Source organism: Delphinus delphis, chromosome 3, assembly GCF_949987515.2.
Source record: "Delphinus delphis chromosome 3, mDelDel1.2, whole genome shotgun sequence".
Lineage (NCBI taxonomy): Eukaryota > Metazoa > Chordata > Mammalia > Artiodactyla > Delphinidae > Delphinus > Delphinus delphis.
The window spans coordinates 54,712,817-54,856,995 of NC_082685.1; the positions used below are offsets into that span (position 1 = coordinate 54,712,817).

Here is a 144,179-nt window from a genome sequence, read left to right on the forward strand (position 1 = left end):
GCCATATGCCAAGCACAGTGCTCAGAGCTGGGACATGGTGGATAAGACCAACGTGGTCCCAGACCCTCTTGGAGCTCAAGATCTCATGGGCTCCTCAGGCTTTTCCAAGAGCCAGTTGTTCCCCAGGGCAGATGTCCATGGCCAAGAATTCCAGCTCTTCTCCTCCCTTCACCCTGCATGGGGCAGCTTTCAAGTTCCCCGAGGAAGGGATCAATGCAGCAAACCCCACCTCTACTGACTTCAGGCCAAGAGGACACTAGGAATGAAGCCTTCAAGCTTTCATATCCCAGCCCTGCAGCTCATTAACTACATGGCCTTGAGCACATGACCTCTGTAAACCTCATTTCTTCCCCTGCAAAATGAGATCAAGAGTCCCCACCCCAAAGGGTGGTTATGAGGATTAAGTGAGGTGATGATGATGATAATTGCTAACATTTTTTGGAGTTCGTTACTAATGCCAGACACTGTGCTAAGAGTTTTGTCTGAATTATCACATTTAATCTTCCCAACAACCCCACAAGGAGAGCTGTTATCACCCCCGTTTTTAGAGATGAGGACAGGCAAATTACATCATTGCCCGGTGTCAACTAGCCAGCAAGTGGCAGAGCTGGGATGCAGACCAAGCCATTGTCACTACAGTCTATACTACAACCCATTGCCTTATATGGCCTCCCCCATGTGAATGCAGGCAAAGTACAGGTTTGGCGCCTGGTATGAAGTAAGTGCTCAATAAATGGTACCTCTTAATTAAGCAACCGGAGGATCCCAATATAAGGCTGCCCAGCGCTGGTGGTTCTTTGGGACTGGCCTGGGATCTCCCAGCAGTCACACTCTCCCTGACCCGTCCCTGTTCCAAGTCCCCAGTCTGCCTCCTTACAAAAGCTCAGATTGAAACAGACGGTGGCTGGACTTTCCCTGTCATCTCCCTGGCAGCTCAATCACCATGGGCCACCCAGCGTCTCAGCCGTGACTGAAGACCCAGACCTGAGCCTCCCTGAAGAAGCCAAGTGGCCAAGTCGTCTCAAGGGACTAATTTTTGCTCCCCCTGTCCCCTTCACCCTACCTGCAGGTGATGGCCTGAATGAAAACAGCAGGGGCCTGGGAGGTAGTTCCGGGTACCGCTGGGACAAGCACGACTTGGGTCCAAAGAAAATGATAGTATGAGATCATTCATTATAATATTTAGCTCCCAGAAGAAACCACTGCAAGCCCTATCCAAACCACAGACAGCTTTGGCAGCCCCAGTATCCTCTTACGGTTACATAAGCTTTGCAGGGAAATAAATACCAACTCATCTTGAAGGAATTTTAAGGGCTAATAATCCTTAACCAGTCTGTGCAGAGAGGGCTCCCTTCCGAGGGAGGGATTGTGGTTTTCGGGAGGAAGGATTGAGAGGGCCCTGGGGCAGGGCTTAGAGGAGCCCCCCATGGGCCTGGCTGCAGGGCCATTCCTCAGAGAGGCTCGGTCCCGCGCGGCCTCACTCATGGGGCATTCATCCCCAAGGCCAGCTGCGGCCCTGGCCACCCCCTCCTTGTGTACCACCAGAATCCACTCTCCAGGTGCCTTTCACAGGTACTGAGCTCTCCATCACGGGAGATGCTCCAGCATACTCAAATATAAACTGCCTGGCTCTAAGGGATTCAGTTCCAGGATTTTATTATTATATTATGTTTTTTTAGGTATAAGAACTTGCCCTTGGCATCAACAAAAAGGCAGGATGATATGGGAGAAAGAATTTGCATTCAGAAACCGAAGACCTGTAATTTTATACCAGTTGGGTCACCTTGGGCAAGTTGCTTCACCTTTTTGAGCCTCAGTAAAATAGAAATAACAATTACTCTCTTCTGCCTGCCTGCCTGGTTGCTGGAAGGGGCAGGTAAATTGCAGGTGTGTGAAAAACGCCTTGCAAACAGTTAGATGCTGCAGACACACCAGGCATTAAGCAGAGATGGTGGCTTCCTGCCTGGGGTGATAGGAAAAGCACTAAAAGCCCAGCCTGGCCATCACTCCATGCATGTCTAAGGCACATTCTTCCACTGCCTTGTGTCTTCTGGGGGAAGAAGTGTGTCTGTAGATTCTGGAGCCCATGAGATTCCCTGGTTCTGAATCCTGGATCTGCCACTCACTAGCTGTGTATCCTCAGCCAACTCAACTTACTTGACCTCTCTGTGCCTCATTCTCCTCATTTTAAATGGGTATAGTAATAGTACCTGTCCTAGAGAGGCCTTAGGAGAGTTAAGTAGAAAATAGATATCTAGTGCTTAGAACAGTGTAAGTACTCTAGTGTTATTAATATCTTAACCAGCTAAGTAAGTTAACTTCTACTAGCCACTGTCACTGAGCAGAAAGAACAATCCTCACACCAGATGGGTAAATTTGGAAAGGGGTGACAGAAACGACTACTACCATTTAATGAGCAATTAATATATACCAGGCACTGTGCTAAGCATTTTACATACATTATCTTATCTAATCTTCATGACAGGTGGTAGCATTATTGTTCCCATTACACAGAAGAGGAGACTAAGCCTCGGCAAGGTCATGTGACTTGTCCAAGATGACAGAGCAGGTAAGTGATGGCGTCAGGACTTGAACTCAGGCAGTCTGGTACTGAGGTCAATTCCCTTAGGCTTATTGGAGGCTTGGATGTTATCATGGCCTCTGGGATCAGAGTCACTGTAGTGAAGGGCTAAAGGAAACAGGGACTTCTCTGGTGGCTCAGCGGTTAAGACGCTGCGCTCCCAATGCAGGGGGCCTGGGTTCGATCCCTGGTCAGGGAACTAGATCCTACATACATGCCGCAACTAAGAGTTAGCATACCACAACTAAAGAACACATGTGCCGCAAAAGGAGCCTGTGAGCCGCAATTAAGGAGCCCGCGAGCCACATCTAAGACCCCATGCAACCAAATAAAATAAATAAAATTTTAAAATAGATAAAGGAAACAGGCAGATCATGTGTCATGAACACAATGGGTGGCCTGCAGGCCGTACCGCAGTCCCAGGCCATTCTCAGGGATCCTGGCATCTCTGGTTTCCAAGGAGGAGGGGAAGGGCCTCCCTTCAGGGCCAGACAAGACTGCAAGGTTTGGGGGAAAAACGTCAAATCTGAGGGACGAGCCAAGTGCAAGAAGAGACTGAGTCCCATCCCAGCCTCGGTGGCCTTTGTTCCTCTGTCTGTGGACAGAAGTTGGGGGACACCTCTCCAGAACAGTGAGTCTGGGTGAGCAGACCAAACGCCAGGAGCCGAGGCTGCTGGCTCAGCCAGGTAAAGCCTGTGGGAGAGGTAATAAGTAACTGGGCTCAGTGAGGTTCAGCCTGTGTATCCAGGGCAACTACGAGGTTTAATCATCCAGAGATCATAGCGCTGGAACAGGCCCCCCTGAGCCCCAGAGCTGGCAGGCCACATTCCCCGAGTGCCAGGACCAAGGTGCTTGCACCCCACTGCTCTCTCCCCCCGCAAAGCAAGGGAGGCCCTGTGACGTCCTCTAGCAAAGATCCGATTGCCCCCCATATTAAAAGCAACAACTTAGATCCCTGCCCAAAAGTTCTTACTGGCCAACTATACCCACAGGAGAAAAAGAACCTGTTCAAGCCTCACTCCCCAGACTCCTGTGCCTCCCAAAACACTCACAGGCTGAGAATGCCCTGGAAAGGTGGTGGCTGGCCCCTCTGTGCCAGGCCTGTGTTAAGTGCTGCCAGGCTTCTGGAGATCTGGGTGCCGTAGGGCAGGCCGGGAGAGGGGTACAGCCACGAGGGGATAGGGGAATGGGAGCCTTGGAGGCCCTTGGAGAACCTCGGATAGACACTGCCATGTAATCCTGCCCATCTCCTCCTCATTTGCTAGCAGGCCCCGAGTTGGTAGTTTGGGTCTTCCTCCCCGGCCTGCAGAAGGGCTCCAGGTGGCCGACCAAAAGGCTCGCCGGCCAGCTGTGTTGGGCCCTCTCGGCCTACCCAGCTCCCAGCAGGGCACTCTTCCCGCAGAGCCTCACCCACCCTACCCGGCCCCCAGCAGGGCACTCTTCCCGCAGAGCCTCACCCACGTGGCAGCCAGGCAGCTGGCAGCTAGTTTTATGAGCATCCAAAATCCAAGGGGAACCACAAAACCACGCTGGGCTGCAGACAACCGATGGAGAAGGAGGCCGATGCTGGGGACGCCCCTGCATCCCCGTGGGCTAGGCTCCCACTGGGCTCTGCCTGGTGCAGGGCAGCGGTGGGAATCCACTCCCCGTCCACCAGGCGCCACAGCCTCCCAAGTCTCAGCATCAGCCCTGTGAGCTGCTTTCTCGCCAGGTAGACTCGAGAATGGGAGACAGTGGAGGACGGCAGGGGTGGGTGATTCCACGACATAGCTCAGAGGGTCAGTAACCAAAGGAGACTAGTTGGAACCTTCTCAAATATACGGAGCCTTTTCACTGCCCATTACTAACTTCTGACAAAGGGGAAGAAATCAGGAGTTTGGGGAACTCCCCTGGCTAAAGGATGGTATGTGGAAGAGGCAGGGGGGCAATGTTACAGAATTTTCTAAAACTGCTTTTTTTCACCAGACAATAGGTTGGGGATACTTTTCTATGTCAGGAGATATAGTTGTACTGTATTCATTTTTTTTTTTTTTTTTTTTTTTTTGCGGTACACGGGCCTCTCACTGCTGTGGCCTCTCCCGCCGCAGAGCACAGGCTCCGGACGCGCAGGTTCAGCGGCCATGGCTCACGGGCCCAGCCGCTCCGCGGCATGTGGGATCCTCCCGGACCGGGGCACGAACCCGTGTCCCCTGCATCGGCAGTCGGACTCTCAACCACTGCGCCACCAGGGAAGCCCTGTATTCATTTTATATCTTACTTTCAGGTGCCTTTTTTCAGCTGTGAGATTTGGAGGGCATAGAGATGGATGGATCAAAAAAGTGTTAGGGCTTCTCTCCCCTCTTTCTTGATCACAGTCACGATGGTATCACAGATCTTAAGACTGAAGGTCTTAGCTTAGGGCAACCTCCTTCTGAGTGCTCCTCCCTAACCACTTCGGAGGGCCTCTCTCCCCATTGGTCTTTACCTCTGTAAGGTTTTCTTTTCCTTCTGATCACTTCATCACAATGTTAACTAAATATTTTTTGATTGTGTATCACCTTTGTCCTCCACTAGATTAAAAGCCCCATGAGCACAGGAGCTTATTTTAAGCACCTAGCATAATTCTAGTGAGTTCCTAATAATGAGCACTTCCTGATAATGAGCACAGAATGAGTATTCAATTCATGTTTGTTAAATGAATGAATGAATACTGAGTTCAGAGGGCGATGGCAAGAGACATAAGATGTGGTCCCTACTTTTAGTCTCACTATTTAGGGAGTGAAAACGATGGTTGTAGACTTCCCTGGTGGCATAATGGTTAAGAATCTGCCTGCCAAGGAAGGGGACACAGGTGTCTGCGCCACCAGACAAGTCCCAAAACAAACTTTTTGATATGTGAAAGACTCTATTAAGAAGATGAAAAGACAAGCCACAGATTGGGAGAAAATGTTTGCAAATCACATTTCTGACAAAGGAATTGTATCGAGAATATAAAAAGAACTTGTTAAATAAACTCAACTGTAAGAAGATAAAGGATCCAGTTAGAAAACAGGCAAAGTCTTCAACAAATGCTTCACCAAAGAGATTATGCAGATGGAAACAAGCACATGAAAAGGTGTTCAACTGGGAAATGCAAATTAAAATCACAGGGGACCTGTGCACGTAAAGTGCAGGTAAAAATACTGGTGAAACTTGAACAAAATCTGTAGTCTAGTTAACGGTATTGCACCAACATCAACTTCCTGGTTTGTCAATGTAATACTATAGCTACGTAAAATGCTACCATTGGGGAAGCTCACTGAGAGGTTATTTTTGCAACTTCTCCAAGTCTGTAATTACTTCAAAATAAAAACTTTAAAAAAATAATAAGGAAGGTCCGTATGGGTTAAAGCTCCAAATGTGAAGAATGAATGTTAAAAGCTTTAAGCTCCAGGGGAGGTATCGAGTAGGCAGTGTTCAAGAAAAGCTTTCTTGTATTTAGTATTTAGTAGGTCCCTACACCATGATGCATGCCAGGCATTGTGCCAGACAGCGGGGGGAATTTAAAAACCCTGGGCCTGGGGCTTCCCTGGTGGCACAGTGGTTAAGAATCCACCTGCCAAAGCAGGAGACACAGGTTCGAGCCCTAGCCCGGGAAGATCCCACGTGCCACGGAGCAACTAAGCCCGCGTGCCACAACTACTGAAGCCCGCATGCCTAGACCCCGTGCTCCGCAACAAGAGAAGCCACCGCAATGAGAAGCCCGTGCACCGCAACGGGCTAGTTGTAGAGTAGCCCTCGCTCTCTGCAGCTAGAGAAAGCCCACGCACAGCAACAAAGACCCAATGCAGCCAAATAAATTAATTAATTAATTTAAAAACAAAACAAAAAACCCCCTGGGCCTATTCTCAAGAAACTTTGAATCAAGAGGGTAGGGAGTTGGGGGAAATGCCCATTGGTAATGGCAGGACCCAGTAGACACATCGTAAGCTGGATCTTGGTCAGGACTCCATTTATTATGTGGACCCCTACAGTCCCATCTCAAAGGAAAACTATGGTGACACTTCAGGTCTTGGGGTATTGATGTCAACTCAGACCCTGTCTCCAACAGTCCTCAAATACCTAGGTAGTCCCAGTTCCCCAGTGCAGTGACTTGAATAAATGGCCACAGGTCCCTCTGAAGGAAGGATGGGGATATTATATGTCACAGCATTACAGGGTTCTTCTTTCTGGGAGACCTAGCCACCTCTTAGTCAGGGGCTTCCAGGTCTAAAAACTGGCTTAGGTCTGGAAACCTGGCAAAAGATGGTATCTTTTTATTGGACCCCAATCTCTAATTTGTCTCTCCTTGATTTCTTCTGCTGGTACAAGCTGAATAGTACCCTTACTAACTATCTAGCTATTTGCCCCAGAGACACTGATATACCAACCACCTCCATAACTTTCTGTCAGGCACCCTTGCTACCACTTCAGTTTTGCCAGCCATCATGATCATTATGGTCCCCTGGCTTCTGGAGGTTGAAGCACTGTCCCCTGACCTCTATTATTTGGGGGTCCTATCATTACCACAGCTATCGGGGAGACAAAGTCTCAAAGAGCCACTCTACCCTCAGCCCTAGCCTACAGAGAAGAGCCAACACTGAACTCTGAGTGATGCAGGGGCCCCTCTCACCAGCATATCCTTTTTACCTCTTGGCGCCTGGTGTGTCCTCTGAGTCCTCCTGGGGAAGATGAGGAGGCAGGTGTTCTGGCTGTACTTAGTTGCTCTATTTCAGCACACCTACCCTTCAAGCCTTTTCACCCCCTCCTCCATCATCTGCCATGGTAACTTGGCATTTCAACTTTGCTTAGCAGGGGTGGTCACTTTCTCCATGCCTCTGGGAACATCCTAGGAGTGACTTAGTACCACCTCCAGGGTCCTGCATCTCAGGAGGGCACACCAAAGTCAAACTCTTTCCTGTTCGATGTTAACGTTTTGGTCCTTTGATAGACACCCTAAGATCCAGGCCCACGCACACTCTCCCGACCCCTCCAAGGGCTGCCTAGCTTGGTCCTGCCGGTGGGATGGGCCCTTTCCTCCCATAACATCCCTCACTGGGTTATGCTCAACTTAACCGTAAGTTCAGGCCTAGTGGCCAGGAAGGAAGGAGAGGACAGATCCTAGAAGTACCTGCGCCTTCAGGGGAGAGGCCGTTGCACTGTTGTCCAGCACTGTGCTAGCCCTTACGAGGGAGGGCTGGGCCACTTCTGCAGGCTCCAAATGTCCAGCAGAATTTGGGGACTCACAATCTTCTGGGGCACCCGCCTGAGATGTCTCCATCCCATTTGTCAGGGTTCTAGGGTCTTGACCTTGGCATAATAGAACTGCTTGGCTGGGCATTTCACTTTCTTTGAAGGTTAGCCACTGAACTGGCTTGGGTCCTTGCCCTCTTCTGGAGATTAGAACATCTTTGTATGCAACAGAGAGGCCTTCAGACTTTCACACTTGCCTTTCAGTTGCCTGTTACTGGAATCAGCTGGCTATTATCTTTCTGTACAGCATCAGTGGGGCTTAGTAATAGCCATCCAATCCCTTCATCCATACAGCTCTGTGAACTCCATACCTTGCAACACCTCCCACGCCTGCTAGAGCATCCTCCACTTCACCACCAGGTGAGTTAACAGTGGGCCACCACCTCATCTCAGGGGCAGCCTGGGCTCCACCTCTGCTTGCTGTCAGCCCTGGGATAAGTGATCCCGCTCCAAACCCCACCTTATCGCCTGCTTTCTTGAACCATTCCCCGGACCCACTGTCACAGGTTGGGTTCTCCAGAAGCAGACGCAGATGTGGAGTCTGGGGTGCAAGAGGCTTATTAGCGATCAACACCTGTAAAAGGAAGGGGGCAGAAGCAGAAGCAGCGGAGGGGAAAGTCCAGCTGCAATGCAGACCCGACCTGGCGGAAAGCCCTGGGGCCAATGGTGCACCAGATTTATCCCTGTCAGGCTGAAGTGGTCAGGCCTTTATACCCTTACCTCCCCCGGCCACTAGACGTGGGCCACCCTGGGGAGGGCACAGCCTTGGGTGGGACAGCTTCTAGCAGCAGAGGCAGATCCTGAGGGACGCGAGAGCTGGGAGCTGCCTGCTGACAGCCCTGCAGCTGGACAGCAAGTCCTGCCTCGAAGGGAAATCTGGGGGATGAAGGAGAACTCCAACCCATTTTTGCTGATGAGAAACTTCTTCCCCAAAACTTGAAACATGGGATTTCAACAGAAAATAAAAGAAGGGAAAGTAAAAGAAGGGAAAGACTTTCCCAAAGGGAGAAAACACCTGACAGTTTCCCAGAAGACAGGAGAGTGAGAGGCTTGGATGGGGGAGCTCCATGGGGGAGGCTGTCCCCTGGGCCTGGGGACATGATCCCCTTTAGTGATCGAGACATGCTTGACACTTGCTATCTATCAGTTTCATGTTTTGGAAAAGTAGCTGAGACTATTGGTCATGAAAAAACCCCTCAGAGAGCAGTGGGCACCATCTTCAGAGAGAGGGCTCCCAATATTTCTCCAGGGGGGGGGAACCTGAAACACTAGCAAAGTTCTTGGGACAGGTACCTTCTCAAAAATTGTGCCAGCTGCATGAAAAGATGCTCAACGTCACTGATTATTAGAGAAATGCAAATCAAAACTGCAATGAGGTATCACCTCACACCAGTCAGAATGGCCATCATTAAAAAGTCTACAAATAATAAATGCTGGAGAGGGTGTGGAGAAAAGGAAACCCTCCTACACTGTTGGTGGGAATGTAAATTGGTGCAGCCACTATGGAGAACAATATGGAGGTTCCTTAAAAAACTAAAAATAGAGTTACCATATAATCCAGCAATCCTACTCCTGGACATATATCTGGAGAAAAGATACATGCACCCCTATGTTCACAGCAGCACTATTCACAAGAGCCAAGACAAGGAAACAACCTAAATGTCCACTGACAGAGGAATGGATAAAGAAGATGTGGTACATATTTATAATGGAATATTACTCAGCCATAAAAAAGAATAAAATAATGCCATTTGCAGCAACATGAATGGACCTAGAGATTATTATATTAAGTGAAGTAAGTCAGACAAGGAAAGACAAATACCATATGATATCACTTATATGTGGAATCTAAAATATGACACAAATTAACTTATTTATGAAACAGAAACAGACTCACAGACATAGAGAACAGACTTGTGGTTACCAAAGGGGAAGGGGGGAAGGTATAAATAAGGAGTTTTGGATTAGCAGATACAAACTACTATGTGTAAAATAAACAACAAGGTCTTACTGTATAGCACAGGGAACTATAGTCAATATCTTGTAATCAACTATAATGGAAAAGAATCTGAAAAAGTATATCTGTATCTATATATATGTATCTGAATCACTTTGCTGCACACCTGAAACTAACACAACATTGTAAATACTTTAATTTTTTAAAAAAGAATTTGTGCCAGCTGGCTATTCAACATCACTATAGAAAAAAAATAGATGGAGAGGGACTGGCCCCCTCAACTCCCTGAAGGAAGTCCTGGCATTAGGATGCGACCTGATCACTGATGATGACTTCTGCCCAGGAGAGGTCATAAGCAGGGTTTTCACACTGTCCCCCAGCCCAGACTGACTGAAGGCAGAATCCCTGGGGTTCCCCTACCACTCGGGAGCAAAGGGCCAAACCAGTAAAGCCTCACTGTTCTGTTAGTTATGGAAAATAGAGAATAGCAGGACACTGGATAAACACTTTCATCCTCTATATATACCTCATAGAGTACTGAAATATCTACTTCATTGCTTATTTTCAAAGACCTAAAAACTGGAGCCCTCGTAGAGAAGTAAAGCCCCCTTGATTTGAAAAGTGACTAACACAGAAAGGGATTTTTTTCTTTTTAATGTTTGCTTTCCATTGCACTTGAATCCAGATAAACTCAAAGGCCCCTTGACACCCCCCTCCCTGGTTACGATCCCCTTCCAGAGGTGACCACAGTCAGGGTTTATCTTTCCAAATCTGCCTCTATGCCCGTACAAACCTATATGTGTACAGATGGAAATAATTTTTGTGGAAGTTATTTTGTAAAACATTTGTCCATAATGCCCTGCAACTTGCATTTTTCACACATCAATTTGTCTTGAAATCTTTCCCCACCTGCAGCGTGGTGGTTTGTAATGCAGGGGTTTGGCAAGGCTGAAGGCCGGCTCAGGATCTCCCTTCCCAGTGTGTTTCCAGTTAGGCTGGGCTAGGAGACAGTTTTGCTGGGATTTGGAGGGCACATGTCACACAGTGACCATGCTCCTTTTCACTCCTGAAAGGTGAGAGCAGGGTTTCGGGTCACTCATAATGCCGTTCATCTGCTGGCCTGTGGCTGCTCTGCCCTTCCCATGTCTGGTTCTGTGATGAAAGGCATCAGCTTCTCTTGAAGAAGTTGGAGGTGGTGAGACTGACATGGATTTCAGTGGACTCCGCTGGTCCTCACTCCTCCCACTTTTTAAAAAATAGATTATTTATTTATTTGTTTATTTATTTATTTTTGGCTGTGTTGGGTCTTCGTTGCCGTGCACGGGCTTTCTCTAGTTGTGGCGAGCGGGGGCTACTCTTTGTTGCGGTGCGCAGGCTTCTCATTGCGATGGCTTCTCTTGTTGTGGAGCACGGGCTCTAGGTGCGAGGGCTTCAGTAGTTGTGGCACACGGGCTCAGTAGCTGTGGCTCGCAGGCTCAGTAGTTGTGGCACACGGGCTTAGTTACTCTGTGGCATGTGGGATCTTCCTGGACCAGGGCTCAAACCCGTGTCCCGTGCATTGGCAGGTGGATTCCTAACCACTGTGCCACCAGGGAAGCCCTCCCCCCACTTTATTTATATCATTCTTAAAACTCTACCTGCCTGCCTGGTGGACTTCAAGCTCCTGCATCAGATGAGGAGACTACAGTCTCCCAAAGACTTCAACCAGCTCTCCCAATTGTGTAAAGTCAAATCCCCATCACACACACACACACACGCGCGCACACGCACACACACACACACACCCAGTACCCCCTGGTGGTTCCACTTCTCTAACTAAACTGATAAGAACGCATGACTATACTTCATTCTTTTGAACTATTATGGAAATGCCAGCGTTATTCAACTCTTTCCCTGCAGAAGGACCTTTGGGAAGTTCCTCTTTGTTGCTCTTATAAACCATGCTATAAGAAGCACCCTTGGGGCTTCCCTGGTGGCACAGTGGTTGAGAGTCCGCCTGCCGATGCAGGGGACATGGGTTCATGCCCCGGTCCGGGAAGATCCCACATGCCGCGGAGCGGCTGGGCCCGTGAGCCATGGCCGCTGAGCCTGTGCGTCTGGAGACTGTGCTCCGCAACGGGAGAGGCCACAACAGTGAGAGGCCCACGTAAAAAAAAGACTTATTTAAAGAAGCACCCTTGTTCATGCCCCTTTTTTAAAAATCACACCTGTGATTATTTTCTAGGACAGAGAAATGAAACTGATGACTCCAAAAGTTGGCACATTTTACATTTTAGCAGATACATCCAAACTGCAGGGAGGCCTCCTTTGCCTGGAACCAACATAGGTAGGGAACATTCACAGGGTAGTTTTAGTCTCCTCCTCAACAAGGATAGAAAAACATCCAGCAGCCATTGATCAGTCCGGGGGAGTCCCTTCCTGGGATTCAGCAGCGTGGGTGGCACTAACACACACCCACACCCACATGGGGACTCACAGGCCGTGTAGTGTGCCTGGAAAAGCGTTAGGGCACATCGTAAGTGTGGGAGGTGGGGTTACTGGTCCACAACAGCAGTAGCACCCACCCAGACCTCCGCCGTGGTTTCATGGAGGGCAGGATGTGCCTTTCCACCCTTGACGCTGGGCCTTGTGACTTGCATTAGCCAATTAGACATTTCAGATATGAAGTGAGATGAAATCTGAAATATGGTTGCGCATGACTTCCTTTTTGGCCATGAAAAGAATGTGTCTCAGGGACCTGACAATCCAAGGAGGATGAGGGACACATGGTGCAGACCTGGACTCAACCCACAGCCTGGAGCCAAGACCAGAGAGCCTGGCTTAGATCAGCTGAACCTTGGTGGCCCAGAGAGAGTTCAGGATCACACATTGACATCACGTCTGGTTAGCCTCCTTCAATTTGGAACAGGTCCTCAGCCTTCACGACCTAGACGCTTTTGAAGATTACTGATCAGTTATTTTGGATAATGTCTTTCAGTGTGGTCCTTATGATTAGATTCTGGTTATGCATCTTTAGCAAGAATACAGAGAAGTAAGGCTGATTGATATCCTACCGGTGGTGCATGATTTCAATTTGTCCCATTGCCAGCGATGCTCACTTTGATCATTTGATTAATGTCATGTCTGCCAGACTTCACTGTAGAGTTACTTTTTTCCCTTTTGAAATTAAAAATAGCTTGTGGAGAGAATATTTCAAACGATGTAAATATTCATTTCTAATTTATATTAGTATGTAATCAGGGTTTCCTAACTCAGTCAGCGGGTTATAATTCATCACTGTCATTATTTATTTTGTGGTTCAAATTGTCCCAGATTCGGCCAGGAGAAGCCCCTTCAAGCTGGCTTCTGTGTCCATTTGACATTTCCCCACCAAGTTTTGAGCACATCCTTGCTTTCTGGCACAAGAAGATGTTCCAGGCTCTTCTTGTACTTTCCATGCCCTAATCTAGGTATCAACCATTTCTCCAAGGAGCTGTAGTTCCTGATTGTGGAAAATGATATTTAGAAACCAAGATCTGGGTGCTAGGTGTGTTCATTGCTATTGAGGTGTCACTATTCCCAGGCCCTCAGTGGTCAGAGATAGTGGATATTTACATCTATCTATCTATCTATCTATCTATCTATCTATCTACCTACCTACCTACCTATGTGTTGAAAGCCATGAGTTCTGATAGACATCTCCAATTCCAGTCTAATACCACAGGGTTCACTTAAGTTTTATCCCTCTCCATAACTGTAACTCTTTTCTCTGACACTGAGAAACCTGGCTCTCATCAGTCCTAATCATTGATCATTCGATCATTTTCCCTGATGTCACCGATCTGCCATCACCATCCTTTCCCCTGGATGCCCTTCTTACCCTCTTGACTCCCACGCTGGTACAACCTCCACCCACATGGGCACGTTCCTCACTCTGCTTGGACTCTGAACCTTCGTGCCAGGCCCCTCTTCTGCACAGACACCTTCCTCACTCTATTTGGACTCTAAAACCCCATAACAGGGCATACCTATTATGTAGGTATATACCTCCCTGTAGGTACCCTCCTCTCCCACCCAGGTCTGCCTTCCCATCTTTCTACATGAGGGTGCTCCCTGTACCACTTGGACACCTTTTTCACCTTTCAAAGGCTCTGATATGCCTCCTCCTCGGATACCCTATCGTCCCTTTGGGTTTTGATGCCTCAAGCCAGGCAGTCTTTCTACACAGACCCCCTCCTTACTCTATTCAGACCCTGACTTCATTCTGGACCACAGCAGCTCTCCCCAGGTGTACCAGGCACCTATCATGCTTTGTCCCACCTAATGGCTTCAGGACCAATCTATTCATAAAAGGATGGGAAAACACAGGAGGGAAAGGGAAGGGAGGGAAGGGAAGGGAAGGACCCTCTGCCCCCTGGCTGCTGGGTGAAGAACAGACTGTGGGGAGGCACGAGTGAAAGGAAGGAGACGGTGGAGAGGCTGCTGCAACAATCCAAGTGAGATAATGGAGACTCGGTTGTCCTGGGGATGGTGAGAAATGGTCATATTCCAGATATATTCTATAAGCAAATCCAGAAAGGTGTGCTGATGAAATAAGTTGGGAATTCAACCAAGGATACCTTATTTTTCATATTGCTTAGTTAAGGTTCTCTGGTTGCAAGAAGCGGAAACCCATTCAAACTTGTTTAAGCAAAGAAGATGAATTTATAAGGATTCAGGTATATCTCTCGGAACCCAAAGACAGGAGGAGCATCTAGGTCTCGTGAAGGGCAGAAACCAGGACCTGGAGAGCCAGTGGGAGCAGGGCAGGCTCCCTTCCCCTCTGATTCTTTGGCCACATAGTCGCCTGTCAATGCTGCTCTCTGCACATCTGCTCCACTCTCCTCTCTTGGCAGACCTCCCTCCTCTGTTCTCCATTCACACGGCAGAAGACGGCAGTGATGATCCCCAGCTCCTGCCTTACAGGCCCCATTCAAAAGACTAGAGGAAACCAACCAGTGCCTGGTTCCCGGTCCCAAATTCCCCGGAGAGATAAACTGAGTGGTCAAGCATCAGTCAGAAGTCTACCTCTTATAGGGGAGTAGGGCTACACAGGACAAACTTGGCACCTGCACCCATTTTTGATGAGGGAGGGGGCACTCTTTAGTAACTAGGGGATCAATGGGCAGGTCAGACACCCCCTTCCCCAAGAGTGTCACCTATTCATCTATTAAAGGCAAAGGATTGAGTAGCTGCTGTGCAGTACACAGAAACATACAAGACACAACCCGTATCTTTAAGCCAACAGTCTCTGAAGAGAACTAAGATATGAAGCAATAAGAAAATGATTTAGGACAGCCAGGGTCATATGGCAGGAGCTCCGAGAAGCGCTGGTGGCCTTCTGAAATGGAAAAACCCCACAGGCCACCAGGCTCTGTCAGCAGCATCTAAGTTTCCAAAACAGAGGCTGGTGGGGGAAGCAGGGGGGAATCTTTGGTTATTCTGCAGTGGACATGACAGGCCCAGCAGAAGCCCCGTGAGCTGGGCTGTCCTCTGATTCTGCAGGCACTGGGCCTCTTCAGGGCTCTGGACCCCCTCACCACTGATTTACGGCTTGTGCAGTCAGCAAATTTATACCCTCTGTGGCTTTGTTTTTATAGCATTGCTTCTCCAAGAGCTGGCTTCATACCTCAGACATATAAATCTGTTAGGGGGTGGTATATAACCCAAGAGGTCTTTCCCAGGTGGGCAAGATTTTGTCCTCATCTATAGAGTCTTTCAGAGCCCTTCCAGCCTGACCCCTCCACCCCCCCATCCCAAGCATTCAGGCCGTCTTTATGCACCAGAAAAGCCAACCCAATCTACAGTTCCAGTGTAGCTGGGAGATGGGGCCTAGCTCCTTCCTGAAGCCCTCAGAAAAGTTAACTGAGCCATTCAACTGCTGTTAGCCCACCACCTTGGAGAGTCAACCCAAACTGCTAATTTTGCTAATACCTGCCTGCTCTTGTTAATTCTACCATCTCTAAGACCTTGGCTAAAGGGGCTACATGACAACAAAACAGAGGTGGAATCTTGTTCCAACTACTTCCCGTTGTCATTCAAATCTAACGCGGCTAGGATCACATTTGTGGTCTAAAGCAATATGGTACTAGGGCAGAGAAGGAAGTGTCAGGCAGATTCTTGCAACGCCTGTTCATTTCCCCTCACCTGTTCCTTTTGGAGTGTTGTTTTGGTTGGAGGAGAGCTGTCGTGTTTGATGTAGGGATGGGTGAGGGAAAGGTTGAAGAATATTTACTTCTTGTGACTGAAGAGACCCTCTCCCACCTCCAAACCAAGCAGCATAACCCCAACACCTTCCTCAGGAGCGACTTGCATCTGTCAGAGGTGGAAGGAAGCTGGTGCTGGTTTGTTTGTGGAAGAGAACTTGCTGGGCCCAAACAATAAAGCACTGTGACCCTCGGCTCTGCACTGACCATGAAAACCGTTTGGTCCTGCAGGCTCCCTCTTTGACTCAGGGATCACAGATTGTGTTCAGAAGGAGATACGAAGATAATATGAGTTCCTTGTTTTCCTCTACATGGTTCAGTCTAGGTCAGCACTTTCCAGAGAGGGTTCCATGCAACATTAGTCCCACGAAATGCTCATCAAAACATAAGTTGGTGAAAAGACAACCTACTGAATGGGAGAAAATATTTGCAAATGATATGACCAATAAGAGATTAATATCCAACATATATAAGCAGCTCATAGAACTCAACATCAAGAAAACAAACAACCCTATTAAAAAGTGGGTGGAAGAAATGAACAGACATTTTTCCAAAGAGGAAATGTAGATAGCCAACAGGCACATGAAAAGATGCCCAACACCACTAACCATCAGGGAAATGCAAATCAAAACCACAATGACGGGGCTTCCCTGGTGGTGCAGTGGTTAAGAGCCCGCCTGCCAGTGCAGGGGACATGGGTTCGAGCCCTGGTCCGGGAAGATCCCACACGCCACAGAGCAGCCAGGCTCATGTGCCACAACTACTGAGCCTACTTTCTAGAGCCCGCAAGCCACGACTACTGACCCCACGTGCCACAACTACTGAAGCCCGTGTGCCTAGAGCCCATGCTCCGCAACAAGAGAAGCCACCGCAATGAGAAGCCCGCGCACTGCAACGAAGAGTAGCCCCTGTTCACCACAACTAGAGAGAAAGCCCGCGTGCAGCAACCAAGACCCAATGCAGTCAAAAATAAATAAATTAAAAAAACCCAAAACCACAATGAAATATCACCTCACACCTGTCAGAATGTCTATCATCGAAAAGAACACAAATAACAAATGTTGGCGAGTATGTGAAGAAAAGGGAGGCCTTCTACACTGTTGGTGGGAATGTAAACTGGTGCAGCCACTGTGGAAAACAGTATGGAGGTTTCTCAAAAAACTTAAAAAAGAACTACCGTATGACCCAGGAATTCCACTCCTGGGTGTGTATCCAAAAAAACAAAAACGCTAATTCAAAAAGATACATGCACCTCAATGTTGATAGCAGCATTACTTATAATTGGCAAGATATGGAAGCAACCTAAGCTCAACAAATGAATGGATAAAGAAGACGTGGTGTATATATACAACGGAATACTACTCAGCCATAAAAAAGAATGAAATTTGCCATTTGCAGCAACATGGATGGACTCGGAGGGCATTATGCTAAGTGAAATAAGTCAGAAGAGAAAGACAAATATTGTATGATATCACTAATATGTGGAATCTAAAAAATACAACAAACTAGTGAATATAACAAAAAAGAAGCAGACACACAGATACAGAGAACAAACTAGTGGTTACCAGTGGGGAGATGGGATTGGGGAGAGGAATATAGGGATAGGGGAAAAAGAGGTAAAAACTATTAGGTATAAAATAAGCTACAACGATATATAGTGCAACATGGGGAATGTGGCCAATATTTTATAATAACTATAAATGGAGTATAACTTAAAAAATTGTGAATCACTGTATTGTACACCTGTAACTTGTGTAACAGGTATACCATACAGCAACAATACTTCAATTTTTAAAAAAAATCAGTTTGGGCATACTAATATCTATGATAGTCCCTCCTGGGATTAATACAATGGTGTGTGTGGTGAGAGGTGTGAGAAGCCCAGGGGTTAAGAAGCCCGGTTAACTCTGTTTAACCTGTTTCCCCAACCTCTTTGACCTGAAACACACACCTTCTGCCATTGTGCCTTCTTTACTAACAATGAGCTTAAGGACACATTTCAGAAAGTGGTGCTCCCGGCCGACTTGTCCAGGTGAGGTTGAATTTGGGAGTCAAAGGGGTACCATAAAATACTGACCTACTTAGATCCGTCCATGAACCAGGAACATTTTGATTCTGAAAATATGCCCTCTTCTATAAAAGAGGCCTCTGCATCTCAAAACAGATGAATACAGAAATATTTGACAAATTAAATGATTAAAAAAAAATTTTAATCAACAAAAGCCTACCTATCTAAAGTGAAAATTGAACTTGACAAGCCAAACATCAAACAAACATGTGGTAAGTCTGCGGAAGAACAAAAAAATCTAATATTGGAAAAGTTATCTCAAATTCAACATCTACCATGACCTTCTTTTATTAGCTCCTCTCATTGTGATCTATTCGAGAACTTAAGCTCTTTAAGCCTCAGTTTACCCATCCACCCTACAGGGAGGTACACACTCAGTATGCTGCAAGGCTCCAGACACCAGGCGTTGAACATGACTCTGATGTCTTGGTGTTTTCTGAGGTTCTGTGGCCGAGAACAAAATCACTGACGCCAAGGAGGGCACTAACTCACCAATGTAGGAGTGAAAAGGAGGTTGTCAAAAGTGATTAGACAACTCTTGACAAACACCCACTTTAAGGACATGAAAGGAAAAGACTGAAGAAGTTAGAAATGATCATTTCTCTGGAGAAAATGACTGCTGTGCATAGGCATCCCTCGCTGCCGTTGGCCATTAAGACGTAGCCATGAGGTTGGAGTTGGGAAAACAAATAGAATGGAGAGGAAGGAAAAGCCCACCCCTTCTCGCCCAAAGGACTGTGGGGAGAGGACGGCAAGCAGAAACATCAAGAGGTTGACGTGTAGGCGTGTATTTCTCAATTTTCTCTCAGAAAGGAGGTGGGAGCTAGGTCAGGCGAAGAACGCACAGTGAGCAGGGGAGCTTCCTGCCCCGCTTCTGATGTGGCCTCTGGAAGGGTTTCCAATACAGAACAGCGGGCCAAGCAGCCTGGCCAGAGGAGAGGGTCCGGGGGGCCTGTGGAGCTTTCTCGGTTCCTGCTCGGCGGGCACACTGAGTACAGAACCAGAGGCCAAGGGTGGAACTCCTGCCCAGGGGCAGATGGAGGACCAAGCAGAAGCACAGGAGGGTCTACTGAGGGTTACACAGGTCAGCAGGATGTCCCAACAGCCGCTATCTGAGCTGAGTAGGAATGAACTCAAACGTACAACAGACACCATGGTGACCTAGCGACAGGAGTGGCCCCAAACAGTCCTCTGTGACACCAGCCAGCTCACACCCAAGGGCAAGCAGAAGGACAGAGGAAACCCTCACCCCAGACTGTGAATTCCCCCAAGCCCCTCCCTGCACAGCCTCTCAGACCAGAGAGAAGAGACTGAGTGAAACCTCAAGAGACTATTATTATTATTATTTTTTAATATTACAATGAGGTATGTACTTTTTTTAAAAATTAATTTATTTTTTGGCTGTGTTTGGTCTTCGTTTCTGTGCGAGGGCTTTCTCCAGTTGCGGCGAGCGGGCGCCCCTCTTCATCGCGGTGCGCGGGCCTCTCACTGTCGCGGCCTCTCTTGTGGCGGAGCACGGGCTCCAGACGCGCAGGCTCAGTAGCTGTGGCTCACGGGCCTAGTTGCTCCGCGGCCTGTGGGATCTTCCCGGACCAGGGCTCGAACCCGTATCCCCTGCACTGGCAGGCAGATTCTCAACCACTGAGCCACCAGGGAAGCCCTCAAGAGACGATTTAAAAGATCAGACTCTGTAAATCAACTATACTCCAATAAAAAGTAAAAAAAAAAAAAAAAAAAGTCAGACTCCATCATAAGCTACACTGGGCTGCACTGGCTTTTTTTCTGCCACCCAGCAGGTAGGGGTAGGGTGGGGGCTTCTACCAGTTATAACCTTAAATAAAGAAGCTATAACTTTCTCCCATTATCTTGTAATTTTAAATGGACCATAATCTATAAAAAATATTGAATCATTATGTTGTATTCTTGAAACTAATATAATATTGACAATCAACTATATTTAAATAAAAATTTTAATACATTGTACTATTAAAAAAAAGATATACTTTCTCTGCACATCTGAAAGTGGTGTGAACAAAATTTATGGCCCTACTACAAACTAATGAAGATGTTTCTTTTTATTAAATAACGATGTTACCTCTTTTTGATAGAACACAAATCAGGCTCCTTAGTATGAATCTGTCTACAAGGAATCAAGGTTCTTTTGGAAACAGTTAGTTGTTCACTTTTAAAAATACTTCTGGGCTTCCCTGGTGGTGCAGTGGTTGCGCGTCCGGAGCCTGTGCTCCGCAACAGGAGAGGCCACAAGAAGAGGCCCACGTACCGCAAACAAACAAACAAAAAAAAACAACTTCTATTTCATAACAAATTGCCAAAGGATGGGTCAGACGCGTCACAGTGCCAGGTGGGCAGTGCTTTCCGCACAGGGCCTAAGGTGTGGACACGGGAAGCAGAAGGACCAGGTGTGAAACGCTGCTTCCACTGAGCCCCGGCTTCACGCCCTGGAGCTCCCATCTCTCTTTGAGGTCAAGTGCTCACCAGTAAAATGAGCATGCACTCACAGGAGTGCGACCTCACAGGGCTCTTCTGAGGCATCAGTGAGATAAGGCTTAGAAGCACTTGGGACAGGGCCTGACCCCTGTGCTCAGCAGTTATTTATTACTATTATTATTTCCACATCTCTCTGCTTGCTGCACTGTAAGGCACAGGACGACAGAGTGATTTTTTTTTTTTTCCAACGAACAGCAGCACTTTTATGTCTAGAATGAACATCATTCACAGCCATCTCCATGGGACTGAGACCCACATGAGTGATTACGTCACAGCCACGCCCATGCCCACCCCTCGGGACTGCACTAAGCGCTGCCGGGAAAGGGGGCTGGGCATCATTCATCACTGTATCCCCGGGGCCACACACAAGGCCTGGGACACAGCAGGGGTGACACGAAAGCTTCCCCAGTGGAGTCTTGCCCCGTTTGCCATGTTTCTTGGCCTCTTCTTTCAGGAGGGCCGTCAGGTTCTGAGCCAGCAACTTTGGTGCAGCCTCGGTGGTGGTGAGTCTTCACCTTTGAGGATGGGCTTTATTTTTGGAAACTGGGGGGTGTTCGGAGCCCAGACAGCAAATAAGGTGGGGGGAGGGGGGGCGGATCTTGTCAAATAATGCTGAGCGAAACCATTTCTTGATCCAACGAGCTAGGAAGCTGTTCAGCGTGCGGCCTGGTGAATGCAGAGCGTTGGGAAGAGAACACGCAGATGTGTGTACACCGCCAGAGGCAGTGTGACTGGAGGTGTGGCGGGATTTCTCTAACTCTGTGGCCTCAGCTCAGGGAGGCGGGGGAGTGGGGAGGGGTGTTTGAAGTCACTGCTGTGGACAATTCTAGTTGTTTTATTTTAAAGAACAAAAACAAGTCATCATTCAGTAATGTATATGTGGGACATTTTTCTATGAAAAAGAAATAGTGTGTGGACTCTCAGGAAGGATGCCTCTGGGCTGGTGAGCAGGGCTGCTGGGCCAGAGGGTCCGGGCGATAGACTCTGCCCATAGAGCATTTGGTACCGCTTAGAGTTGATCCTGTTTGCATGCTACTGCCAAGTAGACAACTAACAGCAACAAAGCAGGAGAGGCAGGAGGGAGCAGCATTCCTTTCCTCTACAAGAAATATTTAACCTGAATTTTCTCTACAAAACAAAACCAAAAAAGTAAACCATAAAGGGATTAACAGGAGGCTAATAACCCCATTGGGAACTGTTAATACATCCATCCCAGGGCTGTTGGCCCAGCCGGGCCAAGAAGGACATTTCACTTCTCCAAACTGTGTAAGTCTGTGGTTGGAGAAAATATAGACCCTTGACCTAAACCTGTATAGACAGCCTGCAATAATCCATTTTTACAAATTCTAATCCTGTAACTGGATTTTGAAAGGGGCCACTCTACCAGCTCCTGCCCTCCTCCCTTCTGGGCCTTTTGTCCACTCAGCCACCGTCCCTCAGGGCAAGAGGGCTGGAGAAGGGGTCACAACTAGCCTTGTCCCCACCCACCCTGCGAATGCAGAAAAACCAACGATAACCAGTGATGAAACCCAGGCTTCGGGATCATTGGCAATTATTCTTAGTCTACCTGCAGTTTTTTGTTTGCCACTGTTGGTCCTGAGATGAAATGAATTGGCTTTACCTGAGCTGTTGGATCCCCAAATCCCTCCCCCTGGTGGATTTTCTATCCTAAATGAATGACCGTGTGATACGCACCATGAAGGAACCATGGACAATGACTTGGGTCCCTGACATTCCCCACGCCCTTTCCTCTGCCTTCAGGAAAGAGCCTCCAGGGCTGGTCTGGGCTCCACTCCTTCTCCAGGCTCAAGGTGAGCTTCCAGAACACAGGCCTTGGGGTGGAACACACCTCCCAGCCTGAGCCAATCACTGTGCCAGGTCCCCTGGGCCACAGGGTTTGCATCCAGGATGGGAAAATGGCCCTGGGGAACCAGAGGGCCACAGGGGCCTTGCTGGGGACCCAGAGCTTGAGACAGGTACTCTGAACCGAGAACCCTGAGGATAAAGGTCCAGGCCACCACCCTCATGTCTCACAAGGAGTCTAAGGAGAGCAGAGGAGATCTGAGAGACAGAGTCCTAGCTTGATGATTGCCATCTTTAAGCCCTGACTCCAATCCATTCCCATCTCCACCCCTAGACATCTTAGTATATGATCCAATAAATATACTTGTATTTTTTTGCGGTACGCGGGCCTCTCACTGTTGTGGCCTCTCCCGTTGCGAAGCACAGGCTCCGGACGCGCAGGCCCAGCGGCCATGGCTCACGGGCCCAGCCGCTCCGCAGCATGTGGGATCTTCCCGGACCGGGGCACGAACCCGTGTCCCCTGCGTCGGCAGGCGGACTCTCAACCACTGCGCCACCAGGGAAGCCCGAGAGGGCATTCTTGTTCTTCGCTGAGGAGAGCGTGTTTGGGTACAGCTCTGCTGAAGGCAGATTTGCAGTAGCTACCCAGAGCAGAAATGTGCATACCCCTTGAGCCAACAATTCCCTTCTAGGAATTAACTTAGAAAACACTCCCACCTATTTACGAAGATACAGGAAGAACAAAGATACGCATACGCTTACGTTCATATATAAATGTGTAGCCAGTCTCCAAAAACGGCCCCCAACGACTTTCCTCCTCCTGCACAGGCATGGATGCGGCTTCCACATCAAGAGGTAGAGCTTGTCCCCCGCCCCCTTGAATCTGGGCCTGCCCCGTGACTGGAGTTGATCAACAGAAAATGGCAGAAGTGACATTCTGGAACCCAGCCCCATGCTGTGAGAAACCCAAGCCATGTGTAGAGACCACTGAGAGGACAGTCAAGGTGCTCCTGGTGACAGCCCAGCTCAGCTCCCAGCCACCAGCCCGCACCAACGGCCAGCCATGTTTTAGATACTCTACCTTTGCCAACACCACATAAGGCGGAAGAACCACTCAATTCATAGAAACATGAGGAAATCAGAAGTTGTTTTAAGCCACTAAGTTTTAAGGGCTTTGTTCCTCAGCAGTAGATAAGAGAAACAATATTCACTGCCGTCTTGTATGAAATAAAGAAAAATTGGAAACAACTTAAAAGGCCATAATAGGAGAACTGTTACATAAGTAATGGTCCAGTATTCCTACACCAGGAATGCTGTGCAGCCTTTGAGAAGACTGAGGTCAATCTGAATGTAGTGACAGGGAAAGGCCCCCGATAGAGGCTAATGAAAAAAGCAAATTTCAGAACATGCCTAGAATAATTTTATGTAAAATGTATATTATTTACGTAAACGCATACACACCAAACCATTAATAGTAGTTATTTCTGGAGAGAAAGATGTGTTTGAGGGTCAAAGAAGGATCAAAAATTTCTTTTGGTTAAAAGCTTAGGATAAACAGGAAACCCATGTATTATTTCTAATTCTCACAACAACCCAGTCAGGTGGGCCTTATTTTTCCTACTTCAGGTGTGTGGACCCTTGGGTTCAGAATGGACAGGTAGCTTTCCAAGTGTCACCCAACTGAGTGGTAGAACCAGTATTTGAACCCAGGTGGGTCCCACTCCAATGCCTGGGTGCACTTTCAGGGAAGACCTTGGCCCTGCCTGAAGGAGCTGAAGGTCTGTTTGGGTACAAGGACTCACCCAGCTGAGAGGCACTGCTTCACAGGTTCAAATCTCAGCCTCACCGCTGATGAGTTGGGAGGCTGTGGACAAGTGACAGCCTCCTGCATCTTATCCAACCATCAAACAAGCCTTTACTGAGTACCTCCTGGGTGCCGGACACTGCTTGTGCCAGGCCCCCAACACCTCCGAAGGGAAATCCTTGCCCTCGTGGAATTCATGATACAATGTGGGAGCCAGATATGAAACAAGTAACCAAATAAACACATAATGGACCACAGAGGGTGATAAAAGCTAAGAAAGGGGAACACAAAAATGCCTCAGTTTCCATGTCTGTAAAATGGGATACCAATGGTGCCAACTTCATGGGATTCTTGTGCTGAGTCATCAAAACATTTCGTGTAAGATGCTTACTACCAAGTTGAGGACAGACTGAATTCCAGTAAACAGGAACGATGATAACAATGATGACGATGATGATGATTAGCTAAACCGTGTAGCTATAGGTTGTGATAAGGAATTTTTTTAAAGGAGGCGTAACAAACATGTGTTAAATGAATGCAACAGAAAGAGGTAACCCACCTGGGCTAGAGCAGGCAAGGAGGCCTGCCCAGAAGAGGTACCACACAAGCCTGTGCTCAAACCTGGACCAAGCTTTGTTTACAGGACAAAGGACTCCACCCTGCCCGGGAGGCTCTAGAGTAGCCAAACACCAGACAGACGCAAGGCAGCCTAGCCATCCCAGGCTAAAGTGGTTAGTCATGGCCTTATCACAGAGAGGAGCAGGGCCTGCTGAGAAAACAGACTGGAACAGGCCTGCTGCTGCCACCACCAGGAGGGCAGTGTGGGTGGGGGGCACAGGAAGGCCTGGGGGAGCACTGGGTTATTTGTTATGGGGTGAAGAGGAAGCTATAAGTGGTCCTCTGTCCTCCATTAACAGCAGGATGGAGTCAGGCTGGAGCCGCCGGCTGTGGAATCAGCCTTGTTTTTTAAACACACATGGCTGGTCCAGGCCTTTTAACCCCCAAACACCCCAGGGTTCCTGCAGGAAGAAAACAGTAGCCTTTGGTCTAGAAAATCTACAGCTGGGGTAGAGCTTAGGGCATTTCTGTTCAGCTCAGAAACAAACAGAAGATAAGAATATTGTGACAAAAGGAACTGCATTTTATAATGGAGTATTCAAAGCCAGGGAGTCTGGGCTGGTTATAATTCTTTATAATGGAGACTCCTCACTGTACATCCTCAAAGCTAAGAGCGAATAATAAAAATGGATTACTCCCGTCTGCAAAGAAATACAAACTATTTATTTCTACCTCATCCACCCTTCTGAGGGGAGGGGACAGGTATCTCACCTGTTAGCAAACGTCACCTGCAAGTATGAGGTCTAGAAGAATTTAGACCCTGCACCCCTCTGTGCCCCTGCCCCCACTGTATTCCTCTGGGACTTTTCTACAGCACTCTTTGGTGAGGTGATTGGTGAAGTGGTGGCAATTAGACCAGTGATGCTTCCCTTTCTGGAGAAGTCCAGACACCTTGGCAAGTTCATGGAGGCCAGGGACCCTCTCCCCAGAAAATGCACGTGTGCCCACCACACAGAATTGTGCAGCATCAGGGGCCCAAGACTCCCCCTCTGCCCCCAAGCACATTCTAAGTCTCCAAGGACCCCAGGTTCTGTTCTTCCCAGATCAGACCGACTGGTAAGCGTCCTCCCAGCCCTCATTCTCCAATTGCTTTGATTCCATTCTCTACATGAGATAATCCTTAGCAATCAGAGGCTAATGACAAAAAAAATGCAGGGCTCAGAAACACCCAGGCAAGTGGGGAAGCTCCAGTTAGCAGGAGGAGAACTATTACCACGGGGGAGACCAGGGCGTTTGAGCAAGACCCTGGACAGTGGCTCTGAACCCCAACTCTCATGCATGTTGCGGGGAGGGTCCCTAGGACACTTAAGGCTCAACAGGACTTCCATCTGTCTCATCGGACCCACTGCTTGGCTCAGGAGGCACTGATGAGAAAGCGGAGGGCCCCCAGTCCCCAGAGCCACCCGCCCCTCCCGGGGCCTCCACCCCACACTCCATGATGGGGTCCACAAGGCCATGCTGCTGAGCGGGGGCAACCCTGCCTGAGAGTCCAGACCAGACTGGCTGAGGCTCGCCAACCTCAGAGAGAGGTCAGGAGGTGAACACTTAATGTTCACCATGACTCGGGGACTTCCCTGGTGGTTAAGACTCCGCGCTCCCAATGCAGGGGCCCGGGTTCAATCCCTGGTCAAGGAACTAGATCCCTCATGCCGCAACTAAAGATCCCGCATGCCACAACTAAGACCTGGCACAGCCAAATAAATAAACAAATAAATACTTTTAAAAAATTCACCACGACTCGTATCTAGCCTTGACGAAGGACAAAGATCTGGGGCTGCGTTTCAGCCCCCAACCCCACCCAACTGACCACTGATGGGGGCTGTCTTTCCCAGAGCCTTCCATCTTTATCTACCGAACTGGCGTTCCGTGCTACCTCCCCACCCCTGCCCCCACATACACAAGAACCATCCCAGATCTTCCAGAAAGCAATGTGCAAGGCAAAACTGCCCCAAAGGCAGTCCCTTCAGAAACCAGGGTGATCAGGACAAAGGAACTTATGTGCGGCGGGAAGGTTAGGATCCACAAGCCGCTGGTCAGGCTCAGTGGGAACAAGCCAGCCCCCAAACGCGGGAATGATTACTAACAGACCGTGGCCCAACCTTACACGTGTTCCACATCCACAAACTGGAAAAAATGTCGAATTAAATATGAAACAGGAAACGGAGATAAAGAGCTATGCACACAAACACATACACACACTCTTCTAGTTAGCATGGGAGGAAAGCCAGTGGTGGTGATTTTTAATTAGAAAGGAGGACTAATAGCCGCCTCCCAAGGCCAAGGCCTTCACCACTGAAGCACTGGGCCAGAGTTAACCCTTGTGGCCCCAGTGTGGGTGCCTTGCTATCAACGACCCCACTCTAGAGAAAGCTCATTGGGGTTTTCTAAGCCTGGCTCGTCAACCGAAGTATCTTTAAGACAGAGAAGGAGGGAGGGAGGGATGAGAGAAGCGAAGGGTCGGGAGAGAAGTGAGTCAACCCCTCTACCAGGATGGTGTATGGGTGAAGTCGCCTGAAGCCTGAGAGAAGTGGGCTCAACTCCCAGCTCTTCTATGTACAGCTGGGTGACCGTGGACTGCTTACTTACTCCATCTTTTGGTCTCAATTTTCCTTGTCTGTGAACTGCGGATGATGGTACGAATTGGACAGTGTTGTTGTGAGGATTAAATGAGATAACATATGAAAAGCATTATATATGAATGTATGCCTGGAACATTATAAGGACTCAAACACGGTGGCGACTGCTACTATTAAATTAGTTTTGTTATCACTCTTTAGTCTGCTTCACGTGTCTGAGGCAGCCATTTGCTCCAATGAAACACAAGGGGATAAACCCCCTCCTGAAGAGACCGAGTTCAAAACGTGTGGGAGGTGAGGGGAGAGAGGGTAGATGCTCCTTCCGTTAACAGACGGAAACCATCACCCCACTGCGAGTGAAACGTTGACAGCCTGGAGGGGGGAGTCCATAGGCTGTCCTTTAGGGAAACCCCCCATCTCTACAGAGAGAGCAAAACAGAAGCTGAGGCCCCTCCTCCTCCAGCCCCTTCCCCACCCATCACTCCCCTGAGAGGCATTTGATTTGAGCATGGACAACAATACAGGTCCACGGGTTTTCCTCCTTTCTCTTCCCAAGACTGTGTGAGCTAGAACAGGCAGGGAAAAGTAGGCTTGGTTGTTTCTAAAACAAAAGTGATCATTTAGAGGTAATCATTATGGTCTTGAAAGAACTCTTCATAGCTCAAAGACCATTTAAACAGCTAGTGCATAGAACAGTGCTAGGCACACAGTAGGTGCTCAATAAGTATCTGCTGAGCGACCAAATGGACAAATGTGATCTGTCCCCACAGTGGCTACTCTTGAGGCATCCACAGTCCAATGAAAGAGACACACAGAAAGAAGCTACTACCCCCCTGCCACCAAGTTTCCAGGTACAGGGTCACAAAAAGCAGTTAAATTATAGCCTCCAAACACATTTCTCATTTTATAAAATCAGTTTTGGAAAGAACTGAGGTTTCTTCTCTCTCTCTCTGCCTCCCTGTCACCTATTACCCACATATTCATACTAAGACATCCGACCCAAGACCTGACACATAGTAGGTTTGCAATAAATATCTGTGGAATAAAAATTAATTAAGAAATGCATTTACTGACATCAAGAGCCACAGTGCTGGCCTGATGCAACTGTCAGAGAAAGATGGCAGCAGAGCCTGGAGCAAGCCAGCCCTGTGAGCTTTCTTCCATCAGCATCTCCTACCAGGTAGTATTTGCCTAAATGAAAGCACAAGTCCAGACCTGCTTCTCACTCCAGTGACTCAAGAGATACGTTTTAGAAAAGAACAGTCAACCTTAATTATTAGCAGTAGAAACAGTGCCAATAATTTACATTTTGTGAGCATTTCTATGCCAGGCACCATGCTGGTTGATTTACATCCAATATATCCTTTCAGTCTCAGAAGAATAAAAGCAGGTTATATTATCCCCGTTATATAGATAAATAAACTATGGCTGACAGAAGTGAAATAACTTGCCCAACGCCACACAGCCAGTCTGTGAGACCCCAGAGGGTCTTCCTACCCCACTTCTCAGCACATCTCTCCAACCCGTGTCAGCTTCCAAGCCCGCCCAGCTGCGTCCATTCCTCAGAACACCTCGGACCCGCGTTCAAGCACTTTCCTTGGCCTGGAAAGCCCTTCCCCACTTGCAAGGCTGTGCTCAAATGCTGCTCCTTTCTGGAACCTCCCCCACCCCAGCCCAGGCAGAGCACCTGCTCCTTTCTCCGTGCCTTGAGCATCGTGCCGCAAACCCAAGACAATCCAAGCGAGGGTCGGGAGCCAGTGCCACCTGTACTTCCAGCACCTAGCACGGGCACCTGTCCGCCCCACAGCACGAACATAACGCATGTCCTACAATTAAGTAAAATCAAACACATCCTTCCCCAAATAGTAAAATGGAGAAATAACCCCCCCAACCCAAGGACGTGCCCATTCTGGTCCCATCTGCTCCCCGGGATGTGGCTGACCAATGGGGTTGAAGTGCAGTCAGAAGAAGATAAGAATTGGGCTGGTGCCCCAGACAGCCCCGGGCACGAGTCCAGGCCCCAGGAGAGGCAGTGGTGGCTTCCTCTCCTGCCCTCAGCAGGTGCCGGTGTGCGGGGCGGGGGGCAGGTGCCAGTCGGGCTGAGATGGTTCCAGGCCAGCTGGGCTCTGGGTGGTGGCGACCCTGACCCCGCAGACAGGGTCACAGCCGCAGCCCTGCCGCTCCTGAGGTCTCCTGCAGGCCACTCCCTGGCCTCCCCTCTGGGGATCTCCACGAGCTCACTGCTTTTATGCCAAGGAAGCCAGCAGAACAAGTTACTTCCTGGGCTTGTCTTCAAGGCCAAGGGCTTTCTCCCTGTCAGAACAAGAGGCCGTTCCCCCAGAAGTCCCAGCTCTTCTTCTCTCTCTTATCAGAGACTTCTGGGTAGAGAGGACAAGGTTGGCGGGTGGTGCTGCACGTGGTGGTGGTGAACCTTCCTGTCGAGACGCCTGTAAAGGGCTGGATCCAGCACCTGGGAGGGAGGCATGGGGGTCCCCCTCCGTGGAAGGGCTGGGGGGCTTGCTTGTTGTCTTCCAGGAACAGAATGAACTAAAAGAACCACGGGAAATCCCTTCCAACCCCCAAATTTTGTGTTCTATCTGGAGGCTAGTCATAGGTATCTACAGTTCAGGTGGCTACAATTTATTGTCCAAACCAAGATACCTTTTTAAATGAAAGGGGTCAAACAGGCATAAACTGGGCCTGCCCCCTGGCAAACTGGGACATCTGGTCCTTCTATCTATGTGGTTGACGGCAGGGAACACCTTCCCAGAGTGCTAGTTTGCCTGGCTCCGAACCTGGAATCACGGTTCAAACTTTTCCACTTCTCAAAAAAGATTCTGTCAAACCACTTCTCTGAGTGACATCATAAGATACGTAATAAATCATAATGTAATCTGTCCTTTGCCTGAAGTCCTCTGGTTTCTCCTGTAGATGCTCTAAACAGAGGTGCATGTCAGGGGCCTTCTTTGGGTGGGGCCGACACCCCCAAAAGAGAAGACAGATAATTCCAAGTGGCCTGTGCTACTGAATGACTGTCAGTACTGCCTCTTCCGAGAGGTGGGTGCAGGGAAACAGGGCCTTTAACCAACTTTCCCAGGTGGCAAAGGGGAGGGAGACTAGCCACTGATGACCAGGTAGAGTCCCTTTGGGTATCGTCCTTTGGGGTGCACCTACATGCTCCAGGGAAGTGAGAGCCGGAATAAGGGGGTGGTACTTGTCTTCCCTCCCCCAGAGTAGAAGGTGGGTCCAGGCTCCCCTTTGCTCCGTCCCTCTGGCTCTGCTGTGAGAGCACAATGCAGCCCAGGGTTCAGTTTCAGGACTGTGGGAACTTAGGGGCAGCCCACCCTGATGAACTCAAGCAGACGCAGGGCTCCCCTTCTGGCTCCCCTGTAAGTTAGGTAAGGGAAACTCTGGGATGGGGTCTCAGCAACCTTCCCTTGCATTCCTGCATCCCTTCTGTAACACTGGGGATCAGGGACAAGTGACCATTGGTGATCAAGAATCCTTGACCTTCCAGGATAGTTATCTCAGGTATGTGTGTATGTGTGTGTGTGTGTGTGAAACTGGAGATCAAAGAATCAGATGCTGTGGGAGAGTCCCTGTAGGGAAGCCCGTTTCCCCAAACTTCAGTCAGTTTTGCCACGCCCCTGTAGCACCTACACTCTTTTATTTTATGTAGTCCCCCAAAGCAAGTCCATTTTTAAACTTAAATCTACAGTTTAGCCTTACACCAAAAAGAAACATTTGTGAAACAATAGATTTTATAAATATGTTTTTACATAAATAAGATATAAGCATTTAATGTGTGTATGTTAACACATGACTACTAAACTTTTAAAAATCTTTATCCAGGGACCTCCTAAAGCCATCTCACAATTTGGGAAACGGAGGTGTAGGGGGTCAGAGGTCCGAGCTCAGGGCACCAGCAGGAGAGGAGAGGAGGAGGGCGGAATGGAGGTGGGGGCCTTATTCTCCTGGCTTCCTCCCTGTAGTCATCTTGAGCTGGCCAGGTCCCTCCCTCAAAGCCACAGCTCCTGGCAGGGACCCCCTCTGCATATCATCCTTATCGGGGAGTGGTACCTGCTCCCTCTTGGCTTCTTGAGGTGTCAGAGTGGTCGGTCAGGCCGATGCTCTCTCCTGTTGGTTCCTCAAACCCCACTCACACCGTTGGAAATTGTCCCTTTATTACACTCTTTGCAAACTATCCAGCTGAATGCGCCATCTATTTCCTGTCTGGACCTGACTCATATAAGTAAACATCTCATATAAAACATAAAACTATGATAAAGGCCCCAAGAAGTGACGAACAAAGCTTAGGAATAGACAATTCATATAGAAGTAATAAAAAACAGTGAACAAATGGTGGGCAAGTATTCAATGTATTTAATGTATTTATATACATTAAAAAGTCCAGGCTTCCCTGGTGGCGCAGTGGTTAAGAATCTGCCTGCCAATGCAGGGGATATGGGTTCAAGCCCTGGTCCGGGAAGATCTCACATGTCGTGGAGCAACTAAGCCCGTGCACCACAACTACTGAGCCTGCACTGTACAGCCCGCGAGCCACAACTACTGAGCCTGCGTGCCACAACTACTGAGCCCGCGGGCCTAGAGCCCGAGCTCCACAACAAGCCAAGCCACCTCAATGAGAAACCCGAGCACCGCAATGAAGAGTAGCCCCCGCTCGTCACAACTAGAGAATGCCCACGTGCAGCAATGAAGACCCAATGCCACCAAAAATAAATAAATATATTAAAAAAAAGAAGTCTACGGACTATGTTATACCTTTTAAATCAGCAGAAAGTAAAACACAAGCCAAGAGCCTCCCCAATGCTGGCCAGGCTGGGGAAGAAACGGCACCCCATCGTTTGCTGGTAGCAAGGAATGGTATATAGTCCTGCTGAAGAGCAATTCAGCAAAATATATCAAGTGCCAAAAAACCAAAAATGTTTACATCTGTGAACCAGGTAACCGACTCCTGGGAATTTACTGAGGAAATACATCGTAAAATGATAAAAAGAAAACTGCACAGAGACCCTCCCTTGGGCTTTTTCAGATTAAAAAAAATTAAAAAGTGTCTAGATGAGACCCAAAAGAGTAGATTGGTTAAGAAAGTTACGCTCCATCCTCCCCATGAACTTTTACCCAGTCTTTAAAATCATAAATATAATGACTTCACAGAAATGTTTATAATACATATAAAGCCAAACAAAAAACCATGAAATAATATATGCACTATGATTAACACCATGTACGAATTACCCATACCCAAGGGGAAGATTGGAAGCACTTATTAAAGTGGTAAGATCATGGACATATTTTTTCCTACAAATGTTTTCTTTACGGCTATAATATATTTAATACATTGCTAGCACAATATTATTTTGACAATCACATGTAGAAGGGAAAAGTTTAAATTTCCAAAGTAACAAATATTTTGTGGATAATACCTGTAGTTAGTCTCTTCCCTTCTCTAAATCCCTGGGTCTTTTAACTGCTGGTAACAGAACACCATGATGTGGTGAGTGGAGCATGGGCTTTCAGACAGAGCTGAGCTCCTGGATTTAAGAGCTGTGAGGCCTTGGGTAAGTTATGTAACCTCTGTGAGCTCCAGTTTCCTCACCGAAATATAGGATGATAACGTTTACCTACCTTCTAGGGATTTTAAAGGTAAGTGCGTAGTATAGAAGAAGTGTTCAATAAATGACGGCTATCAGGCCAATCCACTGGAGCTTACTGCTGCAAGTCTATTTGACACTGCTTTCTACTCCACTGCCTACGTGTATCGCTTTCCTCCCAAATTAGACAGCGAATTCCTTAAGGGGCACTTCCTCCAGAGTTAGCCAGAGGCTGACGCCCACAGACCACACTCCATAAATAGTAGGTGAACGATGATGGATAGATAACAATTCAGTCCCTTGTTAATCATATGAAGGGGGCAAAAATAAAAGCTAGAAACATTTGACCATTCAGGAAGAAGCTGATGAAATCTATGGTCTCCCACAAGCAGAGAGCCAGGAGGAACCCCCGAGAAATAATGACACTACCCACCCCCCAACTCCAAAGGCCCTCCCAGCTCATTCCAAAAAATGGAGCAAACACAGGACCTGGAAATGAAGCACCCCTCCCCCGATCCCACCCAGGGAACTAGCCTGCAACGGGAAAATTCCGAGTGGAGGACTCCACTGCTGAGGAAGGGCAGTTGGCCCCATGTGGTGCTTCCAGCCCATTTCTGAAGACTTGAGAGATCACAGTGGAGAAAACAAAGGAAGAGAAAACCTTAACCCCTCATTATATTCAATCTTCAGCCCCTTAAAGGCTAAACACTTCCCCCACTCCTCACTCTGAAAATTGGTCATGATAAGGAAAGAATCTAGCATTTATCCCATCTTTTCAGAAAGCACTGTATTTCAGGGTAATCAGATAGTGCCACGCAAGGAGGGAGAGCTCTTCTTTACAGATTCTAGGTAATAAACGTAGAAGGAACAAAAAATTAGAAAATCACCTTTTGCAACACCAGTGACATAACTGATTCAGTCAGGGATCATCAACGGATGCACTGGTTTGCGGTGAACTGGATAGTACTCAACGTGGGACCAAAGTCCACCTCACAAATTGTTTGCTGGTAGCAGCGTGGAAAATGACAGTGGCAGGATCAGGCAAGAATCTCTTACCCCCCCAATCAATCTCTGCCCCAGGCACAGAGGGACCCACAGTAGGACCACCAGACAAGATACACCTCCCGATTCTAGGCAATAAGAAGTGTGCAGCGTGGCCACACCTGAACCTAATCAGGTTCCGGGTCTAACTTCAGTTTACGGGAAAAGAGGCCAATGGAAAAGGAGTTAACATCACCACCATCAACAATCAGACCAATCCAGAAGGACTCTACAGAGAATCAGCCTGGTTTCTTCAACAAGCCAGTCTCACAAGGGTGTGGAGAGGTGGGGAGTGAAGTTCTAGAATAAAAGCATCTTAAAAGCCATAACAACCAGATACAATTTGTGGTCCTAATTTAAATAAACCATCTGTAAGAGATATTCTTAGGACAACTCGGGAAATTTGAACATTGATTTGGTATTATACGATATTAAAGAATGAATGCAAATTTTATAAGTTGTGATACACGGTCCTAAGGTAACTTACGAATATATTCTTACTTCCTAGAGACGTATACGGAAATATTTAGGGAAATGTCACGATGTTTGTAATATACATTAAAATACACCAGTGAAAAAAAGATATGACAAATAGAACCAAATATTAACGGCTGTTAAATTTAGTTGGTGAACTTGTAAGGTACCTAGTAGAGCTGACTTCATAAAGACAAAGGAGAATAGTGGTGAGGGGGGAGTTGGGAGTGGTTGTTTAATGGATACGGGGTTACAGTACGGGATGATGGAAAAGTTCTGGAGGTGGGAGGGTGGCGATGGTTACACAACACTGAGTGTACTTCATGCCGCCAAACTTTACACTTAAAAATGGTTAAATGGTAAATGTTATGTTATGTGTGCTTTATCACAATCAAAAAATTTAGGTGGTGGGTGTTCATTATACCACTGTTATTCTTTCTACTTTTCTGTTCGTTTCTACTTTCTACTTTTCATAATAAAGACTAACTCTCCTCTGGTCACACACTGTCCCTCGGTCTTTACTCTTAGTTAGACCCTATGTCTTCCAAAAAGCCAATAGGAGGTCGAAGCATTTTTTTTTTTTAACTCTCCTTTTTTCATTAAAAGCAAACATCTAGGATGAATCCCTTTCTGGACCTGCAGAGAATCTGGCTCAGAGCAGAACGGAGGAGGTAGATCCTAGAAAGAGAGACTCAGAGTTGGAGGCCTGAGAAACCGAGCCTTGCCTGGAGTGCCCAACACAGCCGGACGCAAAATAAGGCAGCCAGCCCTTCAGATCACGTGAGGTCAGCATCATCCTCCACTGACAGTGAGGGAAACAGCCTCAGAAAGGTTAAGGAACTTGCCCAAAGCAGCTCAGCTGATGTGCGATGGATTTTTCAGAAAGCAGAGCCTGAGTTAACCAGCCGTGGAAGCTAATCTGTCTCCTCCGCTAGAGAGACTGCGGGGCTGTCACCTCCAAACAGAGGGCTGGCCAAAAACTGTGTTCGGCCTTTTCCGTACCATCCTGCGGAAAAACCCGGATGAACATTTTGGCCGGCCCAATACATCACTCCTGCCACAGGGTTCAAGGTTGGTCGGTCAGTTTGGAAGCACTGACCCCCATTTACCAGGAACTCTAAAGTGGGTGAGGCTCCCGCAAGAGTCGCGGCAGAAACCTGGCCTCTGGCCTAAAGGCACTTCCGAGCCGAGCCGTGTGTGGCGACAACACTGAGAAACGCAATGTAACTAGGAGTAACAAAGCGGACTGTGTGGTACCTCCCCCAGCAGCACCTTTCGCACTTGGTTCCTCTTGCTGCCATGCATGTGAGGACGTATTTAGAGAGGGTTCTCTGCCTCTGCAGTTTATGGCTACGGACTCCTTAAGCTCAGGATCTTGTCTTATCTTTATGCACTTAATACCTGCAGTGCTGCCCGGCACAGGGAGGGCGCGGGCAATGCCGAACGTGGTGGGAAAGTGTGACGAAGTGCGCAGAGATGGCCCGAATTCCCCCTCCTTATCTGCCCTTCCCCCACCCCAGTCATTCCAGAATCCCTCCAAGGGGCCTGGGTTCCCTTGACTTCCTCCCCAGCTGCTGGAGGATGTGCTGTCACTTCTGCCAGAGCCCCACACAGATGCTAAGGGCCCTTCGGGAATCTGCTCCGACCAAAGGCCACCTCCAGGCCCTGAGCCCCGCCTGGTTGTTCTGTCCTTAGGCTGATGGGTACCTTGTCAGTGCTGGTCCCCATTTTCCCCAGCCCCTGGCTGCTAGGCCATCCAATTTTCTCCATGGGTGACAGGGACTCACCAGGCAGATGGGATCGGCTGCCTCCAATCCAGCCCTGAGACCTGGGCAAGGTGACGGAGATAGCAGTAGAAGTCCCCACCCCAACCCCCATCAGGATAAAGGCTTGTTTGTGTGCAGAGCGATGCTGCTAAGACCATTTCCGGGGTCAGGCCTGCCCCCCACCCTCAGCAAGTCCTCTGGGCTCCAGCGGGACGAGAGCATGACACACAGCCAGGCCACAGCGTCCAGGTGCTCAGGCCCCAAGGACGTGGGTTCCCCCAAGAGTCCCTAAGTAGGCAAATAACCCCTCCCAGACCTGGTGCCACTGTCTTTCTGACGGAGGGGGTGGGTGGGCAAACAAAAACCTTAGCAACAGCAGCTTCTCCCAAGGAAATCTCCCTCCCCACAACGTCCATGCCTCTGTGGGCTGGCATTTCATTCGGTGCCACATTTTCCTCCCTCCTTCCCAGGGATGGCACTGAAAACACACGATCTCCAGGCTCCCACGTGGCTGTAATGACTCCAGTATTCCTCACCGTATGCTATTCGCTGACACAGTTTTTAAATGCTACAACATACACGAACTGCCAAGCACATTCTTGCCTTCCAAAGCCTTTTTTTCATTTTGGTCAAACAGGTCAAAATTATTAGTGTCACAGGCCGGATCTGAAGAAAATGTGGACAAGCAGAAACCTGGAATTCTGTCCTTGTTTGTTTTTAAAGCCATATTCCAACTTTTTTTTGAATGTGTACTCAAATTTGAGATGGAACAATTCTGAGGTTACATATTTATGCTCGAAGATATTTGAACTAGAAAATTCAGTTCAACATAGTAAACACTTGAAGTTACATCCTAGCCCAAGACGCCAACACTCAGTGCAGCCGCATTAGTCCTACTTCCTGTTGTTTATATGACAAGTTCATATAAAACTATTCTGACGAGGATACTTCCAGGACCCACCCTCCCCGCCTCCAACCCCAGCTTTTTGTGCAAAGCTAGTTGCCTAAATACCACTGAACAGTGGCACTTTTTACAACTTTACTTTGTCCTGTTAACTATAATTAAGTTATATCTCTAAACCTTCCCAGCTAGAAAGCTTCTGTAAATGCTTCCTAATGAGGTAGCGTGGCAGGATGGTCTGGGGCAGGTTCTGGAGTCTGACCTGGACTGGAACCCCAGCTCCACCTTTTCAGCTCTATGGCTTTGGGCAAGCAACTCAACATTCCTCCACCTCAAGGTCCTCTCCTGGAAAAGAGAGAAGCTAACAGGCCCCAGCCCAACACACAGTAGGGGCTCTGTACATGCTCACCACTCGTCTCGTTCTGCTCGTCCTGACTTGGCGTTTTCCCTAATTGCAATCCCCCGCTGCCGACCTCACAGGTAGAAAACACATGGGGGCAACAAATAGGCAAGCAGTCTGCATAACCTTGGCGGCCAAGTTCCCCGGTGACCCAAGTATGTTTTAGCATCACGACCCTTGGTCTGGCATGGACCCAGAGGAGCACAGGCACCTAGGAAGGGAAGGAAGGCTCTTCCTGTTCTTTCAAGCTCTCAAAGCTCTCCATGTCACTGCCCTCAGCAACCCCCCACTCCACCCCCACTGGGCCTCCACAGCCAATGTCTCCTTGCACGCAGGAGGGCCTGGTTGGCTCTCATCCCCCTCCTGCAAGGTTGCTCTGTGTTGTCCTCAAGGTGCCTCGAACATGGTCCAACCCAGTGAGGGTCCAACTCTCTCTGAGAAACCAAAGTCTCCTTCCCTCCAAAGCGAAGGCAGAGGACACTGAGCTCACCTGGGAGGACTCAAACCAGCCAACGCTCGCCCTTTCAGCCCAAATCCCAGTATTCAGGATGTTTCCACAACATAGCTTGGGGGCAGGGGGGGAGAAGAGGGACGGCAATTGGGACGCAACTTAAACATTCAATAACAAGAGATTATTGAAGTAAATTACGGTGTAGTCAGGTGATGGAATACGACCCACACTTAAAATGATGAGATGCAGGCAATGAAAGGAGATGCTTGGGATAGACTGAAACAAAAAGCAGGCTAAAAAGTTTGCACAGTGTCATGCAGTTTGAAAGTTTTTCATGAACCTTCCCCACGCCTATGTGTTTATACGTTTCACACCTAGATACATACACAAGCACCAAAATCATACTGCAGTCACCGCACGGTGGAATTGGGGGAAATCAATTTCTTTCTCCTTTTGTTTATCAATAGTATTTTCAATAACGGTCATGCATTACTTCTGGAAAGAGGAGGAAATTAACTTCAAAAGACCATGAAGTATCGTCTCACCTCTAGTCTCTGTGGCTGAGTCACATCTTACAGAGAGAAGAGACGAAGGCTGGGCGGAGCTCCCCAAACGCGGCTTCCCCTCTCGTGCGTGTCACTGACATTCCTCCCGAGTGGCAGAGAATGAGTTTCTCGACAGCAGAGCCGGCCCATCTCAGGGCCAGGATGGTGCTGGCAGGAGTCACTTTCTAACACGTCCCGACATGTGTTTCCAGTAACGCTGTTTGTGGCCGCTTTCTTCTCTTATCGCTCCTCCTGTGACCTTTGCTGGTTACAGACTTACTGGCTGGAGCCAGGTGGATTTGTGTGATTTTTGTTGATGGTTATTAGGAAGAGGAAGTGCCAGAAGGGATTACCTCAAGTTTAAACCTATTTCCAGCAGAGTCCCGGGGCCTTTAATTACACATCTCAGGTCTGTTTGGTAAAGAAGTGGTCAAAGATGTGTTTTTTATCTCCCTCGGAATCTCCTGCGACTGGCAGTGCTCCATGTGCGCCTGGTGTTGTGTCAACTCCAGCCACTGGCTCCTGGGGGGAGGAGGGCGGCGGTGGAAGATGGGATGTGAAGAGGGAGGCCGGCGGCGAGAGCCATTTTAAATAGCCCCATACCTGGGAATCCTTGCTCAGGCATGCCATTTTGCGGTACAGACAGTAGAGGAACTGCACTCCCAGAGAGCTGGAATTTTGTTTGCAGGACCAGAACTACTGCAGCTTCCAGAGGAGTAGCCCGATTCAGCTACTGCTGAACTACAAGGATGAGGACAGTCAGAATGTGAAATGCCCAGACCAATCCAAGAGCAGACTTTTCTTTTTTTTTGCGGTACGCGGGCCTCTCACTGTTGTGGCCTCTCCCGTTGCGGAGCACAGGCTCCGGACGCGCAGGCTCAGCGGCCATGGCTCACGGGCCCAGCCGCTCCACGCCACGTGGGATCTTCGCAGACCGAGGCACGAACCCGCGTCCCCTATATCGGCAGGCGGACTCTCAACCACTGCGCCACCAGGGAAGCCCAGACTTTTCTTTCTTTCTTCCTTTTTTTGCAGGTTTGTTTTCACATTCTTGGTACTGAAATATTAACAGCCTGACTCACCGTGAGGCAATCCTTGACTGGAATGATCAAGGTACCAGATCAGCTGTGGGGCAGACCAACGTCACTTCCGCTACAGGTGGGTCTAGTCAGAGAGATCAGAACCAGCTGGTCCTCAAAAAGAACCTTTCCCACTGTGATTTCTCGAGGCCGGGGAAAGAAGACAGATTCCTGGAATCCACCCCCCAGGCCCTCCTGTGTCTTACTTGCCCGTTGAAGGGACTGCCAAGTGACAAAGTTGCTAAAGGTCCAAGACCGGGAAGTTTAACACGTAAATTGAGACTTTACTGGGGGAAAAAATGAGGATGCTCGGTCACTGAGGGTCTTAGCATGTTTTTGGCATAACAGGGAAGTCAGGAAATGAGGAATTGTTCTTTAGTTGCTTATATTAAAGACACAGCATTGTAGGTCAAATGCACACACAACTTCAGACAATAGGACTCCAAATTTCCCTTTAATTTACGGCCCAGAGGGGATGGAATTTGGGGAGGAACATTTGGTTAGAATGGAAACGGGAACAAATGGGGTTTAGTTAGAGGCCTCTTTCATCCTTCATCTGAGGCTGGGACCCCTTAACCACCCAAATTCTGCCCCTGGCAAGGCTGTTTCTTCCATAATCCCCAGAATCCCAACAGTTCCCTTTCAGGAGGAGCACACAGCATTGAGTACAGATTCTTGCCCCAGTCTCTGCAATCCTGAAACCCCCTCACGGCAAGCTAGGTAATACGCTTTTTCTTGGCACTGCTGCCTCATTAGTGCAATGAAAACAGGCCCTGAAAGACACAGAAGAGCTTCTTCCCTGGAGTCAACCCAGCCAGCTCTCTGAGGCTCTCAGCACCATGCTCCATGAGGCGGGCCTGGGTGGGAAAGGCTGCCTGGGGTGGGAGTGTAAAGGCTATTTTAGTTCACCCACAGTTCTGAAGCAATAGGGACAGCCTTTACATCTTACATCAGGATTGTTCCAAGTGCAGTGCCCATACCTTGAGGGTACCTTAAATGATGTTAGGAGGGGCATAACATTTTTCATTTTAATGGGTATGTATTTATTTTAGTGTGAATTTGAGAAAAATGAAATTAGCACATCAGTGGTTATTTCACGGATGTTGTTTAGGATGAGGCTAAGTAATAAGAAATTGAATAATAATAAAAATTTTAAACTAAGGAGTAATTTAATAATATAGGTGATATAGAAATAGGACAAAATCCATGAAGCCAATTTTTAGATGACCAAAGTTTGGGACAAGTCTGTGCCAGTTAGACAAATTAACCAATGTATATGCAAAGGCTAGACAAGTATATTAAAACACTAGAGACAGCCTTCCACGGTGCTAAGGACTATGGAATCAGAAAGCCCAGGTTCAGATGCTAGCTCTATCGTTCAGTTAGCTCTGTGACCTTGGACAAATTCCAACTCTTTAAGATTCAGTTTCTTCACCTGTGAAACAGAAATGAAAACTCCTAACTCATTAGATTATTCTGAGCATTAAATGAGGTAATATTTATAAAGTCTTTAGCATAGCACCTGGCATATAGCAAGTGCTTTCAAAGTAGGAGTGAGGCTCACAGAGGCAAAGGATTCATTTCTAAAGTAGGCTACTCATCTACCTGTCCTAAAGAGTTCCTTCCAGGAAGATGCAACCCAAATAGTACACGAACATTTAGCCTTTGGGTCATGGATCTGCTCCCAGAGAAATATGCATGCAGACATGCTTGCAAATGCCAAAATTGCATACAATTTTAAGGTGTTCACAGTTGCCACCTCCTTTAACCACTTCCTGAGCTGACTGCAGACCTGGTAAGCTAAGATGGAGAGCCAGGGTCACAGGAGGGATCTCCACTACTTCTGTGCCAGGGAGGCCGGGCGTCATCCCATCTCCTGGATGCATTCCTAAACTAGATTTTGGTTCTCTCAGGCTGCCTCTAAACACAGAGGCTACCACAGCTTTACTCTCTACGTGGGCAGAATGCAAATAAGATATCAAGGACCACCCTCGGCACCACCACCACACTCAGTAACCGGCTTGTTCTTCCTGCCCTATCTCGGTACAGTACAGCCTGGCCTTGCAATTTTTAACTCGGTGCTAATGGAGCTGGGTAAACTCAAGAGACCAGCAAATGTACATGGAAAACCAGGGGCCCCGATAAGCTGCTGATATGGTGTGCCTGCGCTTCCGTCCGTTCTATTTAAACACTGATAGACCCCTGCACAAACAAGAAACTCTTTGTGCTCTGAGCATCCGCAACTGCCATCCGGAGTCCATTCTGGACACGGCCAAGGCTTGGAGTAGGCGGAGTGGGGGTGGGAGAGAGGCAAACCTTGCCTGCATTTTATCAGACAAATGCACACGGGGAGGACCAAGCTGATCTTCAATCCTAAGGGCTCCACATCGTTCTGCCCCCTGTCCCACCTCACAGTGCTCTCTTAACAACTGAGACTGAGAAAATGTCTTCTAGAAAACTGACTGCAGAGCCTTCAAGCAGGACACATGGGCTAGTTCAAGCCATGACCCACCCACATCACACCAGTAAGTAAGAGATGACTGACTCAGCTCACAAAGAAGCAAGGAGGTGGAAGCTAGTGAGTTTCCCCACATGCACTAACATCAACCAAAAAAGGAGTCAAGGTCAAGCCCAAAGAAACTCCAAAGAAGTCAGATTGCTATGGAGCTGGAGTACGGAGGCTATTTGAGTTTTGGTTTATTTAGTAAACAATGTTTGTAAACTCAAATTCTGAATTTGAATTTCTTTCTTGAATATTAAGATGGTAAGAGCCTCACTCCTCAAAGTATGGTTCTTCTGGATGGGTAGTTTGGGCATCATCTGGGAGCTTGTTACAAATGCAGAATCTTGAGGCCCAGACCAGACCTTCTAAACCAGAAACCGCATTCTAACAAGATCCCTGGGCAATGCATATGCACGTTACGGTTTGAGAAACACTGCTTAGAGTATTTACAAAGCTCTTGGAAAGGTCTATTAGAGGCTAATAAAACTATTATGGATTATGTCCTTTCAGGTTTGCAACAGATCTTCACCTAAATATCGAGTAATAAAAAATAAAGTTCAATTTAAAAGGAGACTAATAACAGTAGACCTATAACTTTTGTTTTCAGTAATCAGTTCTCAAATCTAAATAAAGACATTTCTCACAAATAGCTCAATAGAGATGACATCAGCTGGGCAGCTTCAAACACCCTTCTCTGACTTGAAAACAGGACTATTCTTAGCAGTCCAAAGACTACAATACATGCTCTTCCCATGAAGGTTCACAGCTGTACACATGTGAATTAGTGGCACTTTGAGAAGTTAAAAATGTACTTCAGATTTAGCATTATTGACAGAAGGCGAATTTTACAAAATCAGAGAGTAAATGTTTCTATAATCAACATGGATTACCTTTGGGGAAAAAAAAGCAGAGGAGGTTGAAGATGTTTCGATTAGTGGTCAACAGTGGCTGGGTTTGGGGCTTCCCTGGTGGCGCAGTGGTTAAGAATCCGCCTGCCAATGCAGGGGACATGGGTTCGAGCCCTGGATCAGGAAGATTCCATATGCCGCGGAGCAACTAAGCCCATGCACCACAACTACTGAGCCTGCACTCTAGAACCACGAGCCACAACTACTGAAGCCCGCGTGCCTAGAGCTCGTGCTCTGCAACAAGAGAAGCCACCGCAATGAGAAGCCCGCGTACTGCCACGAAGAGTAGCCCCCGCTCGTCACAACTAGAGAAAGCCCGCGAGCAGCAACAAAGACCCCGCGCAGCCAAAAATAAATAAATAAATAAATTTATTTTAAAAAAAAAGAGAGTGGCCAGGTTTGATGTGGAATCTAAAAAAAATGATACGACTGAACTTATTTACAAAACACAAATAGACTCCCAGACATAGAAAACAAATTTATGGTTACAAAAGGGGAAAGCAGGGGAGGGAGGAATAAATTAGGAGTTTGAGATTAACAGATACATACTACTATATATAAAATAGATAAACAACAAGGACCTACTGTATAGCACATGGAACTATACTCAATATCTTGTAATAACCTACAAGGGAAAAGAATCTGAAAAAGTATATATATATTATGTTATACATATATATTATATATAATATATATATAAAACTGAACCACTTTGCCGTACACATGAAACTAACACATTGTAAACAGTATAAACCAACTATACTTCAAAATAAAAACAAAACTCGTAAGCTAAAAAAGAAAAGAAAAAAAAGAGTGCCTGCATTTGGATCCTTGCTTTGTGTGCTGTGTGACTTCACCTAAGTCACTCGACTCCTCTGAGCCAGCTCCCTCAGTGTAAAATGGGGATAACAGAACTTTTACTACTGATTTATTGTAGGATTAAAAGATATAACGCATGAAAAGCATTATAACAGCACTTGGACTCACTAAGTGCTGAATAAATGTAAGCCATTAATAAGAAATTAGTGTTGAAATACTGTTTCAAGATGTCATTCTGCGTAACTTGAGAGCGAGAGAGTGAAGGACACCTGGGTCTTGTCCTGTCTCTGAGAGCCTGCAGGAATCACTTCATTTGAGCAGTAGCTAGAAAGATCCACATCAGCAGCTAGGCCTGCCTCACTGGCTTAGAGGGGGGATTAAAGAATCCTGGGGTACGAGCTGGGGAGCCTGAGGCCAAGGTCAATGGCTGTGTTAGGGTAGATGTTCTGTGCCTCCAGGCCAGAATCCCCCCACTGCCACTCCAGTGAAGGGGAGTTGGCGGCTGGGAGCCTGGGGGAAGGGAAATAGTGTTTGCGGATCAAGAAGGGGCAGGTGCACTCCCAGGATAGGTGCTGCATCTTTGCTAAGAGTTCATGTTCTGACAACACCAACCAAATCAGTCTCAGCCTCATCACTTAAGAGCTCTAAGGGGCAAGTTGGTTAACCTCTCTGGGCCTCCCTTTTTTAAAGTATAAAATGAGGATAATAGTACTACCCACTTCAAAGGTTGGGGATGATGATTAAATGAGGTAATGTGTATAAAGAATAAAGCAGGGTACTTAGCACATGGTAAATGCTCCATAAATAGTACCCATGACTATGTATTTATGATAGGCGTCTGCAACACAGCAATTTTACTGTAGGTTGAACTCCTGGGGCCAAGGAATTGGATATAAATTTCAGATGAACAGAGGACTGGAAATGTTTTGGTCATCCTATGAGTGAAAGACTAAGATTATAGGAAGGCTTTGTAATAATTGCTGCAAAAGCCTAGTCATTGTCCTTAGGAATCAAACAGTGGAAAGAAGAGGAATTAGAAGTTGGCTTTAGGGACTTCCCTGGTGGTCCAGCAGTTAAGACTCTGCACTCCCGATGCAGGGGGCCTGGGTTCCTACCCTGGTCAGGGAACTAGATCCCACATGCCGCAACTAAAGATCCCGCATGCCGCAATGAAGATCTCACACGTGGCAACGAAGATCCCACGTGCCGCAGCTAAGACCCGGGGCAGACAATAAATAAATAAATATGTATTTAAAAAAAGAAGTACTGGGCTTCCCTGGTGACGCAGTGGTTGAGAGTCCGCCTGCCGATGCAGGGGACACGGGTTCGTGCCCCGGTCCGGGAAGATCCCACATGCCGTGGGGCGGCTGGGCCCGTGAGCCATGGCCGCTGAGCCCGTGTGTCCGGAGCCTGTGCTCCGCAACGGGAGAGGCCACAGCGGTGAGAGGCCCGCGTACCGCAAAAAAAAAAAAAAAAAGTACTACAGAAAAGTTGGCTTTAAAAACATAACCATTTAGGACTCATCAGAACTCGTCGAAAAGCAGGACAAAGCAAGATAATCTCCACTGTAGCAAGAAGACTGTAAAAAATTTCTTTTTAATGTCTAACATGACCAGAATGGCTTAATAAGAGACCTCATCTCACCAGACTATACTGGTGGCTAGTACTACACTATGTAAAAATGATAAAGCCACAAAAACAAGGCTGAAACCACCCCCCAAAACAGTTGCTTTTGGGGGGTAGTGGGATTAGAATTGATTTCTAGATTTGGTTTTTTTTTGCAAAATCAGGGTATTTTTGAAACCCCTGTAAGATCAAGGGGGGAAAAATGTATGACGGTCTGATAGTTTCAGGCACAGTGAGAGATGATTTGGGGCAGTGCTTTTCAAACCTTTTTTCCGGCTGTGGAACACTTTTTGTAAACAAAATCTTATTGAAACCCCCATCTATAAAGCAGATAAAACATTGCTTTTATTGAATAAATTCATTTATAGGTTCAGTTTTAATCCTTGCTCCACGTAGGTCTCTAAATGAGAGCACAAATGTGTCCTGGTTGCATACACATTTCAATAAAGACATTCTATTCGATTTTTTAACGGTTAAAGATAGTTTTAGAAGATAAAATTCCAAATAAAAACACAGAATCCTAGTATTTCTTGGAAGATGGTTCAGGAACATAGAGAGGATTGTGAAGATGAGGGCTAGCCGACTGCCAGGCACTTTTCCATAGGGACCACAGCTTCCAGAGCTGCATGCAGAAGTCATCTGTGTACATGTAGGGAGAGGAGGAACAGTGAGCGGAAGACACCCCGATGTCTTCTGTTTAATGACCAAACCAAACTAACACAGAGGGGTATGGAGAAGAGGCGAGTGTGGGGACACTGTGACAAAGGCCTCATCTGTGCAAATCTCCCCAGGTCCCAAATGAAAGGAGAAAACAGGCAGGCGTACCGGATGGGCTTGGATTTGCTGGGAACACCTACCTGGGGGCATTCAGGAATCCTAACTGGCGGGCTCAGGAAGGAAAATAAAGCATGTGATCTTCTTGTCCGGTGGGGCTAAGCAGGAAGGTAAAGAAGGCAGAGAGTAACTAGAGTTGCCGTGGCCCAGGCAAGATGTAGAGAAAGGAAAGGGTGAGGGGACCACCGAGGAGATGGCCCTCTCTACGGCGGGAGAGAAGAGACTGGTAGGGATTTGGTTCAGGAAAAGGCAAAGCCAAATAGAGTGATCTAAAGTACTGGAAACCTTGCTAGGGGGAGGTACAGAGCGGCAGGTAAGGAGGTCTGGTGAAGAGCAGGGAACATAGCGAAGAACTTAAGGCGAGCGCAGAAAGAAACAAGCGAAGGATAAGAAGTTCAAAGGACGCTTTGAAGACGTAAATCCACACAAAGATAGTGTACGGCAAATCTTGTCATATAATACAAATGGCCCAAGAAAAAAGGAGGCGAGAATTTCAGCCTACAGAACTCAGGAAATGAGAATCAGAGTTTATTGGCTTTATAGAGTGTTTTGATGTGACTGAGTGATGAAAAATTATTTGCCGGGGTGGCTCGGCGGTAAAGAACGCGCAATGATCCCTTTTATAGTAATCTGTGAGGATCAAATGAACATGGATATAAATATAAGGGCCTACAGAAACACATGATGGTATTACCAGAAAAGCAAGAGTAGGTCATACTCTCATCTGGGCAGCAGGAATTTAGGTAGAAAAGAGCGGTTTGATTTGTCAGGGATGGTCTAACGACAGCCTTGACGAAGGAAGGAATGAGGAAAGGCAGAACTTATGAAAGCTATGTGGTCCTCAGAAGGAAATGAATGCCTGGGTTTGAATGATAGGTTGGGGTTTTTAACGTCCTGCCCTTGGATCCAGGGCTGGAGCTGGCTGGAGAGCTGTAAAGAGCTGTCTCCTAAGTGCCTGGCCCTTTAACTACATTATCCCATTTAGAACTAAAAGCAGCCCCGTGAGAAAAGATTCTGCAACACAGATTAGAAAACCAAAGTTTGGATAGGCCAAGTGAATGACCTAAGACAACAAAGCTGGCAAGTGGGGAGCAAGGGTTCCGGCCCCGTGGGATGGACACATGCGCACATCTCCCCTCGCAGTGGTTTTCCAGGTCCCAGCCTCACAAACGCCCTGAGATGCTTTCCCATCCATCCTTCTAGGCCTTTGGGGCCTGGCTTCTTCAGGTGGTAGGAATCTCCCTTTCCTTGGAGGGTATTGGTTTTAGGAAGACTTTGGTGCTCTTCTGGTGAAAACTAAGTTAGGGGCAGGTCATCACAACTTGAAAAATGCAAAAACCTTCTTACACCTCTATGCAAATAAGGCAGAGAAAATGATGGTGTATTATGATTTCTTGGACAGGAAAGCACTTTGTCTTATGCCCTGCCCTCTCCCTCACCAGAACCTCCTTGTGCCCAGGGGCTCCCATGCACAAATCTTGCATACCCTATAGCCAGCACAGGGTCATACACATCATAATCAGCTAATAGAAATTAATTTATCAAATGAAGGCCTAAAACATCTATATTCAAGAAGCCGGAGCATTTCCATTATGAGTAAGTCCCAGCAATCTACTGCACAGCATAGTGGCCGTAATTTAACAACACTGCTGTGTACTTAAAAACCTGCTGAGAGGGTAGATCTTATGTTAAGCGTTCTTATCATCAAAAAAAAAAAAAGATAATACTAATAACAAAAGAAGAAACTTTTGGAGGTGATGGAGAGGTTCACGGCACAGACTGTGGCGATGGTGTCACTGTATACTTATCTCCAAACTCATCAAGTTGTACACATTAAATACGTACAGCTTTTTGTATTCAATCGTTATCTCAATACAGTGGTTTACAACAAATAAAAATGAAAAGTCCAGATCAAAAGTATGTATAATATACAGAAACTATATTTTTCAGAAGGTGGACTTTATCACTTCTAACACACAGGTGATTGTCTAAATTTCACCTGTAATTCTTTCTGAGGGGAATAAAATACGTAGATGGAGGCGAAGCCAAGGCCACTTGGGATGTGAAGATGCAGGAAGGTGTCTTGGCTTCCCTTCAGGCGTCTGATGTCACTAAAGCAGTGCTCTAGAGGGCCAGCTTGGGTAAACTTATGAGCTCTGTTTTGCCCTGTGTTCCTAAAAGTTTTATGGGAAGGTCACTAATAAACTAAGTGTGTAATGCTCCACCATCTAGTTAAAAAATAATAACTGCTACTGGAGCTGACTTGCACTACATATTTTCTGCAAAACACATTTATTTACCTTTCCTTCTAATAAAATACACCCGGCAATAAATAAAAGGCAGTAAAAGTATCCATGCCTTACTATTAAAATTTGATATGTTTTTAGTGACAATTTTTAGTATATTGTTTTTGAATGGATCAGGTACTATTTGAAAATAAGCACCCAATGAAGACACGATTGAGATTGGCACCAAGTTACAAACATAATAATTTGTCCTAAGTATAGTGTCTGTACTCAGAGAATTTAAACGTCTTACCCTAAAAGATCAAATTGCACTTTAAAATGGTCAACGTACTTCTACCAATGAGCCGCTTGTATAAAAATGCCACCATAAAACACATTAGTCTTTTTATTTTTTAAGTTTAAACTACAGTCTAGTGAATTTAGTTCATCACACGCTTACATAAATCCTACAGTGGAGGTGGGGGGAGTCTTTGGAATTTCAGACTTCTTTTTTTAAGAAAACCTCTCAAGAAGGTATCCAACCACTTCTTGGAGACATAATCACATCTAAAGAAAAGTGACCCGAATAAAGGAGGGATTTAAAAAAAAACCTTTAGTCAGTCTTTAAATTTATTCTCCAATTTAGGCCAATCCTCTTTTATAGGGGGCTCCTAGCAATTAGCTGGCAATCTTATCCTGTGAGTCTAAAGGATTAAAGCAGAAGCAAAGAACAAAAGGAACCGATTTGCTACACTCTTCCACAGGTCCCCTCTCTTCTTAACAAATCAGACTTCATTTCCTCCAGGGCCCTCCTTACCCACCTAATCTTCTTTCTTTCTTCCTCCCACGGTCCCTTAGGAAAAAGATTCTTAAACGTAACATTAGGGAATGCCATCTAAACCAAATTCCTTCAGAATATAACAAAGGTTGAAAATGACTGCAGAAACTAGAGGGTGCTTTTTTGAGTCCTTGTTTTGGGATTCTGACAAAGTGTAACTTTTTTGATAACTGGATCTTAATATAAAAGGTAGCAGTAGGTAATAAGCCACCCAAGTTAGGTTTCCCAGAAGTTTAGACACACTCCCTTCCCTCTTGCAGACCATTTAGGACAGTGCTCACAGAAGGTCACCACATTAAAGAGAGCACAGCCTGGGAATGGCAGACGTGACATCTGTTGAACTTACTGTTCCATCTGTCACTGACATGGGCCACATACAAACCTCTAGAGCTCTGAGGGACTTTAAGGGGCCTGCTAATCCACTCCTTTTCCTTTACCCTTAAACCATTCCAGAGGAGGATCGACCCTACTTTTAAAGGCCTCCAAGGAAGAGTCCACAATCACTCTTAGCCAGCCAAGTATTTGGAAATCATTTTCCCTATGGCCTTTCCCCATTGCTCTGCAGACACATTCCTTCCCATAGTCTTGCCATAAAAAGAAGAAACTATGGTAGCCACGAGCTTTGAGAAGATCTACATGAAGACAAAATAACTCTTCATTTCACCCAAAAATCGATGCCAGGAAAATACCCTAATGAAAAATTAACTCATAATTTTAAGCGTAGGTATACATGCTCTGCAGGTTTCTTCTATGGAAAGTGAACGTTGGAGATGAGTACTTACCCATTATCCTTATTTGGAAGCTCTGTGTAACTGCAGCAGGAACCAAGTCTGACCATTTATAAATTCTACAGGATGGGGATTAGAAAAACATAAGTTTAGTTTCAATACCTAAATCTTGAAAACTGCTGTATCACAGAAGGGCTTAAGGTCAAAATTAGTTAGGAGACCTACATACAGATTAAAACGCATCTCACACATACAGCCACAGGGAAAATATATACACCTACCCCAAAAAGGGCTTTTCTCATACACATGACCGTGATTTACAGAGATCTAGGGTTTGAGAGTCATTGAGCCAAACCAAGAAAAAATGGACTGCTAATTTTGATTCTTTAGGCCACCAGTGCCCACTTTTTAAAAGAACTATATAGTACCAAGTGATGCTAGTGATAAAAGGGTTGGTGAAAATATTGATCCATCCAGTGGCTCGCTTAGTAATTTATCTGCAATCCCAGTTAAAATACCAACTGGAAATAAATCATGAATATAAAAATCCTCAATGTCAATAATCAGAGAAAAAAACAACATACTAAAATGACCAGAATGACATCTAAACCTAGTGACTGCCAAATACGGCCTGAGAAATGTTCTGTCAAAATAAAGATGTGGAATCAGGAAACAGATGGCAAAATTCTTTCTAAAACCTCACTTTAAGGGAACATTTTAGGCATTTTGGACTGTTGTGCAAATGAAAAAAAAGAATGTTTCATCAAGTGTAACTCTAGCCGAGTTATGATGATAGGTTGCTCCAATCCTCTCTCCTTGACTCAGGAAGTAATGGGCTTAAATGGGGGAAGCAGCTCTCAGTAGGGGATGTGACTGCAAACCTTAACTAGCATGGTGAAAAACGAGTGCAGCTTGGGATGAATTTCAGAAAAGAGTCAGGCTGGGTTTCAGAGTCAGAAGGCAGCACTTCCTTAATTCTATAGTTTAGCTGATGATGCTCTGCGGCAAGAAATCACCTTCTCTATTTGAGACGGTTTTTTTTTAGGTTTTTGACCCAATGATGAACCTTCCAGTCAACTAATGAATAACAATGAATACCGTCTTCTCAGCACTCCAGCACTAATCTTTGTAAGATTTAAGGAAACCATTTTTTCTCTGTTTTGCTGTCTATTAACCTGCAATCACATATGGATGGGAAAAAGCTTATGAAACATTTCATTTCTCACATAAATGATAACAACTATTCACTTTAGAGCAGGATGAACAACATACAAACCAGGGTTGGGAGATGTCTGTTTCATACAACTACATCTCAGTTTCTGACCTGGATGAAATCCTGCATAAATGCAAGAGAATTCTCTTTATTTCATATATGCTATACTCAGGTTTAACAGATTTGCATTTCAGTTTACATCTTATTAATTTGCCAATTGACTTAAAACTCTCAAAATCAGAACACAATGCTTTTTGGTAAAGAAAAAACAAGACTTTTCAGCAAAACAGGCATCAAACCAAAACTTGAGTAATGTATCTATTCTACAAGTGACAAATTCTGAGAATAACTGGAGGGCTGAGGGGATCAAAATGCCAGGCAGTAGATAGGACTATTTCCAATTTCTAGTCAGAGAAACTGTCCTTCAGGAGGACAGCTCTCCATTTAGGTTGTCCAAAGAGCAGGTCTTTCTATAGGCCATAAAGTTGTAAGTAAGAAAGTTGTAAGGAGTAAACTGGGTAATAAAAGAGCCCCTTTTTAGAATGACACAAAATTAGTTTCTGTAACTCTTTTCCTCCTGAAAGCCTTTTACGCTCAACCTGAACTTATCCTCCCCTTCAAGAATTCTTGGTGTCTTTCTGAGATGTCCTCCATTTTAGCAGCAGAGCCTACAGAGAACCAATACACAGAAGTTCCCTGTCACAGAGCACTTTCTGTGGGTGCTCTAAATGAGTACAACCATCCACTGTACAAAAGCGTACAGTGTATGCAAAGGGAACGTTAAACCTCGAGTACCTACCTTTAGTATTGGTGGTTTAGCAAACGCTCTCACTCCATCCACCTTATCGGCCTTACAGACTTTATAAATGCTATTTAGGCTTAAAGATATGCGAAACAAGATTTTTTTAAACCCACACACCATCTACAGAAGCATGTGTGCATTTTGTTATTAGGCCTCTCATCACCCTTCAAATCATCTTCAGAAAGCCTGAAAAGGTGAAAATCTAAAGAGCTAAAAAACATCAGCAGAACCTGAAAATTATTAAGCTACATCTTGCACATGATTTTCCTGTATTCATCACTGAGGTTTCACCAAGAACCAGATTCAGGTAGGTAGTAGGGGCCACACTGCTTTTTCATAAATTATTCCCTCATACTGTACATAACGTACAGTTCTATGTCTGTTCTTGGCATGTTTTAAGTTAAAATTTGATCATCGGTGTTTTACCAGCATCGTCAGGACCAAGTGATTTTTCAACATCTACTATTCCAACCCTCCAAGAAGGTCAGACATCCAGAAGAGGTGGTAGGGTTGGACTCAAAGCTGAGGCCAACACTCCATTTGCTGTGTATATTTTTCCTGATTCTCACCTAGAACCCTGCCACCTCAGGCAACCACTTAACTTGAACTATCACTTGGCCCTGAAACTCCCTTTCAGGAGTTATTTCTTCCCTTAAACATAGTATAAGAATATAATGAAGGTGAAAAGAAATTTCATCTGGGTTACAAATGACTCACAGTGGGACACAGCTCAAGTCAGATTGCTTAGTTTGTATCATTCCAAATGGCAGCAACAAGTTAAGAGACATGAGGGACCTACCTCTGTAGTCATGGATGAGACCCAATTGTCCCCTAGCCCAAGGTCAAAGCCAGTTTATTCCATAACCTTACGCAAATAACAGTGGTTCCTCAGTATCCCCTTTCAAATAATTTAAACACTCCTCCTTTATCTGAAAGGGTTATTCTTAATAATGAACCTACCAAAGGGAGACAGAAAAGAATGAAAGACAAAAATAAAAAGTAACAGTGCAGGATAAACATTTCCACCCTAACAGTAAGGCCTCTAGGTAACATATGGTACCAACTTTATATATCTACAAAGACTTTAATCTTTAGAACATTAAAAGGAGAGAAATCACCTTCCTAATTAATTTTAAAGCAAAGCAAACTGTAGGTTTACATATGACAGAGTCTTAAGGACCACCAAATATGCAGAAATAAGAATTCCAGATATTTCAGTCCTCAAATATACAAAGCCAAATAAGGCACAGGACCTAAAGAATAAACACAAAGTGAGACTACAATGTTTTAGTTCATGTGATTTAGGGCCCCTCTATTTGGTCCTGTAAGATAATTTAAATAGTTCTCTCTGTTGTACATGTCCAAATTTATTCAGACTGTTTAGAGAGATCTTCGTTCTGAAACATAGAACACGATAGGCTATAAACTCCTCCAAACTACATTGTTGGTATAATCTAATTCAAAATATAAAAAATCTTCAGAGACTTTCAAACCCTGCCCCACTAATCTATTGTAAAATATAACTTTTAAAAAGAAACATACTATACTATTACTTATAGTAATCAATAAACGAGTTAGAATGAATGATCACTGAAACGTTGATCCAGGAGGCACTGTTTTCCTGCTTGGTTTTCAAATAATGTACATTTCTGTGCACTACATACTGACACCCCTGAACAGACTTCCTAAGCTGATCCTGGATGTTCACATGCAGCAGATAAATGAATATCTGCAGGTATCATACCAAGCTAGTGCTGGTTTGTGTAGTTATTGGACCATCTTGCTACATTTTTTTCTTCATATTTTGAATAAGTGGAAGAGGTGGAAAATATCAAATGACTGATATTGTAAGAACCACTGGTCTCTAAATTTAACACAATTGAGACAAAAATAGAAATCAGGAGGAATGAGACATTTTTAGCTTCAACTGGATGCTCATAGGACTTAAACCAGTTGGCTGCGTTCACCTGAGAAAAAGGGCAAATGCAGGGAACACGCAGAAAACATTGGAAATAAATTATCTGAGATCATGTCTAAAAAATGAAGCATAATTGGGAATTCCAGAATGATTTAAGAGCATTACAATTCCTCCCTATTTTAACCCATTATCTTTTGAAGAACTAATATATTTTAAGGAATATATTGAGTATGATATGAAAGAAACTTCCCCTGCTGAAAAATTGGCCCAAGACCAATTTCTTTTTTGTTTACTGAATGATTCTGTATGAATCTATATGAAGATCAGAAAAAACTGCCTTAGCAATTAACAAGTGCAAACCAAGATATTAAACACTAATCCACAGCAAAAGTTGCTACACAAGAGACGTTTATTAATGTTCTGTTGTATTTACAGCTTTAACATACCAAACCAGGGTGAATACCACTTGGTAGAAAGCACATCACTCTACACTATAACACATTGGTCTCTGCTAACACATTGTAAAAGCAAGTAGTACAGTATGTTAGGGATCATCTCAAAAGTTCCAAGCTAATTCTTTCTTTGCTCCTAGTACCTAATCCCCTCCCTACTCCTAGCCCCTGGCCTAATCATCAGGAGACAAAAGAAAAAGAAAAAAAAGGGGTAGGGATTCTAATCACAGAAAGTATCACCAATTGCATTTTATTAGTAATTATGCTGCATTTGTCCTTGTCCTTTCTATTTTATACAGTGATAACACCTTTACAATCCCTTAGGTACACAACAGAATAAGGTACAGCAAAATTAGAATACAGACTATAAAAAATTAATGCTTATCATTTACCAATTAAGAACATATTCTTGACCACACCTTAAATGTATTTTGCACTATGATTTTGTTTCTAGGTGTTCACAGTACAATTAAATAAATTTCTAGATTAATTTTAACAGCAAAATGGATTATGTGCAGAAATGCAGTCATAACAAAAGTTATACTTTTGAGAAAACCCCTTTTTTAAATGGCCAGCATTGTACATATCTTACACTAAAATATTTAATTCCAAATTCATTTTGAGATGGAGGATGAATAAAGCAAGATTGCCCCCTACTGACTACAGGGACAAGGCTCATGCTATTTAAAATGACTACAAATAGATAAGGCATTATTAGTACACCACAGACTTGATTGCGAGAGCTTTTTCAAACATTAACCACTAATGATTCAATGATTACAGAATTTTGCATTAACTATTAAAATTTTACATCTAGGAACAAATAGAGAGAAATGATCTTTGTCAACAGTACTTTATTTTTTTAAAGCAGGTGATTATTCCTCTGTGTTCCGCCTCTTGATTCACTTCCTGCAGGTGTTCTCTTGCTTCTTGGGAGAGAATTCATAAATGCAGGAAGGCCTCTGCCAGAAAACATCTGCCAGAGAAGGATATTGAATATTGAAACTCTGGTTAAGTTGTTATTTTGGCTAAAAGAAGGATGTAGTCACAAAAGAAGGCAGGATGTCTGGAGACACAAGAAGTACATTTTTACATAGCTTTAAGATTACTATACACTGACATCATAGTATTCAATAAACGTTACATTTTTGGTTCTTAAAGTTATAAAGGACTGTAGAACTAGAGAGAACTTGAATGCTTTCTTAAAACCCATGAGGTCAGGGGTCTCTCTCTCTCTCTCTCTCTCTCTCTCTAAACCTCCTAACAAAAGAACAGAATTCAAGTAGCACTTCATCCTACACTTAACCTCAACAGCAATGACTGAAATTTGGGGACAAAGACACAGTAGAATCCAAATGCATAGGTAATTTTCCACACACACTCGAAGCTGTTTACCCTGCCAATTCTGCCAAATCTCACACGAGGAAGATTTCCAATAAGGATGCCAGTGATATCAGTCTATACTTGAAGCAGGGCAAAGTTAGGAAACAACTATAAACTCACAGGTACCACAAGTACTTTTTCCAATCAATTAGAAAAAAAGTGACTGTATTTTGGGGCATGTATCTCGGGGTGGGGGGACTGTATATAGCCTCAATTTTTAAAAAGCAATATACATGACTAAAATAAATACTCTCAAAATGATGTCCATCTATTTTGTTAAATGCAGTTTTCATCTAATACTCTAAGGCACTTTTGTTTTGGCATATAAATTGGTTTGGTTCTCATGGAAATAATGGAAAAAATACAAATAACTCCCTATATTACTGCTAAAAAAAATACTCTAAAGAGATATATTAACAGCTTAACAAATATTTATTGAGAAACTACACTGTGATACCCTATACCGGAAGAGAGTTGGATGGGCTCATACATAGGCCCCTAGCTCACTTTTCCATCTTTCCAAATTACTGTAAAAGCCACAAGCAGCCCTTCTGTATCTTTTCTAATTAGACTACTGTATACGTCTTTAAAAGGCTGGCAAGATGCAGAAAAGCTACAACACTGGAGGAAATCAACATGTTCTTTTTGAACACTTAATATTTCCCAAACCCCAAATTCACTAACACTGGTGTTTTGATTTGAAGTAAACCAATGATATTGACGTAAGAGCAACTTTTCTTCATGGAGACTTCAGAATGTGCAGGGACAAAGACACAAGAATATAAGGAATCATGAAGGGCAAGTAGAACCAAAAAGAAAATTGGTAGACAGATGTCAAATAGAGATTTTTCAATGAGGCTAGCTAGCTACACTCACTACAAGCCTAAGTAAATTCAGTTTTACCACTTTCCATTAACAGATAAAAACTGATAGAATGATTACTATAAAGTCAAAACACTAGAGTTTTGCAAGAATATGAGATACAGTTCAGATACAGTTCACCTGGCCACTTTCTTTAGTTCATGCTGCTTCCACGGAGGCAAATTAGTTTTAATAGATCCCTCAAAGTCAGAGCCACCCAACAAACATTAAAAATGCATTAAGAGGTCCTACCTACTGTACAGCACAGGGAACACTACTCAATATTCTGTAATAACCTATATGGGAAAAGAATCTGAAAAAGAACAGATGTATGAATATGTATAACTGAATCACTTTGCTGTACACCTGAAACTAACACAACATTGTAAATCAACTATAATATTAAAAAAAAAATCCATTAAGAGGTCCTAGATAGGTTACTAATGGGTGATCTCAATCACCATACAAATTCCAAATGAAAAAGATTGCTAGAGAGGCACTCACTGCTCTCTAAGACCCAGAGGCCTGTTCTGATCAACTTGACTCACAAGCTGTTACAAAAACAGTGATGGAATGCCATGTTTTAGGGACTGTGGCTATCATTACTAAACTTTAGATTAGATCACTTCAGAAACAAAAGGAATCCAACAGCCTACAGATCATTTAATTTCAAGAGGAAGACAACAATTTCTTCTAGGACACTGTGTGATTTTTTTTTTTTTAAGCAAAAATTCCCCTGGAAACATTTTCTACTATCTTGCTACTTTACAACACAGTCCAAATAAGTGAAACTAACTTGAGGTGAATTAAAAATAAAGACGTATTAAGAAGGAGGGGGAAGGTTATAGAAAAAAGGAAATGAAAACACTTATCACTACGTGGAAAAAAGTTAAGAAGATATCTGATGCCTCATATGTATAGCTCACCAGGTCACAGCAATCACTATTTAATTATGAAGGGCCCTATCTCATTAATGCCGCGAGGGCTTACAAATTTTCTTCCCTCCTATTTCAGATGGGGTTAAAGTAACAAATTTAAGATCCGTTATACTTCACATATACAAGTGCTTTTGCAGTAGTGTTAGATTATCAGTCAACTGTGTTACCACCTTACGGTTACTATAACTAGCTCCTCAATTATCTGGCAGCATCAAAAGAAGTGGTACTCCATAAAAATTTATTTTCCAGTTCATTGGTAAATAAGATAAAATATGGACATTTTACATTTTTGACCATTTCAGATAAAGACGTTTCTAAAAGGTATCTGTTTCTTTTTAAACAACATAGAAGGAACATTTTGTTTTTCCTGCTTCCTCACAGTCACACACTTCTTGCTGCCACTGTGCCCAGCTCTAGCAGTTCCTTCTGGCTTTTTTTGCTGTGAGGCAGGAACCCAAATTTCCTTTATAAGCTTATAAATAAGTTCTGAAAGGGAACCTGAGAGTTGCCCTATGATAGTAGTACGTGAGCTTTAGTGTTCAACTCTTGTAATATCTACTTTGGCTGGTTAGAAAGAAGGCCTTTTGAGGTCACTTCACGGTGTGTGTGTGTGTACTATATTTTGGGCAGCCTAAATAGAAAAGTCACTATTCTTACACTTTTTTCTAGTACAGTGCCAGATCTTAGCACGGGAATTGAGTTATTTTTCTCTATGGCAAAGTTATTTTAGAAATTCCCTACCTGTGGCTTTCTGGCAAAAAGGAAGCCCACAGCTAGCTTTTAACTAGTGATACCTCCAGTAAAGAAAGTAAAAGGTCTTGGTGAAAGAAAAGAAAATCTTCACACCTTACATGATGGTTTTCTAGTACATCTTCAAACTAAATTAAACTAAATTTCCTCTGAACTAGAGAAAGAAAACATTCTACTTTTGGATCTGGATGGACAGTTCTTACCCCTGTCAAATGGACAAAGGAAATTCAGTCCCATGAGATATTACAGCTTTTTGGGTTCCCTCTGGGGATACTGAAAGTTAGTAAGGAAGTTATTAAAATTCTAAATGCTGCTGTAAGTCCCTAAACCCCTAATTTGGAGCTCTGAATCCTCTGGGCATGTCTGGGACAATTTCAAATCAACTAGGATATCAAAGTCAGACAGGAAAGCAAAGAAACCCTACTATGCCCTCCACTGGGGAACTTTATTCATATACCTCTAAGTCTGACAATGCCTAAAGCACTGTAAGGCCTCTGGCTCCAAAATACAGAGAACACCAAGTCTATAATATCCTTTTACCCCTCCAACAGCATTATTACTTAACTAAGGGCTGCCTACTTCAACTCATAACCCTAAAGATGCTTTGTTTTACATTTAGAATATACCCATAAAGCATTTCAGAAGTTTTAGAAAATCAAAACAATAATAACAAATTTTATAAACAAAAAAACCCTCCAAGTCCCTAACAATACAGGAAAACTGAGAAGTTCAGGCTTTCTCTCAACCTGTATTGTCATGTCAACCTGTCATGTATTAGAAGCAAGAATGTATGCATCCTCTAATAAAGCCTGAAATTGCCTTCTAACTGAAGAATGAAGAGAACAGACAGCGTGTGGCCTCATTCCATTTAGAAAGTCAAAGCCATTAGACTAGACCTATAGAATCTGTGAAGGAAGGAAGAAAGGGAGGGAGGGAGGGAGGGCAGGAGGAATCTGTCCCCTCAGGATATGTTGGGCACCAATGGATTAGGGGAAATCTGCAGGTGATTTCAAGCATTCATCCTAAGAAGAACTGTGGCGACCCCAAAGAATTAACTTTTTTTTTTTTTTTGCGGTATGTGGGCCTCTCACTGTTGTGGCCTCTCCCGTTGCGGAGCACAGGCTCCGGACGCACAGGCTCAGGGGCCATGGCTCACGGGCCCAGCCGCTCCGCAGCACGTGGGACCTTCCGGACCAGGGCACGAACCCGTGTCCCCTGCATCGGCAGGCGGACTCTCAACCACTGCGCCACCAGGGAAGCCCAAGAATTAACTTTTGAATCTATGGTAGGTAAGAGTTAAACCTAGGGCTTAGAAGTAACTACAAATTATAATCAGATATGTAGAGGAAGAAAAAAGATGACAATGGTTAACTACAATAAAACCACACAAAATATCTGACAAGCCTCTTAAAGTTAGGATGTCCCAGACACAAACACAGGCACATCACAGGCATTAGGACCTAGGCCAGTGGTGTCAGTGTCCATCTGTGCCCAGACTGTGTAACTGAATTCAAATTCAGGACACACTACTCAGGACATTTTAAACATGCAACAAAACATTCCCTTTCTTTTAAAAAAAAAAAATCATACACACAAGTGGTACTCTTAATGGCTAAAATTATCTCTCAAATAAAAGTCCACGCTCCTTTGAAGAAACTGACTTTAACCAACAGAACCTAAGTTCTTTCCATGCTTTCTTTAACTTTTGTAAGAAATGCCTTATGAATATACTCTACCATGCATGTATCTGAGCTTATCTGTCACTGTAACCTTTGTTACTTATGTAAGAACATTTAATTATACATGTAAAGTGCTTAGTACAGTATCTGATATATCAAAAAGTTGACAAACATTAGTTATTACTATTACGCCATGCTTGAAAAAATTTTTGTTTCATTTAAGTAGTTCTCATCACATTATTCTGTTGCTTAAAAACTTTCAATACCATCTCACCACCTGGCAAATTAAATACGGTACTTTCTTTTCTAGAAGCATATATTCTGAGACCACCACGAATCTTCAAAACTGAGAACTCTACTCTGCATGCTAAGATCACCGCAAATCTTCAAAACTGAGAACTACACTCTTAGCATATGATTACTTACATAAACTATGATAACCCAACAGCAAATACAGAACAAACTGATGTTCACATGGAGTCAGCCTTGTGTTGAGCCAACACATCACTGGGTTTAAAGGGCTGCTCTATGAGTTCAACACTTCCAGCGCAAACGGGCTTAGTGCTCAAGATATTTGAGAACACTTTCTCAGCCTGGCTTTCCAGCCTTAATCCTCAACACTCCTTTATGCTACAATCACATTGCTGTCCCTTAAGCCAGCTCCGTAACTTCTCTGCCTCTATTCCTATTCAATGCTTGGCCTTAGGTGACTCTGAAATGCTTCCCCACCCAACAATTTCCACGATCATTTACACTTCCTACCTATCATTTCAGGTTTATCTCAACTGCTACAACCTTCACAAATCCTTGCTTGAGGCCTTCAACCAGCCTGGTCCCACCTGTCCTCAACAGTCTTAAGTAACAAAGAGTCAACTCCACGAAGGTTAGATCTTGTAACCAGAGGCCTCTCTCTGGTGTACTCTTTCCCAAGATTCCCTAACTCCTCCTTTTTGTAGCTAGTGATGTAAGATGGAGTCAGCCTCTGGGGAAAACCACGGGTGAACCAAAGAGCCTCGGCAAGGCTTAGTCCTCCTGTTCTAGGCAAGGGAAAAGGCCCTTTCCTCCCCTTCCTTTCCTGGGGTTTGACACTACCACCAGAATGGTAACATTAGGATGGGAACCTGAAGAAAAGGGATCAGCAAAGCCTCTCTGACTAACCTGAGAAGACGGAAGCCTTGATGGGCTTGTCAGTGGCCAGGCAAAAGGAGTTCCTAAAGTACTCATGGTCCTGTCAGCTCTGGGGTTTAGGGCCCCACATAACTGAGCTGAGTGATCAGGCCTGAGAGGCTCCTTCTCGATACAGTCCTCTGGAACCGGTAAAACTGCAGGCAGCTGTGGCTTTGGGATTCACGATTCAAAGATCTAGGACCCTGAGTCCCAGTCGAGCCTCTTCTGCATTGTCTAAACATGAGATAATGTTTTCTCCTTCGGCAGTTTTTCTAACTTGCCTTTTTTAATAGTTTTTTTCATAGAAACACCCCTTACTAAACTAGAAACTAAAAGACAAGGCTTCCTTACCTTCTCCATATCCCCTACAGCAGGGTGTACACTCTACTCTAAACCTGAATAGTCATCTGCAATGCATCACATGATTACACTGGGACTACAATAAAGTTTTTTTCTTTAATACCTTTAATAAATAAAGAGAACTCTGGTCCTGGGGAGATTTGAGAAAGTTTCTGGCATCTTCCGGACTTTTGCATAATTGATAAATCCTCTGAGAAACAGGAGAAAGCCTAATTTAAAAAAGAGAAGTCAAGAATGAGTTTATAATTCCCATATTAAGTCCACTCCCCAGAAATATCCCTTCTGATACCAATACTTCATCATTTTTCTGCTAAAAACTATCAAAACACAATTGCCTCTAAAATTTCCAAAGGATTTCCACACCAAATTTTCCACTTCTCAATGAGAATACATAATCTCAAGAGCCAAGGCAAAGTCTCTCTTGCACATTCAGAATCTAAGTGGTCTAAAAAGGAAACAAAAATAAGACGGGGCCAAACATTTACATTTGGAAGCCTCATTGAGAAGCATTAGCAAACCCTACCTTCTCTCCCCTGCCCCGACTCTGGCCTTGCCCCACGGCTCCAGGGATCTTAGTTCCCCAACGAGGGACGGAACCTGCCACCACAGCAGTGAAAGGGTGGAATCCTAACCACTGGACCACCAGGTAATTCCCAAAAGCTACCTTCTGAGTTCCAAAAAAGTATTCCAAGATAATATACTCTTTTTAGAGAGGTTATAAACTGTTTTTCTCAAAAAAAAAAATTCCATCCTTTCTTGCTGTGGGCTTCTTTTTTTCCAAAGACAGTACATAATGTTGTCCACTAGATGTCAGGCTCCCCTTACCTTTACAGCAATTCTCATATTCTCAACTGTATTTCTCTACTCTTAATTTAGGAGTCAGCGGGGAAGGTGACGAGCCCCCTCCAATGGTAGCTCACATACTCCCGGCCCTCCTCCTCCAGAGATGGTCCCTGAGTCTTAGACACATTTTTTTTAAACACCTTTATGGAGATATAATTTACACACCATAAAGTTTACCCATTTAATGTGTACGATTCACTGGCTTTTAGTCAGTTAAAACTATAATCCAATTTTAGAACTCTGTCGCCCCTAAAAATATCCTGTACCCACTAAGGAGCCATTCTCCATTTCCTACCCTCCTCCCATCTCCCCAGCTCTAAGCAATCACTTTCTTTTGGATACATTTTAAAATATACTCAAGGAGTAGAAGACTCTTTGTACTCAAATAGAAATGATTTTTGGCAGTAACCAAGAATCATCAGCACTGAGCACAACATCATCCTTTTGGCACCAAAATCAACAAGCCAGCTCCAGTCAAAGGATGGGTGCCATGTGGGAATGAATATAGGTCAGTTTTGCTAGACATTTTAATTTTGAAAGGTTAAAAAATGCAGGTATTTTATATGAAAATTCTTGATTTTCATGCGAAGACAACTAATAATAATAAAAAAAAAACTTCTTGGGGCTTCCCTGGTGGCACAGTGGTTGAGAGTCCGCCTGCCGATGCAGGGGACACGGGTTCGTGCCCCAGTCCGGGAAGATCCCACATGCCGCGGAGCGGCTAGGCCCGTGAGCCATGGCCCCTGAGCCTGCACGTCCAGAGCCTGTGCTCTGCAACGGGAGAGGCCGCAACAGTGAGAGGCCCGCGTACCGCAAAAACAACAACAACAAAAAACTTCTGAAAATAACTGTGGAACATACAAACCACAACTGCAGGCTAGCTATAGCTTATGAGCTGCCAGCTTGAGAACTTTGTACAGACCTGTTCTCTGCAGGAAAAAAAAAAAAAAAAAAAGGTTCTCTCTGCAAGGGGTTCCAAAAATGACCCAAACACTGGATCCAAATACACTAAGTACATCCCAAGTCTCACTACTTTTTGCTTATCAGTAAGCAGTAAGATAGCAAGAATGATGAATTACAAAGTACTATAAATTCATCTCCCATGAAACTTTAATATATGAAGGAAATCAGCCCATTAAATTTCTTTAAATTATCAACGCTGTCAACAATCAACCTAAAATTATGCTTAATGACTCTTCTTTGGTCTATTCAGGATTTGCTTGGACTTTAGGCGGCTTGGGGGAAGATGAGGAGTCAGACTTTCTCTTAAAGGTACAGTTTAGAGAATAAGCAAGTCAAGGAACTACTCCTCTAAAGTAACTCTCCTGTAGGTCACTTTTAAAAAAAGTTTCTCAGTAATCAAGGGAAGGGGTAAAAATCACTCTCTCTCTTTCCTTGGAATGCCAATGACCAATAGTAGAGCAGATGATGCTACTGGGGAGGTGGGGGATGGCATCATGGATGACTTGTATTTTCTAAGTAAAATTTAGGGTCAGCAATACATGGCTCTATTACCCTGGGTAAAACAGGTAGGTCCTGAATATATTAAGCACCTGTCAGGCATGGGTTCTACACTGTGCTAGCCAGACCCATTAGCAGCCCTGGAACAAAGGATCCTAATCAAGGAGACAACAAAAAGGCCTGAAACAGGAGAAATGTTAAGATAGGAGAAAATGATGTCACAGAAGCAGAGTGAGGCAATTATACCATCTTTAGCAGCTACAGGATGTCTCTGCTATTGTAGAAATGACAGCAGTGATGATGGTCTGTTACTGTATCATATGTATTTTCTCTACAATGAGGAAACCAACAGTATTCACCACACTGCTCATTTCTTTGCTTTAAGATATCTTGGAAGAAAAGATTTTAAAGTAAAAATTTAGAGTAATAAGTATAATCTGAAGACTAACAACCTGAAATGGCTGGTATATTTTTTTTTTAAAAATTCCTCCCTCTCATCACAAAATAATTCTTATTCACAACAACAGCAAACTAAAGAATTCTGGAACCCCAATTCTTACTAGACATAACTTCTGGCGGTTCTTCCAGAAGTTATGTCTAGTAAGGTTATACATTTTCTGTTTTCTACCGATAGATCCAACTGAATATAGGCCACATAGACTCATGAGTAGTTCAGCTGGTTACAATATACCTATAAGCAATTTGGGGTTGAGCTTGTGAATGCTTTGCGGCAATAACTCACAAGGGGAAAACAGATCTATGGACTATAAAGTTATCTTATCAGTGTGCCCCTCTGGCTACACAGGAAATGTGAGAAGTGTATATGGATGGGTTAAGAGAAATTTATCACCACTAAGAGACGTTCTATGAACATTTATATTACTCTGATGGTGACAAGAGCCTAATCCTTGAAATATTTTAAAAATTATACTTACTATTGCTAATATATTACTGTATAGTAAGTGAGATGAGGGCTTAACAAAAGTAATTTTACTTCTAAAATTTAACATAATCTTTCCTCTCCTTTGTCTTTGTTAAGAGCACTTACCTAAAACCAGGAACACCCACCAGAGCCAGTACTGACCATCAAAATATCCAGGGAAGTAAGTGGAAAACTGAAAAATAAAGCAAAATACTTCAGAGCACCTCAGCAGATATAATTTCACATTTTAGCTTAAGAGTTTACAAAACACAAGATTTTATCTTGTATACTAATGCTATTCATTTAGTTCTTACAAAAATTTCTAAGAAGTTAGTGAAAGTATTTTATACAGTACAGATCTGAAATGATTATGATATATGCAAACATATTTTCTTTCATGGAAAAGCAATCTTGAAATATGATAGCTTTCGGCTTTACATACGCCTTGTTTTGAAAGTGCTCAAATCTGCTTGTTTTTAAAAAAAAAATTTTTTTTTTTTTGCCCACGTTATTTTCCCTTGTAGAAATATGTCTTGATGATAACTTTCATTTTGCTTACCCAGTGCCAAACCCAACTATCTGACCTCTTTTCTAATGATCCCTGATTTTGTTCCTATGCCTCCAGCCATGTCTTGACCTTGGAAAACTTTTGTCACATACATCATGATGATCACATTCCTTTGCCAGGGACTAGCACATAATGTTATTCTGGCCAATGGAACTGAGGGCTGCTGAGAAGGTTTCCTAGCTCTTAAGAAGAAAAGGAGGAGAAGAAATAGTTCCCTTTCTTCTGTTGAACACTGTTGTGTTTCTGACGTGATGCGTGAAACTGCCTTGGCCATCTTAACCCTGAGGGTGGAGCAGCTATACTAACATGTTGAGCAGACCGTCAGCTGTCCTCGATGATGTCAGTGAAACATTTAACTAACCTCCATGTCAGGACTTATTTTCACTGGAAATAAAGTTTCCCCATTGTTTTCTAAGCCATTTTGAGCTAGGTTTTCTGTTACTCAAAAAGCCATCCTAACTAATACAAGCTGATTCATTCAATTCAGTTAAAAGTTTAGTAAAAATAAAAAGATTGGTAACTAATTTGATCTTGTTTCTATTGGAGGCTTTACACAGTATGGACTTTAGCACAGTTTGAGCATTAAATACAGTATTTTATTTCTTAATAAAATAACAAGGTTTATAGAGAAAGAATGAAAAACCTCTTTAGGGCTTGATTTCTTAACTTAAAGTCCATGTTTTAGGTGAGTACACATTAGCCATCTAGGAGAAAAGCATGTAACTTTTATCAGATTCTCTAAGGAACCTGGAATTCTAAAAACGTTAACAATTCCTTTAGAATAAATAACTTTGAAAAACTCCAATGCTCAGTCAACACTCATTAATTAGTTAATGTCAATTTATGATAAACACATTGGTTTTATATATAAAGTTAACCATGGCAGTAAACCTATCAGAAATCAGAAGACACTTTAAGAGACTAGATATTTTACAACTTTAAATTAACTTCATGCAATTCTAACTAACTGGTAACTCCTACATCACTGAAGATCTCTCTCTAATTTACCTTAGAGATAAGGGCCCCTAATGGAGTAGGGCTTGTTAAACAGTTAAACAGTTTTGGCTCTCCAAACATTATGGCATAACCAATGATGCTACTGATAACCACTCCTGGAAGGAAGGATAGGAGGGAGGAAGGAGGGAGAAAAGAAGAGAGGGAAGGAGAGAAGAAAGACTAAAACTTCAGTAGCATTAATGAGAGGAATGTCTGCTTTTGATGAGATACCAGAGAGGTGACAGAGTCTTTCTTTTATTATAAAAACAACTAATTTCAGAACAAATACATGTATTATCACATTACAAACATTAAAAACAGAGAAAGCAGCTGGTGAACAAGGATAGATGGATGCCCTTGGACCACCAATATTCACTAGATTTGACTACAAAACTTGGGTGCATGAACCAACTGCAACTGATCTAGGTTCAATTTCATGAAACCAGAACAAAGACAAATCAAAAATCATTTTTAAGTGATTCCAAAAAGCAGATAAAAAAAAATCAAATGTTCAAAATTATTCTACTTATTGCTTCTCTACAGACTATCATTACTGTTGCACAACTTACCCTGACAATCAGGATCCACTTAATTAGAGAGAGACCAAATCCTGAAATGGCCCCATACCTTCCTGCAGCTGAAGTGGTCAGGCAAAAAGACAGGAAAAACCCAATCCAGTTAAAGAGGAATGCCACTGTAAAAGCCAAGAGAAAAAAAGAGGTCAGACATGTCCTGTTACCCAAGGAGCAAGAGTGCCCTAAGGGTGCCCTCTGTACTTGCTTCTGCTTAAATGGCTTAGCCCACCCTCCAAAACCCTTATCCCACTTCCCCAAAACATCCATCCTCTGTCTTCCTCCCAAAAGCAAACAAGAAAACACAGTCTCTGGATATCAGGTGTTATATTATTACATCTACTGCTATATACGCTTTCAAAAATGCCTTAATATCACCACACTGAATACTTATGACTTGTGCCCTTTACTGTATGTGTTACACCTGAGTAAATAAACATTATTTGAACATTAAATTAGTGCCCGCCAATAATCTGATTCAAGTCATTCACCTCCTGCTTCTATGAATTTTGACAGCTTATGTAACACGTCACCTCTAAAAGCACTGCATTTGCTTCATATCTTTTTAATACAGTAAATTAAAGAAATTGTTGCTCACTTCCAAGTCAGGCATATGGAAACCTAAATGCAAAATAACATCAAGGGGGAAAAATCGGGCTGACTTTGATGTATTAGAAAATAGAAGCTTGTAAAATAAAATTCATCGAAGGCATTTAATTCCTATTCCACGGTCAGGAATGAGTAGGAGGAATGCTAAGGGGCCTTGAAGATTGCAAAACTGAAGCTTATTAGATCATGTAAAAATGAAGCATCCCCCAAAACTGCTTTAATTACATTTTGCATAGGTATTCACAGAAATAAAAGACAAAGAGAAAGGATATTAAAAGTGTACTAAGCTCTGAACATCTCAGGAAAAGGCATCAAATATAATGTAATATATTAAATAAAATGTATTAAAATAAATATAATGTATTAAATATATGTAATAAATATAATGTATTAACTCAACTAGTTCTTTTAATTCAGTCATATTCACTCATAATCCAAAGCACTCTGGTTTGTGGGAAGTGGCTCTGCTGTGTGTATATACTTACTGAAAAAAGTTAACATGAAAATCCCATCGTTTCCTATCCTCATCTGGTCAGGATCATCAAAATCATCCCGACCCACAAAATCCTCATCCTAAATGAAAAGAAAAGGTAAATTCACAATAAATTATTTCAAGGCAAAGGAAAGACATCAAGAAAAACAGAGAAAGGGACGAAAGTGAGTTCCAATGAGAAAATATACTGCTTCGGCTCAATTCAAAACTAGGAGCATTAAGGCTTTAACTATATGTTAAAATTTTCATTTGTCTTATAAGTAAAAGATATAATTTTTCTCAGTGAAAGGAATTTTTCACTTTATAACCCAAGTTCTTTAACAATACACTTCAAAAATTATGAAGTTCACAAAGAACTGTTCACTCTTCCTTTTATATATATATAAATATATATAAATATAAAGAAAAGAAATATATACATAAAGAAAAGAAAAAGAAATTTTTCTTACACATTTGGCTTAAATTCTAGAATATCAGCAATCCAGGGCCTGTTTAGCCCAGAATATTCGTAATCCTGGGCCTATTAAGAAGATACCATTGACTAGCTCAAGTGCTTTATGAGACTGACTTGGGGTGGGGTGGGGTGGAGCGGTGGAAGAAGATAGTGTAATCATACGTGAAGAGTCTAACAGCGCTGCCCACTGCTCCATAACCATTTATTTATATTGGTACATAGGTCTGAAACAACCTCACTTCCAATCTTGTCGGCAGATAGGATCCTTTCCATCCTAATCTGAAAACACAGTGTTGCAAGTCTAGAAGGAAGATGATCTTGACCAACAATGACACCAACATATGCAACTTACCTTTTCAACTAATTGTAGATAAGTGTTGAGATATTGAAAAATAAATGAATATACGCTTAAAAGTAAAAGTGGTAGACTTGTACACAGTACAATGAGGGTTCCTCAAATGAAAAAAAAAAAAAAACTTTAGGGAGAACCAAAACTTGCCCTACACAGAAAAAGGACTGGGAAATTCACAACAAGCTGCCAACTGGCTCCCCTGGGGGATGGGAACTGAAGAAGAAGTGGCAGTGGCAGCTTTCATCTAATTTAACACCTTTCCTCTATTGTTTGAAATTTATATAAGAATGTATTCGTTTTATCTTTTTAAAAATACGAAATAGCTAGTATTATGAATGCATACTAGTAGGATAAATAGGCTTTGCCAAATTAGAAAGTAATTCTGTTTTTTGCATAACTACTCAAAGATGTACTACAAAAATACATGGAAGTAATGCCTAATCATATTACAAATGCCTTCTAGCTGTTCTTTCTGTCCTTGGTATCTCTACTACCAGGATTCCTCCTACAAACTGTTGCCAGGTTAATGTTTCTAAAACACCATACTTGTCTTATCATACTCATGCTTAAAAACTCTGAAAGATTCTGTGTGACCTACGTGTAAGTCTAAATGCCTCAGCCTAGCATTCAGAAGATTCTATAACCTACAGTTCTGGTCACGAACTCTTTGCTCAAGCAAAACCAATTACTACAACCACAGAACCTGCCCTGCACCTGGCTGATTCACATCTGCTTTCTGAGCTTTTCCTTCTGGAATGTTCTTATCCATCAAAAATCGGGGCCCACTTCAAATCCCATCTTCCCCGTGATCACAAAGTTAAAGTCACAGTTCTTAACGCTCACTGCTCTTGTGCTGTTCCTTAGATATAGGTCTTCGTGGGCCTTTTCCCCAGCTGCATTTTAAGCTCTTGTATGGCAGGAGCATTGCTTTATACAAAGCCTTCCACCTATCCACTGCAAAATACATAGCACATTATATAAAAAAGTGTTCTATACGTGTTGGCTGAATAAAAGAGCCCCTTAAGAAGTTCTTAAATGTGTACAAAAGCATTCTAAAGAGTTCTGTGATTAATCAGAGCTAATCTCCTGGTCTATTTCATGGGACAGTTACCATAATCCAAGAGGTCTGGAGAGTACATACAAGGACTTTGGAGTCTAGAATATCTGGGTTTGACTCACCTATGCTACTTATTAGCTATATGACTTTGGGCAAATTATTTAATCTCTCTGGGCCTCAATTTTTGCATTTGTAAAATAGGGATAATATAATCTCTACCTTGCAAAGTTATTGTGAAGACTGGAAACAACATACAAAATACATGTAAGCATCAAGCACTGTACCAACCACGTTGTTTGCTTCCAATACATGGTAACTATATTAAGACTGTTTTGTCTTTAGAGAGTGAGCTGCATGAGGGGTCTTAGTTTCTCCCTAGCACCTACAAGAAGTGAATGCATTTCACCAGGTAGAATCAGCCTAGACTAGGCTTGTAAACTATTACTTCTGCCCAGCAGTGGTTTTATGAATTTCACCCCTCATAGTATAAATATGATCTGCGAACAGTCTACTATCCTAAGGCCCGAACTTCTGGGGCTTGTGTCATTGCAGTGTCATTGTGTCACTGCCCAGACCGAATTTCTGTTCTTGTTCTTATCTTTTACTCTAGTTTCCTGTCAGGCCTAGGGTCTGGAGCCTTGATTGCCCCACATTTATGGGGACTGGATCCTGCTTTCCTTTCTCTCAATATCTCACCCAAGGCCCCACCTGCATCAGCTTCAACCTGAATGAATATTTATGAAAACACAACTGTATCACTTATAGGCCTGACATCACGAACCAAGAGTGTCCAAAATTCTCCATGGGCTTTCATCACACCCCACCCCCACTCCCATGAATTAACATCAGGCCAGATGGGATCTGAATTCACTGTGCCTCCACAGATGGCATGATCTGGACCGCTGGTGGCATGGGGTTCATCTAGATGATTGTTAGAGCCCTTCTGAGTTTAATTCTATGAAGTTCCACTTATTTATTCTCTCCATAGACTCCCTAGCAGCTATCTACCTAACACCAAAATATTCAGTGTGCAGAATCAAGGCAAAGTTGGTGTATTTCCTAAATCAGCCCCTGCTCCAAGATGTTTCAGCCATGCCAGGAGACTTCAGAAAGTGATGGCAGTAGGAGAGATATAGGGAAAATGAGCTGGCTTGACTAGTGATTTTTCTGCTCATTTGTATCTTTTACCTCATCATTTTCAGGAAAAGATAAGAGTTTATTATCTGCTTTTAAACACTAGCTGTACTTTTACTAATCAATTTAATCATAAGTAATATCACAAAGTGGATAATGCAAAGAACTTAATTCCCATAAACCAGCACCAAGTAACACGGTAAGTTGGACTTACTCTTCCAGGAACCAAAGGGATAGTAGCTTCAGCTTTGGTTCTCTCAGCTTCATCATAACTGGGCAGTGTGGTAGCCACATTGTAAGATGGGGGCTTTGGAAACCCAGACTCATCTTTGTAGTCAAAATATGCTGCAGAATAAAAAGGAAGTCATAATAATCTGAAGATTAGTTGAAATGAGGAAAAAGAGGATTTCTGCTAACTCTGGCAAACAAAAACCAGCCATTCCTCTAACAGTACATACAGAATAATTGAATCAAAAGGTGTTTAAAGATGAACATAAGACTGGGAATGATTTTTAAATGTATCCACTTTTCAATGATCTAAATTCCACATTCACTTTGCCCTCCCAAGTGCTTCTGAACACTTTTTTTTGGCTGTTTATGTGGTGTGTTCACAAAAGGCATGTAATATTAATAATGGAATAAGGTAAAATTAAACTAAAAATAATTCACCTGTGTGTTTGGAAATCTGTACCATGGTGTCCTCCCATTTATAAACATGAAATAAACTTGAAAAAAAGTTAAAAGTCATTTCTCACAGATTTTGGCCCTTTTGATTCTTTCACATTATTTTTGCCATGTATTGTTTTCTGTGACATGCCTAAGGTAATTAGGTAATTACAGGTTCAGTTACAGAACCATTATTTATTTGTGTGAAATCTTGCATTCCTTCTTTCTAATACTGCATCTTCATTTTCACTGACTTCTATTATAAAAGATTCAATATGTATTATTAGAAAAGTTCTATTTACAAATGGATTAAATTTCTATACAATTTTTGAAAACACTTAAGAATTCTGAAAAAATTCCTATACTTCATCAAGATTAACATTTTTCTTTTCTTTTTTCTCTTTGGTTAATTATAACTAACTTCCAATTTTACTGTAGTATATTACTGAAATTATCAATCAATAGAATTCACCTCATTAACAGAAAAAAGGAGAAAAATTCTGTCTTCACATGGGCAGAAAAAGCATTGATAACATACCTATTAATAACAAAAAAGCTTAGCAAATTAGGAATACTGCAAAAGAAAACTATGATTCCTTAACCTTCTCACAAATCTCTATGAAAAATCTAGAGTAAATATCATAATTAATGGTAAATTATTAAAAGCTTTCTCCCCTAAGATTAGAGAATCAGACAAAAATGGCCCACCATTCCCACTTCTAATCAAACATTATCTTAGAGGTACTACTAGTTGATACAATATGGAAAGAAAAGAAAATGTAAGACATAAGGATTGGAAAAGAAGAAATCTATCCTTAACCATGGATGACATAGTTACATATGTAGAAAATCCAAGAGTATCTACAAACTATTAGAATTAATATATGAATTTAGGAAAGTCTCTGAACATATAGTTAATATAAACCATCAACTGTATTTTCATATGCCAGCAACAAAGAGAAAATAAAATTATACACGGACCTTTTATAACAGCACCAAAATACACCAATACCTAGGAATAAATCTAATTATCTCTATACTGAAACTCACAAAATATTACTGAGAGAAATTAAAGAAGATCTTAATAAATAGGAGGGATTTAACATAGACTGGAAGATGCAACATTATAAAGATGTTAATTGATACACAGATTCAATGCCATCCCAACTAAACTTCCAGCAGAATTTTTGTTTGTTTCATCCGTTTTATGGAAATTGGCAAACTGATTCTGAAATGTAAATAAAAATACAAAAAGCCAAGAAGTATCAAGGAAATCTTGAAGAACACAAAGCCTAAAGGACCTAATTACCAGATATCAAGATTATAAAGTTCTGGAATTAAGAAAGTTAAGCACAGGCACAAAGATGAATAAATAGACCTAAGGACAGAATATTTAGTCCAGAAAACAGGCGCGCGCGCGCACACACACACACACACACACACACTCACTTGATTTATGACAAAGGTGACATTACAGCAGTGGAAGAAGAATGAATGGTCTTTTCAATAAATGGTGTGGGACCAAATGGATATCCATACGGAAGAACAACCTTGACCACTACCTCACACTACACAGAAAAAACAATTCCAGATGGAACGCCCATCTATCTAAATGGGAAAAATAAAATATCAAAGGTTTTAGACGAAAATTAGGAAAATGTGTTACTGAAACTAAAGCTGCCACCTAATCCAATTCAAGAAATTTGTTTTTCTCTATGTCAAAATAACTATTTTACATACATTACACATACACATACATATATACATGCATGTATGTGTATATAAAACACTGTATATATAATTTCCTTAAAAATTTCTTTTTACTTTTAATTTAAAAGTTAATTTACAAATTGAAGGGTACAATCTGCATTCGCCCACAGCCACAGTAATTCTGAATACATGAACAAAACTGATACCTACTACCTTAAGGAAAACTTTTTTTTTTGGCTGCGCCACGCAGCTTGCGTGATCTTGGGTTCCCCGACCAGGGAAGGAGCCCAGGCCGCAACAGTGAAAGCCCGGAATCCTAACTACTAGGCCACCAGGGAACTGCCCTTACTACCTTAAGTTGAGGGAAATCAAGAACATTTTTATTTCCCTATTTCAACAGAGTTTTAAAAAATGGGATCCATCAATATAGACACCTCACATAATTTTAAGTTTCCATGAAAAGTTTAATGACAATCTTTTCCATTTTATTTAATACATTCAAAACAAACAAAAATCCAATATTTGTTCGACTGTCCAAATTTATACACCACAAATTAAAACAGGTAAAGTGAGTATACAAAATAGTGACTTGTGCCTTTTATCCCCCTGCCAACATGTGTGCACCACTCTTATTTCTAACCATCAGCCATGTACTTGCCACTCTGCCACAATTGTTTCAGAGAATATGGAAGAGGTTCCATCAAAACTGGTCAATTTTCAGTAATTAAAGTAGAACTGGTTATCATAAAGATCTAATTACCAAAAGTCCTGAACTACCGCAATTTTCTTTCTTCTCCCCCACCCCTTCTAAACATGCGTGTGCAAATTATAAAGATAATCTGGTATAAGATGGGAAGATGAAAGGTTAATTAAGGATGGTTTTAAACTATGAGAAACAAAATGAAAGAGTTGGGAGACTTCTAGTTTTTTTATTAAGAATTTATTAGCATAAAAGAAATCTAACATACTATATTCCAGGTCACAGGTACTAGAATCAAAAAGCAAAACAGGGGGCTTCCCTGGTGGCGCAGTGGTTGAGAATCTGCCTGCTAATGCAGGGGACACGGGTTCGAGCCCTGGTCTGGGAGAATCCCACATGCCGCAGAGCAACTAGGCCCGTGAGCCACAACTACTGAGCCTGCGCCGTCTGGAGCCTGTGCTCCGCAACAAGAGAGGCCGCGATAGTGAGAGGCCCGCGCACCGCGATGAAGAGTGGCCCCCGCTCGCCACAACTAGAGAAAGCCCTCGCACAGAAACGAAGACCCAACACAGCAAAAATAAATAAATTAATTAATAAATTCCTACCCCCAACATCTAAAAAAAAAAAAGATTAAAACAACAGGATTTGGTTTAAAAAAAAAAAGGCAAACAACTAATGAGCAAACTACAAAAAGAACAGCAACAGAAAAAACAGGTGATCACCTGGTTCCTGAATTCTACCTCCTTTATATTAAGAGTCTCTTGGGATGAAACTGAGTTCCGTAAGAAAGCCACATTGGAATGGGGTTTTATCTGTTTTTCAGAACAGTGACTTTTTTTCACCACAGACTACAAACTAAAACTGATGTCAAAGATTTCTTAAGGAAAGCTGAAGCAAACACAAACACCAACAAATACATAGCAGACAAAAGCCTCTGGCTGATGCATTTCAAGAGCTCAGCAGCCACCTCACCCTGTTACCTACCTGCACTCTCTGCAGAGATACTGCTATAAGGTGGAGGAGCGTCCCCTGCAGCTTGTTCCGGCTCTCCAGGCTCTTCTTCATTCTGCAACTAAATAAAAATTTCACATTTTAATGCAATCATAAAGCCAATTAGACAGAGGAAAACCTGAAAACTGGAATAGCCTTTCTGGAAAGCTATTGTGCAATGTGTTTCAAAAGCCTTAAAATGAGCAAATCCTTTGCGAATTATTCTACTCCCAGGAGTTTATCCTAAGGAAGTAATCAGACAGAGGCAAAAAAGGTAGCCATAAATGCTATTGCAGCAAAAATTAGGAACAACCTAAATACCAATCATTGGGGACTTATTAAATAAACTACAGTTCATCTCACAAAGGATTACTAAGTAACCACAAAAATGAAAATGAAGAAAATTCGATGACTTGAACAGATACTCGTGCTGTACTGTTACACGAAAAAAGCTAAGTTTACCAAACCGCATGAATCATATAACTTGGTTTTGAAAGACAGATATGTGATGGAAAGCAGGTCTATAAAGATAAACATCTACAGTTTACACTGGTTATCTCAGGAGATGCAATTAGAGGGGATTTTTTCCTTGTGTATATGTATGTTCTAATTTCTTGTAATGAACATTTATCACTTAATTTTTTCCATTAGAAAAATAATCTAATAATAACAATCTGTTAAGGCAAAGACAAATCACAGTAAAACCAAAGTTTACCATTATATCCAGTTTGTGCATAGAAATTATATCTTAAATAATTGAGATATTTACAAAAACATAAAATTCCACCTAATTCTACATATAACCTCTGTCAATACATCTTCCTCTTCCATATCTCAGTAACTTTCTCACTAGTCAAATCTACAGCTCCAGTTACTTTAGATAACTGACACTGAAAGTGTCTTCCTACCACTGCCAGTCTATATAGTCTATGCAACTCATCTTCATAAACAAAGACATGTGATTTAATTTTTCCACTGTCACGACTACAGCTCATTTAAAAGATGAACTGGCTAAGAGTCAGTCTATTGATGGGCAGATGGGAATATGCTTCAGAGGTGATGGAAGTATTATTACCTGGTCTGGGTGCTGGTTTTGTGAATGTCAACTCCATTAATGTTTAGTAAATGTTATATAAATATATATGATTTATGTAGCTTTCTGTGTCTATATTTTACAAAGGAATTTTAAAGAAAAAATTAAAAACATTAAAAAAAAGATGAAGTGGCTGAGAATGGGAGTCAATCTGTAAAGTACTAACAGAGTATTTATCAGTGTAACTGACTTGGGGGTCTGCGTCCCAGCTGTGTAACATCAAGATATATAGAGCCAATTGAGCCAGTTGTAAAATACAAACCCCTCTAAACCAACTGCTGCAAAGAACTCTATCCTGAATTGAAACAGAAAAAGAGAAAAGCCTGACCTGTCCTAACATGAAGTAGATATTAAAGTAATATCTCAGCCTCCAATCTCTATGCTATTCAAAATCGGAAGCCAACAAAACCTTTCTGATTAATACTGCCAAGCATTCAACTTCAAATGAATTCTTCTCCCAAATTTTCCTCAACATCTACCATCTGGGCACATTTTTTTGAACCCTAGTTATCTAATGTTAAACCTAAGGCATTCCCAAAATAAGTGCATTGTAACATAAGATGAATTTTCCTTTCAAAAGAAAGGAAAGGACAAAATAGCTACAGTAAATCCAAATGTTCCTGGGAGACCAAATCAGTAAATTATTTAAATAGAGTTCCTGGGGCCACGTTCACTTGGAATACTTTTAACATCATCTGTAGCTCTCTAGACAGGGTATTCTCAGCCTACTCCTACCTAACCACTCTTGTGTGCTGCAAAAAGTACAAAAAAGCAGCAAAAAAAAAGTTGCAAAAAGCAGCAAAAAGAGTCAGCAGCAAAAGCAGAGGCAAATACAGACTCACTTTCAAGAATGTTGCCTTAACTTACTGTAGCCAGTCATGTTCTTTATTTAAACCCTGCTTGATATTGTTTTTTTCCAGCTTGATACTTTTGATTTGATAATTCTTTCATCTCCTGAGCTTGGTCAAATAATCATGTTACCTCTGCATAATTTAGGTTTTAGAAAGAAAGCATGAGAATTCTAAGAAATACAGAATTCTAAGAAATAAAGCATAATGGAGTTTTAATGCCTGTATCTACAAGATAGGTTGCCTGTCTCCTAGCAACCTGGAAATGTGAAATTTGATCATTCCACACCAGGGTAACAGATAACAAAGCAAAGAAATTCCAATTGGCTCAGAAACCCCCATTTTCTCTTTGATGAGGAAAAAAGAAACATTTCCAGATGAAAATTTTTACTCCATTAAAATTCACCACTTCAGAATCATATTATTATTAATAATTAGTCATTAATCATACTAATATTATTTCTAACTGAAAAAACATAACCAACAAAAAACACCCACTATGATTATGGAGGCTCCCCACATACTGGGATGATCCCAGGACCTCACTCTACAGGGTTCCCAACTCTGGTGTTTTCTATAATGCTGGTGATAAATTTAGGCTCCACCAAGAAAGGTGTTTAAAATGAAACACTATGATGTGGGAGGGAAAGAGGCAATCACCTTCAAGAAGTATTTAGTGACCACCATCTGTGTGAATAATAACTTGTTATATAACAGAAGCCCTAACTATACATCTTTTTACACTTTGGGGGCATCTATTGCCATTAATTTGGCTCTGCCAGCCAAACAAGTCAGGCACTCACTAACAGGGGCGGGGGGGAGGGGAAAGGTGGGGAGGACTAGAACTAGAGTGGGCCTTACCTATAAGGCTATGAAATTGGTTACCTGGTTCCAAAATGTATTTTTTAAAATATTTCTTTTTTTTTAAATTTACTTAGGCTGCACCAGGTCTCAGTTGTGGCATGCAGTATCTTTTAGTTGCAGCATGCGGGCTTCTTTAGTTGCAGCATGCGAACCCTTAGTTGTGGCACGCGTGCGGGATCTAGTTCCCTGACCAGGGATTAAACCCGGGCCCCCTGCATTGGGACCGCGGAGTCCTACCCAATGGACCACCAGGGAAGTCCCCCAAAATGTATTTTTAAGGTTCTCCTTTTCTGTCCTTGGGAACCTTTCCTGTGCAGCCCTCCCTGCCATATCCCAGGGGTTCAGGGATCCTCAGGCTCTCCCAAGGCTAAGACAATAAGTGTCACTGTCAATTTGGGGCTGGCGTTGGAAAGATGCCCAGTCTCTTCTAGCAACTGGGTCAGTGGAAGCTTGAATGCAACCTACCTGTTACAGATCCCTGGTTGTAGGGGATACTGAGAGACAAATCTGAGAAGTGGTGGGACTTTCTGCTCTCTCCCTACTGCGGGGGGTGGGGGGGTGGTCCTTTGATTGTGTAATTGTGACAGATAATAAATACCTTCGCGGCTCTGGATTCTTCTCAGTCACATAATTTTTTTTAACAATTCTCATCAATTTTACTTATCTCCAAATAAGATTTAAACTGTGGCTTTTCCAAACAGAATTATACAATTACCTATACATGCCATATAAACTACTGAGTTTAATACGAAAGTATGTCTCCACTGCTGACAAAGGAATAATTCAATCATGTGAAAATTCAGATGGTCTTTCTCTTTGCCACTCCCCGGACAGTGCCCTTACTCCCACTTTCCTGATTACCTGCGTTCCTCCTTATACTCTGAGCAGACTCTGTTATGGCTCCCCAGAAGAACCCTAAAACTCTTCCACATTCCCATTTTATAAATATGTCACAATCTCCTATGGTACTTCTTAGCCTTGATCGCCCTCAGGTTGAAAAAAAAAATTACCTACAAATAAGTACTAAAATGCTTTGTCCTCTAGATTTAGCCTGTGAAATACAGCACATCTAAAATAAAGGATGTTTTTCCTTCCTCCGTATCCTATCCATATTGTTGCTATTAGAAATAAGTATATGGTGTTTTAGTTGGACAACAGAATCTCCCATATAGAAATCATACATAGCTCCAGTTCTAATAGAAGAAAACTTGAATTAACAAGTTTAAAGACACGTAAACCCTACAGGTTTAAATTCTTATTTGAGCTCCCACCCCAGTAAGAAGGCTTCCTCATTGCCCTCCCATAAGTAGTTCTAAAGATGTTCTCCAATTCAGAAATAAGCTGTTTTTAAGCAACAGAAGAGCAAGGGCTAGGATTAAGCCTAAGTAAGGGTCAACATTTACAACTGTACAGGACGGCAGTACCTAAAGGCACTTACGTAAAAGTCATTCTTGGATTCTATTTACTAAGAATGGGAGAACAACAAGAAAACCTACTAAACAACAAAGAGAAAAGCCAAAAACTCATAAATCCATGAGAAGAGGTATCAAAATATGCCTCATAATTCACACAAACAAATATGTGGAAAATAATGCTGAACTTATCCGATAAGTCCATAAAGTTACAAGTATTTTCACCACTCATTTTTTTCTTGGGTGAGTCCTATTTAAACGGCAAGAAAATTCTGGTAAGTTTTAAATCACTTCTTTAAGTTAGTAACAGTCTCAGAAAAGCCTAAACTTTAGCTTTAAGTGCTATTTACCACTTCTAATTTTAGAGTTAATTTCTAAAACTTTTACTTAAAATGCAATTTTTTAAACCTCTCATTACCAACCCACTATTTCTGTGTACTCTTTAAATCCCACCAAATGAGACAGTATCATTACCAGAAAGTAAACAAGCACATTTCTTTAGGTAAACAACTGAGTATGCTATTTTACTGTGTTGTTCAGAAACAGCTGAAGTTTGTGAGGACTATAAATTTTCTATTGTATATAGACTATAGTTTTTTTTGTAATTGAAGTATAATTGACATTCAATATCATATGATATTACTTTCAGGTATACATTATAGTAATTCAATATTCATATACATTTCAAAATGATCATCACCGTATCTAGTTACCATCCATCACCATACAAAGTTGTTACAGCACTACTTACTGTTTTCCCTATGCTATACATTACAACCCCATGACTTACTTATTATATTTTAAAACTGGAACTCTGTACCCCTTAATCCCCTTCACCTATTTCACCTGCCCCCCAACCCACCTTCCCTCTGGCAACCACCTGTTTGTAGATTTTTAATTGTATATAGTATACTGACTATAAAATATTCTACCACCACCAAATTCTTTACATTCAAGAATAGTTCTCCTGGGACTTCCCTGGTGGCGCAGTGGTTAAGAATCCACCTCCCAATGCAGGGGGCCCGGGTTCGATTCCTGGTCAGGGAACTAGATCCCACATGCATGCCACAACTAAGAGTTCGCATGTCACAACTAAGGAGCATGTGTGCCGCAACTAAAGGAGTTGGTGAGCTACAACTAAGGAGCCCACCTACCTCAACTAAGACCCGGCACAACCAGAAATAAATTTAAAAAAAAAAAGAAAAAAAAAGAATAGTTCTCTGCTAAAGGTAATTTTGACAAAGAGAAATTCAACAATAAAAAGACAATCTAATTTTAATAGACATTTCTCCAAAGAAGATATACAAATGGCCAGTATACATGAGACGCTCAACATCATTAGTCATCAAGAAATGCAAATCAGGGGCTTCCCTGGTGGTGTAGTGGTTAAGAATCCGCCTGCCAATGCAGGGGACACGGGTTCAAGCCCTGGTCCGGGAAGATCCCACATGCCACGGAGCAGCTAAGCCCGTGCACCACAACTACTGAGCCCATGCGCCACAACTACTGAAGCCCGCGTGCCTAGAGCCCATGCTCTTCAACAAGAGAAACCACCAGAGTGAGAAGCGCGTGCACCGCAGCAAAGAGTAGCCCCCGCTCACCGCAACTAGAGAGAGCCTATACACAGCAAGGAAGACCCAATGCAGCCAAAAATAAATTAATTAAAAAAAAAAAAGAAATGCAAATCAAAACCACAAGCTACCTCGTCACACGAATGAATATGGCCATAAAAAAAAAAAAAGGAAAAAAGGGGGGCTTCCCTGGTGGCGCAGTGGTTGAGAGTCCGCCTGTCGATGCAGGGGACACGGGTTCGTGCCCCGGTCCGGGAAGATCCCACATGCCGCGGAGCGGCTGGGCCTGTGAGCCATGGCCGCTGAGCCTGCGCGTCTGGAGCCTGTGCTCCGCAACGGGAGAGACCACAACAGTGAGAGGCTCGCGTAAAAAAAAAAAAAGGAAAAAAATCAAATGTTGAATATGTGGAGCAGTTAGAACCCTCACACACTGCTGGTAGGAATGTCAAGTAGTACAGCCACTGAGGAAAACAGTTTGGCTGTTTCTCAAAAAAAAGTTAAACACAGAGTTATAAAAAGATCCAGCAATTCCACTCCTAGACATATACTCAAGAGAAATGAAAACAAATTTTCACAGAAAAACTTATATATGAATGTTCATAGCAGCATTATTTACAATAGTCAAATGGGTCATCAAATGATGAATGGATAAACAAAATATGATATATCCATACAAAAGGATGGATAGGAATAAATCAACCTAACAACAACAAAAAAATGGCGGTAAAGTACTGATACGTGCTAAAACCTGGGTCAACCTTGAAAACGTTATTATGCTAAGCAAAGGAACCAGTCACAAAACGCCACATACTGTATGATTCCACTTATATAATGTCTCCAGAAACGGCAAATCCAAGAGAGACAGAAAGTAGACTGGTGGTTGCCAGGTGCTGGGGAAGGGAAGAAAGGGGAGTGACGGACTGCTAATAGTGTCATGTTTCTTTTGGGAGTGATTCAAATGTTCTGGAATTAGACAGTGGCAATGGTTGCAAAACCGTGTGAACACAGTAAAAATCACTGAATTGTACACTTTAAAAAGATGAATTTTATGGTATGTGGATTACATCTCAAAAAAAGAGTATTTTCTAAAACTGCAAATCTGTATAATGCACATTTCATTTAAAATGACACTGAAAACTGACTATTCCAAATCAGTATTTCCTTGCTAAATCAATGTCTATGTCCTTTAATGGGAGGGGATAGGTCCTGATCCCATAAATATCTCCAGAGCTTAACACGGAACACATATATATGAATGGATAAAAAGAAAAAAGAAAAATAACACAATGAATTATAACCTCATCATGATTTTTAAAAAATTCCTTAATATTCTCCTTTCCTGAAAAGAAAAATATTAGGATCAAGAAATTAAAAGATAGTTTGACTAACAATCTGTTTTAAGAGCTGAGAATAAACATCATGATTTTTTTCTACTTTGTTTACCTAAAGATAACTTTAAAAACAAACAACCACCGGATTTAGACTATCCCCAACAGCAGCTCTCATGGCAGAGGGAAAAGATAAATGCAAATCCTCTTAATAGCAAAATGAAAACACAATTAAAAATCAAAATTCACCAAAGCAAAGTAATTAGAATAATGCTTTAAAAAGACAATGGCAATAAGAGGTGAAAAGTATACTACAGTAAACCTCCTCAGAAAGGCCAGCAGTTTGTAAAGCTTTCTATTTAAAGATGTTTGTGGTTATCACCGTTAACATACATAAGTACAACTGATGAATATAATCTGGTTTGGAAGGAGGGAAAATATTCTAACTCAGTATTTATGTTAGTCCTTAGAAATGAGAGCAAATGCTACAAACTATGATCACCAATTTGATGGTTTTTCTTCTTTTTTTCACCTGAGGTCCAAATAACAAGTGAAGGCATACCATCCAGAGAGAAAAGAGGAAGGCAAGATAGTAGCCACTCATCACCAACTCCAACTTCATTAAGAAGCCAAGGCACTAGGAGAAATAACTCCTCATCCATGAAGGCACTAAACTAGCCAACTATGGCTATGACAGTGGCATTGTGAGATCTTTGGGTGGCACCAGAAAGCTGCCATCAACCTGCCAACCCCTGGGATCCACATCTTACATCCAAGTATTTTCACTACTGATGGCTTCACCAAGGCACTGTCAAGTAAATGGTGCCCAGTGTTTTCTGTCACCTAGCTTCAGCAAAATCTACAGCCAAGAACCTTCCAGGTTAATGATAAGTGCCCCCCCATCCCTTGCCATGCTTCATGATTTTATAAAGATTGGGGAAATAAGGAACAATCACATGGTTTTCAAATAGGTAAGTCTCTCTGCCCCTGAACATAACATGTTTTAAGAAGTAGCATCCAACTATGTACTAACCAATCCATGACTTGATTCTTACCTCTTCTCCACTTTTTGGTTCCATAAGAAAACTCAGTTCTTAGTTCAGCGCTCCAGAACCCACTTGGAGAAGGAATTAAACATCCTAGCAAAGGCAAGTTGAACTGGAGACTGAACACCTGGCTTGTTCCCCTTGCCTCTGACAGGACAGTTCATCTTTTGTTTACAGAATAAACAATATGAAAATAGGAGCTAGATCAGATTCATTTTAAAATAGTTTACATAAAATCTAGTCCATGAGTGGTAAATACTGTTTGTGTTTTTAAAACCCTACATGTTGTCCTCGTCTAAGATACGTTAAAGCTCTAAAATATCATCATGAAAGCAAAACTGAACTCCTAATTATTCACCACTTAAAAGGATATATTAAGCAACACTTTATGAAAAAAGAATTGTCCCAACAGAACGTGGACTACAACTGGCATCTATTCAATGGTTCTTTTAAATTTCAAGAACAATTTTTTACAATTATCTGTTCCTATTTATAAACTCACAACAGAACTGAAAGGATTTTGGACTTGGCATGCAGAACATTTCTAGTCTCCATTAAGATTTTATACACACATATACACACTAATACACACATATACATGTATGTGTAAATGTACACATATAAAGACATATATATAAAGATACATATATTTAAGATACATATATACCATACATACATATATATGTCTCTCCTAAAATCCTGACTGGTAAAACAATTATATAATGCAATATTAAAATTACAAAAGAAGTCAACCCTTTTAAATCAGTACAATGCAAGGCTATCATCAAACTACATGCCTATCTAGCAATATATTTAAATTAGTTTGATTTGTACAACTTTTCTGAAAAACAGCTGTACTGCAGAAAGAGTACTTAGAATGTAAATGTGGCGACTTCCCTGGTAGTCCAGTGGTTAAGACTCTCCATGCTCCCAATGCAGGGGGCCCGGGTTCGATCCCTGGTCAGGGAACTAGATCCCGCATGCCACAACTAAGACCCGGTGCAGCCAAAAATAAAAGTAAATGCTATTAATGTAGATACATAACGTACAGGAATAGAAGTAGATGTAAATATGTTGTGATTCATGCTTTCCATTCTCTCCATTGCCTTTTCTTCTGCAATAGCCCACAACAGCATTCCTCATGGATAGTCAGAAATTTGAATGATTTCATTCAATGAAATTTTACCAGGCACTATTACATGCCACAATCACACCAATTTGACTATTACCCCTTAATATTCCTGAAAGAACACTTCCATTTTTTCATTAATTTACTAGAAAGACTGGTTGCTATTTTAAGCCATAATAGTATTATTTAGGCTGATAATTTGGGATATTAAAAAGTTAACTTGATGAAATTTGTTAAATGATGCTTTATGTACAATTATTAAGATCAACATTTGTCAACATGGACAAAATAACTTTTCCATTAAATCTACTGACAGAAGCACTATTCCTATATACCATTATAATAAAATGCCAAAGGAAATTCTTTCTTAGGTACAGTTACTGGTTTCTTCTGGGCTCTACTTGTTTTTCATATGTCAGTATTTTCTACTCTGTGGTCAGCTTAGTGTTTGGGTCATCACAAGGGATGGCATATTTTTATCAGCAAGTTCCTGCAGAAGTAGTACATATCCATCTTACAGATCTTCAAAAGTGAACTATCAATTTCTTCATTTATCGTTAGCTTTTTTGTGCACAAGGACATGAAGATGTTCACCCACATGTGCTTCTCAAATTAAGAACTTTTATTCATTCAAAAGACCCTACTGAGAGAATGAAAAGACAACCCAGAATAGAAGACATATTTTCTGGCCAAGGACTCATATCCAGAATACATTAAAAAAAAAAACTTCTAAAAAGCCGTAAAAAAAAAAGGAAAACACCGAACAGAAAAATGGGCAAAAGTCTTGAATAGACACTTCACAAAAGAAGATAGCCAAATGGCTGATAAACATATTTAAAAAGTGCTGCATTTCAATAGTCATCACAGAAATGCCAATTAAAACCACAGATAATAGTTAAAATAAAAAAGCAGAAAATACCAAATGTTGTTGAGGGTACATAACAACCAGAACTCTCATACTGGGAATGTAAATTTGCAGAGCCACTTCAGAAAACTGTTTAGCAATATCTACTAAAGATGAATTCATACATACTGTATGACCCAGCAATTATACTCTAGTTATGCATCCTGACAGAAACACACATGTTCACCAAAAGACATACCAGGATGTTCAAAGCAACAGTATTTATAAAATTGGAAACTACCCAAATGCCCATCAAGAGCAGAATGGCTAACTAAATTACAACTTCACACAATGGAATATTATACAGCCATGTGAATGAATAAACTGTAACAACACACAACAGCAAGGGTGAATCTCATAAACATAATGCTGAGCAACAGAAACCAGACAAAAGAGCATTTACTGTACGATTACACTTATGTAAAGAGCAAAACCGGGCAAACCTAGTCTGCCAGCTGAGTGGTCACCCAGGGCACGGGCACAATTGGAAGGGCACATGAAGGGAGCTTTTGGAGTGTTAGTAATGTTGTTGCTTGATCTGGGTACTAGTTAACGTGCATGTTCAGCTTGTGAAAATTCACTGAACTACAATACACATTTATGATTTGTGCATGTTTCTGTATGTAAATCATACTCACTAACAGTTCCAGAAGGGGAGAAAAGGAGACTGGCAGAGGATTCGTGAAACCGCGTCCCCCTAAAACTGAGTTCCCCTGCTCAGTCTATGATTAATCTCCTCCAAAACTTTATTTCATTTCTGGTTCTGCCCCTGTTCCTCTCAGGATTGAGGGCTATCAAAGAAAAGGGGGAAATGAAACCAAACAGGACCCTGTAGGGCCTTCCCAGGTACAAAAGGCTCTTCTTGTCCTTTGTTTCTTTTTTAAAAAAAATTTTATTTATTTTTGGCTGTGTTGGGTCTTCGTTGTTGTGCGCGGGCTTTCTCCAGTTGCGGTGAGCGAGGGCTATGGGCGGGGGCTACTCTTTGTTGCGGTGTGCGGGCTTCTCATTGCGGTGGCTTCTCTTGTTGCAGAGCACAGGCCCTAGGCGCACAGGCTTCAGTAGTTGTGGCTCGCAGGCCCTTGAGCACAGGCTCAGTAGCTGTGGCACACGGGATTAGCTGCTCTGCAGCATGTGGGATATTCCTGGACCAGGACTCAAACCCGTGTCCCCTGCATTGGCAGGCGGATTCCTAACCACTGCGCCACCAGGGAAGCCTGTCCTTTGTTTCTTGTTTGCAGAAAGAAAAGCTTTAGTCTCCTAGGCCGCAACTACTGAAGCCTGCATGCTCTAGCACCCGTGTGCCGCAACTACTGAGCCCATGTGCTGCAACTACCGAAGCCTGTGCACGTAGAGTCCGTGCTCCACAACAAGAGAAGCCTCCGCAATGAGAAGAGTAACCCCTGTTCTCCGCAACTAGAGAAAGCCCGCGTGCAGCAACAAAGACCCAACGCAGCCAAAAAAAAAAAACCCTTGCCTGAAAGCCATCAGAGAGTTTGGGTCTTTTGAGCATAAGCTGCCCGGTGCTCCTTGCTTGGCACCTTCAAATAAACCCTTATTTTGCTGCAAATACCCACTGCCAGAGTTTGGCTTTCTGTGCCACAGGCACACGAGCCCTTGCTGGGTTAACAGTGTAGACTGTGAGCCCTCTGCAGACTGGGACCTTCATATGGTTCACTGCTGTATTCACCCCAGCACTGAACAGTGAGTGGCATATCATGGATACCTTATTAGCACATGTTGACTCAAGCAAGCATGGAGGTGTAGCTTTAACAGAAACCTACCTGAAGAAATGGCAGATAATCTTAATGCCATCTTGACTTACTAGTTCACATTTATCTTATTCATATTACTTTACAAATCACCAAATAATATAAGGCTAGGTATGGAGCCACATGCAGATGACTGCTGTATCTGTGGAAGGGACAGTGATGATGATTCCATGAGTGATCAACAGCAGGTGGCATCCCCATCACTACTTCATGCTTCATAAAGTACTATGCATTACATACATCAACACTATGGTTCCAGAGTTACCTAGTTTAAAAAGAACTGGTAACAAGAGTATAAGAAACAAAAAAGAGAAGCAGACCTCTCCAACCTTCAGCTCTTAGGAAATAAAACATTTAGCATAGTGTATTGGGTACAAATAGGTATTCAGTAAATGTTTGTGGTACATACGAAGGAAAATTGGTATTTTGATTGATCACACTAATTCCTAGAAAGTTTTCCCTTCTAAAAACTACCAATTGGCATATCCAAAAAATGGAATATTCTACATTAAAATGATAGTAAAGGGACTTCCCGGTGGTCCAGTGGTTAAGAATCTGCCTTCCAATGCAGGGGACATGGGTTCGATCCCTGGTCAGGGAACTAAGATCTCACATGCCACAGGGCAACTAAGGCCACACGCCACAACTACTGAGCTCACATGCCACAACCAGACAGAAGCCCGCGCACCGCAACTAAGACCCGACGCAGACAAAAATAAAGAAATATTTTTGAAAAATAAGCATGATTATAATTTCAAAAATAATAATAATAATAAGATAGTGAAGTCAAATGTACAGCCCCAGGAAGTGACAGACATGCCTAGAATCCAGAGACTCACGCTGACTGCAGCCTGCTTGGCTCTGCTAGCCCCATGAGCTACCAGAGCTCTCTCAGCTATGCTTGCTCATTATTATTATTATTATGTGATGATGATGATGATGCCTGGAATACAGCATACTGAGACAGAGATTACGGATGGGGAAAGGTATTCTATTCAAGAGGCTGCCTTAACTTAGGCCTGGTCATGAGGTCCCCTTCTCCTGCAAGAACGAGAACCAAGAGGGAGATTCATTAAGCATTTCATATCTGTCCCTTCACCCTATCAGAGAATGTTCCAATATGCAAGTGTATAATTGCTTGCATTTTATAATTAACACCACTCAAAGAACATGTCAGGCCATGACTGATGTTTTTTACCTCTCTAAGTCTAGAGCTTACCAAAGAAAAGACCATCAAAAGAAGTAATTACAATCATAATTTTCCAGCTGAAGATTAAACACACACATTTGCCTCTTATACCTTCCAAAATCCTCTCAAATGTAAATGTTATTAAAGTTTTATTAAATTTGAGGCCAAAAAAAATTCAAAATCGATTAACAGGAGACGAAGCAGCAATAAAATCCCGCAAGTTAGAAGCAGGAAGACAGGAAACAATGTACACAGCAGACCCAAGAAACCTGAATCCTAACCCAGAAAGCAGAAAATCAACCTGTCTTGCACTATACCCTCTAAAGGCTCAAGAATCAGTGGTAGCAGGTACCGGCAGAAATAACAGTGAAAATGAGATTTAAAAGCAGAAAGGGAAGTTGGAGATCCAGTTATTCATTCATTCATTCATTCATTTATTTATGGCTGAGTTGGGTCTCTGTTGCTGCGCGTGAGCTTTCTCTAGTTGCAGCGAGCGGGGGCTACTCTTGGTTGCAGGGTGTGGGCTTCTCATTGAGGTGGCTTCTCTTGTTGCGGAGCACAGGCTCTAGGTGCGTAGGCTTCAGTAGCTGTGGCATGTGGGCTCAGTAGTTGTGGCTCACGGGCTCTAGAGCACAGGCTCAGTAGTTGTGGCGCACGGGCTTAGTTGCCCCGCGGCATGTGGGATATTCCCGGACCAGGGCTCGAACCAGTGTCCCCTGCATTGGCAGGCGGATTCTTAACCACTGCGCAACCAGGGAAGCCCAGAGACCCAGTTAAACAAACACAGCTCCGGGAATCCCCATTAGAAGACTCTCTCTGGAGAGACTGAGGTGGAGAGGTCTGGACTGGAGACACCAGAGCTTAGGAGAAAGAACAACATATCAGAAAAGAGTGATTAAGTGAGAGGTTTATGTACTAAACCTTGAGATATCCCAGTATTCCTCCGCCAATCAGCTCCCAGAACAGTAACAGTCAGGCCTATTCTCTGGGGAAACTGACCAGCCCAAGAAGAAAGATTTAAAAACACTGTCACACAAAGAAACAGCCTAGTTAGATTAGAAGGCAAGAAGCCCCCGCAAGAAGTTCCATCAAGCGTCCTGAGCTTCCAAACTGCTTTACTGATTGTGCACTCTTAACCAAGCAGACAAAGACCACCACATACTTCTAACTAAAAGGTCATAAAAGACCAAAGCAAAGAGAATAAATGCAACACGGAGGAAAGAACTATGCAGGAAGGTGTAAACTTTAAAAAGAAAGAAAAAAACTTTCTGTAATCTCAGAGAAATAAGAGAAAAAAAATTAAAACCATAACACGAGGACAGTGTGCTACTAAAATGGGGGTAGGGCCAATTAAAGAGTTTTTGAAAATTAAAAATAACAGATTATTAAAATTTTATCAAAGAGTTAGAATATAAAATTGAGAATCTCTCATAGAAAGTAGAGAAAAACAGGTGAAAATATGAGAAGAGGTTAAAAAAAATTTTAAAGGACTTCCCTGGTGGTCCAATGGTTAAGATTCCGTACTCCCAATGTATGGAGCCTGGGTTTGATCCCTGGTGGGGGAACTAGATCCCATGTGCTACAATTCAGACACAGCGCAGCCAAATAAATAAAATTTTAAAAATTAAATAAATAAACAATTTTAAAGAATCAGTACAAAAGATCCAAGATCCAAGGAGAGAAGGAAAAAAAAATTAAAGCAGAGAAAAAAAAAATCAAACACTTTTTAAAATTTCCCAGAACTAACGGACATTAAGCTTCTAGACCAAAAGGACCCACTGAGTGCCTAGCACAACAGATGTAAACAGATCTACACCAAGGTACAACATAGTGAAATTTAACAACACTGGGGACATAAAGAAGCTCCTAAAGGCTTCCAGAGAAACAGAGAAAGTAGGCCACATTTAAAGAATCAGACATCACAATTGGCTTCGGTCTTCCTAATAGTGGAACCTAGAAGGCAATGCAACAAATGGCTTTCAAAATTCTAAAGGAAAATGTTTCCAACCCAGAAGTCGAAGTAAGGGTGAAGATTAAAAAAACACAAAACTTTAACCCCCATGCATTCTTCCTCAGAAAGATACTGGAGTGTATGTTCCATGGATATGAGACAATAAACCAAGAAAAAAAAAAGATGTGAATCAAGGGAAAGGGCTTCAATTTAAAAAGTTGGAAAAGGAAATCCCTAGGATAACAACTAAACAACAGACCTTGAGAACAGCCTTCTAGAACAAGTCAAAAAGCCAGGAAAGAGCCACACACACCACCCTAACAATGAAATCAATAAAATAACTGATGTGTTTGAAAATATCAAAAAACTATTAAGAGGGGCTTCCCTAGTGGCACAGTGGTTAAGAATCCACCTGCCAATGCAGGGGACAGAGGTTCGAGCCCTGGTCCGGGAAGATCCCACATGCCACGGAGCAACTAAGCCCGTGCACCACAACTACTGAGCCTGAGCTCTAGAGCCTGCGAGCCACAGCTACTGAGCCCACGAGCCACAACTACTGAGCCCGCGCCCCTAGAGCCCGTGCTCCGCAACGAGAAGCCACCGCAATGAGAAGCCCATGCACCACAACAAAGAGTAGACCCCGCTCACTGCAACTAGAGAAAGCACGCGCACAGCAACGAAGACCCAGCACATCCAATAAATAAATAAATAAATAAATCTAAAAAAAAAAAAAAACAAACCCCAAAAACCATTAAGATTATTAAGTGAGAGTCTGAGGGTGAATTCATGTTATAAGCAATTTATGATATATACGTAGAAAATCAAACAAACAAACAAAAATGTTGTTAACTAGGGAAAATAAGGTACTGTCAGGCAAGGAAAAGTAACCACAGCATACAACATATTACTGAATACTGATCTAACTACATTGTGGATATAACTATACTAGAAAAATGGAGAGACAGGAACTGGGAGTACATGCAGTTGTGGGAGGGTGGTAAAAGAGAGCTAAATCCTTAAATCTCCTAGTGGTAAGTCAATTAAAAAAATTTTTTAAACCCTGAAAACTGAAAAATCAAGAAGTAACAGCCTATAAATGTTTTTTACCTTCACAGATAACAGCGAAACAGCAAAAGAAAGAGCTAAGAAGCAGGTAAGTAAGCAGGAGACTGCTGTTTTGGGTAATAAGCCTGTAAGATCGATCTGACTCTAACCTATATGTAAGTATAACTATCTGTAAGATATGAAAAATAAATTTAAAAAGATTAAAATGTGATTACAAAATGTGTCATGAAAGAGTAATCTCGTATTCATGGGAAACTAACCTAACTGGGGGAGAGGGGAGGTACTCAAACTCCCCTTAGGACAGACTACCTAAACTGAGAGGGGAGCTGGGAAGAAGGGAGCATTCCAGGTAGAGGAAGTAGAGCAACAGGAGAGCTCCTGGCCAGAGAAGGTGATGTATTCCACGAAGTGAAACAAGTTCCCCAGGGAAACAACAAATCATGAGAGTCCAACTCCACCCCTTCTCCCAAGTCCTGGTCTCCCCCATCTACCTCTTACCTATCCTCCAAGGCCAGGCTCAAGTTACATCTTCTCAGAAGCTTCCTAAGAAGTCTCTGGAAGTAGGTGATCTCTTCCATCTCAAGATAATGCCTTTTATCTACTATCTTATTTTCTGAATTAATATAATTAATATTGTATCAATACCATAATACATTCTCATGGATTGAAGTCATTCAACAGGTATTTAGTGAATACTTACTATATGCATCAAATTGTGCTGGGTACTAAAAGTAAGGGGAAGAAGAAAAGGAAGGCAAGATGCGAAGGAACGAGGACAAACAAAGCAGCACTCTACAGGCACTTAGTCAACTTTTAATTCCATAATATTTAAACACGCAAGCTGGCACTTCATAAATGCCTTATTACGCAGATTGCAGATGGCTCACAAGATGAAAAGTCTTGGATGAATGGAAGCTTGACACTTTAAAAACCAAGATACAAATCTGGGGGGGAAAAGTATACTCTATACATAAGACAAGCATAAAAGTAACATTTTCATAATAATAAACAGCACACAGCGATTTTTAAAAATTCTTTTTTCTAAGATTCCTAGGCTCACAAGGAGAAAACCTGACAAAAATACAGAGAAGAAAATAAAACCCACCACAATCCCATCTTTCAGATATCCTTCCAGCCTTCTGGGGGAATACAAATCATCTTATAACCTTTTTCACTCACTACACGGTGGAATTTTCCTTCATTATTAAATATTCTTTTGTAATATCACTGTAGCATTTGAAAGTCAGTCTATATTTTTCTCATGGGAAAAAAAGTTCACTTCTTAGAAATAACTACAGCAGTAATGAGGTACAGCTAAATAATATTTAAAGCAACCTGTTAAGAGAAATACAAAATCAGTGTTAAAAAGGTATATGCCAGAAATTGCTGAGATCCTTTCAAACACAATTACAGATTCTTACTTAAATATTTTCACTAAAATGTGAAGTCCTAAATATAAAATGGCATTTGGATTACCTTAAACCTAACTGATACATAGAAAATAAGATATTTTAACCTTCCCAATAATGGTGAAGCTAATAAGCCAATAATTACCTTTCATGCCCAGCATAATTTGCCTTTTCTCCCCCTCGACTCAGCTAGTCATTTTGGCCAGAGCTGAATGGTGACAAGATGGCTGTAAAGCTTACAACATCACATAACTGTGATCACCTCAATTAACTCTCACCTAAAATGAAATTGGACCAATGTGCTTGAGAGCATTAATGCTACCCACCCTCACATGCATGACTGAGTAGATCTGATTTTAAGTATGTACACTCTAAAATACTATTACATCTGAAAATGCAATTCTGCTTCACAAGGACAAGTGTTGAAAGGAATCTCCTATCAACAATCAATCATGTGTAAGATCCCCAAGGCTGCAGATAACCCTCAATTCATACTTCTTATGCTATTTCTATAATAACATGAGCAGATTTTCCAAACTTGTGAAAATGCAACTGCTAAAAGCAGTGAATAAGAATACTAGAAATCAAGAGCCAGTTTCCTTTAAAAAAGCTAAAAAAACTTTTAAAATTGGTATTTTCTTCCTTTTAAAAGATTATTGATTTTATTGTGAACCTAAAATTGCTCTTAAAAATAGTTTATTTGAAAAAATTTTAAATTATTGATTAACTTTTCTGATTTCTAAAAGCATCATTAACTTTTTATTTTTTAATTAATTTATTTATCTATTTTTGGCTGCGTTGGGTCTTCGTCGCTGCGCGTGGGCTTTCTCTAGTTGCAGCGAGCGGAGCTACTCTTCGTTGGCGGTGTGCGGGCTTCTCATAGTGGTGGCCTCTCTTTGTTGTAGAGCACGGGCTCTAGGTGCGCGGTCTTCGGTAGTTCTGGCACGCGGGCTCAGCAGTTGTGGCTCGCGGGCTCTGGAGTGCAGGCTCAGTAGTTGTGGCACACGGGCTTAGCTGCTCCGTGACATGTGGGGTCTTTCTGGACCAGGGCTCGAACTTGTGTCCCCTGAATTGGCAGGCGGATTCTTAACCACTGCGCCACCAGGAAAGTCCCATATCATTAACTTTTTGTCATGATACACCATGTTTGTTTGAAGCTGACCAGAAGGGAAAGACCTACAAACAGAATGTTTTAACTAGTGGGAAATTACAGAACAGTACTCTGTACTCACCAGTGACTCATTCTTTTAAAACATAATATTAAGGAGATTTTTCTATTTTTTAAACCATGCATAATTTAAAAAAAATCTACTGGGCATATGTATTTACTGACATCATTTTCAAAAATAATTATTCATCATAAAAGAAATTTGCTAAATCCTCAATAGAATGCTGTCTCTTTGGATCAAAGCCACCAACTTCTATAAATAAAAACAATCAATCATAAAGCTGGAAGGAGACAAAATGATCTAATCTAACTACTACTTCATTTTATGAAAGGAGGAAATAAAGCTAGAAAGAGATTGAAGTTCTAAGTTCTAGCCCACAGTCATATGACAACTACATACTTCATTGCAGAAGTCAGGCAATATATTACTGATTAGATGTTTTCATAAAGTCCTTTTTTGTTCTCCTGAATCAGTCTCTACTTAATGTCCAAACTGAGCCTTCCAGATACTGAAGTGTACATCACACCCTTCAAAAACTGCTTTTTAACACAAAGTTATATGAAAAGTTTGGACGTTATATCATAAAGCTCCTAAAATGAAAGCTTCAAGATACTAAGAACACTATATTCCTGACTACACAGTCCACAAAATTTCACCTAAATTTAACAAGGACAAAACAAATTTTTAAAATTAATAACAAAGTAAGTAGCAAAATAAGCACTGAGTTCCATAGAGAAAGGATTGGTGGTTAAAAGGACTTGAGTTTTACCTGTAGTGCTTTCAATTTTTATAGGATTGTAGTCATTGTTAATCAAATCTTAATGTTTACGATGAATCTGGGCAATACATACTATATGGGTATTATTTTATACTATTCCTGCAGTTTTTATTTACTTCCAAATAAAAAAAATTTTAAGGAATTTTTTAAAAAGAAGCAAAACATGATCATTAGTGGAAAACTTGCAAAATAAGAATGAGAAATCACTCATCATTTTTCTTTAAAAGTAGTTTGAAAAACAAAAAACAAAAAGGATGCTATACATTTGTCAAAACCTATATTTGTCTAAACCTACAGAACTTTATAGCACAAGGGGTGAACTTTAATGTATGTGAAATACGATAAAAAAAATTTAATGTATGTGAAATAATGTATGAACTTTAATGTATGTGAAATTTAAAAAAAAATGTTAGGTGGTTGGTGGTTCCCAGGATGGTTTGCAGAATGTGACAAAACAATCTAACTGTGTTATAAATTTATGAAACCACCTCATTAAAGAGGGTGAGAAGAAAAGGTGCTGACATAAGTACCTAAGTAACTTTGGAAATGAGTAGTCTTTATAAGACTAAAGGCAAAAGAAACTGTACATACGCCCTGTCCTCTAGTTGATAAAACTGTTTCCCACAGGGGTGTAAGTTAACAATTCTGACACTGCTACACATGTACATGTACACATGTACATTAGAACTGAAGTTAAATTAAGTAAATGGATGGCAGGTGGGAGGAGCCAGGTCTCTCATTGTTGGAGTAGAAGTTTAAAAATGAGAGGGGAGGAGGCTAGAGTGATCCATGTAGTAATGGATTAGAGTCAGTTTAATATAGATAGATGGTTACATATGAAATGTTTATGGATATACACACACACATATATTTCTTTACTCTGTCAGCCTAGAAGGCCTAGAAGCAATGACACACCAGCAGCAATGAGCACAGATCTTGGTTTCTAACATCATTCTCCAATAAAAGGAACCAGGGTTCCTTGGAGAAATGGCTGATTCCAGGATGGCACAGAAAATATACATGGTGAACCTGGTGCCAAAAAGTAAGGAAGTGCTTTAAAAAAACCACAAAGATGGAGCTCTGTCAAAGGGATACAAGTGCCAACTGAAAGAGATCCCAATGGCCAAAGCTGGAACAATTTGAGCAACAAAATAAAATAGTGTTGGCTTATAACCCAGAGTAAAATTAATGAGTTCATACTAGTATCACTGAATAAATAAATTAATGGAGAAGAGACGAATGTCCCACGCAGAAAAATTCCAAATAATTTATGTAGATACACTGCCCCCAATGAGGTGGTGGAACTTAACTCCCCAAACCTTAAGTATAGGCTGTGCATAGTGACCACATTGACTTCCTTCCAAAGAGCACAGTACAAAAGGGGGGAAAGAGTCATTTTATGTAGAGTGATCTGACAAACACTACTTCAGCCAGAAGATCAAGGTCAACATCAACAGTGGTAAGTCATGGGGACAGTATGCATTCTTGATATGACATGATGTAAAATGGCACTTTACCTCTGTGGTCTTCCTCCCTCCAACCCACAACTCTAGTCTAATCATGAGAAAAGCAACCAACAAATCCCTGGACTTCCCTGATGGCGCAGTGGTTAAGAATCTGCCTGCCAATGCAGGGGACACAGGTTTGATCCCTGATCCGGGAAGATCCCACATGCTGTGGAGCAACTAAGCCTGTGTGCTACAACTACTGAGCCTGCGCTCTAGAGTCTGCAAGCCACAGCTACTGAGCCCGTGTGCTGCAACTACTGAAGCCCACGCACCTAGAGCTCGTGCTCCGCAACAAGAGAGGCCACCGCAATGAGAAGCCCGCGCAGTGCAACGAAGAGTAGCCCACACTCGCTGCAACTAGAGAAAGCCCGCGCACAGCAACAAAGACTCAAAAATAAAATAAAATAAATTAATTTATTAATTAAAAGTAAATTAAAAAAAATCCCAATTCAGGGACATCCTGCAAATAACTAATACTCCTCAAAACTGTAAAGGTCATCAAAAACATGGAAAACTTGAAAAACTGTCACAGTCAAGAGGAGCCTACGGAGATACAATGACCAAATGTAATGTGGAACAGAAAAAACACACAGATAAAAACTGAAAATCTGAATAAAGTATGGACTTCAGTTAATAACAACATATCAATACTGGTTCATTAATTATCACAAATGTACCACACTAATATAAGATGTTAAAGGGTTAACTGGGTCTGGGGTATACAGAAACTGCACTATCTCCAATGTTTCTGAAAATCTAAAAACGTTACAAAAAGTAAAGTTTATTTTTAAATATTTAACACTTTTAACATTTTTTTTTTAAAGGAAAGGAAGAAAGCCTGAAGAACGCACACCAAACTTGAGAAGCAGTTACACCTCTGGGGAGAGACTAGAAGGGAAGTCAAGTTTTCCTTTACAAGTTACTGTTTGACTCCAGTACATAAAGAATGTATCTGTGTACTATTTTATCACAAGAAATGTTTAACATTTAATGCCACATTTAAACACTGAATGACAAATAAAATGAAATTGTTATTAAACAGAAACCCTCCCTAAACCTTTGTATGTCTATTCATAAATATCCAATCTCTAGAAAGATCTCCAAATCACATTCAAGCCTCTGATTTACTACTAACTGATATTATTGCAATACACAAATTTAAAAGAGAAACTGTCAAAATTATACTAAATTGCTAAGGGAGAAGAAATATATAATACACGTGAAAGAAACTGCTTTAATCAGAAAATATTTCACTAGAAATGTTCTTAAATTGGATCAATATTTAGAGCTGGTATTTAGAACTTTTAATATAAATTGTGGTATTCAGAAAAAATGAGCCTAACTGTTACAGAAGGATGTGCAAAGTGATGTCTGATAACACTCACTTTATTACTACACTTGGTGAAAGCAACAACATACACTGTACTTCTATCTAGACAGCCACGAGAAGCAATTACAACTGGAATGTGTAAAATTCAACAGATTCAATACATGGTATTCACCAACTGCCTGGCATACTGGCAAAAATGACTTGAGAATAAAGATAAGATCACCAAGTTGATTCTCAGCAGTAATCTCTAATTAAAGTGTTAAAAGTTACTTTAACTAAATGGGCATTATCCACTACTACAAGAATATGATTCCACTAAACGGCTGTACTTGTTCACAGATAATGTAAGAATAAATGATTAAGAAACCAAAGTAATTATTTTAAAGCCCTAAGAACAAGTAAATCAGAGACTGTCACTTGAATTTCTTCGTCTTCCTTTTTTTTTAATTAACAAAATACAAAATTACTCTCATGGTAGGATTTATTTTATAATCGAATTTAATGTAATGTAATATAATTGGTGTCCAGGATAAAGTAATTTGAAGTTATATGCAGGCAAGGCAGTGGGTGGCATCAGTTTAGATGATGCGAGGATTTCCTAGAGCACCTCATAGAGAGTGAGTCAAATACAATGGATAGCTGCAGATCTGCAGCTCCTGACACTCACAAATCCTGGTTCCACATTCATAACAAATTACAAAAGTGCTCTCATGACATATTTCCTCATGTGATAATGTCTGCTTAAAATATCACACCATTATCTTTTACACACAGAAATATTTATAGACAAAATGACATGATTTCTAGCATTTGCTCCAAAATAATGGTAGAGAGTGTAAATGAAAAAGATTAGCCATTTGTTTTGTTTGTTTGTTTTTTTATTTGGCTGTGTCGGTTCTTACTTGTGGCACGCGGGATCCTTGCTGTAGCATGCGAGATCTTTCGTTGAGGCGCGTGGGCTTCTCTCTAGTTGTGGTGTGCGGGCTTAGTTGCCCCGTGGCATGTGGGACCTTAGTTCCCTAACCAGGGATCGAACCTGCATCGCCTGTATTGGAAGGTGGATTCTTTTTTTTTTTTTAACGTCTTTATTGCAGTATAATTGCTTTACAATTTTGTGTTAGTTTCTGATGTATAACAAAGTGAATCAGCTATATGCATACATATATCCCCATATCCCCTTCCTCTTGCGTCTCCCTCCCACCCTCCCTATCCCAGCCCTCTAGGTGGACACAAAGCACTGAGCTGATCTCCCTGTGCCATGTGGCTGCTCCCCACTAGCTATCTATTTTACATTTGGTAGTGTATATATATATGCCCATGCCACTCTCTCACTTAGTCCCAGCGTACCCTTCCCCCTCCCCGTGTCTTCAAGTCCATTCTCTACGTCTGTATCTTTATTCCTGTCCTGCCCCTAGGTTCTTTAGAACCTTTTTTTTTTTTAGATTCCATATATGTGTTAGCATGCGGTATTTGTCTTTCTCTTTCTGACTTACTTCACTCTGTATGACACTCTCTAGGTCCATCCACCTCACTGCAAATAACTCAATTTCGTTTCTTTTTTTGGCTGAGTAATACTCCATTGTATATGTGGAAGGCAGACTCTTAACCACTGGACCACCAGGGAAGTCCCAAGGTTAGCCATTTGTTGATAATTGTTGAAGCTGAGTGATGGGTACATAGGATTTATTATGCTAAATTTTTGTATATGTTTGAAATTTTCATAGTAAAAAGTTGAAAATGTACATAAAGAAGATGTGAGATACACACACACAAACACATACACCATTATCTTCTTAATATATACATACAATGGAATATTACTCAGCCACAAAAAAAGAATGAAATACTGCCATCTGCAGCAAGTGGGTGGACCTAGAGAATATTATGCTTAGTGAAATAAGTCAGAGAAAGACAAATACTGTATGATATCACTTATATGTGGAATGTAAAAAATAATACAAATGAATGTATATGCAAAACAAACAGACTCACAGATATAGAAAGCAAATTTGTGGTTACCAAAGGGCAGAGGGAAGGAGGGAGGGACAAACTAGAGGTATGAGATTAACAGATACAAGCTACTACATATAATATAGGTAAGCAACAAGAATATTCACATAAAGGGAATTATACCCAGTGTCTTGTAATAACCTATAATGGAGTATAATCTGCGAAAATACTGAATCACTATGTTGTACACCTGAAACTAACACAATATTGTAAATCGACTATACTTCAATTAAAAAAAAGAAATTATGCCTACAACTCAACAACAAAAACCAAACAATTCAAAAATTTGAATTTTTGAATTTGCCCAATTCAAAAATTGGCAAAGGACTTGAATACACATTTTTCCAACGATATTCAAATGGCCAACAAGCACATAAAAAGATGCTCAATATCACTAATCATTAGGGAAATGCAAACCAAAATCATTATGAGATGCCACTTCACACCCATTAAGATGGTTTTATCAAAAACAAAACAGAAAATAACAAGTGTTGATGAGGATGTGACAAAATTGGAATCCCTATGCACTGCTGGTTGGAATATAAAATAGTGCATTTCTATGGAAAACAGTATGGCAGTTCCTCAAAAAATTAAAAATAGCAATACCATATGAACAAACAATTCTACAAATTGTTGGTTCATACGGTAAAACCTACAAATTATACAAATTCAACAATATATCCAAAAGAACTGAAAGCTGGGACTCTTTTGATACTTGTTCACCCATATTCACAGCAGCATTATTCACAATGGCCAAAAAGTAGATAAACAAAATATAGTATACACATACAATGGAATATTATTTAGCCTTAAAATGGAAGAAAATTCTGACATATGCCACAACATGGATGAACCTGGAGGACATTATGCTGAGTGAAATAAGCCAGACAGAAGGAACAAATACTATATGATTCCACTTATATGAGGTACTTAGAGTAATCAAATTCATGGACAGAAAGCAGAATGTTGGCTGTCAGGGGCTTGGGAAGGGGAAATAGAGAGTTATTGTTTAAGGGGTATGGAGTTTCTGGAAATGGATGGTGATGAAGACTGCCCAACAATATGAATGTACTTAATACCACTGAACTGGGACTTCCCTAGTAGACAGTGGTTGGTTAAGAATCCACCTGCCAATACAGGGAACACGGGTTCGATCCCTGGTCCAGAAAGATCTCACATGCCGCGGAGCAACTACGCCCGTGAGCTACAACGACTGAGCCTGCACTCTAGAGCCCACGAGCCACAACTACTGCAGCCCGCCGCCTAGAGCCCGTGCTCTGCAATGAGAAGCCACCGCAATGAGAAGCCCGCGCACTGCCACGAACAGTAGTCCCTGCTCGCTGCAACTGAAGAAAGCCCGAGCACAGCAACGAAGAACCAGTGCAGCCCAAAAACAACAAACAACTACTGAACTAACTGTACACTTAAAAACAGTGTACAGTTAAAATGGTAAAACTTCATATATATTTTACCACAACTAAAAAAATTCTTCTAAGAAATAATTCTACCCATCTTCTCAGTATTTTTATAAAAGTTTTCTTTGATCATTGGCAATACAGGCCACAAATATGCCAAATAACCTCAAAATCTTGACATGACATCCTAAGGGGCATTCCATGATATAATTATAATGTCTTCTGAAACTAAAAAAAATAAAAATAAAAAAATAAAACCACATGGGCACCACTCACTCCTTCCTCTAGGATCATGACGTCATCTAACACTTGAACATGAAAAAGTTTGGCCTGCCGGAGATGAAATTCTTTCCCTCATCTATCAAAACCTTCCTTCACAATCCTGAAAGAACTTACCCAAAACTGCTTTACAATGTCACCAAACTACAACACAAACTTATTAGTGATGCCCACAAGCGAGCAACTTCTTTAGCAGACAGGGAGTCAGATCTAAAAGTAAACATTCTGCAGCCTTTTTTTTTTGGCTGCACTGGGTCTTCATTGCAGTGCACGGGCTTCTTCTAGTTGTGGCGAGTGGGGGCTACCCTTCGTTGCGGTGCACGGGCTTCTCATTGTGGTGGCTTCTCTTGTGGAACACGGGCTCTAGGTGTGCGGGCTTCAGTAGTTGTGGCACGCAGGCTCAGTAGTTGTGGCTCGTGGGCTCTAGGGCACAGGCTCAGTAGTTGTGGCGCACGGGCTTAGTTGTTCCACGGCATGTGGGATCTTCCCAGACCAGGGCTCGAACCCGTGTCTCCTGCACTGGCAGGTGGATTCTTAACCACTGCACCACCAGGGAAGCCCTCTGCAGTCTGTTTTTAAGTCTATATGGCAGTGTCATCATTGCCTACTTTCAATGGATTTAAATCCAAATATCTCAGAACATTTCAGGAAGTATTTGGCAAAATGCATGATATAGCCAAAGATCTATTACAGTGAGGCAAAGAAGGCTTGGAATGGATGAACAGGGTAAACATCCTCAGAGAGATGAAAACACAACAGGTTTCTCAACACTGGGCCTACCTAGAGCTTCCTGAAACAGTGCTTCAGAATGTTTGGACACACAATCTCAGTTTCAAAATGCAAAAAGGGAAAAATAAAGCGACAGGAAACCTATGAGCCCAGCCTATCTGTATAGTCTGTGGTAATGCTAAGTTGTGCACATATTGCTCTACCAATCAAAAGGCCATAAAGGCAAAACCACTGTTTGCATTTATGAATGAATCATACAGTTTTCCATTACACTTACTTCACTAGAGGACCAGCTCAATTTGACTAACCAGATCAAATAGAAGTCAGAACGGCCCTTTGTGACAACCAAAGAGTATCATGCGCCTATCAAGTTGCCTGGACAATTCAACATTCCATAATTCAAAAGCCTTTTAAATATGTATATTCTCTGACCAAGCATTTACATGGCTAGAAATTTATACTACGGAAATGGTTGAAGATGTATATAAAAGAAACTTCAGTGACAGAAAAAAAATTATAAACACCCTTAGAGACCAACAATAGCCAATTGATTAAATTATGGTTCAGCTATACAACTGCATGCTCTGCAGACATTAAAATATGAACCCATTTTATTATATAGCTATATTGTGTGCCTTTGTACATATATGTGCACAATACATACACGTGCAAATTTGTGAATGCACATGTATTTGAGAACATGTGGGTATGTAAACATACATGTGCACATATGCACAAAGTGTGTGCAAGTATAATCAGGGGCCCTTGGAACTGCACGTATGTACAAAGATGTGCCTGTATATGTATGTATGGGTACATAAAAGAATACATATGCATATGTATATATCTGCTAATGCATATGCTTATATTTGGGCCATAAGCCTGTGTTTTAAGTAGGTAAGCATGTATTTATCCTTGTAATCACTACTTAGAAGCTGTGACCTTGAGCAAGTTACTGAGCCTCTAGGGAGTCTTGACTTGTCATCTATACAATACCAAACCCTGCCTCGAAGGGGTTTTGTGAGGATTAAGTGAAATAATGGATATAAAGCACTTAGTACCATGACTGGCACATAATAAATGCTCAATCAATATTAACTTTCCTTATCTGTACATGTACACACTCATGTATACTTACACAGCTATGAGTCCACAAGAATACACAAAATATTAACTTTGGTTATCTATACGTGATAGGTTTTTGGTGTGGGGTTTTGGTTTTTTTTGGCTTTCATATTTTGCAATTTTTCTAGGAAGATTAGGTCTTTCTTTTTTTTTTTTTTTTGAAGATTTCTTCAAAATAATAAGTTTTAAAAAAGTAAAAACGATGGCCTGTCCTTAACATACCTCTGTTCTGCATATTAAAAGCTATTAAACACTACGCTGAGAAATACGTAATTTTGTTACTCCACCAAATTTTTTGTATTCTAGCGTTATGTCAGCATTACCTAATAGCTCAAGAAGATGGCAGTACAAAGAAAAGCCACAGCTTTTTGCTTCTTTGCCTTATCCAAGGCAGGATGAAAAGAATGAATTAAATCACACGATGGGGTACATGTGATTTGTGAACACCTTGGTGACAGTTAAGTGATACCTGTCAATCATATTTTACTAAAGCAGGGAGGAACCCAGGGCCTTGCCCAAGGTCATACAAAAAAGCATGTACCCCAGGCTGTGAGAGATCTAAGGACTAGACTCCATTGCCACAATTTGGGCGTGCTTATGAAACCAAAAAGCTGAATTCTTAAAATCGGTCATATCAGGAGTCTGACTGTAGGAGGGAGGAAATTACAACAGAGGGCTGACGACAGCAAAACAACCCAGTAACTGGCCCCACCAGGGTTAATCTACATGTTTTAATCATACTGGTTTTCCTCACTTCTAAAATATAAAACTGTATATCATCTATGATAGGACATTTAATTTCATAAAAGCACGACTGCCATTTGTATGCAAATTATAGTGAAAGCATCTGAAACAAAATGTAAGCAGTTACCTGCAGTTCCAATCAACATCAGTTACCAGCTGGCTCAGTTGCCATAATTACGGTGTCTTAGATTGAATACCTCTAAAAACCCTGCAAAATGTCTTCCCGAATTTCCGAGGGAAACCCGGCTACAGACAGGCGAGTAAAACAAGCAGCTGTTTTCCCTAGGGCCTCAATTTATAAATCGTACCCGAGATAATAATCCAATCATCTCCTATACATTTTCTCCCCAGCTATGCTATTCAATCTCTTTAAACGTCATTTCCAATCTCTGAAAACACACACTCAGGCACACGCCCTGCAGCCTGCAACGTAGCTCGACATTATAGGGACATCGCCAGTTAATCGCCTTTTCCAAATCTACTGCGAACTGCAGACTTGTTCCTCGTCTCATTTTGACTTTTGTCTTAAAACGCAAGCGAGGGGGATGGGTTTCGACGAGCAGACTAGGCTCTGAAACCCCGAGTAATCGCATCTCGCTGCGGAGAGCTGTCGGCAGCAGTAGCAGCGATTTTAATCTTTCATCTCCACCCAGTTTCCTTTCCCATCTCACGCTTTTTTTTTTCTTTCTTTCCAGTGACATCAAATTCAAGGTGGAAAAAAGGAAAACTGAATGCACCCTGGTCGACGCCTCCGGAGGGTGGCGGGTTCCGACCCGGGGACCCGCCCGCCGTGGGAAATGCGAGAAACACTGTGGGGCGGAGGTTTTTCCACCGCCCGAGTCCCGGCCCGGGTGGCGGAGGGACAGGCCCAGCTCGCGGCCGCCTCGAATTCGAGCCCGGGGCCCGCCCGGCCCGCCCAGGCCCAGCGCGGCCTGCCAAGCCGCGGCATCGAGTTGGCCACAGGCGGGGCCGGAGAGGAGGCCTGAAGCGGCCAGCGGGTAGGGCAGGGCCGGGGAGACACTGGGCGCTGCTTACCTGCTGGTACCGGCTGCCGCAGGCCGGCTCCACCGCCGCCAGCGCCGCCAACGCCAACGCCATGGCGCAGCCGGCCGCAGGGAAGGAGGGCGAGCGAGCGAGCTGAAGGTGCGCGGGCGCTGCGGCCTGGGGGCGCCGGGAGGCCGACGGGGACGCGCCTCGGGTGGGTCTGGGTGGCCACCGCCGCTGCCAGGCCCGCCGCTCTCCTCGGGCTGTAAACGCCGCGGCTACCGAGGTTCCGACGCGGCCCCTGGGGAGGAGGCGGGGACGACGACGACGACGCTGCGCCGCCGCCCCGCCCCCGACTCGCGCCGCCCGGCCCGCCCGGCCCGGCCTCGCCCCGCGGTGCCGGCGCCCCGGGTGGGCTCCGCCCCTCCTCCCGCACCCCGAGGCTGAGGCTTCGGAGTCGGTTCCGCTCGAAACCCGGTTGCTCCCAGGTCACCGCAGAGAGGGCGACGCTGTAAATGGGCCTCTCGTTCCAAGCACCGAGCTTCCCCTGCGTGTCACTTCTAACCCTCATCACAAACCCCAGACACGGGGGCCGCAGCCCCGTTGCAGAGGTCGTTGGCGCCCAGGGAGGTTGAGACAGCCTCACGCAGCAGCCATCTGATCCCTAATATCTGGCTGCAGAATCTCGGTTCTTCTCCACTCCCTTCTTGTCTGCCATCCTCATATAGACTAGGGGTCAGTCCGCTACAGGGCAGAGGCCAAATCCGGTTCAGTGACTGTGGAAAGCAACGTGAAAGTCAAATTTCTGTGTCCATAAATTGTTTTATTTGGAACACAACCGCTCCCATTTGTTTAGTATGGCCTGCAAATCCTAAATGACTTGCTATCTGGCCATTTAGAGAAAAAATTTGCTGACCCTAAATCCCGGAGAACTCCTTGATCTCAAAGCCTGTGTCGGGTGGCTGATAATAATAGCATCCGTATTTTTATGTAGTCCTTTTCGTGTTTTAACAGCCTCATCCGTGGATATAGACACGGTATTTTCTGAACTAAAGCTCTCTGACATGAAAGGCAAAACTTCAAAGATGTAGCCATGCTAAGAGCTTTCCAGGTAACAGGAACATGTATGCATAGGGGGTGAGGGAAGTGAAAGCTTGCCTTGTGGAAGAATGGAAAGGAGGCAGCATAACTGCCATATAGGAGATACAAGTATTGATGTTCCACAGATGAGGGAGTAATGCCTGAAGATATTAAGTATTTTACCCAAGAACACAGTGCTGGTAAGGGTTAAAGCTGGACTGTAAACCCATCAAGTTGGCTTTCTAAACCATTATCATGCAACTAAATTAGAAACTTTATGAAGATGAAACTATTCGTCTTTTAAATATTTTGATATCTCCCCAAGTATCTAGCACAGTATAGCTATCTGTACTAGAGCAGGCATTTGAGGTCTGCTGTTTTATCATACCCAGACATCTGGAATTGCTTCTACTCACATGTCCAACACAGAAAACACTTGATCTCTGAAGCCTGTCGCCATTCCCACTTCTTCTTGATTGCCTTTCCAAGTTGGTAGTCCAGAATTGCCACTAATCTCATTATTGTTTTATCTTCTAATTTTCAAGTTATTTAACTACATATTTTAAACCTCAGCTGCACGTTTTGAACCAACCCTGAGGTCTCTGTATGTAGAAGCCAACTGTAATCAACAAAAATTCTAGGGGCTTCCCTGGTGGTACAGTGGTTGAGAGTCCGCCTGCCGATGCAGGGGATGCGGGTTCGTGTCCCAGTCCGGGAAGATCCCACATGCCGTGGAGCGGCTGGGCCCGTGAGCCATGGCTGCTGAGCCTGCGCGTCCGGAGCCTGTGCTCCGCAACGGGAGAGGCCACAACAGTGAGAGGCCCGCGTACAGCAAAAAAAAAAAAAAAAAAATCTATATATTTCTCTTCCTCACTTTGAGTTCTCTACCAGTATCCAAACTCCAACATGTCTGTCCCTATTTCCAAGCACTGGCCTCACATATGTCCACTGTGGGAGAGTGAACAAATCCAGCAACATGCCAGTCCGAGAGTTTCCAAGGGGTCTGCTCCTTAGTCTGTCCCACAATTGTTCTTTTTAATCCGGAAAAACAACCTTCAAATGTAACGATGTACACTGAGTCATTCCAAACATAATCTCCTACCTTGTGGTTTTATATAAGGGAAAAAAAGTCTAATTTGAAATTTTAAGAAATCTCATCCTTGGAAAGTAGAAATCCAGACTTCTTTGCTCAGATTTTCTAAATTTATGGGTAAGAAGGAATAAAAAAAGATGTCTGTGCTGAAACATATGGCTACTGGAGCAACTGCTGCCACCTTCATGCGTGTCTGCAGCACTCTTGTGGCTTCTGTGGATAAGAAGTTGCTGTCCTTCTCATCTACTTCTTTCCTAAATTACTTTCTCCCTCAATAGCTATATACTCCCTGCATGTGGACATACATATTTATCATAATATAAACACTGGGCTTTCTCACAGGAATATTTTCTCTCAAAAGAAAAAAAAAAAAGTGGATCTCCAGCTTCCAATCTCCCTTTCTTGCTCCTTTTCTGATGTCCTGAACCAGTATGTTTTCTGTTAACGGTGAGGACTTTTTTTTTTTCCTCTGAGTTCCCCCAAAGCCTTTTGTAAGTAGATTGGGAGTTCCCTGGTGGTCCAGTGGTTAGGACTCCATGTTCTCACTGCCGAGGACCCAGGTTCGATTCCTGGTTGGAGAACTAAAATCCCATAAGCTGCACAGAGTGCCCCCCCCCCCAAAACAAGCCTTTTGTAAGTAAATTGAGGTGATGTGTGTTGATTCAATGGCTGCGTGAACTGGGGAATTGAGAAATTGAGTCACTGCTGTGTAAGGTCTCCAGTTGGCGAGCAAACTGTACAGCAAAGGGGCAAACTCTGAATTTCTGACTCACGGATCCGTGCCTGCTACAAGCCAAGCAGACAGAGAAGATAATCCAAGGCTGTAAAAATTGCACTCTTTGGCTTCATCTTGAGATGTTGTCAAGAGAGTTTCCACAGAGAAAGTTATTAATTTCAGACTGCTGTACTTAGAAGCTTATTTCCCCACAGAATAGCAGTAATACTTTCCATGTGCAATTCTTTTTATGTGAATTGCTGGCTCTGAATCATCCATCCTGAGAGAGAAGAGAAAAATTACGGACAAGTAAGAACATAGCTCATGTCTGTTTCCCCACTCCTACCCCAATTTAAACAAAAATCTCCTCCAGGATAGATGTGGTCTTCTTTCACATCACCTGAGGTCTGTCCAAGGCAGCACTGAGCTCAATAAGTAACCAAGAAAGGTTTGTTAAATTTTAAACAAAGTCTCATTGGTCTAATATCTCATTTCAGGCCTTGAATGTCTCCAGCTAATCTTTACAGGACTCCAGCTGAACCGTGCAGCTCCATTTCTAGTGACTTACTACTTCTTTGAATTCTCACTCCATCACTATGAGTATCATTAAGGGCAAAGGTAATGTCTTGCTATTGCAAATAAAGAAATTATCCACTGATAATTACTACTGTTTGTGGAGCACCTCCTGGGTCTTGGACCCTTTCATAATCATCTCCTTATTCTTCATAACAAAACCCTTCTGCAGATGAAGAGATTCAGGAAATGTACATCACTTTCTCAGCTAGTGAGTGGTGGAACCAAAATGCGAACCTGTCTGACAACAAAACTTGGGCACTGCCCTGTGTATGGAGGGAAATATAGGACATAGAAGAACCTTGGAGTCTTCACAATGAAGTAGAGAAGATAGGAAACACATATTCAAGACATATTTTTAAATATAAAAATTGCAAGTTAACTATATTTGTGTTGGCCTATATTAAGTAATGCCAAGAGGTGGTGAAGAGAATTATGTGACCAGGTGTGATAATCAGGTAAGGACTGAGGAGAAAGGGTTTTGAATGAGAGTAAGGGTTTGTCATGATGGAAAGAGGGAAAGGCATAGCAAGTCATGAATATAGTTGTACAAAAGCTTAGAACAGGGGTCCACAAACTTTTATGTAAAGGGATAGATAGTAAATATTTTGGGCTTTGTGGACCACAAAAGCTTTGTGACAAGCTTTCTGTCACAGCTACTGCACTTTGCCATTGTATCATGAACACAGCCATAGAAAATAGTAGACAGATTGGCGTGGCTGTGTTCCAATAAAGCTTTATTTATGGACAATGAAATTTGAATTTCCTATCATTTTCAGGTCATGAAATATTATTCTTCTTTTGATTTTTTTTAACTATTGAAAAATGTAAAAACTATTCTTAATGCAGGTCATACGAAAACAGGTGGTGGGCTGGATCCGGCCTCCAGGCAGTAGTTTGCCAATACCTAGTTTCACAGCAGAACAAAAAAAGTTTATGTGCTAAGAGCTTGACTACGTAGTTTAAACCACAGATTGATGCAGAAGGCCTAATGGAGAAGAAAGGGAAAGAGTGAAGAGGATGGGAATTTATAAAAACTCTTAAAACATAAATGGCTTGTGCAAAAAAGTAAGAGGAAAAGGGTTAGTCAAGTAGGAATCCAACATGAGACTCCTGATTCCTTAGTTTACCTTCTTGCCACTGGAATGCAACTGATTCATTCATTCAACAAATATTAATTTAGCACCAATATGGGCAAGTACTGAGGCTTTCTGCCTAGAACCTGAAACTATAAAAGAATAGTGTCTCATTTATTCTCTGAAATGAAATTAAGTAATGCTAAGAGTGGTTATTTACTTATTTTAGTTAACAGATAATAAGTTTTGGTATGTTATGGCCTTATTTTCATTCATCTCTAAGGATTTTCTAATTTCCCTTGTGATTTCTTGGACTTGTTGATTATGTAGCAGTGTGTGGTTTACTTTCCTTATATTTGTGCATTTCCCAAATTTCTTTCTATTATCGACTGCTAATTTCATTCCATTGTAGTTGAAGAACATACTTTGCATTATTTCAATCCTTTTAAATTTATTGAGGTTTGCTTTTTGCTATAGCATATGGTCTATCCTGGAGAATGTTCCATGTTTACTTGAAAAGAATATATATTCTGCTGCTGTTGGGTAGAGTGTTCTACAGGTGTCTATTAGGTCTAGCTGGCTTATAGTTAACTCAGATCCTCTATTTTCTTGTTAATCTTCAGCCTAGTTGTTCTAGCTATTATTGAAAGTGGATTGTTTTGTTTTGTTTTGTTTTGCTGTACGCGGGCCTCTCACTGCTGTGGTCTCTCCCATTGCGGAGCACAGGCTCCGGACGCGCAGGCCCAGCGGCCATGGCTCACGGGCCCAGCCGCTCCACGGCATGTGGGATCTTCCCGGACCGGGGCACAAACCCGTGTCCCCTGCATCGGCAGGCGGACTCTCAACCACTGCGCCACCAGGGAAGCCCTGAAAGTGGATTGTTGAAGTCTCCAACTGTTATTGCTGAATTGTCTATTTCTCTTTTCAGTTGTGTCAGTTTTGCTTCATATATTTTAGTGCTTTATTGTTAGGTACATATATATTTACAGCATTTACTTATTTTTTACACTTTCTTGATCCAAAAAGGATATAAGTGCTTACAGTATAGCAAGAAATCATAGATTAGAGTAGATGAGAAAGAAAAAGCAAAACAAGAGTAGCAACATGAAATAGACTTTGCCTTCTTGTTCACTGTTGTCTCTATGTGAACAGAGCCTGACACATAGTAGGCCCCTGTAGGATTGAAATAACATCAGGAATGAGGTTAACACAAAAATGAAGTAATACATATTACAGGCACACCATAAATTTGGCATCCAATCATAGTGAAGACTTCATTGTTTATACAATTGATAGTGAACCTGAGCTAAATAAAACGAGAAGGACTTCCCTGGTGGCGCAGTGGTTAAGAATCCACCTGCTAATGCAGGGGACACGAGTGTGAGCCCTGGTCCGGGAAGATCCCACATGCCACGGAGCAACTAAGCCTGCGTGCCACAACTACTGAGCCTGTGCTCTAGAGCCCGGGAGCCACAACTAATGAGCCTGCGTGCCACAACTACTGAAGCCCACAGGCCTAGAGCCCGTGCTCCGCAACAAGAGAAGCCACCGCAATGAGAAGCCTGCGCACCGCAACGAAGAGTAGCCCCGCTCACCGCAACTAGAGAAAGCCTGTGAGCAGCAACAAAGACCCAACCCAGCCAAAAATAAAAAGATAATTAAATAAATAAATTTACTAAAAAAGAATAATAAATAAATAAAACGAGAAGATACCGAAAACAATGGAGAAATTTCTTCCAAGAGTCTTCACTAACATTTAATTATAAAGATGCTAAACTGACCCCTCTGTCCTGAACAGAACATATGCTTTAAGTTTTGGGAATCCTCCCTGCCAGGAATGATGCTACAGCTTGTCCACGTACTTACTGCCATATATGATTGTGCACGTTGTGCATTGCCCCACTGCAGGAATGGCCATCCCATTGTAGTCTATGCAAATGACGCCCACCACCCTGAATTTGGGCAATATACAATCTGTGCAACCATAGGAGGTGAACCCACAAAATCTCTGAGTGATCCCTCCCCTGACAAATGGCTCCCAGTTTATTTAGGGGCATTGCGGGTGGCAAAGGAATGAGGAACAGCAAAGGGTCCACAAAGAAATCAAGTGAGTGATCCTCAGCTTTGGACAAAACATACCAACCAATTGTATTAAATAGTTCTTTGAAAAAAAGAACAAGGTGATTAGGGCAATGCTTAAATCTCCAACCCTCAGGCTGACTGGAAGGGTAAGAAAAGGGTTTGTCACATTTCCCAGGCTAGTAGTTTTCTTCCTGTGTTTAGGGAGTATAATAAGTAACACAATTACACAAGGGAAATACTAAAGCTCATCTTTATTCCTGTGGTGTGTCGGGAGAAAAGATGTGCACTAATTATGACACAGAAGAGAAGCGACCCGCAGGGGGCCCCCACTGGAAGAAGCTGAGGTTGGCTTAAACTGAGCAGCAGCTTGAGGGCATGCATGCTGGTTCCTACAGGTCTTCAGGGAGCTCCTCCCAGGTGACTTAGAGCAGGCCTCAGGCAAAGTACAAGAGAGAATCTCGAGTTCTAAATGAGATTACAGACGGACCTGGAAATTACACCTTAGTTTCTAAGCAGTGTTGACATCCCGGCCAAATTATTCAGGAACTCCTCTCTAACATTATTCCTCTGTGGGTCTCGCCATCCTCACCACATCTTCAGTAACTAAAGCCAGTAGATGGAACAAAGAGAAGCCCCCTTGTATGCCAAATTCCTCTCCTTGAGTCAGCAGTGCTCCACTAGGGTAGTGGTACAAGGTGGGATGGCACTCTGGGAACGCAGCCTTTCCAGAATTGATTGCAACAAAACAGGTCACAAAATCTCACATTTCAATTTTAAGTGGTATAATTGGCTACCCTCTTGGTGGCGGGGATGGAAGCTGTTAGCTCTTGAAACACCAAACATCCTCTTTCCTTGTCTTTCCTTTACCTGTTAAGCCAGTGTCATTCCAGTAGCAAACATGGTCAGTATACTCATCTGTAGGTCATCCAGAATACCAGCTTAATTCCCACTGATGTTTGTCACGCTTTTTATTGTCCACCGCCCTAACAAAGCTGCCTCTGACGTCACTGGCCACATGAACAGTGCTTTAATAACTCACATGTATTGAGCACTTACTTTACACTGGGGACTGTGCCAAGCAGTTTACATTTATCTTTTTACCACTCATAGTAAATACATGGGGTAGAGTCTGTTTCTATCTCTGTTCTATGGATGAGGGAACAAGTTGCATGAAAGTTAATTATCTTGCGCGCGCGCGCGCGTGTGTGTGTGTGTGTGTGTGTGTGTGTGTGTATCATCGAAGACTGGGGCTAAAAGGACCTTAGAAATCATTTGATTTGATCCTTCACTTTACAGATGAGGAAAGTGAGCTCAGAGAGGTTAAGTCATGTGCCCATGATCACACAGCCAGGAAATGGCAGAGCTGATCCCCAGCACAAGGTTCCTTCCACCTCGGAACTATACCATCTACCATTTTAGGTTAACACACATCACCCTGGCCTCCTCTCTGTGAGTCTGAGGCTCAATCTTTTATGATTTGAGAATTTGTACCATCCCCAAGTGTGCTGTCATCATGCAACCAAATGTGATTCAAAACAAGGCCGGGGCGGGGTGCGTGGGGGCGTTTTGTGCTCTCTCTGCAACAGATTGATGATGAAGTCAAACTTCATGACTCAGAATACGCAGAAGCTCTCCAGCCCTTAACAACTTTCCCCACAGGAAACCTTGTGCCAGGTGCTTGGTTACCTTTTGAGGTCTTCGTGGGTGGCAGAGAACGCTTCCAAAAATAGATCTGTCCTCAGTGCTGTCAGAAGAGGCTTGCAGCCTAAAAATGTCACTCCCTTCTCCCTTCCAAAACACAGACATCACTGCCCAGGGTGTAGCCCTTCCTTACTAACCCACCAGGTGCCTAAAGATAAGCCTTCCTCCCACCTGGAGTCTAGACTTCTTTTATTGGGGAAGGTAGAAAAGTGTCTCTTGCCAGCAGGAAAAAACCACCTTTCTTATGAATTTTGGCAAAAATTGCTCTTCTAAAGCAGATAGATTTCAAGGAAAAAGGTGTGGGTCTCTGACTTAGTCTTTTACCTCCTGAAGATCAACTAAAATGGATAATGTATGTAAAAGTACTTTGTAAACTGCAAATATCAAGAACTATCACGTGTTTCTGCCTGTGGTCCCTGCATCTCCAAAATTGCAGTGAGTGGAAGGGATGACTTCTCTAGCGATACCTCTGGTGACACAGATTTTCCAGCCGCAGAGACCCAGGGAGTTTTCGTGGCCTGGGCTTTCTGTGAGTAACTCCTTACTTGCTGAGATGAGATTAGGACCACTGCAAAAGGCAGTCCTGAGGCTGGACTGATGCTGGCTAAAACGGGGTGCAGGGCGCTAGAATGAGCAGAAATGAATTCAACCAGACAGCAGAATTGAGGAGACTGGGAGAGAGCATTGTTCAGCCGTGGGCGGACCTTCCATTTGAGTCTCTTCTGCTGTGTTAACCTGGACTTGGTCTTAATACAGAGACCTGTTTGCTAGCTTCTTGCCAGGGGCATGCGATGCTTGAGCTCCGTGGAACACCTTGTCATGTCAGAGCTGTTTTCAGTTCTTTTATTTTATTCATGTATTCATTCATTCATTAAATAGATTGTTAATTCTTACTCCATGGGCAGCTTTCTCTGTTTCAACAAACCCTTCCATTTTCTGCCCACATACAAAGCCCACATGCAGTGAGTATAGTTTGAAGGTAAACAGGTTTTGCTTGAATAAAAAAGTAAAGATGTGCCTCCTTCTAGTGCACCCAGCCCCTGCCACCCTCCTGCCTCCACACCATAAACTAGAGGTCACTCTGGGGATATCTTCTGGATGTGGGAACCATTCGGCTCCTGGAAAGCACTAGTTTCAGAATGCCAGGTACTCTTTTCAGAGTATTTTTTATAGCATTATTACAGTATTTATTGGGCACTCTTGTACATAGCTCCACGAGAGATTCTGAGGGAGTATAAAAAGCAATAACAACAGTAGCAACACAAAGATATATCATTAAGAACAAGAAGTGTAAGATGTGGTCCCTGGGCTTTAGGTACTTAGAATGGGAGGCCCAGAGGCAGAGGAAACGCATGTGACTCATGCCACCTACCCCAGGCCCCAGATAGATACCAATAATTGATCACAACACTCCCACCGAGGTCAGTGCAGCTCAGAATTCTTCTCAACACAGTGCTTTGAATCACCACTGCCAGTTGTCTGGAGCTGGCAGGTAAAATACAATCCAGCCACCTCCTCTTTCCATCCCTATATTTTTGACCAAGTTCAACAGAAGTTCAGGAAAGGAAGAAATGATCATATGTGCTACAGTGGCTGGGAAAGATGCCACAGGGGAGAGCAATTTTAGCTCTACCCTGAAGGACCGATCAAATTTGAGTAGAGTGAGTAACTAGAAAAGAGGAGAAAGGAAGGCTATTTGCGGTACTGAAGTTTCTTGCATTTTTTTAAAAAGGTAGTCAAATCTATGTCTCCTTTTTTTTTTAACTTCTTGCTTTAATTTAGGAAGATCTTTCTCATCCCCCAAGATCATGAAAACATTCACCTATATTTTGTTCCAATACTTTTACGGTTTTCTTTTTTACGTGGACATATTTGATCCAGTTCAATTTATTTGGGGACAAGGAATATGATAGGAATCAATTTTTTTTTAATGGCTAGCTAGCTCTCCTACCATTTGTTGAACAATCATTTAAAAAGTCTCCTTTATCATATACAAAATATCCTTATATACATGTGCTTATTTCTGAACCCCGGATTCTTTTTTCAGTCATCTGTTCATAAGCTTATTGTGAGTCCTGAATTTTAGAAAACTCAATTCACAAACTCAACATACAAATTAGATAAACTAAGGAGATAGGATTCTTCAGGCTGCAGGTCGTAAGCTACCCTAACCACCCCTGAAATGATTCAATTTTTCAAAAGCTTAAATGTATACATCTCTTTTATTATGTAACAGCTCTATTGACATACAACTCTTATACCATACACCTCTTCCATTTAATATGTACAATTCAATGGTTTTAAGGATATTTGCAGTGTGGAACAATTTTAGAACATTCCCATTCCCCCCAGATCTCCAGTCCTGTGCAACCATTATATATTTTCTGTCTCTATGGATTTGCCTGTTCTGGGTATTTCATTACCAATGGAATCATATAATATGTGGCCCTTTGTGTCTGTTTCATCCATATTTTAGCATGTATCTGTACTTAATTTCTATTTTTTAAATTGAGATACGATTTATATAACATGAAATTAACTCTTTTAAAATGTACATCTAGTACCCTCATTATGTTTTGCAACCATCACCTCTATCTAGTTCCAAAACATTTTCATGACCCCAAAAGGAAACCCTGCGCTCATTAAGCAGCCACTCCTCACTGGTCCCCCTCCCCCAACAGCCTCTGGCAACCACTGATCAACTTTCTGTCTCTATGGATTTGCCTAGTCTGGACATTTCATATAAATAGAATCATACAACACGTGACATTTTGTGACTGGTTTCTTTCACTTAGCATAATGTTTTTAAAGTTCATCCATATTATAGCATGTGTATCCATACTTCTTTTATTGTAATTGTTGACTATACCACACTTGGTTTATCCATTCATCAGTTGATGGGCATTTTTGTCATCTCCACTTTTGGGCTATTATGCATAATGTTGCTATGAACATTCGTGTACGTGTTTTTGGGTGAACTCTGCACTTCCTTTAAAAGGGGCGTTATCTTTTGCATAAAGTCATATAATTCTTTGTAATACCAATCCTGTGAGTCATCTTTTCAGGATATCAAAAAGTTTATTTCAGGACTTCCCTGGTGGTCCAGTGGGTAAGACTCCGTGCTCCCACTGCAGGGGGCACAGGTTCTATCCCTGGTCGGGGAACTAGATCCCACATGCATGCCACAACTAAGAGTCCGCGTGCTGCAAGCAACAAAGATCCCGCATGCCACAACTAAGATGCGGCACAACCTAAATAAATATTTTTTAAAGTTTATTTGCTCCTAGCTTTGTTTCTTTTCTTTTTCTTTCTCTTTTTTTTTTTTTTTTTTGGCTGCGTGGCTTACGGGATCTTAGTTCCCTGACCAGGGACTGAACACGGCCCCCCTGCAGTGGTAGCGCAGAGTCCTAACCACTAGACCGCCAGGGAATTCCCTAGCCTTATTTCTTTAAAGCCAAATGTAATTTCATTTGTGGAAGCCTTGATCCTGTCACTCTATGCTGATTTGAACCACTACTAAGTAAAGTAAATTAAGAAATTAATTAAGAAAACTGCAGTCTGGTGAAGGACACGGCTAGGTGGGTGCACAAAAAGATCTGGTGATAAAGATGAGGTGACACTGAAGTATAGTGTCCAGACTCACTAACGCTACCCCTTTTAAGTCCTTTCCTTTGCGGGAACAGGATCCAGGTAACTTCATTCATTTATTTATGTACCAGAGGTTCAAATTTTAAACTAGCTTAAACATTTAATAGGTTTTGCCCGTTAATCATGCCGTGAACAGGACTGCCGCAGAAAGGTTCAGTGAAATAAATTAAAGAAGCAAAACAAAGTCAGACTCGGTTTTTTTACAGACCCAACTCCCCCACCAGACTCTAAGTTCTTGAAAACAAGGCCTGCATCTTTGTGGTGGGAGCACCATAAAAGTACTCTATTTGTTAAATGAGAGAATGAGGGAAGGCGTGTCTAGAATCAGATTTCTAGCTTTTGCCCCACTCACCTACTCCCACCCTGTTGTTTATGCTCCCCTGGAGACCCCGGTTTCACCCAGTTCTAAGGAACAAGTCATGGTCTATCTGAGGCAGGGGAGCTGGAAGACTGTCTTTAGCATTTTGGGGAAGGGAGGGGGCACCCACAGTAGAAAACCAAACAAACCTGTTCGGTCATAATCCTTCATCTGCCAATTTTGAGAGGAGAGTGATTTTTTTTTTTTTTATCCTTTGCAGTTTATACTGAGAAACAAAAATGAAAACAAAAGCAAACAAAAAAGTCTTTAAATACTAAATCAAAGCGACTTGACCAAACCCCAAGGGTGCCTGTGGAGGTGAACAGACCTAGCACTGTAAGCCCCCAATCCTCCTCCCAAGGGCTCCCTGACCCCTCAGTGCTGGCTAATTGCAGCTCTGGGAGAAACAGAATAAACAGATGGTTCAATGCCGCTATTTTAAGCAGCACCAAGTCCAGTTAGTCAATGCTGGCAACAGACAGTGCAAGAAGCACCTTCATGGCCCGGACGGCCATGTACTCTGCAATACATACTGAAGACAAGTTGCAGGGAAGCCCGAAAAGTCCCTTTCAGGAAAACACCTCTTTGCCCTTTGTTAGGGAAACCTGGGCAGACATGCCAGGCCAGAGGTGACATATCTATCTGGAAGCGCCTAAAAAGTCCCACAGTGCCTTGGCTTGAAGCAGCCGTCTCGATGTGCCAGTGGCTGGCTCCTTTGTATTGCCTGGCAATCAGTTCAGATGTCACCTCCTTGGTGTGTGTGTTGGGGGGCTACCCTGGTGCCTCACACAGCCCTTGAGACTGTAGAGATGAAATCGCTCGTCTCAGCCCGCACAGTGCCCTAGTTCTGTCTCCTTGGCCACAGGAACTCACTAACGGTGAGGGATGGCGGGGCCACCATCTGAAAGGGGGGTGGCGGCCCTTTTGATTAGTTGGTACTCAGTTTTTCTCTGGTTTTAGCTTCTATTCAGATGAAATAATGGTGATTCCCCCCCCCCCCCGGCCCCACCATCCCAGAACAAACAGAGCTATGACTTAACGCTTGTTTCCCAGTGTTCACTGCTAATTTCCTGCACCATCAGGTTTCCTGTTCTCTCGCATTTCCATTAAACCTAGACTCCCCCACCCCGGGATGTTGGCACATTGTGGGGAGCACATTGTGATGGCCTGGCTTGCTGGGAGTTGGGAAGAGGCTGGAAATAACTTGAGGAGAACTTGTCCCTCGGCGACACCCACCCATGGGAAACTTGTTCTTCTGACTCTCACCCTCAACCCCCAAGGGCAGCCACAGCTCACCAATCACAGCCAAGCCTGGAAACAGCCTCTGGGTTCTTCCGCACAGCACTCCAGGCAGCCACCACCACTGAACTTAACTGGCAGTATTTGGCTTCATTTATTACAATAATTGGAAAAGAAAAAATAAATCTGTCCCCCAAACTGGATTCAGTTACACTGTTGCTCAGATCGTGTTTTCTTGCACTGTTTCATGAATTTTCCCATCACCAAAGTCCGTAAGGTGAGAGGGCCCCTTGTTCTTTTAAGGAGGAAGGAAAATTTCTCTGAAAACTTCTTTTAAAAATAAGTTTGAATATTTTTTAAGCATGGAGAAGTACAGAGGAGAAAACATTTAATGGTCCCTGTTCTCACTGCCCAGATCACTCCTGTTGATATGAGATAATTATTATAATGTTAGAATAGTAATACATGTATAAGTTTTGAAATTTTAAGCATTAAAGTATAAAATAATATAAAAGTATGAAAATATAAAATATAGAATAACAAGTGATAACTTCTGTTCCTGTCCTTCTTATGATAACAACTATTATTTATTAATAATTTTTATGAGTCCTTCCAGAAAAAGTATATGTATATATATACACATTTTTAAAAAGATTTACCAAAATCAGGAGAGAGATAATGCTCTACATTATGTTCTGTACCTTGTTCTTTTTTTCCTTCTTATTAAATAATACATCTTGGCATTCTTTCCTGATTCACCTCATTCATTTTATCAGCATATGGTTTTCCAACATATGGATGTGTCATAATTTAATCAGTACCCTATTAATGGCAAAACATCTTTTAAAGACTTCATTGGGCCCCTTGGCAGTTGATACACTATTCATCAAAAGAGAGGAGGGACCCCTATTTCATTCATTTACTCAAACTCCTGTAGCTCCAAAGATGATTCGGCTTGGTCCAGAACATCTGGCAAATACGACTACAAAGCAAAGCATCAGCGGAACTGGGGTGCGGGAGTTGTATGAAAAAAGCTGTTTGTAATGCACCAGAGTGAAGATCACTTGCAAAGATCATAAGCAGTAAACGTCGACAGTCCTAGAAGACTCAGTCACGTGATGGGGTCAGGTGGTATTGCTCTGGGTGACATCAATGCAGCGTTGCTTCACACAGACTTCGGATTAACAGTGTCTCAGAAGCCTTCTGGCACTGAAAATGCTTTATTTTATTCATAATGGGTTATTTACTACAGCTGCTGAGTCCACTGAGCCAGCCGTGCTTTCCTATCACCAAGGTGCCTTGAGATCGATTGATCGATCAATCGATCGAACTGTTTATCTATCTATCTATCTTTTTTTTTTTTTTTTTTTTTTTTTTGCGGTACGCGGGCCCCTCACTGCTGCGGCCTCTCCCGTTGTGGAGCACAGGCTCCGGACGCGCAGGCTCAGCGGCCATGGCTCACGGGCCCAACTGCTCCGCGGCATGTGGTATCCTCCCGGACCGGGGCACGAACCCGCGTCCCCCGCATCGGCAGGCGGACTCCCAAGCACTGCGCCACCAGGGAAGCCCTATCTTTATTTTTTTAAATTCTCCAGGGAAGAGACCTTTGCTTTGTAATTCTAATTCTGCCAAGGATTTGGGGTGATTGGTTCAGGTAAAATTGAAACTAGCCTCACTTTACCACTTGTTAACTGTGTGCCCTGGGGCACGTCACCTAACCATCCTAAGACTATAAAATGGAGATGATAATACCTACCCCACAGGGTTGTTGGGATGATCAGCTGGGACAATTTATGTCTATAGGAAAACACATCGTGTATTTAAACACATATCTAATATGTGAATCTGCAAAGAGAGATGTCTAGGAAGATGTTTACCAAAATGCTAACCTTGGTTTTCTCTGGGGGTGGGATTTCTTAAGATATTTTTCCTTCATTTTTTTCCATACTGCTTGGGCTTCTTTGTTTTGGGGATTTAAGTTTTGGGGTTTTTTTTGTGTGGGGGGGGTGGTTTTTTACAACGATTAGGAATGATATTTATAAAAACCATAAAGCCATTTTCAAAATGAGATAATGCATTTAAAAATCACAATTTAACTATATTTAAGTCTAAGAAAGCCCAATTTTTAAGAAATTAGGGTTTGGAATCAGACAGTCCTGGGTTTAAATCTCAGTTCTATATCTCTTTTTTCCCCTCTCCATCTTTTTAGATGCTACGTCTTAAGCAAAACACTTCACCACTTATAGCCTTGATTTCTCCATCTGTAAAATAAAATGCTTTTCCCCTTATCCAATCACCCAAAATCCTACATAACCTTCAGACCACTTGGTGTTTCCAGTTACCTTGAACACACAGAACACCTAGAATACTTGTGACTTTGTAGTGGGTCCTGGATACAATAATAGAACCCAGTCGTGCCAACACTGCTAATTTCCTACACAATATCTACTTCCTTTTCTCTCTACTAACAGAACCTGGATTTTATGCAGGGCAGCAATGTGCCCAATTAAAAATGCTTACCTCCCAGACTTCCTTGCTGTTAGGGGTAGCCATGTGACCCAGTTTGACCAATGAGATATAAGCAGTACTCATATGTTTCTTATATATCACAAGGAGCTTACAAGAAAATTGGCGTATACCTGCTCAAAAGGGAGATACTCATCTGATATATATACTCTGCCCTTAAGTCTTCCCCCTGTTCCCACCTGAAGCAGGAAAATGGCATTTAGAGGAGCAGTAGCCATCTTTGCAACTATAGGAGCCCCACACTAAGAATGACAGAGCAGGAAAGCAGAAAAAACCAGGTCCCTGATGAATTCATGAAAATGCTGTCCAAATCCTGGACGACATACTCTAGATTTCATGTTGCATAAGGAAAGCAAACATTTAGTGGGTTAAGCCACTGCTGGCAGGATTCAGTTACATGCAACCAAATGTAGTTCCAAGCGAATACACTACATTACAGGGTTTCTATGAGGAGTCAAATAAGATAATGTTTGTCAAGTACTTAGCCCAGTGCCTGAAACATGGGCATAACTTAATAAGTATTTGTTGATGAGTTCCAATCTTGTCCTAGTAAGAGGAAATTAGGAATTGGAAATCTTTTACAGAACATGATTTCCTAATAGAAAGTTAGGAACTTCATTTGTTCATTTGTAAAGTTCTTAGAATGATGCCTGGCACACAAGAAGCACTTTATAAATATCCGATAAATAAATACAATCCTAACAAATGCTTATTAAATGCCTACAATGTGCCAGGCACTGTTCTAGATGCTTGCAAATACAGAAATGAAGACAGACAGTGTTCCGGCTCTTGTGGTACCTTCATTTTAGAAGGGGCAGCAGGAGAGGAACAGTACGCAAATAAACAAATAAACAAGAAACTGTCATGAAAATAAAAGGATGGTGTGATAGAGATACGAGATCTCCTCGGGTCGGGTACACAGGGAAGGCCTCTTGCAGGTGGTGACCTTGAAAGTAAAACCTGATCTGTAAGAAGGAGCCAACTCTGTAAAGATCTGGGGAAAAAACATTGTAGGCAGAGAAAGGCTTGTCAAAAGCCGTAATGTAGCTATGAGTCTGGAGTTACAAAGGAAGAGTCTTCCTGTAATCACCCAAGGTTTGCATTCGCAACCACAGAGAGGAATGCAAACGCAGGGCAAATCCACATTTTATGCAGCCTGAAACTTACAACTTGGGGGGCCCCTCTTTAAGAAAAAGAATACAAAAGTACAGATACAAAATAGGGCTTTGGAAGGGGCCTTTGCAAGTGAGTGGCTCTAAAGCTTAAGCTTTCCTGAGCTTCATGGAAAATCTATTTCTGTTTAGACCTGACGTGATAAAGAAAAGTAAAGAAAAGATTTTTGTACCAATGTTTTCTTAGGTCAGTCTCCAAGGCAATAGAAATAAAAGCAAATATAAACAAATGGGACTTAAACAAACTTACAAGCTTTTGCACAGCAAAGGAAACCATAAACAAAATGAAAAGACAACCTACGGGCTGGGAGAAAATATTTGCAAATTGTGTCACCGAAGGGCTTAATTTCCAAAATATACAAATAGCTCAGACAACTCAATAACAAAAAAACAAACAACCCAATTGAAAAATGGGCAGAAGATCTAAATAAACAGACATTTCTCCAAAGAAGACATACAGATGGCCAACAGGCACATGAAAAGATGCTCATGATCGCTAATTATTAGAGAAATGCAAATCAAAACTACGAGGTACCACCTCACACCAGTCAGAATGGCCATCATTAAAAAGTCTACAAAGGGAATTCCCTGGCAGTCCAGTGGTTAGGACTTGGCGCTTCCACTGCCATGGCCAGGGTTTGATCCCTAGTTGGGGAACTAAGATCCTGTAAGCAGCACAGTGCAGCCAAAAAAAGAAGAAGAAAAAGCCTACAAATAATAAATGCTGGAGAGGGTGTGGAGAAAAGGAAACCCTCCTACACTGTTGGTGTGAATGTAAGTTGGTGCAGCCACTATAGAAAGCAGTACAGAGGTTCCTCAGAAAACTAAAAATAGAGTTGCCAGATGATCCAGCAATCCCACTCCTGGGCAAATACCCAGACAAAACTCTAATTAGAAAAGATACGTGCACCCCTATATTCATAGCAGCACTATTCACGATAGCCAAGACATGGAAACAACCTAAATGTCTATCAACAGATGAACAGATAAAGAAGATGTGGCACATACATACAATGGAATACTACTCAGCCATATAAAAGAATGAAATAATGCCCTTTGCAGCAACATGGATGGAGCTAGAGATTATCATACTAAGTGAAGTAAGTCAGACAGAGAAAGACAAATACCATATGATATCACTTATATGTGGAATCTAAAATATGACACAAATGAACTTATCTATGAAGCAGAGATGGACTCACACAGAGAACAGACCCGTGGTTGCCAAGGAAGGGGGTGGGGAGGGATGGAGTTGGAGGTTGGTATTAGCAGATACAAACTATTGTATATAGAATGGAGAGACAAGAAGGTCCTACTGTATAGCACAGGCAACTATATTCACTATCCTGCAATAAACCATAATGGAGAAGAATATGAAAGAAAAGAATGTGTCTGTATGTATAACTGGATCACTCTGCTGCAGAGCAACAACATGGTAAATCAACTATACTTCAATAAAAAATAATAAAATTAGGGCTTCCCTGGTGGCGCAGTGGTTGAGAATCTGCCTGCTAATGCAGGGGACGTGGGTTTGAGCCCTGTTCTGGGAGGATCCCACGTGCCGCGGAGCGGCTGGGCCCGTGAGCCACAACTGCTGAGCCTGCGCGTCTGGAGCCTGTGCTCCGCAACAAGAGAGGCCGCGATAGTGAGAGGCCTGCGCACCGGCGATGAAGAGTGGCCCCCTCTTGCCACAACTAGAGAAAGCCCTCACACAGAAGCGAAGACCCAACACAGCCAAAAATAAGTAAATAAACAAATGTGAGGTTTAAAAAAAACACAAAAAACAAAACCACTTCTCTAATAAAAAAAAAAAGAAATGACATCATGTGATTAAAAAAATAATAAAATTAAATTTTAAGAAAAAGTAGATTTGAAGTACAACTTATTCAGACTCTTTTGGTACTCAGAAACCCACTGAGTTTGATGGAGTGAAAAAAGTTGACGTTTATGATGAGGATCCAGGATGACAGGACCCAAGAATGAGCATCTAGCTGGGCCAAATTTGTACTGCAGCCGGAGACTCAAACACCAGCAGGACTCCTCGTGCTGCATCCACCTCCCTAACCTATACATGTGCTTCATTCCTATCTTCCTCTTGCAAGATCAGCTCCATCTGCTTTTCTGACCCATGGGACAGAAAACCACGACCACTCATGTTACATGGTACAGCTCCAACCACTAGCTCCAACCACTACACTCCTGGTACATCTCAATTCAGATCAGCCACATTTCAAGTGCTCAATAGCCACACCTGGCTGATGGCTACCAAGGTGGACACACAGGTCTAGATTTCTTGGCTGAGATCTGGTGGATGCGGCTACTTCTGTCCATCACAGCAGGCCCAGGGCTGTAGTGATCAAGCTCAACCTACTCTTGCCTTCTGCGGATGTCATGATTGCGTGTCTGCTCTTGGGCTCAGATAAATGTGCAGGATTAATCATCACGGGCTTTCAGGGTACACACAGCACAAGCACATTTGCTGCTAAATTGCAATGACAGAGTTCTTTCTTTTCTGGACTCAGAGTTAATGTCTTTGCACTTCCTTTATTCCAGAAATGAAATTAAAGCCACTCAAACACACACACATAAGAGGCCCCCAGCAACCTGCAGCTCCATCAGCAAATTGTTCAGCCTTGGTAGGAAGGTCATTAGACTGGTTTTAGATAGAGCCCATAAAGCATCGGGAAAACAGATAAATTTCAAAATACTGGTTGCTCAGCTGTACTTCAGCTCAGCCTCCCAAAGGTAATAAACGCATCTGTCCAAAGTGTGTCTGCTTTCTCTTCAATTTGCTACATCCAGATACTATAAGGTATACTCATTTTTCATTACATACATATTTGCCCCAAGTTTTAGCCAACACATATGTATATAGGTCAGATCTGCTCCATGTCACTTTGGCAGGTTGGTTTCTCTTCTGTCTATAGATTTTTCAGGTGCATTTTGTTGAAAAGACCAGATGCGACTGATTTAGAAGTCTTATTTCTCCGTCTGGAAGCAATTTCTAACAGTGGCCTAATAATTTGATAGCTACTATACATCGAGCACTTATTATACACCAGGCAACGTGCTAAGTGCTTACAGACACGATGTCATTTAATTTTTGCAACGTCACCATACGTACGTACTATTGTTAACACACCCCCACTTTACAGAGGAGGAAAGTGAGGTTTGCGAAAGGTTAAGCACCTTGTCCGAAGTCATCCGCCTACAAAGCAACAAAGCCGAGATTTGAACCCCAGTTGCCTGACTCCAAAGCTTTAGCTGTTGATGTCGGCACAGCAATTCGGCATGATTTTTGAAACAGAAAGCCATCAAGTCTCGCTTTCAAGGGCCAGCGCTTTCACCAAAAGGCATCTATGAGGCAGGGTGTCTGAGAAGAGAGGACAGTCGGAATGACGTTACCAACTGGCAGGGCTGGAAGGTAGCAAAATGAAGCTCCTCGTCCGTGGGAAAAATAAAGACAGATGTGCAAATGCCTGGGGAGAGGTCAGTTGACCAATCCTGGCAAAGAAGAGCCGGACCCCAGTCCTCCACTGTTGTAAACCAGCTCTAACCTTCCTCTGTGTGGCCTAGAGCAAAGCCACCTGGCTCCCAGAGCTGTAAAGATGATGGCTCTGCCAGGCTTCCCTGAGGGCCGATTTGGATTAACTAGTTAATGGTTATACACTAGTTTGAATAGGCGAAGGGCCCAATAAAATCTCTTCTCAGGTCTTTTTAGCACAGTACTGAGCCCCTGTTGATGACAGATACTAAAGGAAGATTAATGTCTCTTTAGTTTTATGGCTTGAATTGAACCATTTGGCAGTACTAGGCCAGACAAGCAAAAAACAGCATGCCGATGTTAATTAGCTAACGCGACTCTAAGCGACAGCACCAGTAACGTTCTCAGAACCTGAATTTAATGTTGGTAACTTCAGGTGGAGGGCAGGCATTGGAGCAACATTTGTCAAAAGACTGAATGCACAGATTTGAGGCTCACTCAGGCACCTACTATGTGCCGGACAGTGGATTACAAATACCGGGCTCTAAAAGGCCACCTATGTGATGTCAAGATTTTGCCCGGCGATTGGGAATGTTACTACATCGGTCTGAATGTGGATTTCTCCATCAGTAAGTGCACAACTGGCACTCAAGCAAACCAGCAAACTATTGAACCATCTTGCTTGATAGCAAACTATCAAACGATTTCTCGGAGCAAAGAGAAATTGAAAATCCAACAGTAGCTCTCTTGGAAGGCTGACCCTAGAAGACGGAAATCCTCATTTGCCAAACACAGGGTAAATAACAGGATTTTCAGGAGCTATTTTGATAACAAATATAAATTGAAAAATATACAGAATATTTTCATCCTTTAAAGGTCCACATCTACTCAGATTTCCACATGGCAAGAGTAAGTAAATTCCCACTTAGAGGTAGAAGTCACATGTCAGTCACATAACACTTCTCCCGCCCACAACTCTTTTTTTTTTTAAGTGAAAGCAAGTTTATTTAGAGAGAGACACATTCCATAGGCAGATGCAGTCTGTCTCAGAAGATGGAAGCAGCCCCCCAACTCTTAACTGTTTGAAAAAATGTGAAATGTACAAGTTTCCATACAAATGACCAGGCAATTGTCCAACTGGTCTCAAAAGTGGCTAGATCCTGTTAATCATTTAACACCTTACCTAATATAAGATAAACACAAGAGAAGTCATTGCCAGGCTACAGTATTTTCTGGAACCATTATTTATGTATTCATTCGTTCATTCCTTTATTCATTCAACTAAAATAAATTGAGGGCCTACTATATGCCAGGTGCTGTTCTAGACATCAGTGAAGCATGAACAAAACAAAGATCACCTGTCTTCCTGGAATTTACATTTTTGCGACTACTTTCAATTCACCAGCAGAGCCCAAGGACCCTTCAGCTTGTAGTTTAACAAAACGAAATAGCCTTTTGGGCTAGTATTCAGATTTTCTTACGTTGATTCGTTCTTTCAGCAAATATTTACTGAGTAACTACTGGGCTACTCTGGAACAATACAAACATGTATGAAGATGGAGCTCACTGTCTAGATGGAAACATAAAGCATTTACAGAAAAAACCAATACAACAAGGAATTAAATGCCATGAACCAAGCAGACAGAATGCTGTGGAATAGTCAGAGAAGAAAATTCAGCTTCATGGAGGAGAAACTAGGTGGCATTTGAATTAGGATTTAAAGGATGGGTATGGGGACTTCCCTGGTGGTCCAGCGGCTAAGACTCCTTGCTCCCAATGCAGTGGGCTCGGGTTCAATCCCTGGTCAGGGAACTAGATCCCACATGCTGCAACTAAGACTTTGCATGCCGCAGCTAAAAATTCTGCACGCCGCAACGAAGTTCCCACGTGCCGCAAATGAGACCCAGCGCAGCCAAATAAATAAATAAATATTACACACGCAAAAAAAAGGATGGGTATGATTTGCATATGTAAAACGAAAGGAGGGTGGGACATACTAGGATGAAGGGCAGTCTGTAACTGACCAAAAATAACTGATCTTGTTTTCTAATATACATGTTGGTAAAACAAGGTCTGAATGCTGCTACAGACTGAATGTTCGTGTCCCTCCCAATTTCATGTTGAAGCTCTAATCCCCAGTGGGATAGTATTTGGAGGTGGGAACTTTGGGAAGTAATTAGGTCATGTGGGTGGAGCCCTCATGTTGGGATTAGTGCCCCTAGAAGAAGAATCATGAGAGAGAGATCATTCTCTGCCACATGAGAATATAGCAAGAAGGTGTCATCTGTAAACCAAGACGAGAGCCCTCACCAGAGCCAAACCATTCTGGCACCCTGGTCTCAGACTTGTAGCCTCCAGAACTGTGAGACATCTTTGTTGTTTAAGCCACCCAGCCTATGGTCTCTTGGTCAGTTTGGCTAAGCAGCTATATAGCAGCCCAAAGTATCTAAGACAAAAGCAAAGGTTTCAAAGAAGTTTTAAACTTCTTTATCCAAATGAAGTTTTAGAGCAGCTGTTGTCCTCAGTTCAACTGAATGCTCAAGGTCTACCTACAATGAAGTCACAAGAGTGGAAAATTGATTTCATCTCATATGCCCACAGTGGAACTGGCTGCTAGAAGATTTATGTTACAAATAATTCTGAGGCTTTATTAAGGTTCAGCAGGAAAGGGCCTGTGATTGATTAGTGATGCCTGCCACAGGCACAGGATTCAGATATGGTAGTTGATTCGTTTGCCGTCCCTGGGTTCAGGTCACATACCTGAATTACCCAGTGAGGAAAGCTCTGTAATAGAGGTTTTGAAACTGTTTTAGCAGCACAACCTTTTGTGCAGATGAAATCTTACTCAACATTCCAATTTTTTTTTTTTTTGCAGTACGCGGGTCTCTCACTGCTGTGGCCTCTCCCGTTGCAGAGCACAGGCTCCAGACGCGCAGGCTCAGCAGCCATGGCTCACGGGCCCAGCCGCTCCGCGGCATGTGGGATCCTCCCGGACCAGGGCACGAACCCGTATCCCCTGCATCGGCAGGTGGACTCTCAGCCACTGCGCCACCGGGGAAGCCCTCAACATTCCAATATTTTAAAGAATGGGGCTACCCTCATCGAAACAGGGAAGGGAGAGGTCTAGAGCCCCACCTACTCACCCTCCTCAGCCATCAGAGGGGCACCTGGAGCACAACCTGAACCATCACCACTTTATGAGACTGTGGCTTTCTGTGTCACAAGAACAGCATTTAGTAATTTGTTCATATTAAATTCCACAAGAGGGATGATAATCACCATTTTACAGATGCAGAAACTGAGGTTCAAAGAGGTTAAGTGCTAAGCCCCAGGCTCCTCCCTCTTACTCAGGCTGGGGTCTCACATGCCTCTAGCTCTGCAGCTTCATCAGAGCTTGTCTTCCAGAGAAGAGAGCTGAGCTGAATAGAAATAAATGCAAGGAAAAGGGGGGTGCTCCTGCCCCTCTGTGTGAAATTCTGTCTCCCTCTGCCTTTGCCTGCATAGCACTTCCACAAGCCCCTTTGTCAGTGACACATTAGAGGTCTGCAATCCTGAGCCACTCAGGGCTCCAGCAGGACTGAAGTTTCCCCCTCACCTCATGAGCTGAGGCAACCTGAGCATGCCCTTCCTCCTCTCTTCTCGGCTGTTCCTAAGGAGAGCCTGTCATCTCTGCTTGGACTGGAGCGTGGGGTGGAGCTGCAAAGGGGGGCACAGGGTGGTCACGGTGAGTCCCCACATAAGGCGTTTACAAATGACAAAGCACGTTTGTTATCTCACCATGCTCACCCCGCTCATCATCACCACCATCCCTTCCAGCCTGGACCACAGCAGCAGCCTCCCATCCCACCTCTTCTCCCCTCACCCACTCTGGTCTCACCGCAACCCCTTCCATTTCCTGCACTGCAGGCAGAGATTTTTTAATAATGCAAATCTGATTGGGTCACTCCTTTGCTCAAAACCCTTTAACAGCTTCCCATTGTCCTCAGTACCCTGTGGGAAGAGCACTTGCTTGTGAGAGAGTGTGTGTGCACGTGTGTGTGTGTGTGCGTGTACGCACGTACACTCTTGCAAGGGAGGGTGGTTTATGATACTGGGACATTTGATACACAGCAGGGTATGTGTACTTATTCATGTACATTTACGTAGGTCCTGCCTCAGTCCACAGAGGTATTGCAGTGGCTGCGTATACAATATGCTTCCCGGGCAGGCAACAACAGGAAGCATTTCCAGCTATGTTTTGGAAACGTCATTCATGTGGTATAAACCAACTGCAGTGTAAAATAATAATAAACGAGTGTTTTATTATTCTAAAAACTCCGATAGGAAACTAAGAAACAACATAGCTGCGGAGGTGCTCTATCACAGCCCCACGTGATTTCTGGATCAACAACAGGGCATTCCGAGGTGCAGTAGGAGAAACTGAGTCATTATCTAAGACAGTCGGTGCCAGCCCTCCTCTGCATGACACTCAGGGACACTTGTTTATTTTTAGAAATTTTCCTCATTTTTAATTACACAGGAATTACACTGTTGGGGAGGGGGAAATTCCTCTTCTACTCCTCTTGATTTCTTGTGGCTGGACTAATAATAAAATTGACACAAGACAGGAGAAAAAGAACCAAATTTCAATTCATGCACATGGAGGTCCCATAGAAATGGGACCTAAGAAGTGGTCAAAGCAGGCACCTTTAACCTTTTTAGACAAGAAGCAATAAATTTGTGAGGAATTGACTGGATAAAGAAACATAGGTTTGGGGTGATGGATTAGTGAAGACGCTAAACAGAGTTTGGGCTTGGGACAGTACATTAAAGAAGGAGCAAGGTTTGTTTATATAGGCTTCTTGGCCTGACTTCCTATCTTTGGTGATAAGGGCATCCTTCTACCTCCAGATGCAGGGAGTGCATCTGTCACGTGAGAGATTGATTTCCTGCTTTCAGGGAGACAGAGAGTCAGGGTGTCCCTCTTGCTTTGGCTGATTCTTCTAACGATTTTATTTATTTATTTATTTATTTTTGGCTGCATTGGGTCTTTGTTGCTGCGCGCCGGCTTTCTCTAGTTGCGGAGAGTGGGGGCTACTCTTGGTTGCGGTGCGTGGGCTTCTCACTGCGGTGGCTTCTCTTGTTGCAGAGCATGGGCTCTAGGCACGCGGGCTTCAGTAGTTGTGGCACGTGGGCTCAGTAGTTGTGGCTCACGGGCTCTAGAGCTCAGGCTCAGTAGTTGTGGCGCATGGGCTTAGTTGCTCCGTGGCATGTGGGATCTTCCCGGACCAGGGCTCGAACCCGTGTCCCCTGCATTAGCAGGCGGATTCTTAACCACTGCACCAGCAGGGAAGCCCTGGCTGTTTCTTAAGTCACTTTAATTCAAAAGAATCAATATGCCATTGAGGCACATTTGGGGGTGGCCGACTCTGGGCCCCACAACATGAATATATTTCTGCTGCAAAAATGTCAAACAGGGCTTCCCTGGTGGCACAATGGTTGAGAGTCCGCCTGCCGATGCAGGGGACACGGGTTCGTGCCCCTGTCCGGGAAGCTCCCACGTGCCGCAGAGCGGCTGAGCCCGTGAGCCATGGCCGCTGAGCCTGCACGTCCGGAGCCTGTGCTCTGCAACGGGAGAGGCCACAACAGTGAGAGGTCCGCGTACCGCAAAAATAAATAAATAAATAAAATGTCAAACAATATCCACCTTCTACTCAGAAGTATCCACTGTAGCCAATTTGGTATTTTGTGTATTTTGAGCCTTTTGTTTTGTGGGGAAGGTTGTTTTTGTTGTTTTCCTACACAGGATCATATTCTATGTATTACTCTATAACATGCTTTTCTCTTTTAACATTTTGTCTTGGCCTTATTTCCCTTTCCGGGTATGCAGATCTACTTTGTTCTCTGTAACCACCACATTCTAATTCCACTGTATGGGTGTATCATAGTTTATGGAAGGATTTTCCTCTGAATAAACATGTGGGTTGTTTCTGACTTTTTGTTATTACACCCAATGCTGTATGTGAAAACTATGCACAGTCAAAAAATAATTTCTCTAAAATAGAGAAGAGGAATTTTTGAGGTAAAGCATATACACATTTAAAATTTTAAGAGATACTCCCGAATTACCCTCCAAAAAGAAAGTTCAGGGATCTCCACTAAGCAGTGACATGGGTACAGGACTGCTATGTATGTACCTTTGGAGATTGTGGCCTAAAACTGATATAGTGTTCACAAGCAAAAAGAGGCATGCAAATCCATAGGATAATACAAACTCTAAAAAACAAATAAAGCACCATTTGCACTGCCATCGGGGATTGGGGGTAGAGAGAGAATGGTGAGCATAGAGGACTTCTCAGGAGAGCAGCCCCCTCCTCACCCTTCCCTCCTCCAGGCCCCGCCCCTCTTCCTTCCCATCCTCTGGTTGAATAAAGCAGCACTGAAGGGAGAGAGAGAGGACTTCAGATGGAGCAATGGAGAAGGAAAATTGGTCTGTGCTCTAACACAGACTTCAGGAGGCTGCCATCACCAGATCCCACGAACAAAGTACTGATGGCTAATTGTACGGACCCCAGTGGAAGTTTGCATTCCACCGGGCTTCTCTCTGGAGATGCTCTGTTCCTCAGCTTGTGATGTAATAATATCATGAGCAGCCTACTTCCCCAAGTCTTCCAGCCTTCAGACAGTACCCTTCCCTTCAATAACAAAATAAAATGGCTGCTTTTCCTATTTCACAACCTACGGCAAGGCCATCTCCCTCCCCAGGATTACTGTGGATTCCAGGGTTACTTATGTGTCCCTGGTCACTTCCTGTCCCTGTCCTGTTCTTGAATCTGCTACTGGCCTCTCTGTTCTCACACCTCTCTCCACACTCATCATCGCTGCTATTCCTTCTTTAGTTCTCCCACACATCAATGTTTTTCTGCGGTTTGTGGGTAAAGGAGAGGGGTCACAACACAGTGCTGAACAGGAAGCATTACAGCGAATACCAGGCATCACTCTTCTGAACAACTCCTTGACTGCAGTACCCTGGGGGGAGCCACTGGCTGAACTTCTCAGGCCCTGGACTCATGGCAACTTGCCAGGTCACCTCCTCTCTCTTAGGGGCCCTTTGCCATCTCCCCAGATTTCTTCCCATTTCACTGTCCAGGGAACAGCTCCTCAGTTCCCATTGCTTTCTTCTTATTCAGCCCAGCAGCTGACCTCTCTTGGTCTTGTGGAGTGGTCGATAGGCCCCATCTGTCCACATCGGGGCTCCGCTACTGCTGCCTGCATGGCCTTCGGCATGGTACTCATTCTCTCTCAGCTCCAGTTTCTTAATGTGTGACAGGAGTAACACCAGAATGTATTTAAAGGGGTTAGCACCGTCCCTCGTACATTTGTGCTAGGCATCCGTGACAGTACCACCTCTCACGCCAGGAAATGACCCATCAGGTCCCTTACTGCTCAAAAGGGCTGTTATGGCCCTGAGTTTTGCCCACCCTAGCACATCTGGCGGTTGGCTTTTGAAATATGACTTTCTTCCCTGTTAGTGGGTTGTAGGAAAGCTTCCTTTCAGCCTAGCTCCTTAGAGATGTTGCTTGTGAAATGTACTCGTTCTCGGGGGTTTCATGGTGAATATGGGAAAAGAGGTGCTTGGGCAACTTGAACTCCCTTCCTCCAGGTCACAAGGCAGAGATTCAGTGCAACCCCTCCCCTTGGCCCTCTGCTACCCCTCCCTTCACGGATGGCACCTGCACCCACCCAGGGGCTCAAGGAAGACATTTGGGAGTCATTGTGAAGCCGCCTTTCCCTTATCTCCGCCTGTCAGTCCCCCAGTAAGCCCTCGTTGGGGTTACCTACAGATTCTCTATACACCGCTCCGCACAAGCCAGGCCCATGCACCTGGGTCACTGCAGCCATCTCCCCGCTGGAATCCCTGCTTCCACTCTTGCCTTCCTACAGTCCATCGTCCAGCAGGAGAGCAGAGCCATTTAAAAACATGGCAGGGACTTCCCTGGTGGTGCAGTGGATAAGAACTTGCCAATGCAGGGGACACAGGTTCGATCCCTGGTCTGGAAAGATCCCACATGCTGCGGAGCAACTAAGCCCGTGCACCACAGTTACTGAGCCTGCACTCTAGAGCCCGTGAGCCACACCTACTGAAGCCTGTGTGCCACGACTACTGAAGCTCGCGCGCCCTAGAGTCCGTGCTCTGCAATAAGAGAAGCCACCGCAATGAGAAGCCTGTGCACCGCAACAAAGAGTAGCCCCTGCTGGCCGCATCTAGAGAAAGCCCACGCGCAGCAACAAAGACCCAACACAGCCAAAAATAAATAAATAAATAAAGTTATTTATATATTTTTAAAAAGTAAAAAATAATAACATAAGTCAGATCACTTCCCTCTCTTGCTTAAAACCCATCAGCGCTTCCTGTTGCCTTCAGAGCAAAATCCAGGCTCCACGGTGAGGCCCAAGGCCGTGATCCCACTGCTGCCTCTCCAGCTCCATCCCCCGCTGCCCTCACAACTTGCTTCCTTCCTCCTCCTCTAAATCCACATCCCTGGAACACTCCTCACACCTGGGCAACTCCATGGCTCCTTCTCAGCTTGCCAATTTCGGCACAGAAAGACCTACACTGACCACCCACTCTAGATTGGCCCACCCACTCCAATTTCTCTGCATCATCCTGCCCTGTGTACCACCCTCCGAGTCTCCCTCTACTCAGTTGTTACTGTTTTCTCCCCACAAAACTGTGAGCTCCCTGAGGGCAGGCGCTCTGTCTGTCTTGTTTGCTGTTTTGCCCCCAGCCCCTGGCACAGCAGGTGCACAGTATGTACTTATCGAATGAATGAGCAAACAGATGAATGAATACATCAACCAGGAAAATGAAGGAGGAAACCTCCAGGAGAACGTGTGGTGTGAGGAGACACTCCAAGGGAGGGGTCCCCAGGGAGCTCTCTCTCTCCACACAGGAGTCTGCTTCCTCACTGGGACACAGGTGTAGATCGGAGCCAGGAGCGACAGCCCTGAAGTCTCAGGGGCCTCCTGAGGCTTCCTGAGATGGGAGAGGGAACGGCTCTCCATCACTGAGAAACGCCTTGACTGCCGCAGCGAAAGGGCAGAGCTGCTGCCTCCAATGCTGATTTCCACACAGCGGCTGCCTTCCTCCACCCACCAGCGAGCCCACTGAGTTGCCGTAGCAACAGAGGATGGTGCCAGAGTCCAAATAGGGATGTCTGCATCTCCCAGCACATCTTCTGGGGAGGGCGAGAAGGAGGGGGGCCGGTCCACAGTCGTGCCCTGGCTCTGTCTGCCTCTGGTCTGTCCTGGTGTCTAAGCAAAGCACCTCCTCTGCCCCTCACCCCCACATCCCTTGAACATCGGAGGAAGATCTCGCTTCAGAGCCTTCTCCTCTGTGTTCTCTCTCCTGCTGTGGAAGGCAAGGAAAGGGATGGCCTCATCTTTGTATCCTGTTCAGGCCCGCAAATTGGCCAGAAGAACAAAGGACAAGGGCTCTCTGCTGGCTCACGGCTCTCAAGACGGCCTTAAGAATGTTTTCTTTTTGGGGCTTCCCTGGTGGCACAGTGGTTGAAAATCCGCCTGCCAGTGCAGGGGACAGGGGTTTGAGCCCTGGTCCGGGAAGATTCCACATGCTGCGAAACAACTAAGCCCGTGCGCCACAACTACTGAGCCCACAAGCCACAACTACTGAAGCCCACACGCCTAAAGCCCATGCTCTGCAACATGAGAGGCACCACAACGAAGAGTAACCCCCACTCGCCACAACTAGAGAAAGCCCGCGTGCAGCAACGAAGACCTAACATAGACAAAAATTAAATAAATAAAAAAATTAAATTAATAAAAAAAGAATGTTTTCTTTCTTTTTTTTTTTTTTTAAGAATGTTTTCTTTTTAAATACCACTTTGTTAGTCTAACTTGTCACGTCCTGGAGTTTTTGAGGCTCTGTTGGCTGCCTTTTTGGTATCCCTAAAGAAGCAAAACCTGGCTTTTACTCCCCAGACGCTAAATGCCCTTTGGGGAAGCTGCTGAGAAGCAGTTTGTGTCATTTGTCAAGAATGACAATAGTATCTACCACTCACTGAGTGTGTGACATGCATCACTTCTCTCAATCCTCACAACTGCCCTGGAGAAAAGGTATTATAGTCCCTCTTTACATGTAAGGAAACTGAGGCTCCCTCGTTCCTGGGGTCACACAGCTGCTAAGGGGCCAAACTGCGATCCAAACACTGCACTCTCAGATGCTGAAACCCAAGCCATTGGCCACTGCTCTATACTGGGAAGTACCAGCAGCTACAGAACATGACTACAGTGAGCTTCCCCAGCCTCAGCCAGCCCTCTTGGGTCCTCATGTGGCCTCATCCTGGCCACAGTGGCCAGCACTTGTTGGCTCAGGCCCCAAGCGGCATCACCCCCACAGGGATCTAACAGCAACTCGCTCAGAGTGGGAACAAAGGCAGCTTTTTCAGCCCCTTCTTTAGAAACCTTCACTCCACGCCGCAGAAGCAGCCCCTCGGATTGGCTGTTACCATGGCAACTGGCTGCTGATCTCTGTCCAATTATGTCAGCCCAGAACTGCAGTGCCTCCGTGTCCATTTCCTGCCCAAGCTTCCCAGCCCGCCAGCCCAGCCCCTCTGACCTCCAGGCAGCTTTGAATGCCTAGGCTTTCTAATTACAGCTGCCTTTCAGTTCCCTAGTCCTGTTGGGAAACCTTTGTAATCTGCATTGAACTTCTCCTCCCAAGAGCCCATTTATCATACCCAGCCTCTGGCTCTTTATCTGGGGTTTATGAAGCACTGATTGTGTTATCCAGCCTTGCCCCCAGCATATGTACTCAACCGACTTGCAGAGAGCTTGGACACACACATTTCAGACATCTGGGACTTAGTGTCTGGCACCAAGATCTTTCCGCTGCAACCATGACTTTGTATGCGGTCTACAGTGGCCTGATTTCAAGTCTGATTTCTTCATTCATTCATTCATTTATTCATTCAATGACTCATGAGCACCTACTATGTTCCAAGTGCTCGGGACACCATGTTAAACAAGAGAGAATGGAACTTTACATTTCCCCAGGGGAGAGGGGTGATAAAGTAAACAGGTAAACAAACAAATAAATATGATCTGCGGTATCTGTAAGTGTGGTGCAGATAAAGGAGCTGAGGGGCTCCGATCCTAGGCTGGACATTTTCCTCTGTCCTCATCTAAGTTCCCCACTTGCAGAGGGAGGGGCACACCAGATGCGGGGCGAGTAGATGGTGCTTGATGTCCAGTGGGCACTTTTGGATGCAAGTGGCAAAGACCAAACTTAGGGAGAAGTGTTCTTTAGGCAGTGACGCAGCTGGGGATCTGAGGTCTGAAAGTCATCAGGACTCCATCCCCATCTCTTGTCCCTCTCAGGACATCAGCAATCTTCCTTCCCCTTGCAGTGGCTTTTCCCACAAGATGGGAAGCGTGGCTGCTGACAGATCCTATGAGTTTTAATTTTCACAGCCTCAGTCATGGAAGACAGCCTGACCTCAAGCACTCTCCCATTCCCAGACCAAAACACCAAGGGGAGAGACTCATTGACCCAGGTTGGAGGTTCCCAGGCCTGGGCTAACAAGTAAAGGCCAAGGATGGGATCAGAGTACTAATAAGGGTTAGTGCTCTGGGGGAAGGCAGACCATCCCAGGGTCTAGACCACCCCTACAAAGTGAGACCCATCGCGGTGTGTGCCCCCTGCCACTCCCCCACCCTCACCTCACCCCACCCCTACTCCTGCTTTCATACCTTAATGGTCTAACTTCTGTTTCAGAGAGGCAGCTTTGTGGCCTGTACCCCAGTTCAGTCCCAGTTCTTAAGGTCACCCTCTGCTCTGGGGTCTTCTCTGCCCACCTCACCTGTGTCACCCTCATGTGGAATCCTAACCACTCCATGCACGAGTCCAGGTCACCATCAACACTGGGCAGGTACAGCAGGTTTTATTGAAGGTCTGGAGGTGACAGAGGGCGAACACCCCATAGCTCAGAACAAGACCAACTTGTGGTCCGTTTCTCACCATCTTCTGTCCTTAGAGCTGAGACCCGAGGGTCTTATCTGGTTTCCCTCCCTCCTGACCTCACACCCCACCCCCAACTCACAGCAGGCGCCTGGAAATTCCTTATTACGTTCTACTGCAGAGGTATTCACCTGTCTGTCTCCACTCAAATCAGGTTCCCGTGCCAACACTGGCATATCCTAAAAACACATTAAGGTGCTTTGCTCAACTAAAGAATCTTCATGCTGAACCTACAAAGGACAGGAGAAACTTTGGAACTATAGTCACTGGTTTAACTTATCCACTCTCAAATGCTTAGGGCTCCCATTCCCAAGGACCAGAGCCAGGACAGGAGGTGGGGGCAGAGGAGTTCATGCACAGACTCTGATTTGGGCCCAGGATAAAGCGGTGTCTTCCTCGATGCGGAACCCTTGTCAGGCTGACCGGGAAAACTTACACACAGTGTATTCCACCACGCCTACTTTGAGGTTAGATGGGTTCGTGTTTTTGGATCCCTGAGAGTTCCTCCGAGGGGTGGGCTAGCAGGTCACACACTACCCAACACCCAGAAGGTGACACAGAGGAAGAACAAGTGGCTCCCAGACTGCAGAGGTCGGGGATGCTTCAGCAAGGGACACAAGATACCATTCAGGGAAGAGAAATAGTAATATGGCTCTGTTACCAAGCCTATTGCCCCAGAATCATACCTCTGTCCCTCCCTCAAACAGAAACCAACTACTCTTATCTAAGTTTCAGGAGGAAGCTACAAAGAGAAAAAAACAACTGGTTGGAACCAACTAGGCCCAAGATGGTGCAAGATTTGACTTCCAATAGACCTTGAGCCTCGTTATAGTCTCACTTAATACGATAGCATGCTAAATGACACGCCCGCCAGCGCCAGGACAGTCCACAATTGCCATGACAACAACTGGAAAAGCCCATACAAGGACTGAAAAGGAGAGTTGGATTTCTGGGTCCAAACCACACCCCTGTTCTTGGATAACTCACGAATATTCCCTCCATTCTTTCCAATTTCCTCCCTTTTACCTCGACCCTCCTATATATTTGATGTCTCCACCCGAATTGGGTTGAGAAGTTGATTTGTGAACTAGGTTCCTGCTTCTCCATTCTTTGGCTGTTGAATAAAGCTTGTGCTTTTCCCGTCTCAGCATCAGTTTTGTATTGGCTGTGCGAATCTGATCGGAAAAAGAACCTCCCTGGCAGAGACAGGGGTCTTGGTCTGGGCTAGGACCCCAGCACGAGTGCAGTCAACCGATTCAGTAACAGATCCTCTCTCCCATGCTCAGTTACATTACCTTGCAGCTGAAAAAGTTCAAGTGCCTGCATTTCCAGTGCCTGCTCTTTTCACTCAATGCCATGGGGCTCAGCAAATGCTAGACTCCTAACGGGGTGTCTCCTCCACAGCTCCCTATTGGATCTGTGAAGATTCAAAGATGACAGTCATCTGGGAAGCTGTGCCCTGACATGTTTCCAGCTGCCTGACGCTATCTCTGTGAACAATCAGAGCCCTCCCTGCGACCTCAGAAAAACCTGTGCAGAGGTAGACTGCCCACAAAGGGCACTCATGCCTTCTAGTGCCTTAACGTAGAGGCTATTTTTAATCTTCTGGAAGGATGAGGGACAGGGATGGGGAAACCAGCTGCCCGTTCTACGTCTGTCCTCTTCTCCCCCAGAGAGTTCATATGAGGAGAGTTACCAAGATCTTGGTGCTCCTTCCTTAGAAGGCTGGTTCCTTCTCATTAACTCAGATTTCCTGGAGCCTGGTCCTATTATGGACTCCTCCTGACTTCATGGTCTGAGCAAACTGCAGGTGGTTTCTGCAAATGCATTTGACTTTGAATCTAGGGGCTGTGCTACATGGCCTTGAGATCACTTTCCCTCCTCACAGGAGGGAAGAGCACATTAGTGACATGGCCAGGAACCAGGTAACTTGGGTGAGCTGGTCCTGGCTCTGAGGAAGTCTGACTACTGCAAGCAGGTCACTTGCATCCTGGCACCTTGGTTTGCTCATGTCAAACGCATGGCTTGATAATTTTCTGAACCACAGTCACTCATCTCCACCTTCATATCTTTTGTCACACTTGTGTATTACCTGTCTTATTATATACTTAATCTTTTTCTGAAAATTCATTAATCTTTATAACTTGGCTCCATGCTAAGCAATACATCCATGAAATCACATATTTACGGTGCTAGTTTTATTTTTTCGACTATGTGCTGAAACAAATATTTATTTTTAATCACACTCATCTGTATAATCCCTGAAACCATCCTGACTACCATGCACGTGGACCCCCCTTTGGAAGCGCTGGATTAGAGCACCACTTCAGCTCCCAATGTCTTCACCCCTACTGTGAAATTCTAATAATCCCAAAAAGGAGAAGCAATTTCAGAAAAAAAAAAAATTATTCCCCAGCCAACAGCCAGCATGACCCTTCAAACAAAATTGCTGTGTCTTGACAGGTTCTCCTCTCCCATCACAGTTTACAGAACCCAACACTGACTCCAATTTCCTGAGCCTTTGAGGAGTCTACTGGGCCCTGGCCACTGCACTTCTCTTAGAGTTCCATGTGGTCACTGAAGGCCTCAGTCCCAAACTGCCCCAGGCCTGGCTCTGTGTCAGGTGGTGGGGTTGCTGTGGCCCAGAAGGAAATGGCCTTCCTTTCCCACCCCAAGTGACTGCAGGGTTGGCCTTTCATCCTAAGCAAGCGATCCCAAGGTTAGAGCAAGTCTTTGTTGGGTTGGCAGCCTCATCTGATGCCCTTCACACCCTCCGTGTTTCCTGGAACTCTTTGGATGACACATGGAGAAATTCACGGGGATCCTTGGCTTGGAACTCTCTTCTCTGGTAAGAAATTGGCAAGCGGTGGAAAGAAGAGCTGGGTAGCCAAGAGAGGGGCAACACAAGATGTTTCCCTGGTGAAAGAAGTCGTTCCTGACACCTGCACAGCGACACAAAAGCTGAACAAATCATCAGCCGAATCATCACGGTTGATCTTTCTCTTCCTTAGGGGTCCCCAAATCTGGCTGATCATCAGAATCATTTGAAGCGCTTTTAAAAATAAAGTAAAAATAAAGCTAAACGCCCTTACGCAGCAATTATACCCCTAGGTATTTACCTATGATAAATGAAAACATATTTATAGCAGCTTTATACATAATAGCCAAAAACAATCCTAAAAGTCCTCTCAGTAGGTGAAGAGAGAAACAAATTGAGGTACAAACATGTGGTGGATACTACTCAGCAATAAAAAGGAATGAACTGTTGATGTGATCCATGCAACAACATGGATGGATCTGGAAAACACTATGGGAAGCAAAAGAAACCAGATCCAAATAAGTGAATCCTGTATGATTCTGCTGATATTCAAGAATGGGCAAAACTCACCTATGGTGGCAGAAATCAGGACATTGGTGGTCTATGCAGGGTAGGGGTTGGTTTAACTTTCTGGGGCCATGGAAATGTTCTATATACATTTGTCAAAACTCATCCAATTATACTCTGAAGATCCGTGTAATTCGCTGTAGATAAATTTTACCTGAATTTCAAAACAAAACTAAAAAATATATCCTCTGACCCCATCCCATTCCTACTGAATCAGAATCTCCAGAGGCAGAATCTGGAAATTTATATTTTAAAAAACTCCCCAGGTGATTCTGCTACACAGCCAGATGTGGGAACCTGCGGCTCTAGAAGCTCTGGCTGACTCTCTCATTGTTTACCAGATTTGAGGAAGTTCTAGGGCTGTTACTAGAAAGAAAGACTAGCTATGATAATAGCTATTGCTCACGGAGCACTTATTATGTTCTCAAATTCTTCCAATAACCCAGCAAAGCAGGTGTCATTTTACAGATTAAAAAAAACTGAGAGCAAGAAACTTGCTCAAATCACACAGCTGATAAGTAGCAAAACCACTTAGCCCAGTCTTCCTTACTACAAGTACCTCATTCTTCCCACCATTCATTCATTCATTCATTCATTCAAACAATCAAAAACAAATAAGTATTGCGTACCTTCCCAGAGCCAGCCCATCTGCTGGCATGATGTTGTACCAACCTCCCTGAGAAGTCTCTAAGGAGGAGTAATGCGTGAGCGAGATGGAGTCTGTAAGGCAGCATTTCCCTTTGATTTGAAGAACTTGAGGAGGTAAAGGGATCCCAGGCCTCTTTTGATTTTAATTATTCAGGTGGTTTGGGGAAAGGCAGGAGGTTTATGGTTATATAAGCATTGCTAAAGGAAGCCTCTCTGTTGCTTACTTTGGGAACTTTCCAGAAGCTAACACCAATAGCAGGTCATGATAAAAATGGGTTCAAACCATTATCGGATTATGAATAATTCACAAGGTACCCCCTGTTACCCATTACATTTTGTTCTACATAATTGCCTTCTGGAAATCTGCTCCCAGTGAAGGGAATTGGGAGTATGCATGAAATTGAATATTTCTGCCTTTGACAAATAAATTTAAACAAAATTGTGAATTAGTTTCAGTCCACTGCCGCCTATCCCCTTTGAGTTGATAAGACTGGTCTTGTATCCCAGCAAAATAACTGAGCAAGGAGAAAAGGGTCTAGCTTCTTTGAAGGGGAAGTCAGCCCTAGCTCCTATTCATGGCAGGCAGTGTCCCAAGGGTTCTAAATATTGTGGAGGATTCAGGGTGGGATGGGGAGCTCTAGGTCTGGGGAGAATCAGAGCCAAACCACAAAATGAACTCTGGATGGTATGATGCAAAGATGGGAATGACCAGAATAATAAGAGTAATCTTTTCTAAAAAATTGAGATGTAATTCATCCTTTTAAAGTATACAAGTCACTGTACACCAGCCTCTGGCAACCATTAATCTACTTTCTATCTCTATAGATTTGCCTGTTCCAGACATTTCATATAGATGGAATCACATAACACGTGGCCTTTAGTGACAAGTTCCTTTAACTTAGCGTAATATTTCCAAAGTTCATCCATGTTGTAGCATGTATCAGTACTTCATTCCTTTTTATCGCTGAATAATATTCCATTGTACAGATATACTATATTTTGCTTATCCACTCATCACTTAATGGAAATTGGTTTGTTTCTCCTTTTTGGCTATTATGAATAATGCTACTATGAACATTCACGTACAGGATTTCGTGCGAACGTATGTTTTCAATTCTCTTTGGTACATACGTAGGAGTAGAATTGCTGGGTCATAAGGTAACATATATTCAATTTTTTGAGGAAGTGTCAAACTGTTTTCCACTGTGGCTGCACCATTTTACGTTATTACCCCCAGCAGCGTACAAGGGTTCTGCCCTTTTCTAGCACTACCTTTCTCTAGCAATACCCTTACTTTATCTTCCTGGTCAAAATGCTATCTATTCTATGTACCAGTCACAGCTTATCTGAAAACCTAATCTACGTTACTGGCTTCATGTGTCATCCCTCTGGACAACACATTCACAGTTTAAGAAAAGCTTCCCGGAGATACAATAATACATTATTCAGGACACGTCCAAATTCAAGACATCTGAAGCAGAAAGAGGATTTATTTGCTTATGTAGCTGGGAAGATAGCAGAGCAGCTTACAGACTCTAAGGGGGAGTTACAGGAACCAAAGCTTCAGCTTCACGGTGAATCAGTAAATCTCTCTCTCTCTCTTTCTCTCTCTCTCTGTTTCATCACCCCCACCTTTCTGAACCTCCCTTTTGTTTCTTTGGTTCCCTCTTTCCATGATACTCTCTCCATATCTCATCTCTGTAGCCTCATCTTGGCCTCATTCCACATCAGGTTCTTTCCATGTAGAAGAATGATGGCTGCCAGCAGTTCAGACTTACATCCTCCCAGCTTAGTAGCCCCCAGGGATAGTTTTAGATCTGGGGACAGGGACCCTCTCTCTCCCAGAATCGTGTGTCATGCCCATCTGGATCAATCATGTGTCTAGGAAAATGAAAGCTAATGTTCGGTCTACACTAGCTACCCCACCTACATCTGTGGCCAGATCAGAAGAAGGGGCATAGGTGGACTAGGGTAGATGGTGAGAGGGACATGCGGAGCAGCCAGAAATAATCACTGCCAATACCTTAATCCAAAGGGGAGGAGCTAGTGTTAGAAATTTCTGACATCATGGACATTCCAAAATCATAGGCAAATAGAAGGCCATTTGGGGCAGGACAACAACCCCAGAGCTTATTCTGTCTGTGTCTGGAGCCAGCCCTGGTCTGGACAGTCTCCTGGGGTAACAGAGGACACTGAGTCCCTGGAAAGCCAACAGGCACTTTTCAAATTATAGGGCAACACATATCACCGCAGCACACGTGGGGACTGGAGCAGACCCACCACCTAACTTGATTACTGCCTCCTTAGCTATTTAATTCTGTTGCAGTTTTACTTTGTCCATATGAGTGGAACGGAATCTTTCTTAGAAAATGGAGGAACAACTTCAGTAAATGAAAGCATTTTCTACTTTACTCTCGGTGGGTTCCAAAATCTGAAAAGGACTCTCAAGGGACTTCCAAAACTTCTCAAATAAGGTTAAATGGCTATTAGGACCCACACATTCAAGAGACAAAATGAGCTGAATCCTTAGATGTTAGAA

General features: G+C 43.2%; 1 protein-coding gene across 1 annotated transcript; it reads right to left on the minus strand.

Annotated features, from left to right (window-relative positions):
• Positions 1-54,470: 54,470 nt before the first annotated feature.
• NDFIP1 (Nedd4 family interacting protein 1) lies at positions 54,471-105,173 on the minus strand. The gene is made up of 8 exons (XM_060008631.1): positions 104,893-105,173; positions 75,187-75,274; positions 71,341-71,471; positions 68,122-68,209; positions 67,025-67,149; positions 65,018-65,084; positions 61,769-61,874; positions 54,471-55,503 (listed from the first exon to the last, which is right to left on the minus strand). The coding sequence occupies exons 1-7, from the start codon at positions 104,953-104,955 to the stop codon at positions 61,771-61,773; spliced, it is 666 nt and encodes a 221-aa protein (XP_059864614.1). The 5' UTR covers positions 104,956-105,173; the 3' UTR covers positions 54,471-55,503; positions 61,769-61,770.
• Between the last annotated feature and the right edge of the window lie 39,006 nt (positions 105,174-144,179).

Coding starts and splice junctions, on each gene's coding strand:
- NDFIP1 (XM_060008631.1), bottom strand. CDS start 104,955: ATGGCGTTGGCGTTGGCGGCGCTGGCGGCGGTGGAGCCGGCCTGCGGC. Junction 65,085..67,024: donor AGTGGATCCTGATTGTCAGG/GTAAGTTGTGCA, acceptor TTTATTTTTCAG/TTTTCCACTTACTTCCCTGG. Junction 61,875..65,017: donor GTGGGTGTTCCTGGTTTTAG/GTAAGTGCTCTT, acceptor TTTTTAAATTAG/GCTTTCTCCTGTTTCTCAGA.